The 143,606-nt window shown below is 47.3% G+C and overlaps 2 protein-coding genes across 2 annotated transcripts in view; one reads left to right on the forward strand and one right to left on the reverse strand.

The window, feature by feature from the left end:
• Positions 1-24,614, reverse strand: part of GPR179 (G protein-coupled receptor 179) — an 83,613-nt gene extending 58,999 nt beyond the window's left edge. Inside the window, exon 1 of the mRNA XM_060256188.1 lies at positions 23,446-24,614. Within this exon, the coding sequence (XP_060112171.1) occupies positions 23,446-24,317 (872 nt within the window). The 5' untranslated portion in view covers positions 24,318-24,614. The remainder of the gene's footprint in view (positions 1-23,445) is intronic.
• A 30,494-nt stretch (positions 24,615-55,108) lies between these two features.
• On the forward strand, positions 55,109-91,562 carry SOCS7 (suppressor of cytokine signaling 7). Its single transcript, XM_060256181.1, has 11 exons — positions 55,109-55,915; positions 56,015-56,251; positions 65,901-65,965; positions 71,860-71,964; positions 74,020-74,124; positions 78,913-79,043; positions 80,684-80,852; positions 81,650-81,778; positions 82,381-82,516; positions 84,560-84,716; positions 88,476-91,562. The coding sequence occupies exons 1-10, from the start codon at positions 55,206-55,208 to the stop codon at positions 84,678-84,680; spliced, it is 1,908 nt and encodes a 635-aa protein (XP_060112164.1). The 5' UTR covers positions 55,109-55,205; the 3' UTR covers positions 84,681-84,716; positions 88,476-91,562.
• Positions 91,563-143,606: the final 52,044 nt, after the last annotated feature.

Consider the following 143,606-nt stretch of genomic DNA (forward strand, 5'->3'; position numbering starts at 1 on the left):
TTCACGTGTGTTATTGTGACCCATTTTCCACCAGAAAGAGGAAAGCTGGTTCCTAGCTGTCACCCTTTTCCCGAAACAGCTCCTTTGGCTTACTGGTTGTATGCCAGGCAGCCATAATTAATAATAATTAACAATGACTTACTATCATCATTATCATCATTAACGGTAATTATCTTGGCAAATTGTTGTTATTATGACTGCTTGTGTCACTTTCCTTTCAGAGAGCCGCGCTGCAGTGTCACGTGGGTTAAGGACCCTTCAGTTCAATTGCGGTTCAGCTCTTCCTGATCATATTTCTTCAGGCAGTGTATTGGGAAGGTTTCCACACTGGCATGCTCTCCCACACTTACAAGAAACAACCCGTCTCGCACACAGCAAAATGACATTTCAAGAAAAGGGCTACTCCAGACCTTTCTCCTTCATCTGCTATGGCAAGAGGTTGTTAACATGGAGGGATTGTCAAAAATGTAGTTCTCCAGCCTACCGCCTGAAGTGGTAAATTCCAGGACAGGTTTTGTCATTTGATTCTACTGAATTGTAGCCTTATTATGCCAGACCTCATCCTGTCTCTGAAGTGGTAGCTTACATAGCATCAGGGCTTTTTTTGAGCAGGAAAGCTCAGGAACACAGTTCCAGATGGCTTGCTGTCAGGGGGTGTGGTCTAATAGTAAAATGAGTTCCTGCCAATGTTTCCTCTAAGCTGTGGAATCTTGTGAGCAAAATTTCTATTTTGTGAGCTGCTGGCACTAAAGTTGTGAGCTACTCCATAAATTAGTTTGCTCTGGGGCCATCCTTCCTGAGCTAATGTGTGATCTGGAGGCTGAAAAACTGTGAGTTCACAGTAACTCAGCTTAGAGGGAAAACCAGGTTGCTTACCTGTAACTGATGATCTTCGAGTGGTCATCTGTGCATTCACACCCTTGGGATTCCAGGCACCTGCGCTGGCTCTAAACGGTACTGAAAAAGCTCTATAGTAGATCTTTGTGTCCCGACCACTGGGCATGTTCACGGACACAATTGTGCATGCCCAGTAGGCGGGGCAGCAAGATCCCGCCAGTTTCCTTCTGACCACTGAAGCAACTCCAATAAACCTCTGAAGAACTGCCAGCGAAGGGGAGGAAGGACGAATGCACAGATCTGTGAATGCACAGATGACCACTTGAAGATCATCAGTTACAGGTAAGCAACCTGTTTATCTTCTTCGTGGTCTCTGTGCATCACACCCTTGGGAAAATAGCAAGCTAAAGTTTACCTGGAGGAGGGAGCTGGCACTAGACGACTGCAGCCTGAAGCATGGCACTCCCCACAAGCATGCGGTCCGTCACACGCATCTAAGGCATAATGCTTCACAAAGGTATCCGGGGTTGCCCAAGAAGCTGCTCTGCAAATGTCTGTAAGGTGCACCCTCTTGAGGAAAGCAGTGGACATAGCCAACACACGTGTAGAATGAGCTCTAGGAAGTCCTGGCAAAGGGCGTTTTGCTTGCAGATACGCTAACATAATAGTCTCTACAATCCATTTCGACAGTCTCTGGGAGGAGACCTGCTTTCCCTTAGAGGGACCAGAATAGCACACAAACTGGCTGGATGTCAAACGAAACTCCTTAGTTCTATGAAGGTAGAACAACAAAGCGCGCTTAACGTCAAGCGTATGCAGAGCTCTTTGTTCCTGACCCTGCGGGGAAGGAAAAAAGGCCGGTAATAAAGTCTCAGAATGTAGATGGAACTCTGACATCACCTTGGGCAAAAAACAAATGTCGGGAGCAATGGCGACCCCTTGATCACGAAAACGCAGGTACGGAGGGTCTGATCTGAAGGCTGAGAGCTCACCAACTCTCTTAGCATAAGTCCTCTGAGAACCAAGGAAAAATCCCAAGCAGGGACTATGTGACAGGTGGGTGGATGCAGACGAAAAAGACCCTTTAGGAAACGCTTAGTTTCTGGGTAAGAAAACACAGTATAGCCCTCAACTTGGGCGTGATGCGCAGATATCGATGCCAGGTACACCTTGATGGATGAGTATGAAAGACCAGAGTCCAGCAAGTGCAACAGAAACGAAAAAATTGTGCAAAGACTAGTCTGATCTGGAGAGAGCTGAGAAGAAACTACAAATGAGGCTAAACGTTTCCATTTCAGACTATAGGACCTTCTGGTAGATGGCTTTCTACTGTTTAGCAAAACAAAGTAAATGCTATCAGAAACAGGAGCTAAGCAATGAGCCAAGCTGTCAGTTTCAAATGAGGGACGTCGTGATGGTATGTCCTTCTCCTGTTGGTGAGGAGAAGATCCGGCTCCTTCAGGAGATGATAAACCCGTCTTTGAGATAGATGAAGGAGAAGCGGAAACCACAACTGTCGGGGCCACCATGGAGCTATCAAAATGCAGCTGGGCTGTTCCCTCTCTATCTTGACCAGCACCTTGGTTAGCAAAGGGATGAGCGTGAACATATACAGGAAGCTGTGAGACCAATCGAGAAGGAGGCCATCACCCTCCGATAGACGATCCAGGCCCCCCTGAGAACAAAAGCGATGACATTTGCTGTTGTAACGTGTGGCAAAAACGTCCATCTCTGGGTGGCCCCAGCTTTGGAATACAGGTCTGAGATAAATTGGGTTCAATTCCCACTCGTGTAACTGTGTTCCCCCTCTGCTCAGATAATCTGCCTGAACGTTTAGGGCTCCCGGAATGTGAACAGCAAAAAAGGATATTCCCTGATTCAGGCACCAGAGCCAAATGCTTATTGCAAGGCGACACAGACTCCTTGACACCGTGCCTCCCTGAGGATTGATATATGCCACAGTCGTCGTATTGTCCGTCAATATTGAGATGGATTTTCCTCTCACTAGAGGGAGAAAGGACTGAAGAGCAAACCAAATTGCCATCAGTTCCAGATAGTTGATGTGATTGGCCCGATGCAGCAAGTCCCAAGTGGCTCCCACAGTTAGGCCTCTGAGGTGGGCTTCCCAACCCAGGAGAGAGGCATTGGCCGTCAACGTCTCCGTGGGAGGAGGTAGGCAAAACGGAACACCTTCTAGAAGAATGGGAAGATTCCCCCACCAAAGGAGGGAGTTTATGATTGATTGCGGCAGTGTGAGCATGCGTGAGGGAGAATGACGAGAAGGTTTGAACACTCTGAGAAACCATAACTGGAGAGGTCTCATATGCAGCTTTGCAAGAAATATGACCGCAGTTGTAGCTGCCATAAGCCCCAAAAGCTTTTGAATAGAATGGGCGGAGGCTCTTCCCAAGGTCCCAATGCGGCCTGCCATGGTTGATAAAGTCTGGGCCCTTGGACCCGGGAGGAATGCTCTGCAGACAGTGGAGTCGATGAGGGCCCTGATGAAAGGGACTCTTTGGCAGGGTACCAGATTGGATTGCGGGAGGTTCATGCAGAGGCCTAGCAACGCTAACGTCTTCAGCGTTATATGGATGTGATGCAACAGCAGGGAGCTGGAGTTGGCCACCAACAGCAAATCGTCTATATAGGGGAAAACAGTGACCCCTAAGAGGCAGAGGTGAGCTGCCACTACCACCATGGCCTTGGTAAAAACTCTGGGGGCTGTGGACAAGTCAAATGGAAGGGCGGTATATTGGTAGTGGTCTGTATCCACTGCAAAACGGAGATATTGACGGTGCCCCTGACGAATGGACAGGTGAAAATACGCATCCTTGAGATCGATGGTAGCCATCCAAGAGTTCTCCTCCAATAGTGGAAGGATTTGAAACAATGTAGTCATCCTGAACTTCTTGGAGACAATACAAGTGTTCAAACCCCGGAGGTCCATAATAGGCCGAAGGCCACCATCCTTCTTTGGAACGATGAAATAACAGGAGTAGAACCCATGTCCGTGAACAGCATGAGGGACAGGTTCGATGGCTCCCTTCTTTAGGAGAGATTGGACTTCGGTCTTTAGGGCCTCTGAGGGAGGTGTAATGATGACATGTGGGATGGGTGGTGACTCTTGGAACTCGATCGCGTACCCTTGAGCGATGATTGTAAGACCCCAGGAGTCTGTTGTAATATTCTCCCAGGCATGGAAAAAAGAAGATAGCTGAGTGCTTCCAGGGATGGAAGTGGGTGCTAGAAAGTCCGGTATTACAGCAACGGGGGAGTCAAAGACTCTGCTTGGGGTTGGCAGGTTGTTTTGAACGGGATTGTCGAAATTGTCCTTGAAATTTCTGCTTCACTGGGAACGATTTCCCTTGTTGAGAATGGGATCTGTTCCGTCAGGGTTGATCAGGGGAGGAATGGCTCTGAGATCTACGAGACCACGGACAAGAGTATGGCTTCTGTCTGAAGGAACGTGTGGAGGAAGAAGCACTCAAGGTATGAGAAGCCTTGGTTCTCTTATTCAGGTCCTGTAAGGTGGTATCAGTTGAGGAATGGAATAGACCCGAACCGTCGAACGGAAGGTCCTCAATTGCAGACCTTGTATCGTGGTTGAAAGTGGTAGACCTAAGCCATGCGTGCCTACGGAGGGCAACAGCAGAAGACAGCATTTTGGCAAAGCTGCATGCTTAGAGTAGTTGAACTGTTGCTTTGCTACCAACATGCCTTCCTTCTGGATCTTTTGCAGGGTACGGTGATGCTCTTCCGGAAGATGCTGGAGGACAGTAGAGACCTGATCCCATAGAGCAAACTGATAATGGCCCAAGCAAGCAAGGTAATTGGTGGTCTTGATCCCTAGTGACGCAGAGGCATAAAACTTTCTACCAAACGTGTCTATCTTCTTCCCCTCTTTATCAGGAGGAGAGGATGCGCAATGCTTGCCCTTGGACGAAGATGTAACCACTAGGGAATTAGACTTAGGATGGTTAAATAAGAATTTTTCCTGAATCTTGTACATGTGGTCTAGGCATTTAGTAGAGGCTGCAAGGAAGGCTGGCTTCTCCCAGGGACCTTTGACTGTTTGCAACAGGACGTTGGTAAGGGGAAGGGCAATAGCGGTGGAAACATCATGCTGCACGATGTCAAAAACCAAGTAATCGACCTTGGGCTGGGTTTGTTGAGCCGACAGACCTAGAGAGGTCGCCATACATTTAATTAAGTCTCCATAGGATTTCAGGTCTTCCGAAGGAGAAATCGGAGCATCATCAGTCACTGGCGTCGATGGCGTAGGCTTAGAATGATGTTGATCAAAGTCGGCGCTGATCGAGCCAGCCGACTCCTTGGCGTCCGAGGACTCTGGTTTGGATGGGTCAAGTTGTGTAAGGATCGGTGTAGCCGGGTGTTTCAATACCGATGCCGATATCGGTTTAGACAATTTAGGGTCCTCCCGGCGTCAATCAGCAGAGTAGTAAGCCGAACACCGATCCCAGTCTGGCAGGTCCCGAGGGTAAAGCCAGGAGTAGGGCGGATGATAGGGCTGAAAAGGATAGCCCTGTCTGTGCTCCCAGGGTGGAAGGGCACTATGGTACCACTGGTACCTGTCATCATCACACCATGGACGATCTCTTCGGTCCGGAGAGGTCGGTTTTTCCCTACGAATGGACGAGAGGAACCTTCGGGGTTGAGACGGGGAATCATCCTTGCTCCCTCACGCCGATCCCGACGAACGCTGCGTGAGATCGATCTGCTCCACATCAGAGTCGGAGATGTGAGCTGACGGCGAAGAGGATCTATGGGGCGCAGGGTCCTTTCAACGCGGAGAAACCATGATCTTGGGAGGTACTAGTCTCGGTGGCGAGAGATCAGGTAGCGTTGTAGACAGCATCAGCTGAACCCTTTCAAGGGAGGCCTCTGATGGAGTTGGGAAGGTGCGCTCCCCTGCCGCAGATGACTTGTGCTTCTTCGAAAATTTGTGCTCCTTCTCCCGCTTGCGTTTAGGCGAAGCTTTAGAGCCATGTGTGTTAGTCTTTGGTGTTGACGTCAGATCGGCCTTCTGGACGGGTGGCGTCTTGGCCATCGTCGGGGTGGAAGTCGACGCCGATTGGTCCGAAGACCCCAGTGCTGAAATGCATTCCATTGGCTGAGAAGCTAGAGCCGATTGAAGCAATGCCACCTGGAGCCGCGGGGCTCGGGTTTTCCTGGTTTGCTTACTAAATTTTAAGTAGTGACCACAGGAATCGGTGCAGTGCCCCTCTCCCAAACACAGCAGACAAAGGGAGTGACCGTCGGTTGGGGCGAGCTTACTACCACACTTGAGGCACCGTTTGAAAAACCCCCACATAGACAGAAGTCCTACTGACCGGAGGCTGAGGGCCCACCGGTGGAAGAAAGAGGGGGGGGGGCGAAGCCCGGACTCACGGAGACACGAGGATAACTTCTTCTTTTTTGTAGAACACGACGAGGAGAAAACAAGAGAGGAACTGGAACAGTGAAGTAGCTAATAATTTTTCCAGCAACCGGAGAGCCGAAGGTAAGTCCAAACAGCGCGGCGGTCAGAAAAAAACTGGTGGGATCTTGCTGCCCCGCCTACTGGGCATGCGCGGTTGTGTCCGTGAGCATGCCCAGTGGTCGGGACACAAAGATCTACTATAGAGCTTTTTCAGTACCGGTTAGAGCCAGCACAGGCACCTGGAATCTCAAGGGTGTGATGCACAGAGACCACAAAGAAGATCACTGGTTCCTGCTGGGCTTTTTCTACAAAAAAGCCCTGTGTGAAACAATGGGGACATCAGTGGGTATGGCCTAATATGCAAATACTTTCCTGTTGGGATATATATATATAAAGCCCTGCATAGCACAGGTGGAAAAACTCTCCCTTGTTGGATCTCAGACAGAGAGATTGTTTCTGTCAGGATTCATATGTGGTTGTTACACATATGAATCCTGACAGAAACAAATCCTATACCTGTAGGTTCTTGACTAGCTTCCTAGCCATTTCTCCCATCTTCCTCAGTTTGTAGTAGGGGTGCCAGTTCTGGGTTGGGAAAGACTTGGAGATTTTGTGTGTGAAGCTTGGCGAGGGTAGAGTTTGGAGAGGGGAGGGACTTCAGCAGGATATGATGACATGGAGTTCTCCTCCCCCCCCTGCTCCCCGCCCCCGCCAGCAGCCACTTTCTCCAGGTAGTTAATTTTGGTTGTCTGGAGATCAATTATAATAGCCAGAGATCTCCAGATGCTACCTGGAGATTGACAACTGCAACCCTGATGGGGTGTTTTTTTTTTTTTTTGCATCAATGATCTCAGAAGCTTCGGATGAACCTTAAAGGCCCAGATGCTGTTTTCAAGTTAAGATGTGAAATCATCAGAAGAACTTGTGCAAATTTCATCCTTTTCTTTTCTGAATAACCATAATAGGCTAAACTACCTGCAATTTCACAATCAGATTCCCTGATAGTTAGTTTAGTCTTAAAAACTACATACTGGGGGCAAGGTGTTGGTTTGGTCTCCAGCACTGGATTGCCAATTTTGGTTTGGGAAATTCCTGGTGATTTGGAGGCGGAACCTGGAGGGTGGGCTTTGGATAGGGGAGGGACAGGGCTTTTTTTGTAGCAGGAACTCCTTTGCATATTACACCACACCCTCCTGATGTAGCCAATCCTCCTGGAGCTTACAGGGCTCTAATTCCAAGGCCTACTGTAAGCTCTTGGAGAAATGGCTACATCAGGGGGTGTGGCCTAATATGCAAAGGAGTTCCTGCTACAAAAAAAAACCCCTGGGGAGGAACCTCAATCAGGTGTAATGCCATAGAGTCCAAAGCAATCACTTTCTCCAGGGAAGGGGAACTGACCTCTGTTGTCTGGAGATGAGTTGTAATTCTACAAGAACTCCATGCACCGCTTCAAAGTTGGTAGCCCTAAGTCTTGGGGTTCTTTGACCAGTTCAAATGCTGTCAATTCTGCAAAGTAATCTATTCAGTTGAAGGGTGCAATGGAACTAGAACCAAGCTATAACCAACGCAATGCATGTATGGCCACAGACAAGGATGCAGATGGCTTACATATTTGCCTGAACTTGGAAACATACACAGATCTCTAGCAGCTGGACAGAAAGCACTGTGGGTCATTTAGCGTATCGGGGAAGAGACTGTCTTTTTTGCTGAGGATTTATGAACACAGGCAAGCGGTCCTTAGTGAATGCAAAGGGTGAGCAGAATTATGCAGAACATAGTGAAACAACACACAGTTAGAACACTGTGACTTAGGGAGAAAGCCAGGGAATCCTAAAGCAGAAGGCTTATCTGCCACAGAAAGAACTGTCTGTTCAGAGGAAGAAGACAGGCAGGGATTAGGTTGACAGGCAGAGAAATGGATTTATGGGCCATTTAAAAAATGGCAGGGAACCAGAATAAGATTTTTAGCCAGAGCTGATCTTAATTTTTCACTGCCCAAGGCAAATACTTCCATCCCGACCAATTTGCTTGAGTGTCATGGCTAGACTCAGCAACGTAGCTCCTGAACCTGCCTCACTCGTATGACCTTGGACCAGGGGTGGCCAAACTGTGGCTCAGAAGTCACATGTGACTCTTTCACACATTTTGTGAGGCTCTCAGGACCCCCACCACCCTGTCAGATGGCTTGGAGAAGGCATTTGTCTCTTTAAATCACTTCTCCAAGCCAAGTCAGCTGGTGGCTTGGAGAATGCATTTAAAGTTAAAGTTGCTTTCTTTCTGCCTTTCCCTCCCTTCCTCTCTTGTGGCTCTTAAACATCTGATCTCTCTTTCTTTCTTTCTTTCTTTCTTTCTTTCTTTCTTTCTTTCTTTCTTTCTTTCTTTCTTTCTTTCTTTCATTCTTTCTTTCTTTTTATAGCCCGCCCTTCCCAAATGGGCTCTGAGCGGATAACAACAATCAATTAATACAAAGTTAAAATCAAATTCATATACTAAAACAATATGACAGTCTAAAAACAAACTCTAATTCTGCAGTTGGTGGTATCAGTTGCCTCCACTCCTCCCATAAATCCCCAGCTGGTATAAAATAGATGACTCAACAGAGTTATTGCAATGGGGTCCCTGCAGCAGGGAAGCCACAGATTAACAAAATGTCCACCACCTCAGTCGAATGCTTTGTGGAACAGGTCTGTCTTACAGGCCCTGCGGAACTGCAACAGTCCCTATTCTATGTGGCTCTTACGTTAAGCAAGCTTGGCCACCCTTGCCTTGGACCATCTCTTGGACTTCGACTTCGTGAACCTCTGGACTGTGAATGACCCTTGGACCTCCTGGCTACACAATCTGGACAACCCCGCTGGTAATGAATCTCTGACTTGTGATTATTCAGACTGACTCTGTTGTATGGCTCTGCTCATATCCGGCTCGCCTTTCTGACCTGCCTTATAACACTTGGGCTGTATGCACACATGCAGTGGAATGAGATTGTGAAAGAGAGAACAGAATGTACCCCTTCAGATTTAGGGTTGGCAAATCCAGGTTAAGAAATCCCTGGGGATTTGGGGGTGGACCCTGATTTGTGGAGAATCTCAGCAGGGTATAACATCATAGAATCCATATAATATCATAGAGTCCACTCTCCAAAGCAGCCATTTTATCCAGAGGAAATTATCTCTGTAGTCTGGAGATCAGGTGTGATTCTGGGGGCTTCACCTGGAGGCTGACAGCGCTAGTTGCCTTCCTGCCTTTTAAAACAGACACCTGCCAGTAACCATCCCATCCCCAGCAAAAAAAAGAGACACAAACGAAACAAAAACCCTAAAACAAACACCCTAGCACATCAGGGACAGGATTCTAGGCCACAGTTTTACATTCTATTTTTGGCTTCTAGGTGCAGAATAGAAAGCTGCAGTACTGCAGTCCAAGCTTTGCTTACAACCTGAGCTTGATCCCGGTGGAAGCTGGGTTCGGGCAGCTGGCTCAAGGCCGACTCAGCCTTCCATCCTTCCAAGGTTGGTAAAATGAGTACTAAGCTTGCTGGGGGTAAAGTGTAGATAACTCGGGAAGGCAATGGCAAACCACCCCGTAAAAAGCCTGCCAAGAAAATGTCCTGATGTGACGTCAGCCCATGGGTTGGTAACAACCCGGTGCTTGTACAGGATTACCTTTACAGACAGGTTCCCCTCCCCTTAAATGTGAGCAAAGAGAGCATGGTGGGAATAGGACAGGAAATGCTGTCTCTAGGTGGTCTGGGAAACAGTTGGAAATTTTGGGGGTGGAGTCTGTGGAGGGTGGGGTTTGGGGATAACAGGGACTTCAGCAGAGTATAATTCCATTGAGTCCACTTCCCAAAGCAGTCATTTCCTCCAGGGGAATTAACCTCTGTTGTCTGGAGACCTGTGATTATGGTTGCCAGGTCTGTGTTGGAAAATACCTGGAGACTTTGGGGGTGGATCTAGGACAGGGTGAGGTTTGGGGAGAGGAGGGGCCTCAGCATGGTACAATGCCACAGAGTCCACCCTCCAAAGCAGCCATTTTCTTCACGGGAGCTGATCTCTGCCAGCTGGAGATCAGTTGTAAAAGCAGGACATCTCCAGGCCCCACCTGGAGGCTGGCAACTCTATGGTAATTCCAAGTGATCTCTAGCTACCACATGGAGGCTGGCAGCCTTGGGAGCTAGAATGACAGCAATTTCTCATTCAGAATCCATTTTATTAAAGGTGCCGATAATCTGGCAAGACTGCAAGATGGCAGCCCTAACTCATCTTCTCCTTTGTTGCTGTCACCCTCCTTGCAGCTGATTGGTTTCCTCCTGCTGTGCTGGTAGAGAATCACCAAAGGGTGATTAACATGTGGCATTCACTGCCACAGGAGGTGGCGGCGGCTACAAGCATAGCCAGCTTCAAGAGGGGATTGGATAAAAATATGGAGCCAGAGGTCCATCAGTGGCTATTAGCCACAGTTTGTGTGTGTATATTTTGGCCACTGTGTGATACAGAGTGTTGGACTGGATGGGTCATTGGCCTGATCCAACATGGCTTCTCTTATGTTCTTATGTAGGATGGCGATGACTGTAGGGTAGCGCCATCTTGAGTAACATGATGGCTGCCCATGCAACCACTTTGAGAAACCAGCCAGCATCATCTTGGAGTTGCCTTTCACCTCTGTAGTTGTGGCAGCAGATAGCCATAGTGAAATGAGGTTCCAGAATGGTCATATCAGGCAAAAATGGCTCCCCTGTATTCCCTATATTTGTAACCTGAGGTGAGCTCCTTGCCCAGTGCTGGATTAAACCCTGTGGAGGCCCCTAGGCAGTCAACATCTCGCTCCCCCCTCACAAGTGCCCATCCCACCACCTGCGGCCCCCACTGCAGCCTGCAGGCACCTTCTCAAAAGCCCCTTTGACAAAGCTGTGGGGGAGAGGCAGAGAGAGGCAAACTTGGCTATGACACCAGCAGCAGCCGTACCAGGCAAGTTGGGCAAACAGCGGCTCAGTTACTGGCTGTGTGTGCAGGCTGGAAGGGCTGCAAGCAGGGGGGGAAATGGGAGGGGAAGCTGGCCCAAGGCCCCTAAAGGCGTGAGGGCCCATAAACGAGTGCCTACTTGGCCTAATTGTTAATCCAGCCCTGTCTTTGCCCCCCATTGTGTCAAGTGTTACATCCTCTTCTGGGGTTTCAGAAGCTTAGAGTTATCTTGTGTCCCCTGCATTCTGGGCTTCTACATATGCCTCTCACAGAAAGAATGTTAAAAAGAGCTCGTTTGGATCAAAGCACTGGTCCATTTAATATAGCCCACCATGGCCAGCCAGTTGCCCCAGAGAGCCAACAAACAGGGCTCAGAGGCCAAAATGTTCCCTCTGAAGTCACCTCTTAGCACTGAGATTCAGAGGTTTGCTGCCTGTGGATGTGGAGATTTTCTTTAGTAAAGATGATTTCCTGTTCCCTGCCTTTAATCTATTGCCCACCAACCCTAGCCAGGGGGGACCTGGCAACCCTAACTCCATGCATAATTTTATAAACCTTGATTGCATTCCCCCTTCCCAGTCTTTTTTCCTGAACTGAAAAGCCCCAGGAAGTGAGGAGGGAGGCCTCACTCCATCTTTTTGCTGCTTGCCTCTCTGAGTATGGTCACCTGACGTGTGGGTGGAAATCCATCATAAATGCAGGGCTTTTTTGGGCAGAAAAAGCCCAGCAGGAACTCATTTTCATATTAGGCCACACCCCCTGACACCAAGCCAGCCGGAACTTCGTTCCTGCTCAAAAAAACCCCCTGCATAGATGTTTACCAACCGGGCTCTTTGCTGAAGAAAGCAGGGTGGTCAGCCCTTGGTGGTTGTTTCTGAAGTCACAGATCAGTCAATATATCAGTTCCCAAAATAATGGTGGAGGGGGGAAGAGAGCCTGCACTCAGCAGCAGCCCATAATCTTTTCCCAAGGTTAATCCATATTTAATTTAATTTTTTATTTTATCGATTTAGTTCATTTCTTCGCCGCCTCTCCATAAAAGCTGGCCTCAGCAGAAAAGACAGTGGCTTGCAACAGGCATAGAGTTGCCGGCCTCCAGCTGGTGGCTAGAGATCCCCCCACTATTACAACTGCTCTCCAGGCAACAAAGATCAATTCACCTGGAGAAAATGTCCTCTTTGGAAGATGTATTCCATGGCATTGAAGTCCTTTTCCTCCCCAAACTCTGTCATCTTCCAGCTCTGCTCCCAAAAGCTCCAAGTATTTCCCAACCGGGAGCTGGCAACCCTAGACAGGTAGGCCTTCTGAAGTTGATGCCCTGCAAACAGGTCAGATCAGAAGCTGCCCACAGCATTCTCTGTTGTGACCCCCACGCACAGGTTTGCCAGGTGCCCACTGTTGTTCTGGTGAGCAGCAAGAAGAAAACTGAGGGAAGGAGGGAGACATTGCTACTGCTGATTTGACATTACTTCCAGGTGAAGGCCCAGAAATTACATCACTCCCTCCTTAACAGGAACAGACTAAATCTCTATAGCATTTACCATAGTGTTTTGAAGATTCCTAGAGCGTCACTGGGGGCACTTCTCTCTCATGCCACGCCTCCAAACACCTCCCAGAGAGTGACGGCATGGCCCAGCATCCCTATGCCAGATCAGGGGTCAGGAAGAGGACAAGAAGGCTTCTATATTTTTATCATTCTGCACGATATGGACAGCCTTTCTTATAAAGTAATTTTTAATATGAGTAATTTTTAATATTTGTGGAAATAGGTAGTTTAATTGTACTTATTATTAGTTTATCATGTTCACTGTATTTGTTGCATTTATAATTTTGTAATTCACCTTGAGTCTCCAAGAAAAGCATAGCATAATAGGGTTGCCAACCTCCAGGTGGCACCTGGAGACCTGCCATTACAACTGATCTCCAGACCAAGATCAGCTCCCCTGTATAAAATGGTTGCTTTGGAGTGTTATACCTTGCTGAGGTCCCTCCCTCCCCCAAACCCCGCCCTCCCAGGCTCCACCCCCCAAATCTCCAGGAATTCCACAATCCAGAGCTGGCAACTCCGTAAATCAAATAAACAAACAAATAAAACCATGACACATTCAGTCAATTATAAATAACAACCAGTTATAAACTGAAACAATCAAACACAAAAACATCTAACAATGGACCAAAAAAGTAACAAAACCCAGCATAAACAGAAAAAAGACAACAGCAAAAAAAGCTGCTTCACTCAATCATAGAACCATAGAGTTGGAAGGGACCTTCAGGGTCATCAGCACAATGCAGGAAATTCACAACTACCTCCCCCCACCCCACAGTGACCCCGCTCCATGCTCAGAAGATGGCAAAAATCAACAAAACAATAGAACTATAGAATGAGGCCAGCCAGGGGTCATTTTGTAGAAAAATTGGTGGTGGAGCTCATTAGCATAACTCATTAGCATATGCCCCCACACCAGCCAAAAGCAACCCGATGCAAGAAAGGAGAGCCCTGGGCGAGCGAGGCCTGCTTGGACTGGCTAGAGATCCAGCCAGCCCAAGCAGTCCTTGCTCACCTGCGACTCTCCTTGGCTGCCCCCTCCAGTCAAAAGGCCAGCAAGCCACTCGCCACCCAGAATCACATCAGAAGTGGAGAAAGGGTGGCATGGGCTTCTCAAAGGGTTAATGAGGGTTCCTGGGGGCATGGCAAAGCCCCTGGTGGCTGGCTGGCTGCTACCCACTCTCCTAATCCAGGGATTGTTATGCAGCTGCACCTACTATTCAATGGGCAAGGTAGGTGTGAAGGAGGAGGGGGGACATCAGAAACGTTCAGGAGCTGTGCTTCTGTGAGCTCCTGCTGAATTCAAGGCCTGAGGCCAGTGTCCCTCCTCAGGACTCAGCCAGAGGGGAGGGAGGCTGCCCCCTCCCCCCCCCGCCACCATCACACCTGCGTCGGCAGACAACCCAGACAAGCCCCGCCAGCGAAAGACCCTCCCGGCAGGCACCGGGGACGCCCGCGACACCCCCACTCACCTCCCTGCGGCCCGAGGAACCTGGAGGATCGTGCGGCGGCCGTGCTAGACCCCAAGGCCACCCGATGTGGAAGGAACCGACCAGCCCCCAGGGAGGAGCTGGGGCCAGCCAGCAATGAGCCTGCGAGGCCTGGCCTGAGCCACGGCAGCGGCCCCACAGCCCAGCCCACCAGATGGCCGGCACGTGAGCTGGAGGAAGGCCTCACCTGAGGGCACCCGGGCTCAGCGTTGGGGCTTATGAAGAGGGGCAGGGCCAGCCTGGGGAGGGGGCAGGAGGGAAGGGGTGGGGCTCCCAGAGGAATAAAAGGAAGCCGCACTGACGGGTCAGGGAGGAAAGATGGTGGATGTGAAAAGAGGGCTGCCCGCTCAGAAAGAAGGAGCCCTAAAACACCACCAGGGATAGGAGGCTGGGTGATGTAATCCCACCGCTATCCAATTCTGAGATCTCCACAGCTGGCTTCGAGTGTCCACCGAGAGGGCTGGCCACCAGGGGACCCCCCAGGGGGCAACAGGGGCATGACACCAGTTATATAAAAAGCTAAAAATATATATACAGGCAGGCATCGATTGCCTCTCTGCTCTCAATAAGCGACACAAAGGCATCACTTGCAGAAAATTCCTCAAAGCTCTCCTTTGTCGATCATTAGGGATTGCCAGTTCCAGGTTGGGAAATACCTGGAGAGTTTGGGAGTGAAGCCTGAGCAGGGGAGGGGAGGGACATTGATGGAGCATAATTCCATAGAGTCCCATCTTCCAAAGTGGCCATTTTCTCCTGGAGGTGTGTTGTAATCCCAGGAGACCTCCAGCTACCACCTGGATGTTGGCAACCCTATAATTGCATAAATTTAGGAGAGCATTTGGAGGGTCTGAGGTGACGCAGGCCTGTTAAAGAAATAGCTGGTCTTTTCAGTCTCTCATAGAATTTGTTTCCCAGATATTCTTCACAATTCTATTGTTTCTCTGAATCCTGACTATTTCATCAATATCTTTCTTTTTATCTAGAACAGGGGTAGCCAAACTTGCTTAACATAAGAGCCACATAGAATAAACGTCAGATGTTCGAGAGCCTCAAGAAAGGAAGGGAGGTAGGAAGGAAAACAAATAGATGGGGGGAGGGAGAGGTGAAAAGAAAGTAACTTTAATTATAAATGCATTCTCCAAGCCACCAGCTAGCTTGACTTGGAAAAGTGACTGAAAGAGAGAAATGCCTTTTCCAAGTCAGTGGATGGGGCAGTGGGCCACACAATATGTGTGAAAGCTGCAGTTCGGCCACCCGATCTAGCATATCTTGATTCTACCCTTCCTCCAAAGGACTCAAGGGGGCATACTCAGATCTTCCTGTACCCATATGAAGTAAGTTCAGTTGAGAGATAATGACTAGTCCAAGGTTAGTATACTTTGTAACAGAGTATGGATTTGCATCTGGTCTGACTCATTAACCAATATACCACATAATCTCTCTCACAGTGAATACAAATTTTCATGATTCATTCGTGACATAGTTGATTCCTACTGGTGAATAATACATACCAGGCGCATAGTCCTTTCAACTTCTTAAAGGATTTCCTTACATTGTCTTGTTGGAATTCTTACAACAATCTTATTATGTGGGACACTAGGATCATTTTATCTAATTCTGAACGGAGGCCCTAGAGTATGGATCAAGAAATCCCAAATAATAGAAGCAATGTTGTCAGTACCTTAAAGAGAGGAATGTCCACTGAGATCTTGTGAAACTACATTCTGAGATCTCAGTGGCCCTGGGGGAGGTAGCTAGGCAACCACAACAAGCGGAGCCTTCCAAGACTTAGTTTCTATCACTCAAAGGTGTAGGGTGGGGACAGAAATATATAAAATGAGGGAAGGATGGAAGGGAAAGGGAAAAGAAGAGGGAGAAGCTAAGGAGAACAGAAAAAGTTAGGTAACTAGATTGGTGGCAGAGGAGGAAGAAGAAGATGAAGAGTTGGCTTTATACTCCACCATTCTCTACCCTAAGGAGGCTCAAAGTGGCTTACAATCACCTTCCCTTCCTCACCTCACAACAGACACCAAGTGAGGTAAGTAATGCTGAGAGAGCTCTGAGAGAACTGCAGCTGACCCAAGGTCACTCAGCTGGCTTTATGTGGAGTGGGGAATCAAACCCAGTTCTCCAGATTAGCATCCACTGCACTTAAGCAGTACCCCAAACCAAAGTAAGAAATTGGTAGGGGGGCAGGAAAGAGGGAAAACTGAAAATAGGGGCAGGGCAGGTAAAGGTATGTTGGTTGGTGGGTGAGAGAAGCCTTCTGAGATGTGGACACTCACCAAGCAGGGAGGAAGAATGGCAGGACTTTTTTGGTAGAAAAAGCCCAGCAGGAACTCATTTGCATATTAGGCCACACCCCTGATACCATGCCAGCCGAACTGCATTCCTGTGCATTCCTGCTCATTCCTGTTCCTGTGCGTTCCTGTGCATTCCTGCGTTCCTGTGCATTCCTGCCCTGGAGAATGGGCATGTGTGCTGGCCCCACTCCCTGCTTCCACATGACTGCCAAGAGGTCTGCATGAGGCAAATACGCAGGGGAGGTGCCCACTCATACCCTCCCTTCCCAACTATGTTCCCAAACCAGCATAACTGGTTGGGAGAAGTGGTATTTGCATGGGCACTTCCTCTGCAACTATGCCCCATGCAGACCACTCAGCAATTGTGTGTGGAACTAGGGAGAGGGAGTGAAGAAAGAGGAGAAGCTATGGGGGCTGCTGTGGATAGGAAAAGAGGAAATGCAGTAGGAAAGGGGAATGCAGGGGACAAATGAGGTGTGCCCTGCAAGACCTCATGGGTCAGCTGGTTGTTATGAGAGCCGGTTTGGTGTAGTGGTTAAGAGTGGCCGACACTAATCTGGAGAACTGGATCCGATTTCCTTCTCCTCATGCAACAACTGGGTGACTTTGGGTCAGTCACAGTTCTCTCAGAGCTGTTCTCGTTTCTGTCAGAGCTCTCTCAGCCCCACCTGCCTCACAGAGTGTCTGTTGTGGGGAGAGGAAGGGAAGGAGATCATAAGCAACTCCGAGACTTCAAGTGAAGGGCAGGGGATAAATCCAACCTCCACCTCCTCCTCTCACATTCCCAATGGATGCTCAGAGAGCCAGCATGGAGGGGCAAGTTCCAGTGGGCAAGTGCCCTGGAAGATAACCCAAGATGTAGTCCAGCTTCTCCTTACAAAGAAGGCAAGCGCCTCTTCCATTGTTGTAGTGGCCACTGCTTGCCCAGGCTGCTCTCCTCCTGAGAAAGAAGAGGCTGTGCCTGCTGTTCCCTCCTCATGAAAACAGCAGCCCAGGGGTGAGTGGGGCAGTGGCCACCACACAAGGAGGTGGGCCAGGCATGGACGTTTCAGGGCTTTATTTTTGTAGCAGGAACTCCTTTGCCTATTAGGCCAATCCTCCAAGAGCTTACAGAGCTCTTCGTACAGGGTCCAGAGATAGAATTCTAGCAGGGGCTCCTTTGCCTATTAGGCCACACACCCCTGATGTAGCCAATCCTCCAAGAGCTTACAGGGCTCTTAGTACAGGGCCTATTGTAAGTCTTGGATTGGCTACATCAGGGGTGTGTGGCCTAATAGGCAAAGGAGTTCCTGCCACAAAAAAAAGCCCTGGACGTTGTCATTCCAATACTTGCACTTGGATTGCCATCGTGAAGAGGAAGTGACAACAGCTGTGATGGGGGGGGGGAGGCTACTGCTGGTTTTTTCCGGTTGCTGCCTGCCCAGGAACACCCAGATGGGAAGTGACATCACAGAAGTGATGCAGACCTTTCTCTGTGTGGGTGTGTGTGTAAAGTGCCATCCAGTCACAGCTGATTTACACCAACCCCCGCAAGGGGCTTTCAAGGCAGGTGAGAAACAGAGGTGTTTGCCTTCCCTTGTGGAGTCTTCCCCAGGGATCTTACTTCCAGTTACCGACCCACCTTAGCTTCTGAGACCTGACAAGATCAGGCTATACTATGCCACTTTCTCTCCCAGGCCTTTTTTCTAGGGAAATTTAATTTCCCAATTTACCTGCCGCTGAGACAGCTGACCTAAAGTCACCTCGTGAATTTATGCCAAATACGAAACTTCCTGATTCAAGTTTTGTTGCTTTTTTAATAAGACCATCTGCCTACAGTTATGCATGGGCGGATGTGTTACCAATGTTTCCAGGCTAGTAACTTACATGGACTTATTTGCAAGGCTAAGCTGGCAGTCCTAGAAAGAGAAATCTGGTCAGTCTTCAGAATATCCTGCAAACAGTGTCAACAACAGCATCATCATCATCAAATTCGATTTACTGAAACTCCCAATCCCAGCCTAAACTGGGCTCTGGGCAACATACATCAAGTATGTTTGAAATGGAATTTCATTTCCTAATAAGCTCTAAGGGCACAGTCAGACATTCTTTGCAGATCTAGGGGATCCAGGCCTCACAAGAGTGGAGCTCTGAAACCTCTAAAATTTATTTTGTTTTTTCTTTCTTAGCTAGGGTTGCCAAGTCCATTTCAAGAAATATCTGGGGATTTTGGGGGTGGAGTCAGGAGACGTTGGGGGTGGAGCCGGGAGACATTGGGGTGGAGCCAAGATCAAGGCTGTGACAAGCATAATTGAACTCCAAAGGGAGTTCTGACCATCACATTTAAAGGGACGGCACACCTTTTCAATGCTTTCCTTCCATAGGAAATAATGGATAGGGGCACCTTCTTTTGAGGCTCACAGAATTGGACTCCCTGGTCCAATCTTTTTGAAACTTGGGGGGTATTTTGGGGAGGGGCACTAGATGCTATACTGAAAATGTGGTGCCTCTACCCCAAAAAACAGCCCCCCCCAGAGCCCCAGATACCCATGGATCAATTCTCCATGACTTTCTATGGGAATAAATCTTCTTAGGGAATAACAGAGTTCCAGCAGACATTTCCCTCCCCTCCCCCCGCTTTCTGACGACCCTAAAGCGGGGGGGGGGCTCCAAACCGGGGGGTTCCCTGCCCCCACCTGGGGATTGGCAACCCTATTCTTAGCCCACCTCCCCCCCAAAAAATACTTGCTTCTGGGCTCCATTATTCAGACCCCCTGTGAGAATTTTGCTGAACTCGAAGATCTGACAAACGTTCCCCCCACAAAAAATGGGAAAAGAATCAAAACATATAAAGCAGACAGATGAAAATCTTCATCATGCCTCTGTGGCCACATAGGAGAAAGTAATTTAAAAAGTAAGATGGGAGTAAGGTTTTATTATGTCAATTATAATTCAAGAATCATTTTAAAGTAGATGCTGAGCTGATATAATTTAGTACTTCCGGTGATGTCAGGCGTGTGTGACATGTGCAAATAAGTTGTGCTAATGAGCTCCTGCACATATTTTTCTACTAAATGACCCCTGAGGGTGTCTATTGGTTGGGACAAGGTAAATTGTACATGCAGTTGCAATTTGGATTTCTTGTTATTCAGTCGCACAGTCAAGTCCGATGTTTTTTAGTGTTTTATGAGAGGAAAAGATGTGTCTTTGAAAAAAGTAATACTCTCCAGATTCTATACCATATAGCTATGTTCTGAGATACATATAAGAAGTAATGGACACTTAAATTCTATTGCATTCCCTCCCTATGGAAGTTAAAAAGAAAGGTGTTCATATTTCAGAACTATGGGTTGAATTCAGCTAGCTTTCTTGCTCAATCTCACCCTGTTCCCCTACTTACCATGGGCCTGAAACCCACGTGGCTTTTGGAGAAGAGAAGATGAAGAAAAGAAGAGATTGAATTTCCCCCCACCCTTCACTTGAAGTCTCAGAATGGCTTACAATCTCCTTTCCCTTCATTTCCCCTCAACAGGCACCCTGAGAGGTAGGTGGAGCTGATAGAGTTCTTTTGAGAACTGCTCTTGAGCTGAACAGCTCTGAGAGAGTTATGACTGACCCAAGGTCATTCCAGTGGGTGCATATGGAGAAGTGGGGAATCAAACTCCGTTCTCCCAGGTTAGAGTCCACGCTCTTAACCACTACACCAGATTGGCTCTCCTAAGTCCCTCAGTATAGCCTTTGTGGGTGGTTAGAGAACCTTCCTTTGTTTTTCACCAACAGAAAGGCTTATTTGATTCAGCCCAATTAGTTGGATCCAGCCAACTTTTTTCTACTCAGCCTCACTTAATTCCCCTCCTTACTACAGACCCTGTCCCACATGGCTTTTGTCCATGGAGATCCCAATGACCACCCCACCCCCAGTATAGCCATTTGGGTGGTTAAAGGAGACCCCTCCCCAACAACCTCTTCCCCTGTCTACTGGTTTCAGCTCTGAAGGCTCAAAATCTTAAGGCTCAAATTGAGACTGTTCAGTGTAAAATTAGGAGGGGGGAAAGGGTGCTTTGAGGATGGGCAGAGCTGCCCTTCTTTTGCCATTGTTAACTCGCCCACACTTGGGATTAGAGGGAAGGGTTTTCTAGGCCGGAAGGCAAAGCTTCTGAGCAGGACGAGACACCCTGCAGATTTATAGAATAGGCTTGTAAAATTTAATAGAATAATATAGCATGTTGTAAAAAGCCATTTTCCTGGCTGCCTGTGGTGAACAAGAGTGGCCTCTAGGTGAACAGTTAGGTAAGCTTTGTATACCGGAGACTTCCAGTCAACCACGCGGGTGATTGTTTAGAACAGTACTTTTATTTAGGACAGTTCAGGAGAGCCAATGTGGTGTGGTGGTTAAAAGTAGCAGACTAATCTAGAGAGCCGGGTTGAATTTCCCATTCCTCCTCCACATGAAGCCTGCTGGGTGGGTGACCTTGGTCAGTGACAGTTCCCTCAGAACTCCCTCAGTCCCATCTACCTCACAAAGTGCCTGTTGTGGGGAGAGGGAGGGAAAGAGATTGTAAACTGCTTGGAGTCACTTTAGGATAAAGAAAAGTGGGGTATATACAGGCCTGGTTTTGGACAGGAGCTCACAGGAGCGGAGCTCTGGAACCTCTAAATTTTATTGTGCTTTCTTTCCCCCCCCCCCCCCCCCCGCCAAAAAAGCTTGCTTCTGGACTCCATTGTTCAAACCCCCTGTGAGAATTTCGCTGAACTCCAAGAGTTGACAAACTTTCTAATATTTTTCCCCACAAAAAAAAAAGGGAAAATAACCAAAACATATAAAGCAGACAGATGGAAATCTTCATCATGCCACTGTGGCCACATAGGAGAAAGTAATTTAAAAAGTATGATGGAAGTAAGGTTTGATTATGACAATTTTAATTCAATAAGCATTTTAAGGTAGATGCTGAGCTGATATAATTTAGTACACCTCCCAGTGAAGACAGGGGTGTGTGGCATGTGCAAATGAGTTATGCAAATGAGCTGTGCTAATGAGCTTCATCACCTCTTTTTCTACGAAAGGACCCCTGGGAATATAGATTTAAAACCTCTTCTACTTTGTAGGGGTGGAAAGTGCCATCAAATCTCGGCCAACGTATGGCGACTCAGTAGGGTTTTCAGGGTAAGGGACAAACAGAGGTATTTCACCATTGGCTGCCTCCATGTAGCAACCCTTGGTGGTCTCTCATCCAAGTACTAACCAGAGCTGACCCTACTTAGCAGCTTCTGAGATCTGATGAGATCAGGCTATACTGGGCCACTGAGGTCAGAGCACACTGTTATGAGCAGCGGTCGCTTTGTAGAATAGGTGGTGGAGCTCATCCAGGGATTGTTATGCAGCTGCACCTACTATTCAATGGACAAGTTAGGGAGGAGGAAGGAAGACCCTCAGAAAAGTTCAGGAGCTATGCTCTTGTGAGCTCCTGCTGAATCTGAGGCCTGGTTAGGAGGAAAGGCTAAAACAGGAGAAGCTTGGAAGGGACTTTCTCTTCCTTTCATAGTCAGCTTCTGCAGCAATATAACAGTAAGCGGAAGGTCCCAGAAGGTACCTTGAGCCAGGGTTCATAAGGGCTTGCCATGAAACATAGGAAATCATACTGCAAGACAGAGAGAGATGAAGTATGTGTTCAGTGCTTCAACATCATCCCTGAGTTCAACCCACTGGAATTTGGGCCTGGGGGCCTCCATATCAGACATCTGGGCTCGTTCTTGTCAAGCCTGAATTCCAGGATCTCTTTATTGCAGAAATGAACTCTGGTTTATTCAACATTCTTTTGGTAATAGGGCTAAGCAGTGGATACTTAGCAGTGAAGAAAAATCTCTCTGCACATCCTTCCTAATTTATTATTGTTGTTATTGATGAAAATAATACTCAACAATCATTTTATTACTACTGTCTTCTGGGACAGGGCTTTTTGTAATAGTATTGTAAACTGCTAGAGGAGCCTATATGCACCTGTGTGCAAGTTGGACAATGAAGAAAGCTGACGGGGAGAAAGTTCTTTTGAAATGTGGTGTTGGAGGAGAGCTTTATGAATACCGTGGACCACCAAAGAGACAAGTGAATTCTGAACGAAAACAAGCCAGAGCTCTCCCTGGAAGCTAAAATGCCTAGAAGCCATCATACTTTGGCTCCATTATGAGAAGACAAGTGTAACTGGAAAAGAGAATCATGCTAGGAAAAGTTAAAGATTAAAAGCAGGAAAAGAGGAAGGACCCAACATGAGATGGCTTGACTCGATCACAGCCCTCGGTTTGCAAGACCCGAGAATGGCTGTTAACGATAGGGTGTTTTGGAAGTAATTAATAGGATCCGCATAAGTTGGAAGCAATTTGATGGCACTTACACACACATACACAGAAACACACACACCAGAGCCTGGTGGGCTATCCAGCAGGATATAAACCAGGGGTGGCCAAACTGAGGCTCAGGAGCCACATGTGGCTCTTTCACACATATTGTATGGCTCTCAAAACCCCCTCTGCCCCATTGGCTGGCTTGGAGAAGGCATTTGTGAGCAACTTGGAGAAAGCATTTAAAGTTAAAGTTGCTTTCTTTCCACTTCCATGTCCCTCCCCCCATCTGTTTGCTTTTTTCCCACCTTTTCCTTCCTTCCTTCCAGCTCTCAAGCACCTGATGTTCATGTCTTGTGGCTCTCAAACATTTATTCTATGTGGCTCTTATGTTAATCAAGTTTGGCCACCTCTGATATAAATATTAGTAAAAGACTTCTATAGCTAAGGGTCAAGTGATATACAGTGCCATTAAAAAATGGCATGGAGCAACCTCTTATTCACACATTCTCCTTACACGCTATCACCCCTCATGTTTCCCATCCCCACTCACTTGAATTCTGGTTTCAGGTCAGGCTTGAGGCCATAGAAGGAAGAGGAGAGTGTGACCATCCAGCTGGACAAGAATTTCCCATCCTCACATTCCAGGAAAGGTGCTGACCACTTGATATGGTCTGTATCCATCACATAGCTATCTCCCCGGCTCCATTTGGGAGTATCCAGGGTCTTGAGATCGTTGCTGAGGATTCGCTTGAAGAGAGTCGGGGCCTTCTGAAACCGGAAGAAGTTGTACCACTCATTTTCCCAAGTCAGGTTCCTCAGGCTTTCAGCATAGGCAGAGAGATCCTGGAGAAATATCTCATTGTTCTCCTTGGTGGCCTGGAGCATCAGCTGCGGCTTGGAAGACACCGGGTGAGCATCGAAGGTCAGCATGGCTCGGTACACTTGGGAATCTCCTTCCATGATGCTCCGGACCAAAGCATGGTACCATTCCACATCTTCTTTCACGCTCGACTCACGGATGTCATTGGTCTGGAAGACCATGTTGAGGAAATTGGTGGCATGGGCTAGGGTTTCGATAGCACTGCGCAAAGAAGAACGCAAGGCCAGAGGAGGGCTAGAGGACTTCCCCACATCCCTCACCTCAAATCTCTGAGAACAGTTGGCTTGTGAGAGACGCGATGTGTCCCCAGAGTATAGGAAAGTCATTGCTGCCTCTGATCCCTCAGGATCCGACTTATCCATGTTCGGAGTGGGCACCCAGGTGGAAGGTGAGGCCAGAGAAGATGAGGAGGGAGGCATCCCTTCCTTCGTTTTGGGTGTCCTGGCCTTGGATGGAGCAATGCGATGTTGAAGGATCCCGGCTGCCCAGAGGAGTTCCAGATGGAAGCACCAGAGAAGAAGTCCCAATAGACTGATCTCCATGGCTCGGCAGAAGGGTCCCCCCCCCAAAAGCCAGAGTCATCTGACGGAGATCATTTCCAGCTATGGGAAAGCCCTCCTGGGAAGTCCTGATGCATCTGGTAGGGGATCAAGAGATCCTCAGGAGGTGGAGGAGGAAAACCAAGAGAAGTGGAGAAGGAGGCCGTCCATCTCCAAAAGGAAGGTCCCCAAAAAGCATTGGCACGCACACAAGAAAGCGTTCTCTACCTCCTTTGAGAATTTGGAGGACTTTCGCTCTCTGGCCCTCTCAGTTCCTCGTTCTCTCTTCTCTCTCTTGCTTCTTTCCTCCCTAGCTGGTGATGGAGCAGACGTCACCAGAATATGAGCAGCTGCTGGCACTGCACCCCCCCCCCTCCTCTCCCCTCTTCGACTACTATTGTACGCCTGGGCTTTTAAATCTCTGCAGATCCACACATACAGACACGCACACATCTACATACACGCACACACACAGGCGTCGAGCTCTATCACTTGCTAATGCTTGGAAAGGAGAAATCCCTTGTAAGGCCAGAGAGGGAGGCAGGTTGGAAAGGGAACCGTGTCTGTCTCTCCCTTTTCTCTCTCCCTCTCTCTGTCTCACTTTAGTTCCATTAGGGGATATAGGTCTGACAGTGATGCAAGCAAACCAAATCCTGCATGGAGTGCCATGGCAACGGGAAATTTGTCTTCCCACCTCACCCCTCCCTTTCCCTCCCCTCCCGGCCTTTATTTCCCCCCCCTCCCATTCATCAGCCTGACTAACACCATGATAGTCATTCATAAGGTCACCTACTGCCTACTGATGTTCGTATCACACTGCTCGATATAATTAACCGTTCAGGCACCAGGGAAGGGTGGGAGAGAAAAAGAAGGATGGAGTCTTTTTGCAGACGGGGTGTTCTAGAGCTGTCTACATGCCGAGATGAGACAAGAAAGGGGGAAAGACGGGGAGAGGTGACTCAAAGGGAATTGGCTGGACCTGTTCTTTGCTCTCTTTTTCATTTAAAAAAAAATTTGCATCAAATTAAACACGGCATGGTTTACGATTACCAGGCCTTAGTCTCAGACCCTCTTTTCCCTCCAGCACCTGGAAGAAGAGAAGCTGTAATAAAGAGTGTCCCTGAGCATACGCAAAATGAATTTTCATCACTGTTGAGTCACCGCAAGTGCACCCAGTGTTCCTGGTAAATTCTAGATGGGTAGCTGTGTTATTAATGTAGCAGCAAAGTAAAACAAGACTCCGGGAGCACCTTAAAGGATACCAGAATTGATTCCAGCATCAGCTGTCGTGAGTCAGAGTGCCTTTCCTCTGATACATTAGAGCAGGGATCCCCAGCCTTTTCGAGCCCGTGGGCACACTTTGAATTCTGACACAGTGAGCACAACCACCAAACGAACACCTGCGAAGCCCAAGTCCAAGAGATAAGAGGGACAAATTTTTTAAAAAATATATTGGGAAAGTAGAGTCCAAGAGAGAGAACAAAACCAACTCTGAAATGGCAGCTTGTTGCTGAAATGTTGTTTTAATCTTCACAGTCAATCAGATCTCAGCTGGGCAATCAGAAGCTCACCTGGCCCCACTTTTTGAAAAAATCTGGAGAGTGCCAAGAAAGGTGTTGGCGGATGCCATTGCTTTCCTGGCCCCTTATGTTCTTATTAAACATATGGAGCAGAGGTCCATCAGTGGCGATTAGCCACACCGTATTGTTGGAACTCTCTGTCTGGGGCAAGTGATGCTCTGTATTCTTGGTGTTTAGGAGGGGCAATAGTGTGAGGACTTCTAGTATCCTGGCCCCACTGATGGACCTCCTGATGGCGCCTGGGTTTTTTGGCCACTGTGTGACACAGAGTGTTGGACTGGATGGGCCATTGGCCTGATCCAACATGGCTTCTCTTATGTTCTTATGCCCTGTGTTACGGGTTAGATCAGGGGTGGCCAAACTTGCTTAACAAAAGAGCCACATAGAATAAACGTCAGATGTTTGAGAGCCACAAGGCCTGAACGCCAGATGTTTGAGAGCTGCAAGGCAGGCAGGAAGGAAAACAAATAGATGGGAGATATGGAGATAAAGCGACTTTAAATGCATTCTCCAAGTCTCCATCTAGCTTGGCTTAGAGCGTTGGAAATATCTGTTTTGTATGTCCTTTGCAATGTTCTAAAGTTCCAGTCATTATAGGGTTAACACTGTGCCTGATTCCCTATTGTCTGCATGACCTAGGAAGAAGATACTTACCGCTGTCAATCAAGGTCTAGAAGCGGGAAAACCTGTTTTGTTTGTTTGGTCAGTTAGTCAGGTGACTTCCTCTGTTCAGGCAGAGAGTTCAAGAAGAAGGAGGAAGTGGTCCTCCATTAAGCACATGATCTTCTAGTGTGAGGATGTAGTTCTTTAGTGTTTGTTGTTTTATCTCCCAGTACCCTTTCCCTGTAGAAATAAATATGTTTTTGCTTTTCATGTTAAATGCCTCTCAATGATTATTTGATCCAGTGATTCATCGCACTGTTTGAGATAAAGAAATAGAATTTCAAACAGAATTCCCTAACAAAATTGGTAGCAGTCGACGATTTTTGCTACAAAACTAAGCATGGTCTGTTTCTTGAACTCTAAATGATTTTTTAATCTGGATTGCCTTTGAGAATATATAGAAAGCAACAGGCAAAAAGCTGCTACGCTGTGCAGACAAGCCTCAATTTTAAAACAATGTCTTTTTTTTCTTTTGCCATTACTAAAAGCGTTCTGATTTAAATGAGCTTTGAATTCAGATTGTCTCAATCTGGAAATGCTGCTACTTTTGTCTAAAAGCTTCAGATGGGCTAGAAAGAGAATTTTTGGAGCTTTTAAACCCTTTTTCTGTGGATTATGTCGGAGACCTTGGAAGAGCCTTGCTGCAATCACGCATGCACATTCAGCCGCCTTTTCTCTCCAGTGAGGAAGGAAGAATCTTTAACCCTGTCCTGCCTGATTGCTGTGAAAAGTGTCGAGCCCAGAGAGAGGAGCCACTGGACCTTCTGTTTCCACGTCTGCAGGAGCAGCAGGAGCCACTGGATCTTCTGTTTCCACGTCTTCAGAAACAGCCACTGCAAATCTTGGTTTTGGTACCGTGAGTACCAGTGATAGCATTTAGCACCCTGAAGTTAAGTAAGAATAATCTCATTCTGGCTCTTGCTCCTAATGCAAAGACTTGAGATTTATGCTGAAAGAGTTTTGTCTGAAAATCCCCCTGAGAATGAGCAAGAAAAATCAAATTTTAAACAGCTAGATGGTTTTGCAAAAAATCTCATTTTATAATCTATTGTGGCATAAGAAATTCCTGAATTGCACATTCTTAAAACTGCAAAAGAAATGCTTGAATGCCTTAAAGATAAATATAACAAAACTCCCATAAGCACTATTCATGATTAAAGGGCAAAATATTTGGTTTTCAAATGCAATAAGGGGAGAATGTGACTAAATGTCTGAAGGAATTTATGTGCATGCAATCCAGACTACAGGAGCATAATGAGGCTATTGCAGAAAGAGACTTAATCTCAACTATATTGAAAGCTCTACCCAGTATTTACAAACCAATTAAGATGATTTTGAGACTGCAAAAGGATCTGAGTCTGGAAGGCCTGTTAAATGCTATCAAGGAGGAAGCAGCCTCCAGATCTGGGGACAAGGACACTGAACTGATTCTATGTCTGCTTTAAGCCTGAAACCACAGTATAGGAATAAGTCAAGAAGAGATATAATATGCCATAGATGTAGGCAAAAAGGCCATATCGCAAGATATTGTAATAATTGTGATGCTGCTCTCTCGCTCTCTCTCTCTCTCTCGGCTTGACTTCGCGAACGAAGATTTAAGAAAGGTGCAGTAGTCCACGTCTGCTGCAGGCTCGCTGGTGGCTGACAAGACCAATGCGGGACAGGCAGATCCGGCCACAGTGGCTGCAGGGAAAAGTCTGATTTGGGGTTGGTGCTGTAGCAGTGCGATTCTTCCTCAATCTCCTTTTGTCCTCAAGACCAGCTATGCGTGCGTTCTCAAAGGAAGAGACAGCCTGGTGGATGGTGTGCCTCCATGCTTTGCGATCTGAGGCTAGGTCAGACCACTGGTGATGGTTGATGTGACAGGTGCCAAGGGATTTCTTCAAGGAGTCCTTGTACCTCTTCTTTGGTGCCCCTCTATTTCGATGGCCGGTGGAAAGTTCGCCATACAGAGCAATCTTGGGAAGGCGGTGGTTTTCCATCCTAGAAATATGCCCTGCCCAGCGCAGCTGCGTCTTCAACAGCAGTGCTTCGATGCTTGTAACCTCCGCCCTCTTGAGGACTTCAGTGTTGGTCACAAAGTCACTCCAGTGGATGTTGAGGATGGTGCGAAGGCAGCGCTGATGAAAGCGCTCAAGGAGTCGCAGGTGATGACGGTATAAAACCCACGATTCGGAGCCGTAGATGAGGGTTGTCATCACAACCGCTTTGTTAACATTGATCTTTGTGCCTTTTTTCAGGTGCTTGTTGCTCCACACTCTTTTGCGCAGTCGGCCAAATGCACGGTTTGCCTTTGCCAGCCTGTTGTCGATCTCCTTGTCAATTTTGGCATCTGAGGAGATGATGCACCCCAGGTAGCTGAACTGCTGGACTGTCTTCAGTACTGATTCACCCACAGTGATGCAGGGAGGGTGATAATCTTCCTGGGGTGCAGGCTGGTGGAGAACTTCTGTCTTCTTCAGACTAACTTCTAGGCCGAATAGCTTGGCAGCCTCTGCAAAGCAGGACGTCATATGCTGCAGAGCTGATACCGAGTGGGAGACGAGTGATGCTGCTACTGAACAAAGGAATAGCAGTGTTAAAGCACATGTTTCAAATGAGGGAACACAGGTGCCGTCTCATGGCCATAGAAATAATAGCAGCCAGAAATTTTTAAACCAGAAACTTTCCAAGTCACATGGCCCAGGTGGGAACAAAGAAAAGAACAGAGAAAGTACCATGCATGTTAATAGTGTGAATTTTATTGGTGAAAGAGGAAGATTTTTGATTGATAGTGGATCTTCTATGCATATTTGTCGATATAAAGACATGTTTTCAGAGTTGGATGAAAGTCAAGAGACCTGAAATGATAGGTGCCAACCAGAAACCCTTACACGTTTATGGTGTGGGTGAGATCAAAATGAAATTGCTTACCGCTGATGGAGATTTAATGCCAGTAAGACTGAAAAATGTAGCTTATGCATCTGAATCAACTGAGAATTTACTTTCAAGCCAAGTGCTTATAAGAAATAATTATGCTGTATATCTTGGTAAAGGAGATGAAGGGGAAATTATTCAGAAGAATTCAGAAGAAGGGCTTGAACACAAAGTGACTGTCCCATAAACTCCACAGCAGAATGGGAGTGCAGAAAGACTTAATGGTGTGTTACAGGAAATGACCAGAGCAATGCTCATGCATTCTGGATTACCTAATCACCTATGGGCTGAAGCTGTGAATACAGCAGTGTATATTCACAATAGAATACCTTCAAAAGTAACAGGAATTACTCCGTTCCAGGCTTGGTTTGGCAAGAAGCCAGGACTTAAGCATATTAAAACTTTTGGAGCAAAAGCCTATGTATATGTTCCTAGAGAAAATAGAGGGAAGCTTGATGCAAGAACTGAGATTGGATTCATAGTAGGCTATCCCTCAGTGGGAAAAGGCTACAGAGTCTATGATCCAAAGCTGAATAAGACTAAACTTTGTAATGTTGTGTTTGTGGATGACCGTAATTTGCCTAGAGCACCCTGTGTACCTGAATCTGATCCTGAGGTTACTGATGATGCTTCTGAAGATTGGTGTACCTGGTTACCTGTAGTGACCACCGATGAACCGGCAGGTCTACCTTCCGAAGACTCTACTGAGCCAGAAGGAGAAATGGGGACCACACCGCAAGGAGCAACAGAACCTCCACTCATTTTAAAACGATCAGATAGAAGCTCAAAAGGGCAACCACCACAGAAATATGGATACTGTGATACTGTAAGATCCATAGAGACTGTGAAACCTAAAGAGAAACCCAACAGCTGGAAACCTACCTAATGAAGAAAAGGAGAAATGGATTCAAGCAATGGAACAAGAGATACTATCCATTTATGAAAAAGATGTATGGACTCTTACAAAGCTACCTGCAGGAAGAAAGCCTGTTGGATGCAAATGGGTCTACAAAATAAAATACAAAGATGATGGAACTACAGACTTGTACAAAGCAAGGTTAGTAGCCAAAGGCTATGCACAAGAATTTGTAACTGATTATTCAGAGACTTTTGCACCAGTTATCAATAGTGCAACACTTAAAACACTACTGAGTGTGGCATCATCTAGAAATATGCTCGTAGAGCACCTAGACATTAAGGCAGCGTTTCTTAATGGTGAGTTATCAGAGGAAATCTATATGGAAATACCTGAAGGTTATCAAGTCCCTGGCAAAGAGAACTGTGTTTTCAAACTCAACAAAGGACTGTATGGTTTGAAACAGGCCGCAAAAAGTTGGTATGACAAAATAACTGGACTACTACAGCAACAAGGATTTGAGCAAGGGAAAGCTGAACCCTGCGTGTACACTAGACTCAAAGATGGAGAATATCAATACATTCTGGTTTATGTTGACAATTTGGTTGTGAGCTGCAAGAACAAAGAGGACATTAAAGACATTGTTGAAAAGCTGAACAAAGAGGTTGAAGTCAAAAGACTTGGAGATATTAAACACTATCTAGGAATACAGATTGAGAGACTCAAGGATGGAACCTTTCAACTGTGCCAAAGACGAAAGATTATGGACTTTATAGAATCTCTTGGCATGAGAGACTGTAAAGAATCTAAGATACCTCTTGAAGCTGCATACCTGAGAGCTCAGGGTGGTCAACCACTCAAAGATATTGGAGACTACAGAGAAGCTATAGGAAAACTCCTGTATCTGAGTAAAACTACCAGACCTGATATCACAGCTGCTGTCGGAATACTGAGCAGAAAAGTAAGTTCGCCTAATCACCATGATTAGAATGCAGTAGAAGAAGAAGAAGAAGATGATATTGGATTTATATCCTGCCCTCCACTCCGAAGAGTCTCAGAGCAGCTCACAATCTCCTTTACCTTCCTCCCCCACAACAGACACCCTGTGAGGTGGGTGGGGCTGGAGAGGGCTCTCACAGCAGCTGCCCTTTCAAGGACAACCTCTGCCAGAGCTATGGCTGACCCAAGGCAATTGCAGCAGGTGCGAATGGAGGAGTGGAGAATCAAACCAGGTTCTGCCAGATAAGAGTCCGCACACTTAACTACTACACCAAACTGGCTCTCCAGTAAAGAAACTTGCCAGATACTTAAAAGGGACTATGGACTTAAGACAGATCATTGAATCTTCTGAGAATCCCAGACTAGTTGGATACATGGATGCCAACTATGCAGAAGAATCGTGCAATTACAGATCAACCAGCAGATATTTGTTCTTCTGTGGAAATGGACCTGTAGAATGGACTAGCAGAAAACAGACTATAGTGGCACAATCTACAGCAGAAGCTGAGTGTGTGTCAGCAGCCAGTGCCTGCAGTGAACTTGAATGGATTTTTCATCTGCTGAAAGACTTCAAGATAAAAGAACCTGTACCTATTGTAATGTTTGAAGATAATCAAGCTTGTATTGCTATATGTAAAGGGGAAAGTAGAATAGCCAGAAGTAGATCTATTGGTATTAAATGTGAGCTAGTGAAAGATCTACACCAGAAAGGGCTGATTAAGATACAATATTGTTGTACAGAAGCTATGGTAGCTGATATACTTACAAAGCCATTACCTTGTGCTAGATTTGAACGTTTATGTGAAATGATGAATCTAGTTGATGTGAATGTTACAGTAAATAATGAGTAATGACTATGGAATGTATAATGACTTGCACAGTGGGCATTGAGAAGGGGTGTTGGAAATATCTGTTTTGTATGTCCTTTGCAATGTTCTAAAGTTCCAGTCAGATGTTTGAGGGCCACAAGGCCTGAACGCCAGATGTTTGAGAGCTGCAAGGAAGGAGGGAAGGAAGGAAAACAAATAGATGGGAGAGGTGGAGAGAAAGCGACTTTAAATGCATTCTCCAAGTCTCCATCTAGCTTGGCTTAGAGAAGTGATTTAAAGAGACAAATGCCTTCTGCAAGCTGGCCAATGGGGTGGAGTGGGGGCTTCAAGAGCTACACAATATGTGTGAAAGAGCCACATGTGGCTCCCAAGCCACAGTTTGGCCACCCCTGGATTAGATCGTATGTCCATTAGGTCAACCGAAATAATACACAATAATACACAATACACTCCTATGCATCTGAGGAAGTGTGCTCTAATTCAAGAGATCGGATGCAGGAATAAATATTCTTCGTCTTTAAGGTACCACTGGACTCCTTGACCGACCTCGCACTCACCCTACACCACTCTGATGTTCCTCTTTTTAGCACGGTGTCCTTCCGATTTCCCACTATCTGCCCCGGGGATTCAGCAAAGATCGGCATTTTTGCGCGGCAAAGAGAAACCGTTAAAAACCAGTTTCTCTTTGCCTTGCAAAAACGCCGATCTTTGCTGAAGCCCCGGGGCACTGAAAAGAGGAACGTCAGAGTGGCATAGGGTGAGTGGGAAATCGGTCCTGGTTTATTTGCCAACATTCCATCATTTCATAATGCTTGGGGATTTTTCTGTATTATAGTTGCTTTGATAAAAATGGGGGGAAATCTATTTTTTATGCTGTGCGTTTACTGCATGTGTATGAACTGCAATTTGTAAAGGAGGGCAGTTGATTGGCTTTGGCTGAATTACTTGGTGTTCACCACGACCCTTGCTCTACCTTGAAATAATCTGGACATGACTTCAGTGAACCACTGGAAGCATTTGCCAAGAGGTAAGTGAGCTAGAAAGAGAAAGACTTCAAGATAAAGACAGAATTGGGGAAATGCAAAAGAGGAGGAAACAGAAATGAAATACTTGTGTTTACACATTTGTGAATCAAATTGAAATGAAGTTATCTCCTTCTCTCCCCACCATGAATCAATATTTCAGTGTTATCTTTCCGCTGGGGACTTCGAAAGTTATTCAGATCTAGATCATGGGGATTTAAATTAAATTGCCCATGCAGGTCCCCACCCCGACTCTGTTGTTCGCATTGCTTCTAACATGATTTATTGAAATAGCTTAGAACTCCGTTCAGCTCTGTAGCCAACATCCATCAGCTCAATCCAGTTATTCTCATTATGTGAAATTATCTTTCTTCAGTGGAGGAAGACCTTCTGCACAAGAGACAGTCTTTCTTTGTATGAGGAAGATTTAGCAAAAGGGAGTCAATGGACTGAAATCTTCTAACACTGGGATCCTTAGCAGAGTCATGCTGAGTAAACCCCATTGGCTGCACTGCCCTTAGAAACATGCAACTCTGTTTAAGAACTGGGTTTATACCTCACTATTCACTCGGAGTCTCAGAGCAGTTTACAATCTCCTCCCTTCCTCCCCTCACAACAGACACCCTGTGAGGTAGGTGGGGCTGAGAGAGCTCTGAGAGAACTGCTCTTGAGAGAACTGCTCTGCTGAGAACTTGTGGCTGGCTCAAGGTCACACCAGCAGCTGCATGTGGAGGAGTGGGGAATCAAACCCGGTTCTCCCAGATTAGAGTCTGCACACTTAACCACTACACCAAACTGGATTTGTAGCTCTGGAAACACCCATTAGCTGTGATCTTAATCACATCTCCTGATAAGTATGTTTGGGCCTCCAGGTTTCACAGAAATCCCAAGAAAATTACATGCAAAATCTAGGTTTGCTTACAAGGAGATTTTAATAAAGCATCACTTACAGAAATAGCTAGCTAAGCTCCCATCCACTGAGCCTTAGGCATAAACACCTAGCTAAAACTAAGCATCTTATATCCTAAGTGCTGGCTACCGGTCAAGAAATCATTAATCAAGCTATCCCAAACATTGAGAAGAGCCAGGTCATCTTGCACCTGGATTCTAGTGGTAAGAGGAAACAAATCAGGCTTTGAAGATAAGAAATAGGGTTGCCAACTTCCAGGTGGTGCCTGGGGATCTCCTGCTTTTAGAGCTGATCTCCAGCTGGCAGAGATCAGCTCCCCTGGAGGAAACAGCTACTTTGAAGGGTGGAATCTAGGGCATTGTATCATGCTGAGGCCACTCCCCTCTCCCAGATCCACCCTCAAAGTCTCCAGGTATTTCCCAACACAGACCTGGCAACCCCAGCTAACAAGCATGAAAGAGAAGGATATTCTCTTGAGAGCAACCTGAGCAGCTGTCCCCTCACAGAACTCAAGGCAACTCAAGGTCACAGCACCAGCCGGTAACAAAGATGGAGTTACAAAGGCCATACAGTATATTCCACTGAATCTGGTTCTTGCAAGTCAGGATGCATAAGATTGTGATGTCAATTATGGCAAGGTGACCTCCACTGTAATTAAAGTAAAGGAGATCCACCTGGGAATTTAAGGTTATGCTGTTCACAAGCAACCATATGAAGAGCAGATTCTTGCATCCTTCTGATGGCATACATAACCCCTCTACTGGTCAGTGCATGGTTGCACTCTCCTTTCCTTGAGTGGATGCAGAAAGAACAGACTTTCCATGGATCAGAAGAAGTGCGTAAGTCAGTGGAATGTTCTCCCAAGCGAGCCCCATGGAGAAAAGCTGGAGCACTGGTCAATAATTTGTGGACTGATTCCCTCCTCCCTTCGTTTATTGGCTTTGATTCAGGGAACTGTCAGAGAACTGAGCGCTCCTTGCCTGCTGCTCTAATCACAGAAATGCATTGCCCCGTACACAAGTGGGTAACGAAAGGCGTTGCCAGCTAGCAATTGCATTCTGTTATGCCCCTGGCAACAATCTTTTCTGTACTCGATATAGACAACTCTAAGCAGCAAACATATGCAAAGGAAGACAGAACATTTAGCAATGGTGTAAACAGGGATGCCAGCCTCCAGGTAGGACCTGGGGATCTCCCGAGAGAAGTGCCAGATTAAACCCTGTGGAGGCCCCTAGGCAGTCGAAATCTTGGGGACCCCCTTGCAAATTATCTCAGAGTTGGAGCGCCCACCCCTGTGCCTGTGGCCCCCGCTGCAGCCTGCAGGCACTTTCCCAAAAGCCCCTTTGACAAAACTGTGGGGGAGAGGCAGAGAGAGGCAAACATGGCGATGCCACCAGCACTAGCCACACCAGGAAAACTGGGCAAAGAGCAGCTCAGTTGCTGGCTGCACGTGGAGGCTGGGAGGGTTGCGAGCAGGGGGGAAACTGGGGGGGGGAGCCAGCCTGGGGCCCCCAAAGGTGTGGGGCCCCATAGGCCAGTGCCTACTTGGCCTAATTGTTAATCCGGCCCTGCCCAGAAGATCAGTTCCCTTGGAGGAAATGGCTGCTTTGGAGGGTGTACTCTAAGATCTTTTTCACACAGCCTAAGTATTCCGGTATGGCAGCTGGTCAGTTACTGAACAATAACGGGTCTCTGTTGGCATTTCAGACAGACCCGATTCAGTAACTGGCTGCTACCGGAATACTCTCACCTTTTCACACAGTCCCGCGGCTGTCCCGGTAGTGAGGCATGCCTGAGTCGTTACTAACAAAGAGCAGCTTCTTCCACTTTTCAACCCCTCCTTCCGGGTTGAAATTGCTATGGGGCGCTGTGTGAAATGTCCAGTATCTAACCCGGGAGCAGTTTTCGTGCCCTTTTTTGCCCGCCGGGGCGCGATCTCCGGCTTTTTTTGGGGGGGGGGAACGTCGGCTAAAATCGCTATAGCGCTATAGTGACATATCACAACAGCATCACCATAGATCGCCGCCACTGAAACTTGGTAACTTATCTCAATGGAGCCTAGCCATCTCTATGGTGGTGGTGTTGTGATATTACGCTATAGCGATCTTTGCCCGACGTTCCAAAAAAAAAAAATAAGCCGGAGATCGCGCGCCGGCAGGTGAAAACGGCTGGCGCTGGTGGAAGCGAGATAAAAGCGGAACAGTGTGAAATGGCTTGTTTCAATCACGGAACCCTACCAGGAAAAAAAATGTGTGTCTGAAAACTCCCATCCCTGTCTCGGATTACTGCAAGGCGGCACAATACCGACTCCCTTCCAGCTTCCACTGGTAAGTGTGAAAAGGGCCTAAGGCATTGTACCCCACTGAGGTCCCTGATCTCCCCAGGCTCCAGAGCATTTTTTTTGGGGGGGGGCAGCAAGAATGCACAAGAACACAGTTCTGGCTGGCTTGGCATCAGGGGGTGTGCCCTAATATGCAAAGGAGTTCCTGGGGTTTTTTTCTACAAAAAATGCCAGGCTGCATCCTCAAATCTCCAGGAGTTTCCCATCCCGGATCTGGCAACTCTACCCCCTTGTCCCCCACCAGTGGTTGGAGGGACCTGGTAACCCTAAGTCTAAAATAAGGTATTTTGGCAGGTGTTGTTTGTCAGGTAGGAGTGAAAAAGTTGTGCCCCTCTTTTCTCTTTGGAATGCCTGTTGAAGTCACAGGTCATCTTATAATTGCATTTGCAGGACTGGACTGAGTGTGTTCATGAACACTCTGTGAGTTCACAGCATTTCAGCCAATGGCAGTTGTGAGGGGACTTCCTATTTGCATGTTGTGGCTTAACCTGAGGTAAAAGTTTTCTAAATATGACTTCTCAAACTGTGATTCCCACAGTGTGCTGACGTATTGTCCTACCGTGCCACAAGAGAACAGCTTGTGCTCTGCAAAGATCCCATGAGATGAAATTATCTACCCATTAAGGAGCTGTACCTCTGTGTGATTTACTCTTTGGGGTGTGCCTCATCCTCCCTTGAGAGCAGATAGTTTTTACTCAAATGCATATACTCTAAAAACAACACTTCTGGGTTTGGGAGTGAAGCGTTCTTGCAATTCGAACTCAGAGGGGGAAACAAAGTGTGCTGGCTTTTGGAAGACTAAAAAAGGTGTCTTTGTGAATAGCCTTCCATCTCTTCGAAGCTCATTCAAACCACACTGCAATGTGATATTGTGCAGAGAAGTCACAAGTTTTGTGTCAAGAGCCTATAGAGAAGTCAGGATTGAGGGAGATAACAGGGATAAAACAGAGAGTCAGGAACGGATACTGTGACCTGTTCAACTGGTTATAGGAAAGGCCAAGAGAGAAGGAGCCATTCTTGAGGAGGGATTTTAAAGGGGGGAGGATGATGATGAATCAGGCTTTGAAGCAAAAACCCTCATTTTGCTTCTCTGCTTTTCTAGGCTTGCCAACCTCCAGGTGGTAGCTGGAGATCACCTGGGATTACAATTGATTTCCAGGCAACAGAGATCAGTTCACCTAGAGAAAATGGCTGCTTTGGAAGGTGGACTCTATGGCAGGGGTGGCCAAACTGCAGCTCAAGAGTCACATGTGTCTGTTCCACACATATTGTGGGGCTCTCGAAGCCCCCTCCACATCATTGGGTGGCTTGGAGAAGGCATTTGTCAGTGGCTTGGAGAATGCATTTAGTTAAAGTTGCTTTCTTTCCACCTTTCCCTCCCTCTCCCATCTATTTTCCTTCCTTCCTTGTGGCTCTCAAACATCTGATCTTTATTCTATGTGGCTCTTATGTTAAGCTAGTTTGGCCACCCCTTCTCCGTGGCATTATACCTCACTGAAGTCCCTCCCCTCTCCAAAACCTTCCCTCCTCAGGCTCTGCCCCCCCCCCCCCCAAATCTCCAGTTATTTTCCAACCCAGAGTTGGCAATTTATTTATTACTAGCTACAATCAACATGCAAAAGGGACCATTCATTCAATCAATCAATTTATATAGTTTTAGGTGGGTAACTGTGTTGGTCTGCAAAGAACTGGGTTCTAATTCGGAAGCGCCTTAATCAACAAGCAGGGCCAGCCCTAGACTGTCCGGCCCCCTAGGCAAGGCTAACCTCTGACACACACAGACCCTGCACTGATAATGTCACCGAGTCATATGGGGGACACCCAATTTGGTGCACCCAGAAGTCTGGCGCCCTAGGCAATTGCCTAGTTTGTCTAGTGGCAGGGCCGGCCCTGCCAACAAGATCTCTAGGTTGTAGGCTTTCAACTAAGAGTAATCATAACCAGGTCTGCTATGAATTCTACTGTGATCTAGTCAACAGGTCTTACTCCCAGGAAAATGTCCTTAGGATGTAAGAGAGCTTTTGGAGTCTCAAAAGTGCATACCCTGGACATCTTATTGGTCTTTAAAGTGCAACTGAACTAAAACCTAGCTCATGTCTCGTACACCAGGGGTCCCTCCCTAGCGTGATCCTTGTGGGTGCCACAGCAGAGCTTCTGATTGGCCATCGGAGATCTTATTGGCTGTGCAGCTATTTTAAAAGTTGTTTGGGCGGTAGCTGCGAAGATCTTACCTTCAGTCGTGCAGTGAAGCCAGGTGTATGCAAGCAAATATTTTTAAAAGGTATTCTGTTAAAACAGAGATTCTGCCAGTAATGTTGAAAAACTGGAGTTAAGCTTGACTCCACTTGCTAACATTTTGTGGATGGCTACCATCTTTTGTGGTAGCCATTTTGTCACGGGCTCCACCTCCTGCAGCAGTCATTTTATGGGTGAACCCACTGCACTGTGGCAGAATTCCAAAAATGCCTGCAGGCTGAAAAATTTGGGGACCCTGATGTATACCTTTCTCTTCTCACTGGGACTCAGGGTAGATCACTCAATTTAATACAATGCAATAAGGATCATACAGTGCTATTAAAAGCAATGCAAATATAAGACATGCAATGATTGTGGAAAAAAAAGAATGCAAAGGAAACTCTATAGCAGGGGTGGCCAAACTTGCTTAAGGTAGCGGCCACATAGAATGAACATCAAATATCTGAGAGCCTCAAGATGTGAACATCAGATGTTTTGAGAGCCACAGGACAGGAAGGAAGACAAATGGATGGGGAAGAGAGAGGTGGAAAGAAAGCAGCTTTAACATACATTTTCCAAACTGCCAGCTGGCTTGGCTTGGAGAAGTGATTTCAAAAGACAAATTCCTTCTCCAAGCTGGCTGAATGGGGTTGTAGGGGCTTTGAAAGCCACAAAACATGTGTGAAAGAACCACAGTTTGGCCACCCCTGCTCTTTAGCATACACTATAAACAATGCAATGAATAGACAAGCAGTTCACAGTTACTACTCCAGCCAGGCTGAGGACAGGCAATAAAATAAAGGAGTTGAAAGACGTGCGTTCCCAGGAGAAGTACACATATTCTGACTCATGCACCTCCAGTCAAATGCATTTTGCAGGTTCTTAACACAAAATAAAAGCCTGCCAGACCTGTTTTCCAAAAGCAAAACTTGGAAAATGCGTACGTTCAACTATCATTCTTCCAAACACAACTCAACCCTGTGAAAAGGATTATTGTCTGTCTCCAGTTCTCCTGGAGAGGTGAGCTGGGAAAGTGCTAAGTAAATTTTTGTTGTTCAGTCGCACAGTCGAGTCCAGCTCTTTGCAACCCCCTGGACAAAGTCACGCCAGGCCCTCCTGTCTTCCACCATCCTCCGAAGTCTGCTCAAATTCATGTTTGTTACATCAGTAACACTGTCCTTCCATCTCTTCTTTTGCTGTCCCCTTCTTCTTTTGCCTTCTGTCTTTCCTAGCAGCAGAAATCCTCAAAATATGAGAGACCTTCCCGCTCAGAAACCTAATTGCAAACATTCTGGTGGCAAACTGCATTTTATGATGCAAAAGTAATGTCTACATATCCATTCTATTACCCCAAGCCAGCTATAGGGCACTGGATTGGCCAGGGTTTCACCCCTAGTTATGCTTTTTAGGCAAAGTAAATAATTATTTTGTGCATTAAGCTGTTTACAATGTGACTGTCAGTCTCCATGCTGTTTTTACAGAACATCCCTCTTGTTCTTCCATTATAAATTCCTACAGCCTCCCACTTGTTTCTTCTTGATGCAAGGGGGGGTGTATGCATGGTACCAGGAAGGAGAGGAGGCTGCTTTGTTAAATTCCAAGAACATACGTTAGTGTGCTACTATAGCAGGGGTGATCAAACTGCAGCTTGGGAGCCACATGTGGCTTTTTGACACTTATATTGTGTGGCTCTCTAAACCCCCACCCCAGTGGCCAGCTTGGAGAAGGCATTTGTCTCTTTAAATCTCTTCTCCAAGACAAGCCAGACAGCAGCTTGGAGAATGCATTTAAAGTTAAAGCTATTATTATTATTATTTATTACATTTAATGAATCGCCCTATCCCGGTTAGCGCCAGGCTCAGGGCAATGTACAATAGTAAAAAACACACACATATATAAAATCAATTACATTAAAAAATTAAAAACCCTGATAGTGTCTTTAAAGTGCTCTTATTCAGTTATTGTAGTTGCATTCTTTCCACCTCTCACTCCCCATCTATCTTCCTTCCTTCCTTCCTTCCTTCCTTCCTTCCTTCCTTCCTTCCTTCCTTCCTTCCTTCCTTCCTTCCTTCCTTCCTTCCTTCTCTCAAGGAAAAGGAAAAGTCCCTGTGCGAGCACCAGTCATTTCCGACTCTGGGGTGACGTTGCTTTCACAACATTTTCATGGTAGACTTTTTACGGATTGGTTTGCCATTGCCTTCCCCAGTCATCTACGCTTTTCCCCCAGCAAGCTGGGTACTCATTTTACTGACCTTGGAAGGATGGAAGGCTGAGTCAACCTCGAGCCGGCTACCTGAAAATCCAGTTTCCACCGGGGATCGAACTCAGGTCGTGAGCAGAGCTTAGGACTGCAGTACTGCAGCTTCAACACTCTGCACCATGGGACTCTTTCCTCCAGCTCTCAAACATCTGACATTTATTCTACGTGGCTCTTGTGTTAAGGAAGTTTGGCCACCCCTGCACTATAGTATAGTGGTTATCATATCAGATTGGGACCTGAGTTCAAATCCCCACTCAGCCATGAAGCTCCCTTTAGGGCAGTAATCCTCAGTGTAACCTTCATAGGACTGTGGTGAGAACAAAATGAGAGGAAAAGAACTACGGCTTATTATGTTTGTGTGTCCCCCCCCTCACTTTCATTGTGCATGTCTGTTGGAGCATTTTTTTTTTTGACATTTTGCATTGATTTTCCTTCCCTCAGTGCTCAGTTTGCTTTCTGGTGCTGTTTACCTAGGTTTTCTGAGAGTACTTTTGTGCCAATTGTCCCTTTGTTTAGCTTCCAAGCTAAAGGTAATCCAAAAGTGTACAGATTCCCCCCACCTGTTATGCAGCTGTGCTGGGGCATTAGTGAAAATAACACCCCCATTTTTTAAAATTTAGTGGCACAAGACTAAAACTCTTCAGAGCTTCTACCAGAGGACTCCTCCTCCATACAAATTGCAGCTCTGTGCAAAGTGTGGTGGAGTTGCAGCCAACATTGCACATGCGCGCACACACACACATACACGCACATGTTGCCACAATCACAGCGTGTAATGCCAGTGTCAGTGGGTTCTACTGTGCATTCTGTACAGGCAGCATGTTTACCCATATTATAAGATCATGTAACACTTTCCCATTTTTCACAGTGGCCTATAACACAGCAGAGAATCCCCTAGTGCTTTGCAATATGGAAAAAAGGGCTTTCCTGTTCTCCATATTGCACAGCGTTGGGAGGGCCTCCAAACCAGGGGATCTCCTGCCCCCACCTGAAAATTGGCAACCCTAGCCAGGGCTGACCCTACTTAGCTTCTGAGTTCTGATGAAAGTGGGCTAGCCTGGGCTACCCAGGACAGAGCAAGGAGTGGGTACCATCACAAAATGGCTGCCATAAAAGGCAGGGGAGAGGGCCAGTCATAAAATGAAGAAGACATCTGTATACTTCATATTTCTCCACCTTAAGGAGCCCCAAATTGGCTTACAATCTCCTTCCCTTCCTCTTCCCACAACAGGCACCTGGTGATGTAGTTGGGGCTGAGAGAGTTCTGAGGGAACTACTGGCCCAAGGTCACCCAGCAGGCCTCACGTGGAGGAGGAGTGGGAGATCCAGATCAGAGTTGGCAGCTCTTAACCACTTTGGAAGTGGAAAACCAAACACCTTTGTGTTACGGAAGCCTCTGTTTCCAAATGGGTGCTTCTCTGCACATGCGAAAGTGATTTCTCCTAGGCTCTTTTGAAGCACCTCTTCAAAAGGAGAGCCAGTTTGGTGTAGTGGTTAAGTGTGCGGACTCTAATCTGGGAGAACCGGGTTTGATTCCCCACTCCTCCACTTGCACCTGCTAGCATGGCCTTGGGTCAGCCATAGCTCTGGCAGAGGTTGTCCTTGAAAGGGCAGCTGTTTTGAGAGCCCTCTCCAGCCCCACCCACCTCACAGGGTGTCTGTTGTGGGGGAGGAAGGTAAAGGAGATTGTGAGCCGCTCTTGAGACTCTTCGGAGTGGAGGGTGGGATATAAATCCAATATCATCATCATCTTCTTCTTCAGTGAGGAGGAAGAAAGTTAGGACTAGGCCTCTGCTTTGGGGAAGAGATGCTTCGGAAAAGAATAAGAAGAATAAGATATTGGATTTGTATCCCACCCTATACTCCGAATCTCAGAGTGGCTTACAATCTTCTTTACCTTCCTTCCCCACCACAGACACCCTGTGAGGTAGGTGAGGCTGAGAGAACTCTCACAGCAGCTGCCCTTTCAAGGACAATTCTGTGAGAGCTATGGTTGACCCAAGGCCATTCCACCAGGTGCAAGTGGAGAAGTGGGGAATCAAACCCAGTTCTCCCAGATAAGCGTCTGTGCACTTAGCCACTACACCAAATGAAGCAAAAGGACACCAGGAAAGTCACGTGGGCACCATAGCTTCTATAGGTGCCACATTGATGATTATTGTGTTGAGTCTTCCCTATTTGAGTTGATTCTCAGACCCGGATGCTGACCTGGCATCGAACTCCTACTCATCCACGGGGTCAGTACATGGTCTAGGACGAAGCAAACCACTTCAATTCCATTTCCTGAGCCTGCCAGCTGGGCATACTAATGTGTCACAGCGCCGTTATGAAGATTAACAACAACGAAGGGTCTCACGGCACTTTAAAGATTTAACGGATTTATTGTGGCATGGCTTTTGTGACCCACATCATGAGAGGCATGCCAGGCTCGCAAAAGCTTATGCCACAATCAATTTGATAATTTTTAATATGCGGCACGACTCTTTATGGTTTATGGCAGCAGCATTCTCACATCACTCCCCACCCCCCAATAACGCTGACTGAACTTGTCACCTTAGAGGGGTGAAGGCAGATCAGTCAAGTTCAGATCAGGCTCGGCAGGAAGACGTACCTGTCAGTGAATGTTTAGGAGTGGATGATTATATTATGTCAAAATACAATAAATTGGAAAAGCAGAAAATCCTCCTCTCTTGGTTCTAATCTGGGGCCTCCTGATTACGGACAAAATGAGCTCACGTGGTGGGAAAGAGCTAGCACAGACCAGGGTGGTGAGAAGCAGTGGTTCCTGATTTTGTCTCCTTGATTTTAATGTTTGTCTTGGAAACGGTTTATAACTGTGAATCCCTCTACGTATATTTAAGGATTTCTTCTTGTTTTTGCGGTGTTGCTTTACATGCATGCAAACAAAACAAACAAAAAATTAAATTAAACTTCATTAGGTGCACTTTGTGGCATCAGGGCTTTTTTGGGGCAGCAGCGCACAGCGGCGGAGCTCCACCTCGGCTGGCCAGTGCTCAGGCTGGCATGCTGGGGAAGACGCAGGGAGGCATCTTTAAATACTTCCTCAATGGCTACAGCCTTCCCCAGCGTGCCCACTGCAGCAGGCATGCACAGGAAGGCATGGAGGAGGTCCTGTTGGGCTTTTTCTAAAAAAAAAGCCCTGTCAGTACCCCACTGAAGTCCCTCCCTTCCCCAATTCCCATTCCTCTCAGGCTCCACCCCCAAAACCTCCAGGTCTTTCACAACCCAGAGCTGGAAACCCTGTTTGTGTCTGTTTGGGCTCTCCTTTTTTCAAAACAGCCGCTCCCTGTAGCAACTGGATGACTGCAGGGCACATGGGAAAACAAGTGTTAAACAGGTGAAAAAACATAATGTGAAGCTTGGTGAGGAAGCATTTTTAAATCTGAAGAGACGGTGGCATATTTAAAAGCAAGTAAAAACGTGCATGGACCTAACTGGGCGTGCCCTAATATGGAAGCGTTTTATTACATCATGAAGGGGTGTTCCAGAATGAAGAGGCAGAGCTTGATGGATCTTGCAGGAGATGAATTCTGTCCACAAGAGGCACGTTGTTGCCTTGACATAAAAGTGTCCTTGGCCACTCTACAAAAGGGAGAAATTCAACAGCAGCTATGTGGTTTTTCTAGTGTGAATATGCTATGATGGAAGCAAGGTACACATATTAAATTCTGCTGCTCGTCCAGCTGTTAGGAGCCTTGCTATGGATGGGAAGACAATAGCAATCCTTGGCAGAAGTTAATTGGGAGCATGAGTTTAAAGGTTCTGGATTCAGAAGCTGGAGTAGCTGAGCTTGTGCAAAGAGCTTTAGTCCCGTCACTGAATATCCCAGAGTACCTTTAAGGGACTGCTGGAGAAAAGGACTTCCGACCTAGAGGTTTCCTCTAGCTAGAGTTGCCAACCTCCAGGTACAGCCTGGAGATTTCTCACTTTTTACAGCCAGTCTCCAAGCTACAGAGATCAGTTCCTCTGGAGAAAACAACAGACTGAAGGATGGACTCCAGTGTTCCCTCTAATTGGGATGCCAGGTCTGTGTTGGAAAATACCTTGGAGACTTTTGGGGTGGATCTGGGAGAGGGCAGGGTTTGGGGATGGGAGGGGCCTCAGCATGGTACAATGCCATAAAGTCCGCCCTTGAAAGCAGCCATTTTCTCCAGGGGAGCTTATCTCTGCCACCTGGAGATCAGTTGTAAAAGTGAGCGATCTCCAGGCTCCACCAGGAGGCTGGCAACCCTACCCTCTAAGCTGTGCGTGTGAGGAGCCACTCATTTACACAGGAAGCCCTGATCAGCTGCAGTCTGGAAAGGGTGGGGTCTTGCACTATACTTTGCCCATTTTAAGATTATAGCAGTTATATTCTGCTCTGTAGGGGAGGGAAATTAGAGGGAACACTGGTGATTCGATGGCATTGTACCAGTGCCGGATTAAACCCCGTGCAGGCCCCTAGGCAGTCAAAATCTTGAGGGCCTCCTTGCAAATTATGTCAAAGCTGGAGCACGGCCCCCACTGCAGTTTGCAGGCACCCTCTCAAAAGCCCCTTTAACAAAGCTGTGAGGGAGAAGTAGAGAGGCAAACTTGGAGACGTCAGCAGCCACATCAGGCAAGTTGGGCAAAGAGTGGCTCAGTTGCTGGCTGTGTGTGCAGGCTGGGAGGGCTGCAAGCAGGGGGGGAAAGGGGGGGGAGAAGCCGGCCTGGGGCCCCTAAAGGCGTGGGGACCTATAGGCCAGTGCCTACTTTGCCTAATTGTTAATCCAGCCCTGCATTGTACCATGCTGAGGTTTCCATTCTCCCCAAACCTCACCTTCTCTAAGGTCCATCCCCAAGATCTCCAGGTATTTCCCAACTCAGAGTGGCAAAACCTTCCTCTAGCATGAATTGAAAAAGGAAGGAGGGCCTCTGAACACACCTGGTACTGTATGAGTTTAGATTTTTAATCTCCTGTTCATCCAAGGAGCTCAGGGCACCATGGCAGTTTAGGCTGAGAGGGCCACCCAGCAAGACTCCATGACAGAGTCGAGGCTGGGCTTTTCAGATCCTAGTCTAATACTTTAACCCAGAGCTTTTTTTGTAGAAAAAGCCCAGCAGGAGCTCATTTGCATATTCGGCCACACCCCTTGACGCCAAGACAGCCGGAACTGTGTCCCTGCTCGAAAAAACCCTGCTTTAACCAGTACACCACCCTGGCTTGATTTTATTACGTGGCAACTTTAACACCATATATGCTATTGATTTTATTGTGCATTCCTTTTGTTGCTTTTATAATCAACTTTTTGTTTGTTTTATAATCAGCTATTCTGAAAGCTTCTTTAGGGCCAGGGCCACTGGCCCTGCCTGGCCCTCTAGACAAGGCTAACTTCTGACACACACCTCCCCCACCGCACTGATAACATCACCAAGTCAAATGGAGGGTGCCCAATTCGGTGCCTTCAGAAGGCCGGCACCCTAGGAAATTGTAGAGTTTGCCTAGTGGCAGGGCCGGTCCTGTTTAGGACACAACACAGAAATGTATAATGCCTTGTTGTTCTTCTCCTCCGTACAAGCAAGCTTGAGCCCCAGCACCTCTCCTGTTACAATTAACCTCCTGTAGCGAGGGGGAAAAACCTACTCATAGGATCATTATTTTTCTTCCTTAACTGGAGAAACAATTGCCAATTGCATTTACTATCCCTCTGCATTCTTGAGTGCTGAGCTTTGCAAAAGGAGTGTGGAGGGAGTGTTAAAGCTCAGCAAGACCTGGCTTCTATGACTAATTTCTAGCAAGCGATATGCTGGATGGCTAGAAAACCATGCCCTCCGAAGCCCCCAGATGCCAGAACGGTGTGAAATGGGTGTCCTTTCTCAGGAGGGGCAGGCAAGAAATGTGCAACGTTGCCAGTTCCTTGTTGCAAAACACCTGGAGATTTGGGGGCAAAGCCAGAGGAGGTTGGGGTTTGGGAGGGATATAATGTCACACCGTCCACCCTCCAAAGCTGCCATTTTCTCCAGGTGAACTGATCCTGATCGTTACGAGATCAATGGGAGTGGGAGATCTCCAGGTGGCACTGAAGTTCCCACTGAAGTCCCTCCCCTCTTCAAACCTTGCCTCTTCAGGCTCCAGCCCCAAAATCTCCAGGTATTTCTTCACCCAGAGTTGGCAACCCTAGCATGGAGGGACCACTCATACATTTCAGAGACCTCTCTGTTGGAGGACACAGAGTATCCATATGTGAATAGGGTTGTCAAGTCCAATTCTAGAAATATCTGGGGACATTGGGGGTGGAGCCAGGAGCAAGGTTGTGACAAGCATAATTGAACTCCAAAGGAAGTTCTGATCATCATATTTAGAGGGACTGGAAGCCTTTTAAATGCCTTCCTTCCATTGGAAATAATGAAGGATAGGGCCACCTTCTTTTGGGGGCTCATAGAATTGTACCCTCTGGTCCAATCCTTTTGAAACTTGGAGGGTATTTTGGAGAGAGGCACTGGATGCTATGCTGAAAATACGGTGCCTCTATCTCAAAAAACAGCCCCCCCTCCAGAACCCCAGATACCCATGGATCAGTTCTCCATTATACCCTATGGGAATCAGTCTCCATACGGAATAATAGAGTCCCTAGCAGATATTTCCCTCCCCACCCCCAGCTTTCTGATAACCCTGAAGTGGGGGGAGGGCCTCCAAACTGGGGGATCCCTTGCCCCCACCTGGGGATTGGCAACCCTATGTGCAAAAGACCTTTTCAGATGTTATATCTGCATATACCAGAAGCCTCCCAGCTGTCTGTAGATTTCAAAATGTGCGTGGTCACTATGTTGGCACAGCAGGGCCTACTGGGATATCTGGTTAATACAGCACAGTGTTGTCCAGTCACAGAAGTGTGATACTGAAAGCAGTAAATAAATCTCCCAAGAAGTATATTGCAAAAAAGGTAAACAGACATTTATTCAAGAAGATCCAGTTCTCATTCAGCTTGCAGTCAAAAGAAGAAAAAGAAGAAGAAAACGAAGCCTACTCTAAAGAGTCCTTTTCCTATCACAAATGGCCAGCTTGTCCCACATTGCATGTATGGGTGTATGAGGGCATTGTCTCTACTGGAGAGGCCTACAGAGACAGGTGTCTCCATGGAAGGCCATGTGCAGTTAGTGAGAGGACAAAGAAGAGAGAAAGAAGGCATCATGGGACAGCTCTCAGGTTAAGACAAAGAGAGGCATCTCCTTCAAGGAGATAACTCCTGGCCCTTACCTGGGTAGCCCAGGCAAGCCCAATCTCATCAGATCTCAAAAGCTGAACAGGGATGACCCTGGCAAGTATTTGGATGAGAGACCTCCAAAGAATACCAGTGTTGGGAGGTGGAGGCAGGCTATCAAGCTACTTCTCTGGATGTCCTCCATGCCGCTGCAGGAGTCACCAGAGGTTGGAATGACTTCAAGGCACAGAAGCACTAAAATACATGCACGCACAAATGCAAAAATACCAAAAAAGGGGAGATAAGATTAGGGGAGGGACGGTGGCTCAGTGATAGAACATCTGCTTGGAAAGCAGAAGGTCCCAGGTTAAATCCCTGGCATCTCCAAAAAAGGGTCCAGGCAAATAGGTGTGAAAAACCTTAGCTTGAGACCCTGAAGAGCTGCTGCAGTCTGAGTAGACAATACTGACTTTGATGGACCAAGGGTCTGATTCAATATAAGGCAGCTTCATATGTTCATATATGTTCGTAACACCTATACACAGGCCTCAGATTCAGTGGGAGCTCAGAGGAGCGGCAGCTCCTGAACCTTTCTGAGAGTTCCACCTCCCTGTCCATTGAATAGTATGTGCAGCTGCATAACCATCTCAGGATGAGCTCCACCACCTATTTTTCTACAAAATGACCCCTGCCTATACACTTGTAGAGTGTTGTCGCACCGCCCCAAAGTCCAGGCATGCTGAGTTGCTCACTCCAACAGGGGCATTCTTCATGCCCATACAGCTTTAGTTGGGTCTAACATTTTCCAGAACTGTACAGGCATGCAAAATACACCCATTGCCCCAGTCCAACAGAATGCAGTGGTGGGAATTTCCACTCCCTCGCCTTGGAATTTGCAATCCTATTGGGTCAGCCCCTTGCAATACTGTCCACCCCAAATGTGGTGCTCCCCCCACCTCCTGGAATGCTCACCATTATATGGGGGGGGGGGGGACAAAAAGGTTTGCTCAGGGACTACATTGCCGGAGAGTATAGCTCTGTTCCTTGCAAGGGTGATCCCATTAGGAGGCTGATTTCAACCTGCTTGTTCTTTCAGTCTCACCCAATACCCTTCCATACTGCACTCCCTGTCTCACATGGCTTTTGTCCATGTGGGTCCCATCATTCTCAGAATAGCCCTCAGAAATTGCCTCCTGACTTTTTCACAATTAGAAAAGCAGACTGCATCCAACCCATTGTCTACAGAGAAAAATAGATTCCCCTCCCCCCCCCTCCCTACAGTGTTCCCTCTAAGCTGGGCATGTGAGCGGTCGCTCCTTTACACAGGAAGACCTGCTCAGCAGCAGTCTGGAGCCACACAGAATCTTGCACTGCCCCGTTCCCCATTTTAAGGTCGCAGCATTTATGTTCTGCTCAGGATGTGTGAACTGCTCTGCTTGGTAGGGGGGGGAAATAGAGGGAACAGACCCTGAGAGATCTTTGTGCAGATTTTTTTTGTGTGTGGGTCTGGTTTTATGCTGCAAACTGATCCCACCAGGCAAAGGGAAGGGGGCTTGCCCTCTTTCCCCTTCCAGGCTAAGAACAATCCTATGTGGAGTGTTTGTGTGTTGTGGTGAAACCATGCGTGGATGGGTGGTGAAAAGGCTTAACCCCTTCTATGACCCTAATCCAAAATTGCACAGTAGCTATTTGACTTTAGCAAACCTGGGAAGGCCTGACTACAGATTCCCCTGGTGTCCAATCTAGTTGGCTATATTACAAAGTTGTGTTCTTCCCAGGAGGGGCCCCAGCAATATATAGGTTCTCTTTCTATGCTGATGACAGACAGTTTGCTAATATAATTCAAGAGTCCCAGAACATGAACTAAGCTAGCAGTGGTGGACTGGGTCTAAAAATATTGGTTGCCAGGAGACAAAGGGGCCCACCCACAACTATTTATTTTATTTTATCAAATTTATATCCCTCCCCTAATGGGCTCAGGGCGGTTCACAAGGCTATCATTTAATTTTATAACAAATAATTAAAATTTTCAAAAAATACGCAAGTGGGAAAAAAGGTACGATTAAAACTTTTGCAAAATAAATGTATATTTTTAGTACAGGGTATATATATTGTATATATTACTGGCAGTATGCAGTAGGTACTAAATGTAAATACAGATTGTTATAACTTAATTTTTTTTTTTTTTTTAATTTTAAACAAAAGGTAGATATTTAAAATAGTTTGCTTGTACTGAACATTTTACACATTAACAAGTACTTCAAAAGCATATTTCATACAGTCCACTATATTAAGGGCAATCATTTTGACACATGATTCCAAGTTCTCCTCAGACTGTGAATTCCTTAGCCTTGTCTTTATGATCTTTAGCTTTGAAAATGGCCTCTCACATTGGCCTTGAGTAACTGATAGTGTGCATCACTTTATAAAGTTTATAAAGGTTATCATATGCCTTTTCATGAAGCCTGTTGGATGCCAAAAATTTTAGTGTACACAGGATAGGCAAATGCTACAAATTTTACACTTGTTGCAATTTTACACTTGATGCTTTTGCCCTTGCTGTATCCCTCAAGGTTATGCTCATTTGGGCTAGCCTCTGTTGTTTTGGTATTTGACCTTTGGACTTCTGTCTGACCTCATGTCACACCCACACAGAGACCAGGGAGGATTTTTTTCCCTACTGGCTAAAGGTCTGTCTGGGAGGGCTCATAGCACCCACCCAACCCTTGTGCTCTCCTTATCAGCAAAACCTTGTATTTGTGACCAAAGAGAAGTGAGGACCCAGGCAGTTCAACAACAGTTTTACCCTTAGTGATCAAACAAATAGTTGGTTATAAACAATAATTTCAGTGTGATTGTGAAAGGTGGAAAAAAGAACAGGTGGCAGAAATCAAATAAACAGCCCTAAGGTGACTATCTTAGCATTTCCTATTTCTATTAACACTGTATTAACTCACCCCAGTTCCAGGTGAGAGGGAAAACACTCTTGCTGAAGCTCCCTCTAGCTCAGCATCCTACAGAGAACCAGCCTCCCTCTCTAGTCAGGCATGTTTATCCTCTCTTCCTAGGTCCCATCTGCCTCTGGATCAGTTTCCCTCCAAAACTGCTTTCACCCAATCAGAGGGAGAGAAGGGATGCTGGGAGATTTATGTCCACTTGCCAATTGAGGTAGGCTTCCCCAGACCCTCTAGGCCTCATTAGGCAGGCCTCCACTTGCCTCTAGGCCCCAGATTATGACACCTCATGGAAAACTGTAGACAGAACCCAAAGGAGGAAACATTGTCTTTTGTATAATTAACCTGTACAACTAATTCAGGGGCACAGGAGATCAATATGGCCAAGAAGAAAAATGCACCATTTATTACAGATGAGAATATAAAAACCCATAATAACTAGGTGAGTTTTTTTTTAAATGCATGTTTTATAAGGATAAAGTGTTACCCAAATAGGATGTATCCTAATTAATTGGGGGAATTAGCATAATTAGAGACCAGTGAGATGGGAGGGGGGGGGTAACTAGGAGATCTCCACCAATGTTTTACAGGGATTTTCCTCTGAGAATGCTCAAATAAACCAGGCTAGATAACCAGAAAGGTATTTTATTAAGAAAAAGAACAACAAGTAAAAACATACATACATAGTACATGGGGATAACACGCACACTATCTAAGAGGAAAAATAAGAGAAAGGAGTGGGGAGTCAATTAAAAATATTTGGTGTCTTTGCAATGTATGCAATAGCTCGATAAGTTGACTCCGGCTGCATGATACGATCCCAGGCTGGGATTCCCAGCTAAGCTTCATTGTGCAGTCGCAACATTAAAAATCTGAGCGTATATAATATATGCCTCAGCCTCACATAACCCAAATCAGAATTATTTCTTCAGAGTTATTTATCACATTCTTAAATATAAAGTATCCTCAAAAATTATTTTTTAAAATTTTTTTCATTAAAATAGTAATACAACATAAATTTTAGTTGCATTACAGTAATAATATTGGAACTTCTATGGTATTTTCAAGCTACTACAAAAGTCATTAATATTGCCTAATGTTTAAGGGAGCCCCTTGCCATCAGGCAAGCTGACACCCTGGCCAGTCCACCACTGTAAGCTAATCTGTTTCCACTTATTGAAGTCTTGGTTCCTTTAGAACAGGACAGAACATTGGAGAACATGGATGCATCCAGGTACCAGCAATATGTCTTGACCATTTCCAGAATGGCTTTGGTGGTGTAGTAATGAAATGCTAAATTAATAATACAAAACAACATAAGGAGAGCCCTGCTGGATCAGGCCAGTGGTCCATCTAGTCCAGCATCCTGTTTCACATAGTGGCCAACCAGAGCATAAATAGCTTTAAACAGGGGTTAGACCAGGGGTGGCCAAACTTGCTTAATGTAAAAGCCACATAAAATAAATGTCAGATGTTTGAGAACCACAAGCCTTGAACATCAGATGTTCAAGAGCCACAAGACAGAAGAAGGGAAAAGAGATTGGGGGAAGGAGGTGGAGGTGGAAAGAAATCTTTAAATGCATTCTCCAAGCCACCAGCTGGCTTGGCTTGGCAACGTGATTTAAAGAGAGAAATGCTTTCTCCAAGTTGGCCAACAGGGCGGTGGGAGTTTAGAGGGCCAAACAATATGTTCAAAGGAGTCACATGTGGCTCCCGAGCAACAGTTTGGCCACTTCTGGGTTAGACAGATTCGTGGAGGAGAGCTCCATGAATGACTAGCAGTTATGTAAGGCCAGTGCTAGGAGGCAATATCAGGGGAAGGCCTTGGCTTCTGTGCCCTGTTTGTTGGCACTCAAGGATAACTGGTTATCCATTTTGTACTGGACTGGATGGCCCACTGGCCTGATCCAGCAGGGCTTTTCTTATGGACTTAGGCAAAGTTCTGGGTCTCCCTGAACTATGATGAACATCCTCTTCCTAACCATCTCAGTTGGTCTAAACAGGGTAAGCCTTGATTTGAGCAAAGTCACAAGCTCGAACTTAACCCTGTTTTGAACATCTGGGCTTAGCCCAGAGACATAATATTATAATGGATCACCCTGACCTGGATAGCCCAGGCAAGACCAATCTCATCAGATCTTGGAAACTAAGCAGGGTTGACTCTGGCAAGTACTCAGATGGGAGACCTTCTTGGAATACCAAAGCCAGAAGGCGGGAGCAGGCTTTATTCAGCTACCTTGCTGAACATCCTCCAGGCCCCCAGCAGGGGTCAGTAACCAAAGGTCGCCAAAACTTCCGGGAGCACACGCACACTCACATGTCCGTCCACCCACCCATAAATACAATTTTTTAAACCAAAATAACCATGGATCATGCACCTTGGCAGCATCCTTGAGTAAACAGCATTTTGCACATGGAGGGTTTGGGGTGAAAGGGCATGCAAACTGCAAAGAAAGACTTCAGTCCTTTGCAATCCTCTAATCCTTTGCAATGAATGCTGAATAATATATCTTTTTCGTCTTCTTTCTGTGTCCTGTTAGGCGCGGTCTCTTTTTGCAGAGGCTCACTGTGGACCTCCATGCTGTGGGAAGCTACATCAGGGTCCCTTCTGCCTGCCCTGTAACTATGAAGGTACAGCACCTCTCCCAGGGAAAAAGAAGAATCAAGTGGTAGATAAAAAACCGACTGTTCTATTAAATTCTATGTGAAGAGACTAATTCCTGAGGAGCAGCCTTTTCAGGCTGTTTATAGCTCTGGGTTGGGGAACACCTGGAGATTTTGGGGGTGGAGCCTGCGCAGGGAGGAGTTTGAGGAGGGATGGGTCCTCAGTGGGGCATAATTCCATAGAGTCCATGCTCCATCTGTCTCCTGGAGCTGAGTTCGAATTCCTGGAGATCTCCAGGCCCCACCTAGAAGTTGGTTAACCTGCTGTTGTAGCAAAATTAAACCAGAGTCCAGTATTCCAGCATAAGCTCTGGGTGAGTCAGAGGCCACTTCATCAAATGCAAAATGAAATTATAGATTCATTTGGGTGGCCTTGTTGGTCTGCAACAGAACAAAATTTTGAGTCCAGTGGCACCTTTAAGAATTCAAACTTAGTTGGTTTCAAGGGTACCACCACTGGACTCCAACTTTGTTCTAAAACAAAATTAGAATCACGGCATCCACTGAAAGGAACTCTGAGGAAAGCATGAACTTTTGGTAGTGACAGAATGAAGTAGGAGTCAAGTTGCATCTTTAAGACAACAAAGTTTTTTTCAGAATGTAAGCTTTCGTGTGCTCTAAGCATAATTCATCATTCCTCGTCTGATGGAAGTGTGCTTTGAGCACACAAAAGCTTACATTTTCTTTTTGATCCAGGTTTATTAGCAATAGAATAATTAACAGGCATTCTCACATTCTGACATGTTACAGTTTTATGGTTTCCCACGCTAATGCAACCCAGATCAAAAGTTTTCTGAATTTGTTAATTTTACTATTCTGCTATTGGACTTTAACTTTGTACCACTATTCCAAACCTCACCAGCTATATGTGGCTCTGCTTACTGTACCTCAATCCTCGTCTGAAGAAGTGTGCATGCACATGAAAGCTTAGGTTCTGAATAAAACTTTGTTGGTCTTAAAAGGTGCAACTTGACTCCTACTTTGCTCTACTGCTTCAGACCAACAAGGCTGCCTACTTGGATCTATCTTTAGCTAGTGGTGAAAGCGTTCCCGGATTCCCCCTGCTATAGCGTTTAGGGGGGAAACTTTGTCCTGGCATTGGGCGTGGCTTAAAGCGGCGGGGGCGTGCCCTGGCCAAGAAGGCGGGGCCGAGTGGGACAAGGGGCGTGTCTCGGACAACATCTGCTCGCCTTCGAGATTGGAAGGAACAGCTGGGGGAGAGAGAGCACGAGGGGAGGAGCGCCGGGTGCGGAAAGGCGCTGCAGCCGCGCACTAGGCTTGGTCACATTGGCGAGCGCATCATCGGTGGCATCAGCGGAAAGGGAAGTCGGAGGGCGTGCACACCCTCTGCTCGGGCGGGCCCCTAAGCGAGCCAGCCAGCCGGGGTGGAAGGAGGAAAAAGCCTCCAGCCTCCTCGGGCAGCCGGGCTGGAGCAGGGGCCGGCCTCCCCGTCCAGATCGCTCGGCGAAGCTTTTGCTCCATGCAATGCGCCGCCTCTCTTAGCGCGATGCAGCGGGCCGGAGGAGGAGGAGCGGCGGCGGCGCCAGCGGAGCCTGGAGGAGGCGGAGGCGAGGCGGTAGCAGCGGCGGCGGCCTCGTACCGGGTGCTGAGCCGCTTGCTGGGCTACGGCGGGGCTGAGTCCGCCGCCGTCGGCTTGGCGCTCGGAGGAGCCGTCGTGGAACCCGGGGATCGGGGAAGGGCCGGCGGGCTGCGGGGCTCCCAGCTGCTGGTCTTCCGGCCCGGCGAAGCTGGGGAGCCGTCGGGGGGTGCCCCGGCTTCTTGCCTGCCCCCGCCTCCTCCTCCGCCTCAACCGCCTGCGGAGCTGCTGTGCGCCCGGCACCGGTGCGCTCTCCTGGACGCCCCGAAAGGCGAGCCTGGAGGGGGCCGCTGCTGGAGCGGAGCGGCTGGCGGCCTCTTGTTCCCTCCGGGGGCCGGCCTGGAGCTGCAGCTGGCTGCCTTGGGGCTGCATCAGGCGCCCCCGACGGCTCCGGGAGGGCCGGGCAAGGCTGCCGGCGACTGCCCGTGCCTGAGTCTCCTGCCTCCGCCGCCTCTAGCCCCGCCGCCCGCTCTGCCCTTGTTGCCCCCGGGGGAGGAGACCAGCGACGCCCTGCTGGTGCTAGAAGCCCTTGGCCCGGACGAGGAGGACGAAGAGGAAGAGACGGGGCAGCAGGGAGATGCCTCCTGCCAAGCCGGTGTGGGGGGCAGCCGCTTCCAAGTGCCCACTCCGTCCTCGCCTGCTCCTCCTCCTCCGGCTGGGCCGGTGCCCCCTACCGCCGCCGGGGCCAACCGCCCCAGCTCGTCCGCCCCGTCGAGGAAAGGCTCCTTCAAGATCCGTCTGAGCCGATTGTTTCGCACCAAAAGCTGCAGTGGACCGTCCTGCAACGCAGCAGCCGGCTCGGGCGCCCGTCGGGCTGGAGACAAGGAGTTCCTGCCAGCCGCTGCCTCCCCAACCAACGCCACAGCTGGCACGGCCGGGAGTCTCCCCGACGTGTCCCAGCCTGGGGGTCGGGAGCAAGACTCGGGCAGGTAGGGGGGCAGAGGGACCTGTTGGGGGAACTTTGTGGGAGGGGGACTGGGAGGGGTGAGCATTGGGATCCTTGAAGACTTGGTTGGAAAGAGAGGGATGAACGGATTCTGCAGTGATGTGGCTGGATCTTAGGCGTTTTAGAAAGAAGGTTTGTAATTCAAGCCATGGTGATTGGTGGAGGGGAGCGAAGCTGAGCAGGGCCTGGATTTCCAAGGGTAGGTTATTTGCTCTGGCCTCCAGCCTTTTGAGATCTACCACCTATTCTCTGCATCCTTCCTATGCAGGCATTGTTCACCCTTGGCCCTCACTGTATTTCAGCAGAAGAGCCTCTTGGTCTCTGCTGACCCTTAGTGAAACAAAAACCCAAGCAAAATCTGTTTAATATGTCTTATCACAACCAACCTAAGCAACACAACACATTGGGTGACGAGCTCTGTTTCACTCTTGCCCAGTTCTCTTTACTACAGTGCTCATCCCACGTGGCCTTTGTATCGTACAAGTTCCATGCTCTTCTGGCATAGCCTTTTTGGGGTGAGGCAGAGGGAGCCTTTCCTTTCTTTTTCATCAGCAGATCAGCTCATCTTGCAAGCTGTCAGGTTCTTCAGAAGTGTTCTGGAACGGGCACAGTGTGTTGTTTTGGTTAGTTTTAATTTAAAAAGCATGACGTTTGGAGATTGGTCTCTTATTTCCTTCAGCAAAGGTGTTACGATCTCTGGCACCCTTGAAAAGCTTCAAAGGGCACTTGGTGGTCTGTAAAAGGTGACTGACAGTGTGATCCTAAGCGTGCTTACTCAGAAGGGAGTCCTTTTGAGCTTAGTGGGACTTGTGTCTGAATCAGCACATTTAGGATTGCAGCCTCAGTCTTCTAGGATCCTAATAACGCACTGATGGGATGCTGTATCTGTGGTTTGAAAGAGTATTACAAATTAGATAGTCTGGTGTTGAATGCATGGTGGGAAGGCACTCTGGTGTTCAGTGCATAAGCTACAGGCTTGTGCATGATTCTCTGTTAAGGGTTAGGATGCCAAATGTCAGGAAGTGGATTCTCTGATGCTTGGAGGCCTCCATTGTTGTGCTTGGAAGATGAATTCAACAGGCATGCTGATGACTGTTGGCATTTTATCCGATCAGGAGTTCATAGTTTCTCTGGTGACTGTGGGTCTCTCTTAGATTCTGACCAATGCTCCCTCTTGAGCTGTGAGAGTCTTATGAACAAAAATTCTATTTTGTGAACTACTGGCATTAAAGTTGTGAGTGAGGGATTTGGCTACTGCAGGGGTGTCAAACATGTGGCCTGAGGACCGGAGCGAGCCCCTGGAGGGCTCCTATCAGGCCCGCAAGCAACTCACTGTCATCTGTTTCCTTCTCTCTTGCTTCCTTCTGCTTTACAGCTTGCTTTGTCACGCCTGTTCAGTTTCACAAGAGCTACAGAGCAAAGCCTCTATTTTCTCCATTGGCTGACCAGCACATGAAGCAACTTATGTACAAAAGCTCACAATGGCGAGTCGTTTAATGTTTTCCCCTGGATCTTAGGCTCAAAGCATTGACCATGAGATTTCTGTAATTAATGTTGGTATATCAAAAGTAGGTTTGCAATTGACAGACACACACCTGAACAGCATACTCAAGATTGCTACAGCACAGACATTGTCTCCAGATTCTGATGCAATAATTCAGTGCAAGAGGTGTCAGTTATCAGAGATAAATAAACAAAATATTGCAAGAGTGCTAATCCCTTTTAAGCATGTTTTAAATTTATAAAAATATTTAATTGCATTTTTCTGTGCCCTTTATAAAGTTTATATATCTGCTACCTGGCATTACCTTTTATGACACATGTGGCCTGGGCTGACGAGGTCTTATTTGTGTCAGATCCATTCCTCATAACAGATGAGTCAACACCCCTGGGCTACTGCATAAATTAGTTTGCTCTGGGGCATCCTTCCTGAGTGAAGACAAAAAATGTGCGAACTGGAGGTTTAAAAACTGTGAGCTAGCTCACACTAACTCAGAGGGATTGCTGGTTGTGACAGGCTTTATGCATCACAAAAAGGTTAAACTTTTTACAGCAAGTCTTTGGGGCAAGGTCTGGTTTAGGGGTTCGTCACTGTACCATGGTCCAACCACTAACTCCTCAAGGTGTGGGTGAAGGTGGCACTGATGCTGTATGATTCTATGATTCACTTGGAGTCTTCTTCCCTTCCTCTCCCCAGAACAGGCACCCTCTGAGAGAGGTGGGGCTGAGAGAACTCTTGAGAGAACAGCTCTTGAGAGAATTTTACTAACTCAAGGTCACCCTGCAGGCTCCATGTCATGGAGTGGGGCATCAAAACCGGTTCTCCAGATTAGAGTCCACCGTTCTTAACCACTACACCAAACTGGCTCTCTAGAGGAGAATAAGTCCAATTTTCACCTGGTCTCTAATTTGTCTTTCCTGGGCAATTGATAGAGCAGAATCAGAGCAGCTGCAGGACTTTGGGGATTACTCATCTGCCCTGACCCCTTTGAGTCTTGTTTCAGACTAGGCAACGATTTAATGCTGGTGACCTTAGTAGAGTATATACAAGGTCTGTATTTCTCTGTTATTCTTACTTGATTTATCAGAAGGCTTTTTTTACAGTTGGACCATGCCATCTTGTTGAGATATTTGGAGGTAACAGTAGGGACTAAGGTACATGCTTTGGATTGGTTTAAATCATTCCTTAGGTGCGGTAGAGCTTGGGAGGCTGGTGTTGAAGACTAGGTTTTTTTAAAAATATATGAATTTTTATTTCAGTTTAGAGATAAACAAACACAAATTATGTTCATTTATACTCAAAATCATACATTTACATACATTCTATTGAGCTTGCTTAAATTTACTTTTCAATATTTAATATTTCACTTCTATTTAAACATCTTTTCTATCCTTTCCATCTATCATTTAATAAAATTTTCATTATAAAGTATATATTACCTAAATCTTTCTTTTTGTCATGCTGTTTTGATTTAATTTTATTCTTGATTTCCTGCTGTATAGTTTTAAAAAAACCTTTCAATTTTTCTAGATATTCTGATGTAGGCCTATTTTAAATGAAGGATGTTAACTTTTGCCATTGTTGCATATTAATTCAGTTTATTCCTCCATTACTTCAAGTCTGGACAATTTTCTGCTTTCCAATTTGCTGCAGATATTACTCTTGCTGCTGTCACCATATACGTAAATAATTCACTGTGTATTTTTGTAATATTGCTTGGTAAGATATTTAATAATAAATACCTTGGTAAGGTTTTTAAAATAATTGGTTTAAATCATTCCTTAAGGGCAGAACTCGGGGGGGGGGGTTGCTGTTGGAGATTAGTTGTCACCAACGTGTACCCAGTGTAGCCAGTTTGGTGTAATGGTTAAGTGTGCAAACTCATATCTGGGAGAACCAGGTTTGATTCCCCACTCCTTCACTTGCAGCTGCTGGAATGGCCTTGGGTCAGCTTTGAAAGGACAGGTTCTGTAAGAACTTTCTCAGCTTCACCCACCTCACAGGGTTTCTATTGTGGGGGAGGAAGATAAAGAAAATTTGTGAGCTGCTCTGAGACTCTGAAATTCAGAGTGGAGGGTGGGATATATATCCAATATCTTCTTCCATTTTCTTCTTATAAGTATAGAACACAAAAGGAAGACTTGAGGGGTTCCTCAGACTTCAGGTCTGTCCCCGGTCTACTTTGTGGTAAAGAAGATGAGTTGGTTTTTATACCTCACTTTACTATACCTTAAGGAGTCTCAAAGCAGCTCACAATCTCCTTCCCTTCCTCTCCTCATAACAAAGCACCTTGTGAGGCAGGTGGGGCTGAATGTGTTCATGACCGCCTCAGGGTCACGCAGCAGGCCTCATGTGAAGAAGGAGTAGAGAATCAACTCAATTTTTTTTTGGTTTAGAGGCTGCTGCTCTTCACCACTACACCACGCTGGCTCCTAAAGCCCTGAGGAGGAATTATTTGTATTTATGGGATAGGCTGTCATTAATATGCTGACAACACCCAGCTCCGTCTCTCTTTATTCAAATCTCCTGGTGACATTGTAAAGGTTCTGAATAGGTGCTTGACTGGTGAGGTTAAATGGCTAAAGGTGACCAAGGCGAAACTGAATCCTGACTAGATGGAGTTCATGGTGGTGGGGAAGGCTGCAGTCTTGGGGGCTACTGCTTCCCACTTTTTAATGAGATCCATTTTATACTCACTGATTCAGTTAAAAGTCATGGGTTTGTGTAGGATTCAACCTTATTGCTGGGGAAATAAGGCAGTGCAAAAAAAACCCCACACACATTCTTTTGTTTTCACTTAGCCCGGAAAATGACCCTCCTGTCTCGATTTGGCTGATCTGACCCTGTACATATGAACCTATGAATCTGCCTTCTACTGAATCAGACCCCGGGTCCATCAAAGTCAGTACTGTCTACTCAGACTGGCAGTGGCTCTTCAGGGTCTCAAGCTGAGGTTTTTCACGCCTATTTGCCTGGACCCTTTTTAGTTGGAGATGCCGGGGATTGAACCTGGGACCTTCTGCTTACCAAGCAGATGCTCTACCACTGAGCCACCTTCCCTCCCACAGACCCTGTAGATCTGTGCTGTGGTCAGTGTTCCCTCTAAGCTGAGTTTGTCAAAGCAGAAGAGCCATGGTTTGAAGCGGGTTTGGAAATCATGGTGCTGGCAGTGTTTTGGTGTGATGCCGGATTTGACACACTGCTGTAATAATCACTGCGCCTTGGGTTACTGCAGCACCAAGCCAGGAATGAATTTACAAAGCTGACACAGGAGGGGAATTGAAAGGAGATGTGCATCTCTAAATTGCAAAGTTGGGAACATAACACTATATCAAACTGTTAATATAGGAGCATATATGACCATATGAAGCTGCCTTGTACTGAATCAGACCCTCAGTCCATCAAAGTCAGTACTGTCTACTCAGACTGGCAGTGGCTCTCCAGGGTCTCAAGCTGAGGTTTTTCACGCCTATTTGCCTGGACCCTTTTTAGTTGGAGATGCCGGGGATTGAACCTGGGACCTTCTGCTTACCAAGCAGATGCTCTACCACTGAGCCACCTTCCCTCCCACAGACCCTGTAGGTCTGTGCTGTGGTCAGTGTTCCCTCTAAGCTGAGTTAGCATGAGCCAGCTCGCCGTTTTTTAGCCTCCGGCTCACACATTTTTGTCTTAGCTCAGGAAGGAGGGCCCCAGAGCAAACTAATTTTATGCAGTAGCCAAATCGCTCACTCACAACTTTAATGCCTGTAGCTCACAAGGTATAATTTTTCCTCGTAAGACTGCACAGCTTAGAGGGAGCACTGGCCGTGGTTACTCCAAGGCTAGATTATTGTAAGGCACTCTACCTGGAACTGCCTGTAAAGACAATTCAGAAGCTTCTGTTGGTGCAGAACGCTGTGACCCAGCTACTGGTGGGTGCAAAGCAGAAGGTAGACATCACACCCATTCTGCTGGTTTCTGGTTTCGGTTCAGAGTTCTGGTTCTCTGCAGCAAAGCTGTCAGGGGCCTTGGGCCCCTTTGCTGGGAGGGCCAATTCTCCTGTTATGACCTGCCACAGCTTAGCACCTCTGCACAAAGCCCTCTTAAGGTGCAACTGGGTGACATCCCCTATACATGCCTTCTCTTCAACGATTCCCCCTCCCCCCCTGTGGAAATGGTTGTGGAATATGAGGAGGAGGGCCCTCAGGCGCCTGTCATTTTGCAGAGTGTGCAAAACAGAAGTGTTCAGGAGAGCATTTTTACAAGCGGTAGTATAATGGAACAGCACAGGAGGTCACTTCTCTAAGGGATAGTGTTGTAGTCGATTGCAGTGTTTACTGTACGTATCACCCCCTTGTTCTTTCTGCAGTCTTTGTAGCTCCCGTCTTTCATTGGTGGATGTTATGCCTTATAGACAGTCCTTGTTGCTTTAGACACTTTTTGGTTTGCATTCTTCCCCAGTTCAGTGATCATAGTCCTACTGCATTGCTGACCAGAGGTCCTTGCTGTCTGTCTGAATTGCTTTCCGTATTTTGTAATCTGCCTTGAGTGTCAGCAAGAAAGGCAGACACAAATGAAGATAATAAGAATACTGGGACTAATGTGGGTGTGTTGTTCTCATGGGTTGCAAGAAGAAGGTATTAATTTGCATCATAGGGTTAAGTATAAATTCTGTGGCATTTTGTCCGTCCTGAATCTACTACCTGTCAGACTGACAACAGCGTCTGTTTCATTGAATGCCCTTGAGTTCTAGTATTTTAGAAGAGGGCGAAAAAATTGTCTTTGTCCACTCTACCTCAGGCATGATTTTAGAAGCCTCTGTCTTGTCCCCCCCTTAGTTGTCTCTTTTCTAAACTAAAAAACCCCCATGATCTTCAGCCTTTCCTCACAGGGAAAGTGCTCGAACCCCCTACTCGCCTTGGTCGCTCTCCTCTGTACATTTTCCATCTCTGTGATGTTTTTTTGAGATGTGATTACTAGAACTGTACACAGTATTCCACATGAGGCTGCAACATACATCTATGTTATTGTTCAGTCACACAGTTGAGTCCGACTCTTTGAGACCGCGTGGATAAAGCCACGCCAGGCCCTCCTGTCTTCCATCATCCTCCGAACTCTGCTCAAATTCATGTTAGTTACATCAGTAATGCTGTCCAGCCATCTCATCTTTTGCCGTCCCCTTCTTCTTTTGCCTTCTGTTTTTCCCAGCATCAGGGTCTTCTCCAGTGAGTGCTCCCTTCTCATTTGGTGGCCAAAGTATTTGAGCTTCAGCATCTGACCTTCCAGGGAACAGTCAGGGTTGATTTCCCTTAGGACTAACTGATTTGATCTTCTTGCAGTCCAAGGGATTCTCAAGATTCTTCTCCAGCACCACAGCTCAAAAGTACAAAAGCTGTATAGATCTATACAGGCGTATTAAAATATTGGCCGTTTTATTGTCAATCCCTTTCCTAATAATCTCTAACACAGATTGCCCTTTTCACTGCTGTAACACACTGGGTCATCACTTTCATTGAGCTATCCACTATGAAACAGAGATATTTTCTCCTCTCGGTCTCAGCAAGTTCAGACTCCATTAGCCTATACTTCAAGCTAGGATTTTTTTTTTTGTCCCAATATGCATCGCATTACACTTACCAACACTGAACGTCAAATGATATTCAATTGAACGTCAGTTGATATACTACAATGGCTCTCAGCAGGGTTCATTTAGTAGCAAGAGAGGTGCCGGAGCTCATTAGCGCAACTCATTTGCATATGCCACACACCCCTGACATCACCGGAAGGTGTACAAAGTTACATCAGTTCAGCATCTACTTTCTTGAATTATAATTGTCATAATAAAACCTTACTCCCATCATACTTTTAAAATTACTTTCTCCTGTGTGGCCACAGTCAAGATTTTCATCTGGCTGCTTGGTATGTTTAGATTATTTCCCCATTTTTGTGGGGGGAAATATTAGAAAGTTTATAAGATCTTAGAGTTCAGCAAAAGTATCATGGGGGGTTGAACAATGGAGCCCAGAAGCAAGTATTTGGGAGGGGGGGGTAAGAAAGAGCATAATAAAATTTAGAGGATCCGGGGCCTCACTCCTGTGAGCTCCTACCCAAAATTGAAGCCTGACTCTCAGTGATAATGGAGGAGCATTCAATCACATGTGCTCCTACCTGAAGTGGTGCAATCCAGGTATGTATTCACCATCTTGGTCAGAGCTAGGGTTAATGTTTCAGGTGCAAGTCTTACATATAGTGGGATAAGAGAGCTGTGGAGGTAGAACAGCTGGAGAGCCAGCATGGTGTTGTGGTTAGAATGTTGAGCTAGGATCTGTGTTCGAATCCACACTCTACCCTGCAGATGGCTTAGGCTAATAGCAGACAGAGAGGGTAAAAACCATTATTGCTACTCAGCTGGACTTTTCATTTGCATGGAAGTTTTTAGGCAAAGGGACATGGCCAGCAGTCCTGAATGGAACAGTCATATGTACCACCTCATCCTCCTGCATTTGCCTACCTCACAAGGATGGCTTTTAGGAGAAAATGGGGGTGAAAGTGGGGTGGGAGTAACCATATGCCCCAGAATCTCCTTGGAGACTGTTGATTCTTCTAGTACGTAACTCGATTGCTGCCATGCGGGCTGACAACTTGCTAGGCTCTTAGCTTTTTAGCCTGAATATTGGGAGTTTGATGAATGTACGCATTTCTGACAGCTGAGGTAAACTTTCTTGGATTAAAGATGAAGGCCCACGTCACTTGTTGCTGGAAAAAGCTTATTTTCCAAGAGTGCAATAATTACCCTCTGTCAAACAGGCTTCAGGAGTGTGCGGGAGCGGAATTAGTAGCTGTAGATGTATTTAACATATATCTATGCTGGCTGACAGCGTTTGAGGCAGCTCACATGTTAAAGCAAAACAGAACACTTCCCCCCCCCCCACCCCCGTCTGTGTTTGTTTGACAGGCAAGGGTCAGTCTAAAACCAGAACAGATGGCAAAATAGAAAACCTGAGGCCTGGTGCTGGACTCCTGCACCACCTCAGAGGGCGGGGGGGGGGGCAGTATCATGGCTTTGAACGGGTGTCCCACTAAAAAGCTGCAACCAGTTGTGTTTTTCTGCACAGCGTCTGCTTCTTTCTGTGCTTTGTTCACCTTTTCTATTTTGCAGGGAGTGAGTTTAGTTTTAAATGCAAGGGGAAATTCCACACACACCCAGCCATCTGAACTGGTACAGTCCTTTCTGCGACTATAGTCTGCCTTCTGTGTAGGTCTGATTCAGGGTTGCTGGCTCTGGGATGGAAATAGCTGGAAATCTGGGGTGGGGGGGGGGGGCTGGAGGCTGAGGAGGGCAGGGTTTGGAGAGAGGAGGGACTTCAGTGGGCTTGAATGTCTCAGAGCGCACCTTTTAAAGTGGCAGTTTTCTTCAGATGAAGTGAGATCTGTTCCCTGGGGTCAGTTGTAATAGTGTGAGATCTCCAGCCACTGCCTGGAGGTTGGCAGCCATACACATGAAAGAGAATTAGATGAAGATAGAAGAAGATGATATTGGATTTATATCCCGCCCTCCACTCCAAAGAGTCTCAGAGCAGCTCACAATCTCCTTTACCTTCCTCCCCCACAACAGACACCCTGTGAGGTAGATGAAGATATTGGATTTATATCCCGCCCTCCACTCCAAAGAGTCTCAGAGCGGCTCACAATCTCCTTTACCTTCCTCCCCCACAACAGACACCCTGTGAGGTGGGTGGGGCTGGAGAGGGCTCTCACAGCAGCTGCCCTTTCAAGGACAACCTCTGCCAGAGCTATGGCTGACCCAAGGCCATGCCAGCAGGTGCAAGTGGAGGAGTGGGGAATCAAACCCGGTTCTCCCAGATAAGAGTCCGCATACTTAACCACTACACCAAACTGGCTCTCCCAGTTGAGGCTGAGGGGAAATAGAATGGACTGTGCCACTTAAGATGGCAGGCAGTGTGGTTTCAGCTGTGAACATGCACTCATCCATGCAGGTAACTTCTTACCTGTTGCCGCTGCTCCACTTAAATCCAAACCTGAGGTTGATGGAGAATCTGGGCATGTTCATGACAGTGGTCTTCCAGAAGTGAGGAAGCTCATTGCATTCTCTTACTTACAGGTTCCCCTCTCTGTCTTTATTTTTTTGCAGAAAACCGAGATTGATGCGAACGCAAAGTGCCTTTTCTCCGGTTGTGTTTGGACCCCTCTTCACGGGTAAGTGTCAGTCTCTTCTCTCCCCCCACCCAAAGCTCTTATGGTTTTATGAATCCTTGCGTGTGTGAGGTTGTTCAGTTATTACATTTTATTTCAACCGGTTTATCATGCAACAAATAGCTTGTATTAGTGGGTGAGCAGGCTTACAGGGGGGAAATCTTATTTAGACTGGTAACTGCTGGAGACTTTTTGTCTGCAATGCTGGAGGTAAGGGAAAATTTTACCCATACATGCACCCGCTTGGTCCTGAAAGTGAGCAAAACCTATCCACTGTGAGAGAGGCTGGCTATAAATGTAGTTAATAATTGTTGCTAGTAAGAATAAAAAGAAGTAAAAGTATTGGTGTGTCGGACCCTTGTAGAATACCCATGGTGGTTCTTGAATATTCATAAAAGCCCATGTGTCTGAACGACTAGAAGCATCCATAACTAACTTTGGACTGTTTTGGAGCATCATGGGGGTTTTTTTCACAGAATGTATAGGAATATTTTGGCACCGTCTTAGCACAGAACCAAGTGGCATTACACCTTTCGCAAGCGCTAAGCAGAATTACAGAGTTAACTGTGCTTAGAATTATACTGTCTATATTGCAATGCATTATATGAAAATATATGTGAGAGTGTGCGTGGAATTGCTTCTCTCTCATACAGAGGCGTATGTATGTGGGATGAGAATATAAACTTTTAAATCCTTCTCATATTTAAATGGGGGGTGGGGAAGTAAGCGGCCGTTTAGTGTGAAGTACAATAGAACAACATTTGAGCCCAGTGGTACCTTTAAGACTTAACAGAGTTTCATTTTGGGTATAAGCTTTCATGTGTGTCAGTCATACAGGTGGCACGGGACTCTGACTTTGTTCTGTTGCTTCAGACCAACATGGCTGCCCACCTGAAGGTTAAGAACTATGCTAGCATGGGGATGTTGGCTCCATGGAGGCCTCTACTGGTTTAATCATTTTTGGGGGGGGGGGCGGTGAATGTGGGTTAATTAAAACAAATATTCCAAACATCACTGATTATGCAGATTAATACCTGTAGGTTTGTACATTTCTTTAGTCAAGGAGCTTCAGTGCTTTTCAGACTTTGTGTGCTTGATGAACTTATAAAGCTGTTCTTCTAGTGAGTAAGACCACTTTGGTAGACTCAGATAGCTGTTCTCTAAGACTTGTAAAGCAGAGAGCTGAAAGCCTTTAATGGGAAATGCTGAAGACTGAATCTGGGATCTTTGGACCTACCATTGAGGTGCATCCCTTTGTTAGTCTTGGTTTCAATTTCTGTTTTTTTAAAAATCCTTTCTGGAAGCTATACCCATCTGCCTTTTGGCAGTCTGTGGTAGCCAGCCATTACTCGAGATCACTCCTGTATCCGTCTTTTACCCACCTGGAATTTTCTGCACAGGTTGGAGGAATGGAGGAGGAACCAGGTCTTCCTCCATCTTGACATGGATGTCCTTTACCAGTGGAACTTGGCTTGCAGGCAGTGAAGCAACAGAGATGTGAAGGACTGGGGGTCGAAACCTGGAAAAGGTCTTGTAAGAACATAAGAGAAGCCATGTTGGATCAGGCCAGTAGGCCATCTGGTCCAACACTCTGTGTCACACAGTGGCCAAAAAACCCAAGTGCCATCAGGAGGTCCACCAGTGGAGCTAGAAGCCCTCCCACTGTGCCCCCCCCAGGCACCAAGAATACAGAACATCACTGCCCCAGACAGAGTTTCAACAATAGGCTGTGCCTAATAGCCACTGATGGACCTCTGCTCCATATGCTTATCCAGTCCTCTCTTGAAGCTGTCTATGTTTGTATGTAGGTTCACCCCTGGGAAATATTTAGAATTTTGGGGGGGTGGAGCCTATGAAATTTGGGGGTGGAGTTCAGTGAGTGAAATATTTTTGAAGACCGATTTTGTTGTTGTTCAGTCGCACAGTCGAGTCTCACTCTTCGCAACCCCATGGACACCAAGTCCTTCTATCTTCCACCGTCCTCCTAAGTTCACTCAAAGTCATGTTTGTTGCATTGATAACACTGTCTAAGCTTCTCATCTTTTGCTGTCCCCTTCTTTCTTTCCCAGCATCAGGGTCTTCTCCAGTGAGTGCTCCTTTCTCATTTGGTGGCCAAAGTATTTGAGCTTCAGCTTCAGTATCTGACCAATTTTACTCACACAGAATGTGATGTAAGAACTCTCTGCTTTGCAAGTGGTGCAATTGTATACTCTAACTAAGCTATGAATGATGCATTGTGCATTCTTAAAGCACTAGAAATCTAGGTTTCATAAAAAAAATAACATTGGGGAAAAAACTGCAAACTTCTGTTCCATCCTCCATCCCACGGCTTCAAAATTTTTACATATCTAAGCAAGAGGCTGATGTTATTCCCTCCCCAAAGTCTCCTCCACATGCCAGAGGAAATGTATCCTGCCTGAAGCAATGCAAGAGCATCCTCTCTGGTCACCCACCAATAAACAAAATCTATTTCCTGCGTTCAGGGAAGTAATTCTGCATTTCTGGATGCTCGCAATTATATTTGTGGAGTCAATCTTTGCTGCTTAATCAAAGCGACTAGAGACAGGCTGCGGCTAGTTTGATGTGGAGGGGAAAGGCTCTCTGCACGTTCTCAGAGGTACTCTCTACTTATTCATATCCCAGGACCCAGCCTTCTATATTGAAAGCAAGTTCTGGGGTGATGTCCTTAGAGCAGTTAAGCCCTGCTTGTGTGTTAGAAGGTGGAGTTAGAATAAGGTGTTAATGGGTTGTTAGGAATCCAGCACATTGTGTTATAGGAGCTTTTCTAACCATACTTTCCTGAGCAGGGTTGCAATCTTAAGCCAGTCAATTTAGAAAGGAAGAACTCTGTTCATGGTTGCACTTTTATTGGAACCAGTCTCTCTTTCAAAAGGACTGAAGATTGCAGGCTGCTGCCCTCTGTTTCACCCTCGATGTGACTGTGTATTGGCTGTGTTTTGCCAATACACAGGGAATCTAAATCGGGTTATACCCTCCAGTTAATTCCATAGCCAAGTTTCCAATGAATATACAGCTAAAGGGGTGGGGGGTGGGGGTTTGAGATAGCAGCAGCTACGTTCCATGATAAGAGAGCAATAGATTCTGGTTTTATTTTTTACTCCGCTATGCTGCCTTTTGCTATGGATCCTCTCTCGCCCTGTAGGATATAATCTCTCTGCCTATCATACTGTCTGGAGCAAGTATTTGGAAACTTAGAGCCCCCATTTCGATCCCTTTATTTCCTTGCCAGCAACCTAACTTCTTGGTCAAATAAAACTCTCTGTATTATGATGAGGGTGGGGAAAGGATTCTACCTAATTTTTTCACTCTTTCATCCATTCAGACAGCTAATGGGATGTGGGCACATGTGTATTTTAGTATAGTGTGCATTTCTGTTAGGAGATTTCTGTATAGCTTTTTGTACATTGTCGGAAGCTGGATTTGCTGCATTGGTACTTTCAGTTTTGTTTAACTGTAAATTGCTTCGGACATAGGAGGGTGTTGGGATGAATGAATGCTGACCCTCTTGGATAATTGATATAGCTAGCAATTGGATGCTGGCAATGCGCCACCCCTGATACTCTTCTCAACCAAAGCAACCATCCTCCCTGTTAATATACAAGAGCCCCACTTTTGCATTGTTGTGACATTTTAAAATGTGGAGGATTCCGGTTTTTTAAAAAATTAAAAGCTGGAGAGAAAGGGACTTTTTTGTTTGCGCAGGGAATCCAGGCGTGATCAAGGAGTGCCTGGCTGTGGACTCTCCTCCCTCTGAACTTGCAGTTACTAACTCTAGTGGTAAAACTACGGAGAGAGTTAACAAAAAGATTTTTTCCCCCTCCCTCTCGCAAAGTGCTAGACCTCTAGGGCACCCAATGAAACTGGTGGGCAGTAGGTTCAGGACGGACAAAAGAAAATATTTCTTTATACAGAGAGGGATTCAAATGTGGAAAAGGGCAACTAGGATGATTAAAGGGCTGGAGCGCTTTCCCTATGAAGAAAGGTTGAAACGCTTGGGGCTCTTTAGCTTGGAGAAACGTCGACTGCGGGGTGACATGATAGAGGTTTACAAGATAATGCATGGGATGGAGAAAGTAGAGGAAGAAGTACTTTTCTCCCTTTCTCACAATACAAGAACTCGTGGGCATTCAATGAAATTGCTGAGCAGACAGGTTAAAACGGATAAAAGGAAGTACTTCTTCACCCAAAGGGTGATTAACATGTGGAATTCACTGCCACAGGAGGTGGTGGCGGCCACAAGTATAGCCACCTTCAAGAGGGGTTTAGATAAAATATGGAGCAGAGGTCCATCAGTGGCTATTAGCCACAGTGTGTGTGTATATATAAAAAATTTTGCCACTGTGTGACACAGAGTGTTGGACTGGATGGGCCGTTGGCCTGATCCAACATGGCTTCTCTTATGTTCTTATGGAATTCACTGCCAGAGGATATAGCCACGGGAATAAAAAAAGCTTTAAAAGGGGGATGAGATTTATTTGTAGAGGATAAGTCTATCAATGGCCGCTAGCCATGGAGAATGAGGGAAACCTCCACATTTACAGGCACCAAACCTCTGAATCCCAGAGCCAGGAGGCAACAGCAGGGGAAGGCCTTGGCTTCTGTACCTTGTTGTTGGCTGCCCAGAGGAACTGGCTGGCCACCATGTGAGACGGGATGCTGGACCACTGATCTGATCTAGCAGGGCTCTTCTTATATTCTGATGTTCTTAATCTAAGTTACCTAGTGACCTGCGAGTTTGTCCCTATCTGGGATAGGAACAGGAATCTTTGCTTCTCCGTTGATCTGTGGCTGGTTTGGGACATTTCATTGCTGTTCTGATTCTCAACAACACTGTTCCAATGTGTCTGGGGCATATTCTTAACCTGATAGGCCAGGCTAGCCCAGTCCGGTCAGAACTGAGAAGCTAAGCAGAATTGGCCCCGGCAAGTATTTGGATGGAAGACCACCAAGAAAATCCAGGGTCGCTTCACAGAGACAGGAAATGGCAAACCAACTCTGAACTTCTCTTGCACTGAAAAGTGGGTGGGGTTCATGGAACTTACTGCCACTTGATAGTGAAAAATAGTGTAATCAGTCATCATCAATTGAGTGATGAACAGCCCAATGGGACTAGGATTACAGAATGGGAGAACAGAGTGAACAACAAGCTGAGGCAAAATTGTACTATAAATAATAAAGAAGATGAAAAAGATGATATTGGATTTATACTCCGCCCTACATTCTGAATTTCAGAGCAGTTTCCAATCTCCTTTACCTTCCCTCCCCACCACAACAGACACCCTGTGAAGTAGGTGGAGCTGAGAGAGCTCTCAGAAGCTGCCCTTTCGGCATCGCTGCAAGAGCTATGGCTGACCGAAGGCCACTCCAGCAGCTGCAAATGGAGGAGTGGGCAATCAAACCCAGTTCTTCCAGATAAGAGTCAGCACACTTAACCATTACACCATGGCATGAGATGGTGCATGAGACTTGTCCTCTGCGATGTGTAGCCATTCTGTGGCAGGGGAAATGGCCCACTGAACAGAAAAAGACATTGCGCGATCCTAGGACAGGTGGTGGAGGAAAGTACTGTCAAGTTGCACCTGATTTCTGATAACCCCTGGTGAGGTTTTCAGGGCAAGAAACATTCAGAGGTGGTTTGCCATTGTCTGCTTCTGTGTAGCAGCCCTGGTATTTCTTGGTGGTCTCCTATCCAAATAGTGACATGGAGTGACCCTGCTTAGCTTCTGAGATCTGACAAGATTGAGCTTGCCTGAGCTATCCAGGTCAAGGCGCTAGAATTTGTAATTGTGAGAGATGAAGTTCTGGCACGGTGAGATCGTTGCAGTGCTCTAGATCGATGTCTGTTCTGAGGCCTTTGTCTTTCTGCACTTTTCTAGGTGAGACGGTGTCACTGGTGGATGTGGACATCTCTCAGCATGGTCTAACGTCCCCACACCCACCCACGCCGCCGCCACCTCCACGGCGAAGCCTCAGCCTTTTGGGTACTTCCTACTTGCTTTGTCTTCCAATATATTTCTTTCTGGAGTTGTTTCCCAGGGGGAAAAAATGGCAATCTCTTTTCTTGGTCTGCTGCTTTATGGTGATCGCTTTACTTCAGAGAGTGCCCTTTTTTTGGTTCAACAGTCCTTGTATAGTTCTGTTCCGACAACCCCCTGGGAAGCAGAAACCTCATATGTCTTTTGTGCTGAGGGCTCTGCCCCCTCTTTCCCCCTCCTACTACCATCTACCACCTTGCAATTCATAACTCTGATCCAAGAAGTAGAGTTTTACAGCAGGGCTGGCCAAACTTGCTTAATGTAAGAGCCACATAGAATAAATGTCAGATGTTTGAGAGTCACAAGACATGAACGTCAGATGTTTAAGGGAGGGAAGGAAGGAAGGCAAATAGATGGGGTAGGGAGAGATGGAAAGAAAGCAACTTTAAATTTAAATTCATTCTCCAAACCACCAGCTTGGTGAAGTGATTTAAAGAAAGAAATGTCTTCTCTGAGCTGGCTGATGGGATTTTAGGGGCTTTGAGAGCCACACAATATGTGTGAAAGAGTCACATGTGGCAGTCCCGAGCCACAGTTCAGCCACCCCTGTTCTGCAGTCTTGCACAAGCTGTAAAAGGCATGTTTGTGTTGACACTCTGCTTCTGCTCCTCATGAGTAGGTTGTTGTGCAGGGCTCTGAAGCCTCTTTCTTTTCACTCCTTGCCATCCTGCTTTGGTTTGCTGACTTTCCTTTGTGGTGATAGGCTAGCCACAAGACTCAGACATTTTCATTTTTAACCCCCCTCCCCCCCTCTGCCAATGACAGCTTGTGTCCTGACTCAATCTGTACACACTTGGAAACAAGCTTAGGTGGCAGGTGTTGGAACTGCTGCCTATCAGAGTAGACCATGTGGAACTAGATCAGTGACCTTCAGTTGGGTTGCCTGCTCAAGGTTAGGAAATACCTGGACATTAAGAGAGGCGATGCTTGTGGAAGGCGGAGTTTGGAAGTGAGGAGAGAATTCAGGGTATTTTGCCATAGTTTGCCCTCCAGAGTAGCCATTTTCTCAGGGGGGCTGATATCTGTCATCTGGAGATCGGTTGTAATTCTGGAATATCTCCAGGCCCCACTTGGAGGCCGGCAAACCTACTCTGAGTGCATAATGGCAGGAACCTCAGGCAAGGTTGTCGGGTACACACCACGTGTTAGTGGGGTGTGGGTGGGAGCCTTCTGGGAGTAGGGTGGGGTCTGCTCCCAAACAGCAACACAATGACATCACACGGAAGTGACGTCATCACATCAGGGATGTCACATGGCAACACCCTGGTTTGAGGACAAAACTCTATGGTAAAATTGCCCTCAGACTAGAGCTTTGCTGTGCAACATCCCCAGTGTGATGATGTCATTTCCATGTGGTGTCATTGTGTCAGGGACGTTACACAGCAATGTCACTGTTTGGGGGTGGGGCTTCTCTCACTGGCCAACTGGCCAGTGGCAGGCAGAAGCCCCCAAAATCAGGGGATCCTCCACCTGGGGAATGGGAACCCTAACCTTAGGGGGTTATACATCCCCTTGTATAATCCCCTTAGGGGGTTATACATCCCCTTGCTGAGCCATGAACTGTAGAATTGCTTTTGTTGAGATGGTCCTTTTTGGAAGGATCTGGTGCTACTGCCCATGCATAGAAAGCAAGGGTGTAACACTTCCTAATGTAGCACAAATGCAGAAAAGAGGAGTGAAACAACCAGGCAAGGTCATTCAGCTGTGGAAAAATTTCCTGTAAACCAAGCAGGTTTGGGGGCCCCACCTCTTCCTGCTACAGGACAACAATATCCAATGGCTTCCTGTTCCTAGGTCAAAGTTCATTGGGTCTCATGCTGTCACCTGGGATAACTGTTGGGTCTGGATAGGTTGAAGAGGACTGAACTAGAGGAACTCGTGTTCTGACTCTGAAGGCAGCTATAGGAGTCCAAAGACAGAGAGATCTAATGCCAGCTTGCTTCTTGCTCTGGAGACTTCCCCTCTTTCTGAACCTCTCTCTCTCTTTTTGTTTTCTTCTAGACGATATCAGTGGGACACTACCTTCGCCTGTTTTGGTGGGTCCGATGGGGTCATCGTCCCTCCAGTCTTTTCCTCTTCCGCCACCACCTCCACCACACGCTCCCGGTCAGTTGAGCTGTGGTCCTCTGCTGTGTATTTGCCCCATAATTGGCCTTTTATTTAAGTCTTGGATTTTTGGGGCTCAAGGGGATGCACATGAACAATAACTGATTGAAAATAGGGTTGCCAGTCGCCAGGTTCTGGCAGGAGACCCCCTGGTTTGGGGGGCTTCTTCCCATCACAAACCAGCTGGCTGGTGGGTGAAACCCCATCCCTAAATAGGGATGTCACTATGTGAAGTCCCCAACATAACGTCACCTGGAAGTGACATGTCAGGGACACTCTGCTTTTGTGGGGTAGAACTCTATGGTTTACATGTCAGGGACACTCTGCTTTTGTGGGGCAGAACTCTATGGTTTACATGTCAGGGACACTCTGCTTTTGTGGGGCAGAACTCTATGGTTTACCATAGAGATTGGCAAAAATCATAGCATCCCCCCATGTGATATCCTCAACATGATGACGGCAGTTCCAGGTGACATCATGCCCACCCCTGTAACACCTCCCCAATCTCCTCACCAGATTGATGAGGGGACCTGGCAACCCTATTTTAAAAAGAGAAAAATTCCACAGTAGTTTTTGTTTATACTACTTCCCTGTGCATTTTGTGATCACGCTTGGCTTCTTGTGTAGTGTGATTTTTTTTCTGGAGTGCATATAATCCTTTGGAAGTCCCAGTGGGACATGCACAGAAATCTCTTGCTCTTCTTCATGATTCACATCTGTCCTTCTCCCATTGAAGTTGGTGATTTCCTCTAGACCAGGGGTGTCAAACATGCAGCCCGGAGGGCTGTTCTTAGGCCCCCAAGCAACTGGCTGTCATCTGCTTCGTTCTCCCCCTCTAGCTTCCTTCTGCATAACAGCTTGCTTTGCAAGGCTTGGTCAATCACACAGGAGCTACAGAGCTGAACCTCTATTTTCTCCATTAGCTGAGACTCCTCCCTTGGGGAGGAAGGAGAGGAGGGATAGTTTGCTTTGCCAGGCTCTCTCAGTCACACAGCAGAGCTACTGAGCCAAGCCCTTTTACTGGCTGAGGCTCCTTCACCTCCTGACCCCTGGAGAAGGAAGGAAAGAGCCACAGCTTCCTTTGCCCAGTTCCCTGGATCTCATGAGAGAAATACAAAGAAAGTGCTTTTAAGACTGAGTGCTAATGTTTTAAGCATGTTTTAAGTTTAAAAAAAAAAATTTAATTGTGTTTGTTTGTGTCCTTTATAAAGTTTATATCTCTGCTACCTGATCTTAAAAAAGTACACGTGGCCCGGCCCAACAAGATCCAACCCTCATAACAAATGAGCTTGAAACCCCCTGCTCTAGACTTTATGAGAAGTGCTTATGGAACTGCAACTACTGATGTGGAAACAAAAAACTGTGTGTGGTGTGAACATATATGAAGCTGAATCAGACCCTGGGTCCATCAAAGTATTGTATTGTATTGTCTACTCACTGGCAGCGGCTCTCCAGGGTCTCAAGCTGAGGTTTTTCACACCTATTTGCCTGGACCCTTTTTTGGAGATGCCAGGGATTGAACCTGGGACCTTCTGCTTACCAAGCAGATGCTCTACCACTGAGCTACCGTCCCTCCCCAGGGAAGGGGATTTTAAATTGAAACTGATTAATAGGAAGCTACCAAGGTATGCCATTTTCTGATAAATTATGTGCCTGTCGTTCAGATCGAATAGACTTTGTTGACAGTATAGTATTAGATTGTCCTATATTTTCAGATTTAAGATCAAACTTAATTCTCCCATTACTCGGAGATGGCTTTGATTCTCTGGATGAGAAAATTTCTTGGTTATTAAGAGATGTAGAAAACCAAGTTCCCATATAGGGGGCCAATTATCTGGCAGCGGCTATATGCAGTATATTTAAAGAGCCACCTGCCTGGTTTGTTTGACCCGATGATGTGCGCCTGTTCGTGATGATGATCAAAGGAACAGTAATTGGGTTGGATTGGCTTGGAAATTGCAACAGATGGGGATGATGCATACCACCCAGACGTGGGCACGCTGATTTGTTTTTAAACCGGAGTTCCTGTTGTAGGAAAGGTTGCTTTTGAGTGCCATGAATTGGGCTCGTTTGGGGGTGGAGAGCAGTTCAGGCAATCAGCAAAATGCGTCATCTGCACTGTAGGTCACAAGCACATCCAGGGGCAGGGCAGTCTTTCCCACCCTCTCAGCTTTGTCTTTGAGGCCACAAACTGGTGTAAAAGGCATAAGAATGTAAGAGAAGCCATGTTGGATCAGGCCAGTGGCCCATCCAGTCCAACACTCTTGTGTCACACAGTGGCCAAAAAACCCAAGCACCATTAGGAGGTCCATCAGTGGGGCCAAGACACTAGAAGCCCTCCCACTGTTGCCCCCCCGCCAAGCACCAAGAATACAGAGCATCACTGCCCCAGACAGAGAGCTGTGTCTAATAGCCACTGATAGACCTCTGCTCCATATGGCAGAAAGGCATATGCATGGAGCCCGAATCCATCCAGGGTTGTGGCTTCTAACCTGTGAAACTCTTGGCCTCATGAAGCTTCCTGATACGTCAGCCTAAAAACCAAGCCAGTTTGGTGTAGTGGTTAAGTGTGCGGATTCTTATGTGGGAGAACTGGGTTTGATTCCCCCCTCCTCCACTTACAGCTGCTGGAATAGCCTTGGGTTAACCATAGCTTAGGAGTTGTCCTTGAAAGGGCAGCCCCTCTCAGCCCCACACGTCTCACAGGGTGTCCCCATTGTTGTGGGAGGAGAAGATATAGGAGATTGTAAGCCATTCTGAGTCTCTGATTCAAAGAGAAGGGCGGGGTATAAATCTGCAGTCGTCGTCTTCTCTTCCAGAGGTGGCTGGTTTGTGGTGTTGCTCTTTGGTCTGGTAGAGGATGTATTGGACTTATTTTAATCAAATGGGTTTTGTCCTCTCCTTCATCCTTGTCATCTCCTTATTTTTCATCCATTGCTTTTTCTTTGAAACTGCCCCAGTTTAACCAAACTCTGCTCATGCAGAGAAACAAAAGTTCAGTGGAAGTGTTAGACCAGAGCATGCATTGCTCCTCCTGCCACTAGGCAAACAGAACCATCTCCTCTGATTCACTTTGCCTTTTCTGCTTCTAGGACTGTCCCAAGAATTTAACCTTTTGGGTTCAGTTTTCCTTTTCCCCCACCTCTGTTTCTGCTCCTCTACCTCCTTGGTTCTGTTCCTTCTTCCTAGTAAAAGCTCAATACCCATGCTATCCTTTTGAGAGTTGGTGATGTGGCTTTACTACATGCCTCTCCTGTTCTTCCCCAGGTTATTGAGCTAAGATCTGTACAGCCACAGGGAGAGGTGTTTTGGAGTGAAACCCAGCTCATTGAATGTCCTGCCCAGAGAAATCCACCCAAAGTCCTCATGAACTTGCCAGCAGCATTTAGAACCTGTCATTTCCCAACTCGTGATTCCTGTGGACTTTCTATTTTCTTTGGCAATTTGGTTTTAATGCCTTGCGCTTGTGTTAATTGCTGTGAGCGTAATTAACTCTCAGCTGCTCTCCATATTACATTCCTTCTGGGATCTTCTCATTTATTTACTTCATTTGTGTCCCAACATTCTCTCTAAGCAGTTTGCATTGTTTGACTGTCCTCCATTTTATCTTCGGAACAGCCCTGTGAGGTAGGTTAGCCTGAGAGAGTGTGACTGGACCAAGGTCACGGCAGAGAGGGGATTCCAACCTGGGTCTCCCAGATTTTAATCTGACCCTCTAACCGCTATACCACATTGGAGGTCATCGTGCCTAGGCTTCTTGTGGCTAATTTACAAAATCACATTTTTCAGCATTCCTGGGGATTCTCTTTCCCCTCCACCCATGTGCAGAGTATAATGGCAGGGTCTCAGCGTTCCACAGTTAAGGATACATCCACCCATCAGTCTCCAATTTTGACATGTTTACTTCCTTCACTGTGTTTTCCCTTGGAATTAAACCCAAACAAATGGTAACCATATAAACGAAGCTTGTTATTCCTGTTTGGTCCTTGAATCTGTTAAACATCTTCACTAGGCTGTATGCTAATTTACTGCTCACCCACTATATGTATAGACCGGTAATTTCTGTTTTATTGTATCTGAAGAGACGTGTGCGCACACTAAAGTTTATTATTTTTAACTGTTATTTTACTTTATTGAATCCAATCCAATGCAAGGGGAACACAGGGAACATAGGGAAAACAAATAACAGAAATACAAATTCAACATACAAGAATTCAACTTAGATAATTGGATGCATATAACAAACACTTTACAAAAACAATACACAATATGCTAGGTAGTAAGAAAAAGCCTACAATTTATTCTATTTGGCAAAAAGGAAAAATTCCCAAAGAATTCCAAAACCGGGACCCAAAGCAAATCATAATCTATAGCCAAATCAGTATCATTTAAAAAAAAAAAATCAGTATAATTATCGAAGAAAGGGTTATCCATTGTCTTACCCATTACATACTGGTCCCATTACTTATCATACCACATTTCAATCGTGGGAGTATGTGGGGGTTTCCAATTTTTTAGCAATCGTCATACGAGCTATCGCCAACATTGTCGAGATTAAAGATTTATTCAAGTTTATACCTTGAATAAACCTTGGTTGGTCTTAGAGGTGCCACTGGATTCAAACTTTGTTCTGCTGCATCAGACCAACACGGCTACCTCCCTGAATCTACCTTCTAGTTTATTTTGGAACACAAAAAGTGAGCTCTAAACACTGGTTATTTCTTTTTTCACGGTTGCTTCCCTGCAGGACTGTGTGTCTCTTAACAGCCTTCCTTCTCCCTCTTGCAGATGCGTTTCCCCGGATCATCCCGATCCGAGCGCCCGAAGCCGTGCACTGCCAACCCGCACAGCACCTTCAGTGCCCACTCTACCGGCCTGACTCGAGTAGTTTTGCAGCTAGCTTACGAGAGCTGGAAAAAGTAAGGACCTCTTTTTAAAAAAAGATTCGGTGAAGGCACTCTGCTGTAATCCTCATGTGGGGAGAAGAAAGTATATGCAAGTAGTGAGAATAGAGGACAGGGGCTTGTGCGGCATCTGATGGTTAGTGGAGACAATGTCTGTCCCTGTTGCTTTTTAAAAAGTTACTGTGCTAGATTTCTTCTTTTGCAGAATGGAATAAACCAGGAGTGGCCAAACTTGCTTAATGTAGGAGCCACAGAGAATAAACATCAAATGTTTGAGAGTCGCAAGACATGAAGTTTAGAGATTTGAGAGCTGCAAGGAAGGAATGAAGGCAGGAAGGCAAATAGATGGGGGGAGGGAGGATGGAAAACAAAGCAAGTCTAACTTTAAATGCATTCTCCAAGCCTCTGGCTTGCTTGATTTGGAGAAGTGATTTAAAGAGAGAAATGTCGCCCAAGCTGGCTGACGGGGTGGAGAGCCACACAATACGTGTGAAAGAGCCACATGTGGCTCCCAAGCCACAGTTTGGCCACCCTTGGTATAACCCATGATGTTTGTTTGCAAGTAGAAGGTGGTGATGAAAAGGATGTTGAATAAATTGCCATGAATCTTGGTTAGCCAGAGAAAATATCTCTGAAAATATCTCTTTAGAAGTTAGAATATCTCTTTAGAAGTTCCAAATAAAAAGGCATGCACAAGTGTAAAGGGTTTCAGCGACAGCTTTGCCACCTGCTATTGAACTGGCCTAGCGATGGAAGCATTAGTAGACCAACACAAGGGGCTTCTTGCCTATCACCCCAAATCCAGGGAAGCTTGTTGGCCACTACGGCATAATTCCCTGTGAGTATGGAATTTGTTTTAAAAATATTAACTTGGCCGCTTGTGTTTTGTCTCCATCATTCGGTGAGCTTAGGGGAGGCAGCCTCAGAGTGAGGCAGAGGTGCCACACCACCCCTTTTTAGCCCACCTGGGACCCAGGCGGAAGAAGGAGGCAGTACAGCTTAGCTCCAAGTCTGAGGCAGAGCAGCCCCGCCACCCCTTTCACCTGTCCAGAATCCAGGCGAATGAAAGAGGCTGTGTGGCCTCGCTCCAAAGCTGCCTTCCCTCACAGGAGAGGCAGCTCAGAGCAAGGCCACACTGCCTCTTTTGTCCACCCAGGTTCCAGGTGGGTGGAAGGGGCAGCACTGCAACGGCCTTTGCCTACCCCTCATTTAAAGATCCATGGGGGGGTCTTTAAATGGGAGGGGGAGGCAGATCGGCTGTTTCTGCTGCCTCGCCACCTAGTGCGGAGGCGGCAGAAGCAGCCTGTCTCCCCCCCCCCCCATTTAAAGACACCCCCCCATGGGGGGCAGGGACCAGGGTGCGGGGAGGGGGCAGCATGGGGTGGCAAAACCCTCGGAGGCGACCCCCTCCCGGTCCATGGAAAAATTGTCTTCCACAAAACCGGTCCCTGGTGCCCAAAAGGTTGTGAACCGCTGCTCTAGATTAGTGAATTAGGGGAGAAAACGGTGTTCCTGAAAATGGTGCTGCTGCTCATTCTAGCAATTGACACTATACTGTGGCAGTGAGTTCCACTGGCTAACTGTGCACTTTATGCAAACGCTGTCTGGCTTTCGTTTCTCTTTTGAATAAAATTCCTCTTGTTTTTTAAAAACAGTGTGGGTGGTACTGGGGACCCATGAACTGGGAGGACGCCGAAATGAAGCTCAAAGGGAAACCCGATGGGTCCTTCCTGGTTCGCGACAGCTCTGATCCTCGGTACATTCTGAGCCTCAGCTTTCGATCGCAGGGTATCACCCATCACACCAGGATGGAGCACTACAGAGGTGAGCCTGATGAACTGGAGAAAGGGTATGGACATCCTCCTGGGTAGCTGAGAAAGTGAATTGCCCAAAGGCCACCCTGGTAAGCCAGTTTGGTGTAGTGGTTAAGTGCGCAGACTCCTGTCTGGGAGAACCGGGTTTGATTCCCCACTCCTCCACTTGCAGCTGCTGGAATGGCCTTGGGTCAGCCATAGGTCTCGTAGGAGTTGTCCTTGAAAGGGCACCTTCTGTGAGAGCTCTCTCAGCCCCACCTGCCTTACAGGGTGTCTTTTCTCAGGGAGGAAGGTAAAGGAGATTGTGGCCACTCTGAGATTCAGAGTATAGGGCGGGATATAAATCCAGTGCCCCGTGGTGCAGGGTGGTAAAGCTGCAGTACTGCAGTCCTCCGCTGTGCTCACGACCTGAGTTCAATCCCTGCGGAAGCTGGGTTCAGGTAGCCGGCTCGAGGTTGACTCAACCTTCCATCCTTCCGAGGTCGGTAAAATGAGTACCCAGAAAGTGTAGACGACTGGGGAAGGCAATGGCAAACCACCCCGTAAAAAGTTTGCCGTGAAAATGTTGTGAAAACAACGTCACCCCAGAGTCAGAAATGACTGGTGCTTGCTTGCACAGGGGACTACCTTTACCTTATAAATCCAGTATCGTCTTCAATATCTTCCATGATGGAGGTGGGACTCCCAAGCATGGCTTTGTGCTGACTGTCATGATTTTGTAGGCCTTTTCTACATGGGTATGTACTAAAATCACGATTCTTCCCACCCCCCCAAATCCTCTCTGCTTGGTTTGTTTGTTGTGGACAGGAACCTTCAGTCTTTGGTGCCACCCCAAGTTTGAAGACCGCTGCCAGTCTGTGGTGGAGTTCATCAAACGGGCCATCATGCACTCTAAGAACGGGAAGTTTCTCTACTTCTTGCGCTCCCGGGTTCCAGGTGCGTGCAAGCGTTCTAGCACTTGGTTGTTCTTTTATGGGACATATTTTAAGGCATCTTGAAACTTGGGGGAAAGGTGGAACGTAAATGTCTCCAGTAAACAAGCAAATGGAAAAGTGTTAACTGAATGTCAGAAGACGTTGTTGTTTGGTCTCACCCAATTCCCTTCCATATTACGTGCTTCTGACCCATGTGCCTTTTGTCCATGCTGGTCCCATAATCCCCAACATAGCCTTTTGAGGGGGGGGGGCCTCAAAGGAGTAGGGGAGCCTCTTCCTTTGATTGCCTGCAGAAAAGCTGGTTTGATCCAGCCCCATATACTAGCATATTATTTCCATAAATTTAGTCATCTACAGTCCATCCACACGGAGAAGCAGTGACTTCCAAAACGTCTCTGCACCTTGCAATAGATGTGGCTTAACATTTTTTTGTTGTTGTTCTAGTGATTCAGACATGGGTCTCCGAGTTCCTAGTTTGGCATTCTAACCCCCACACTCACTCTCACCTGTTTCTAGCACTCACCTTAATCTTGAGAAGAGGATCTCTGAATAGCTGCTGTCTCGGTTTCCTCCACATTCACTTTCTTTTTTAAAAATCGACAGGTCTCCCTCCAACTCCCGTCCAGCTCCTCTATCCAGTCTCTAGGTTCAGCAATGTGAAATCGCTGCAGCACCTCTGTCGTTTCCGGATAAGGCAGCTGGTCCGTATCGACCACATTCCAGAACTTCCGCTCCCAAAGTAGGCCTCATTTTTGTTCATTGCTTATCAGCAGGGGGCACTGTTGCTTTCTTCTATCTCCATTCCAAGGCTCCCTGCTAATTATGTACAGCCAGTTCCCAGCATTCTAGCAAAGCCAGCCATTACCAAACTGAGAGGGGACGAAATTGTTCTCTCCTTCCCCAATTTGGAGTCGTTGGTAGCAGGTTCGACCCGCTCCTCTTAACTGTTGCCAGGGGTCATTTTGTAGAAAAATAGGTGGTAGAGCTCATCCAGGGATTGTTATGCAGCTGCACCTACTATTCAATGGACAAGGTAGGTAGGTGGGAAGGAGGAGGGGGAACCCTCAGAAAGGTTCAGGAGCTGCACTCCTGTGAGCTCCTGCTGAATTCAGGGCCTGACTTTCGCACCTCTTTGTTTTCTCCTGGGTGAAGGGATGAACATTGCTTCTGTGAGGAGCAGTGAGTATCTGTAGCAGAAGAAAAAAGCAAGAATCCAGTAGCACCTCATATACTAACAAAATTTGAGGCAGGGTGTGAGCGTTCGTGAGTCACCACTTGCTTCTTCAGATGCATCTTTATCAATGACAGTCTAGGTGGGCAGCTATATTGGTCTGAAGCAGTAGAGCAAAGTTAGAGTCCAGTGGTACCTTTAAGACCACAAAGTTTTATTCAAGATGTGAGCTTTGGTGTGCATGCACATTTCCTCAGATATAGTAAAATGGAAGTGAACAGTTCCTATATGTAGACAAATGCCTTTACATAGTTGAACAGCAAATTAGCATGCAACTTAATGAAGGAAAAGGAAAAGGTAGCATAGTGCATATTGATGGGAGTTTTATGTATTTTTATGTATTTTATTGTATAATTATTAACGTATTTTTAAACTGATCCTTGTTAGCTTTTTGTACTGTAAGCCGCCCTGAGCCCACCTCGGTGGGGTAGGGCGGGATATAAATCGAATAAAATAAAATAAAAAGATGTTTTGACGTATGCGGTTTTCATTTCATTGTATCTGATGAAGTGTGTGTGCACACGAAAGCTCATACCCTGTGTTGGGCCTTTGCATATGTCAAAACACCTTCATTAAGTTGTACTCTAATTTGCTGTTCACCTACGTGGCACCTTTAAGGCTACAAAGTTTTATTCAGGGACACTTCCTCAGATACATTAAAATGGAAGTTGAACCAGTTCTGAGGAACTGTCCCTGGAAAAAACTTTGTAGCCTTAAAGGTGCCACTGGACTCTTCCTTTGTTCCAGTGACAATCTGTGTTAGAGTGTACCACTGCGGGAAGGATACATAGAGCCAGTCATCTTTGCTCTGACACAGGGTGCTTTCACACACACTAAATAACATGCTTTGCAACTGGATTTTTTTACTGTGTAAGAATGGCAGAATTCAGTTGCAAACAAGTCATCGTGTAAAAGCACCCATGGAGTGGTTTAGCAGAAGAATGTCACAGGCGGCCCAATGGATCTTCATGCATAGGACATTGTGAGAGTCACTGTACCTTATGTCAGATGTCCTGCCAGACACAAGGCCTGTTAACATATGCTTAGGTTTTCCTTCGCACATTCTGGAGGGCTTTTGCCAGTTTTTTTTTAAAGTTGGTGCTAGTTACATTGCCACAGCATAATGCTATAGCGCTATAGCAAATATACATATAATTGCTATAGCATTATGCTTTGGCAATTTTTTTCTAAGCCAGCAAAAAGCTTTCTGGTGACATGACAAGAAAGGGGAAGATAGTAAAATGATGCAGGATTGAACAGGGTGGGGGGTCAGAAAATGCCCGCCTTGCCACTCAGGTTGGATGCTCACTTGCTTGGGCAATTATTGCTTGAAAGATCAAGGCAAAGCAGGAGAGAAAGCAGCAACTGGATAATTGGAGGACACCATTGTGTGGATTCTCTGAAAAACTGCTCTGGTGTAGGCAGAGGAAGGAAGCGGCATGGGTGCACCATGATTGACCTAGGATCTGGCTACTAGTCTCTGGGAAATAACTTCCATTGTTAGCCTGGTCATGCCTTAACAAATCCTCTTGGCCTTTTCCATCCATCCAGGCCTCTGATCTCTTACATCCGCAAGTTCTACTACTACGATCCCCAAGAAGAGGTGTATCTTTCGCTGAAGGAGGCGCAGCTCGTTTCCAAACAGAAGCAAGAACTGGAGTCTTTGACGTAGCGAGGGGCCCCATCCACCTTGCTGCTGGCACCAATGGTAATTACCATTGTTCCTGTTGTCTGATGCCCCCCCCCAAGATGGAAGATGTATGGGATATCTTCTGAAAGCTTTTTAAAAATAATTTCTATTTAGGTAAATCCCAAGTAACATTATTATAAAATGGTTAGAAAAAAAATTATACAGAATTATATAAAATAATCATATCAACCTAAGCTAATCTAATACATCTGTTATTTTTTAAAGGTGCTTGTGTGCTCTGGTGGTCCTTGTACACACACACACCCCTGACCTCTAGAGCAGAGGTGGCCAAACTGTAGCTTAGAAGAAGAAGATAATATTGGATTTATATCCTGCCCTCCACTCCAAATCTCAGAGTCTCAGAGCGGCTCACAATCTCCTCTACCTTCCTCCCCCACAACAGACACCCTGTGAAGTAGATGAAGATATTGGATTTATATCCCGCCCTCCACTCCAAAGAGCCTCAGAGCAGCTCACAATCTCCTTTACCTTCCTCCCCCACAACAGGACACCCTGTGAGGTAGATGAAGATATTGGATTTATATCCCGCCCTCCACTCCAAAGAGCCTCAGAGCGGCTCACAATCTCCTTTACCTTCCTCCCCCACAACAGGCACCCTGTGAGGTAGATGAAGATATTGGATTTATATCCCACCCTCCACTCCGAAGAGTCTCAGAGCGGCTCACAATCTCCTTTACCTTCCTCCCCCACAACAGGCACCCTGTGAGGTAGATGAAGATATTGGATTTATATCCCGCCCTCCACTCCAAAGAGCCTCAGAGCGGCTCACAATCTCCTTTACCTTCCTCCCCCACAACAGGCACCCTGTGAGGTAGATGAAGATATTGGATTTATATCCCGCCCTCCACTCCAAAGAGCCTCAGAGCGGCTCACAATCTCCTTTACCTTCCTCCCCCACAACAGGCACCCTGTGAGGTAGATGAAGATATTGGATTTATATCCCGCCCTCCACTCCGAAGAGTCTCAGAGCGGCTCACAATCTCCTTTACCTTCCTCCCCCACAACAGGCACACTGTGAGGTGGGTGGGGCTGGAGAGGGCTCTCACAGCAGCTGCCCTTTCAAGGACAACCTCTGCCAGAGCTATGGCTGACCCAAGGCCATTCCAGCAGGTGCAAGTGGAGGAGTGGGGAATCAAACCCGGTTCTCCCAGATACGAGTCCGCACACTTAACCACTACACCAAACTGACTCTCCCAAGGAGAGCCACATTTGACTCTTTCACGTGTATCGTGTGGCTCTCAAAGCCCTCACCGCCCAGTCAGCTGGCTTGGAGAAGGCATTTCTCTCTTTAAATCACTTCTTCAAACAAAGTCAGCCAGCAGCTTGGAGAATGTGTTTGAAGTTAAAGTCGCTTTCTTGCCACCTCTCCCTCCCCCGTCTATTTGCCTTCTCGCCTACCTGCCTGGTCTTAAACATCTGACATTTAGTCTGTGTAGCTCTTACGTTAAGCAAGCTTGGCCACTGCTGCTCTAGAAGATATCTGCACAAGGGTATGGTGGGAGCGGGCTGAACCGCTGGACTCCAGAGTAATGTGGATTTAAATGTATGCACTGGAACACAGAATCTGCACTCCATGTCCAGAACATGTTTCGAGTTAAGAACCATGTTCTTAACCAGTTCTCTTAAGCGTGTCTGTCTTGAGCTTGAGTTTTATTACCGTATTTTTCGCTCCACAAGACGCACCTGAACATAAGACGCACCTAGTTTTTAGAGCCGTTTGTGTGAATTTAGAGGCATTTGTGTGAATTTTTTGCAGTATTCGCTCCTTAAGACGCACACACTTTTCCCTCCACTTTTTTTGGGGGGGAAAGTGAGTCTTATGGTGCAAAAAATACTGTATTTATTACATTAAATTTATGTAATAAATTTATTTCCAGTGCATACATTTAAATAAATAAATTTATTACATCATTTCATAAAAGCATCAAAATCATTAAATAAAATGCAAAACAGTACCAGTACAATAAATCTTAATTTGTTCTATCAGACCTTCACCCAGTATTACTTTTGCAGTAGCAAGGTTTCCCTCTATTGCTATGAGGGTTAGAGAATACAAGGTTAAAGTTCTAGCGGGATGACTCTCTTTGTTTAAGATTTGTGGTCGTTATGATGCGTGTTCTTTTTATTCTATGCCAATAAAGGTTTTGACTGATTGAATAAATCTTAAAGTCAGACTGTGGCCACCTCGTAGGTGGGGGTGGGGGAGGAACAGAGCAGCCTGGAGACAGAGAGAGAAAGGGTGCCAGCCAGAGTGGAAACCATTGCTGTCCTCAGCCAAGAGCCTGGCGGAACATCTGTGCCTTACAGACAGTCCCGCAAGGCCTTGATGGTATTCGGCAGAGAGTTCCACCAGGTTGGGGCCAGGACCAAAAAGGCCCTGGCTCTGATCAAGGACAGCCAGACATATTTGGGTTGAAAAGAAAAGAGCAATGTTATGGTCAGGTAACTCTCTTGGATTTTAAAAATTCAGTTCAAAGTTGTGAGTGGTTCCTCGCTCATCAAATGTAGCACAGTTACCATTGTTTGTCCACACTGTTATAAAGGGAGTTCCAGAGGGCATTACTATCAATTTGCTGTTCTGTTTTTTTCTTCTTGTCATGGGCCCTGGTTTTTCCCCCCTTTTAGGAGCTGTTGTGTTGCATTCACTTATTTTTGCTTTTGTGTGAACTGTTATTGTGTGGGATGCAGAGTTGTGTTACTCTTTTGTTGTGCTTGAAGGTTGAGGTGTGTTTGAGCATCAGAAAATAGTTCCAGGGATCAATTTCCCAGCAGTTGCTGTTTTTAAAAGAGCCAGAATGGTGTAGTGGTTAAGAGCAGTGGACTCTAATCTGGAGAACTGGGTTTGATTCCCCATTCCTCTTCCACATGAGACCTGCTGGGTGTCCTTGGGCCAGTCACCGTTCTCTCTGAACTCTCTCAGCCCCACCTACCTCACAAGGTGCTTGTTGTGGAGAGAGGAAGGGAAAGGTGATTGTAAGCTGCTTTGCAGCTCAGGGTAGAGAAAAGGAGGGTATAAATGTCTAAATAGAGCCAGCGTGGCATAGTGGTTAAGAGTGGCAGACTCTAATCTGGAGAGCCAGGTTGGATTCCCCTTCTTCCTATAAGCCAGCTGGGTGACCTTGGGCCAGTCACAGCTCTCTCTGAGCTCTCTCAGCCCCACCTACTTCACAAGGTGCCTGTTGTGGAGAGATAGAGGGAAAGAAGGTGTAAGCCATTTTGAAAATCCTTAAGGTAGAGAAAAACAGGGTATTAAAAACTACTCTTCTTTAAAATATTTTTAGTAATGCTGCTATTCAGGGCTTTTTTGTAGCAGGAACTCCTTTGCATATTAGGCCACACACCCTTGATGTAGCCAATCCTTCAAGAGCTTACAGGGCTCTTCTTACAGGGCCTACTGTAAGCTCCAGGAGGATTGGCTACATCAGGTGTGTGTGGCCTGATATGCAAAGGAGTTCCTGCTACAAAAAAAGCCCTGCTGCTATTGCACTATTGTGAATTGTTTCCACTGCTGGATGAGGATGATCTTGTGGGAGGCCTGTTTTTAAAATATGGATACAACACAAACCAAGAAGATGGAGGCTCGCTGAGCTTTCAAGCCCTGGATTCTGCTTTCAGGGCCGGGTTTGTCATTTCACTTTGTAGAAATGCATAAGCTTTACTTCCGTTGCCTTTGTTTTGCAAAACCCCCCATGAAAAAGACTTTTTTTGTATTCAGTGGCCTAAACTCCTCTTGTTTTGTGTGTGTTTGCTCCCCAGAACTAGGAATTCGGTCACCGACGTCCTGCCGTAATGGAAGCTGCGCTGCAAAGCAGTCCTGACGTTTTGCTTTCAGGCTGTCTCTGGGCCTCCAGAGACGGTGAGTGAAGCCGGGCCTCAAAAACAGCTGTGCGCAGAAGAGCGGGAGCCTCGATACCCTTCCCATCCCATCCCTCCATTGGGTTCCATAAGGATGTTGGAATCCGATGAAACTGGATTACAGAAGCTCTTGCAAGGACGGAGAATGTCACAATATTTTTCTTGCTAAATTTCTATTTTTTTGGTGCTTCTCTCTTCCCCCCTCCCCTTTTCTCACCCGGCATGGGAATAGTGAGCCAATTTTACATTTTTTTGTTAACTTGTTGGTATTTTGAGGGTTATGGGTGGGGAGGGATGGGACGGGACGGGGGCCCACAGACTCAGACTTCAAAACTGCATTTTCTGGTCTGGTCGTTCTGTTTGAATGGAGCGCTGCGTTTGGAAGGGAAAGTTTGAACCCAGTGCTGGTTTGGGTGGTGTTGAACTGCTGTCTCGGTAGGGAGAGACAGGATCGGGGCAGTGAGGTGGCCGGGGTGCTCTGGTTTCCCGCCCTCTCAAAGGAGAAAGGGCAGTCTTGTGCAAGAATCTTAAGCCCGGAAAAACAGTGGAGCGCATCACAGGATTTCACGCCTGCTGAGAATTGCTGGTCCTGTTGTCTGAACCAAGTCAGGCTGTAGAACATGGCTGCCTTCATCAGAATGGAAAAGTGGGGCCCTCGTGGGCCTCCTGGAGCTTTTTTCTCATTGCTGTTGCCGTAAAACTTTTGAACAACAGATTTCTCTCTGCCTCGTCCTCCAGCTGTTATAAAACCAGAAACTCGTCAAAGCAGTCTATTGCCAAGGTGTTGGGAGCCAGAAAGGCAGAAGCAAAAGAAGAAGAAAAGAAATGCACATGGACATCTGAAAAGTTATCCTTGGTGTTGCAAAGCCTTGACCTCTTCTTCCCTTTGCCTCCTCCAGCCCTGTGGACAAAATGACCTACTGAACAAGCCAGGTTGAAGACGTGCTGCCCCAAAGGAAAGCGCCTCTTTGACCTTTTTGTGTGTTGAAAGCCAGTTGATGAAAGCACCTTAGTCCAATCCCAGTTGGGAGAATGGGAAAGAAGTTGGGGGAGCAGTTGTTCCCGAATCTCCCCCTGCAAAAAAAAAAAAAAAAACCCTCTGTAAGATAGATCTTCTGGCCTTAATGGGAAATCTGTTAAATATAGTGTGTTGGCTGCAAAGGCAAGATCGAGAGTGTCTGTTTCTGGTCATAACCAGAGGGTGAGATGGAACCCAATGGGAAATCCCTCGTGGTCCAGAAGTGATTGTGATATCCAAGAGGTACCACTCAACCGGTGTGCTGAAATCTGCACCCCACCCCCCTTCCTCCAGCTGACAGTGCATTAGCATAAGTTCTTGGTGACTTTTTTTTTTAAAGAAAGCTGTGATTTATATTTTTATTTATTTATTTTTGGAGGGTTAAAGCTTGTTCCTCATTGGTGTGACCAAACTGGGCTTCAAGCCCTCCGCTTCAAAGGACCGTATTTTGTACACTGGATATAGCAAACCATGAGGTTTCATAGTCATAGAGGCTATGGGAATTCCTAAAGACGTATGGTCATGAGAAGAATTTACCGAGTAAGCCTGCTGAAGTTAAATCTCAGAAGGGGATGGACGCAATTCCCTTCTGTTTTCAAGTTTTTCTGTGGACTTTGTGGTTCATCCTTGGTGTGTTTCAAAAATTCCAAAATTTAGTTCTGCTAGCTGTTGCTAGGCACTTTCTCCCCGGTGCCACCATGCAAACGAGTGCATGCACACCTAGACAAAACCAACCACATCTTTCTGTTCCAAAACATTTGCTTCTAAAATTTCTATTACCTGCCAAGGCATCAACACTCCCTTTTACCTCAACGACTACTGTCTTCTGTTGCCCACCTCTTGTACATTTTGGGGTTTGGTTTGTGAAATAAGTCCTTTGAAAAAATATATAATAAGCTTGTTTGAGTGGAGTCCTACATGATTTCACCACAGTTCCCATGATGTTTGGTGTGTGTTAGGGGGACAGCTCTGACAGCATGGTGGTTTTTAGGACGTGTTCTAACATGCTGCAGGGAGGAGACATGGCCCATCCCTCCAACACCTCCCCCCCATCCCCCCCCCCATTCATTTGGGTTGTCTCGGAAGTTGTGTCTCAGAGTGGAAGGAAATGGTGGGCACCTGAACTTGAAGCCAAAGAAGCTCTGAACTGGATGTGGAATCCTAAATACAGCGGGAGCACATTGCAGTATGCACATTGCGGTACCTAATACTACCCTGGGAAGACAATCCGCTGTGTTCCCATGTTCTCAAAACTTCTGACCCAGGTGCAAGGAAGGCTATGAAGGCTGTGTAAACAATGAAGGTTAGAGAACAACCTTGAGGCGATGTACGGAAAATAGATGCACGTTTCTTTTTTTAAAAATCCCAGTTCATTGTCTCTTCCTTCTTCGCAGCGTTTAAAATGACAACCTTCCCAGTTCATGGCAGATTTGAAGGTGTCCCCCCCCCCATATCTCTTTCCTGTTTCAAATAAAAGATGAGACTCAGAAGTCCCCCATTCCTAAAACCTGATCTCTCTCCTCCCCCCCCTTAAAATGTGGTTCAAACACGCACAAACCATGCCTTAGGGCTGGTGCCTGATTGCCCGCCACTGGCCTCCTAACTGGTTGAATTCCTTGTCGGGACTCTTCTCAAATCCTTTTGACTCCACGACTGACCGAGGAGCAAAATCTGATCACATGTAAATAACTCGCAGGGAGCCTCACGGCTTCAGGTGGCTGCTTTTTGCAACCATGTTAGCTCTGTTGTGATGGGTTTCCTTTCTGCCTTTTTGTTTTCGAACTTCTTTTTTGTGAGGCTGTCTGGCCGGAGTTCGTTTTGAAGCGTGTGAGTGGTTACAGATGAAGATTGTGCATGGAGAATTTCTGCACCTGTTGTCTGCCTGTGATCAAACTTCTTAGTTTTTGTCTCCTTTGTTTCTGATGTATCTCTTTCTGTTCTTTAGTAATAAAAAAGAAAGTTGTGAGCTTTTGGAGCAAGCTGGTGGAAGTCTGTTTAAAACCTAATGGCCTGTTTGTTAATGTTCACATTCTGGCTGTGTCTGGATGTGGGGTTAACATCACTATAGGTCAACCCTCTTCCCAACAGCTGAAATAGGGGGGGGGGGCATGACAGCTTCCTGTCCTTCTGTCCCATCATGCCTCCCTGAGCAGTGAGTGCATTATGACTACTTCCTGTCCTAGCCCATTGTGCCTCCTTGGACAGGGAATGGGTTATGACTGCTTCCTGTCCTTCTTTGACCAAGATCCTGGGGAGGAACACTAGGCTAGCCCCATGTCCCACAGAATAATCTTTGTCTATATTTCAGGATAAGAGACTGAAGATGGGTAGGGAGAGAGCTCTCACCTCCTGGGCCAGAAATACAGATTTCCTTTTTGCAGAGACTATAGTAGCAGGTTAGGGTTTTTTAAACCTGCTGGGAACAGGTGCCACTTTTTAATGAAGCGAGGGTATGAATGCATCTCCCCCTGCCCCCGTAACCGGGGAAGGTCTTTAAAATTGCAAAGTCTACCTTGAAGAATGGCAACTTGAAAAATAGTGCTTGGCCCATCTGAAAGATGGCAGAAGGGACTTGTGTTCCTCATTTCCCGACAGTCCATATCTGTGTCTCCCCCCCTCACCCGCTCCCTTGGACGCTGGATAACATCACCTGAAGGTGATAAGGGCCATGTGTTGACCAAGTCGTAGTGATCTGGGTGCTGTACAAAATCTCTTACAAGCTCATGCACTGGTTAAGAGGAACTTATGGTTCCATTCACTGTTGAAAACAAACAATCCACTGGAAAATGTGTGTGTCCAAAATATAACGGCTGTAATAGCTGTCCCATTTGGGAAGTTTTAAATAAAAATCTGGCATAAATGCTGTTCTGGCTGAGGAAGTGATGCAAAGAAAGAGAAAAGGCTGAAAAGACAATATTCTCATTTCTTTAGTTACGCAAGCTTTAGAGTTCCACAGATTTCTGTAGCAGGCCCAGTGGAAATAGGGAAGCAGAGTGTATGCATGAATGTCATGACTTTGCCCTTTTGCAGTAGCCTCCGTGTAGAGCGAAAAGTTCTATCTGCTGTTACGATAGCATCCCAGTTTTGCGTAGTGCATTTAACGGTGTTTAGTCTCAGGCAGGTCTCTCTCAGTTTTTATTTCACAAATGGGAAAGCAGAGATGCTTAACAACTGTGTAGTAAATCCATGACAAAGGTGGGCTCCACAGACCACCTGAGAGCCTGTTTCTTGCTGGACTAGCTTTCTGTTGCCTTTCTGTGTTCACGTTATTATTTGGGAGGAGTTCAGATGAGAATATTTCTGAGATTTATATCAGAAAAGGACCCTGGCCCTGATTCAGCAAGCGTAGCCAACTGTACACGCGTGATGAGACAAAATGCTGTGGCTTTCCTAATCTCAAATAGAAGCCATCCTGACCAGTGCAAGATAGGTGGTTATTGTTGCTGCGGCATCACATCCCACAGCTGAACCCTTTGGCAGACTTCAGGACCCTGCAGTGTTTTCAGCAAGCCCAAATTAAATCATTGGACTGATGAAATTTGAGCAGGTCCTCTTCCCTCTCCGCCCCTTCTCATCTGTGTCTGGTCAATTTTCACTTGCAGGGAATGCCTTGAATTCTTCCTTTAGTGTGACATGAGGCCACCCGTTGATAACACAAAAGGAGAATCTTTGTAAAGACTTGCATTATTCCATAAGCCCTGGTGACAGTCCACGTGTCCACTGTAAGCAGTGCTAGTCATACTTCAGGGTGCATAGCCTCACAGTACTTTAGGGTGCATAGCCTCACAGCCCACAGAAATGGGGTGTGAAGGGAACAATTAGCGTGCGTGCTTTAGGCCAATAATACTTTTAGACTTCTGTCTCCATGTGGCTGAAAAACAAATACATTGCACTGCCTGAGTGGTCTGTGTAACTCAGCAGGTTGCATATTCCTTATAATTCAGTAAAACGGTATTGTAAGGTATTTTTCTTTTCTTTTTTAAAAAATCCTGTTTTGCAGAACTCCAGGTTTGCTCTTCTCTGTGTGTGTGTGTGTGTGTCTGTGTTAATTTATTAAAATAGCTGCTGTAATTTATTTTCAAAACTATAACATTGTTCACATGGAACAGACTTGCAGGCCAATCTTACTGTTTTGGGTTGGGGAGAACAAAGATGTTTATATATGAACATTTTTTTAAAAAATGCACTTTTGGTGTGTTTAAGACATTTGTGTGTGGGGAAGATCTGACTGTTTTATGGACTTGGTTTTGAATGGCCTTGTCTGTATATATTGTATCAATAGGCACGTTTTCGGTTTCTCATTTGGAGGCATTTGTAAGCGCTGCAGGGTTCTGTCTGGAAAACATGTATTGAATAATTTTGCCCCAAGGACTGGGGTAAAATATTTTGTTTTGTTTTTCTTTTGTCAATCACATGAAAGAACTTTGCCCTTCTCCTGTTTAGTATCTCATTTCTACTGTGGATTTTGTTTTTCTGTTATTTTGGCCTATGGATTGTTGTTTGGCAGGGTACGTGGGGGGATTTGAAATAAAATGATTAAATGATTCTTCACGTGTTCTATCTTGTCTTTTTTTTTTTTTAAGGAAGTCTATTTGGATTAGCTAACCCTACCTCTTTTAGCGTTTGGGGCATTTAAAACCCTTTACAATGCATGCCACAATTGATCCTTTCAACACCCCTTTAAGGTAGGTCGAAGCCATTTCCCCCCTATTGCAATACTAGGCTCCAAGAGATACTGGCTCGCCTTGGGCCTTGTAGGGAACAAAGTGTGTCACTGAGGTGAGATTCGAACTGTTCCTCACTCTTGTACCATACTACTACACCAGTCCAAAGTTTCCAGAAGTCCATGTTGGTGTCACATAGGGATGCTAGCCTCCAGGTGGGACCTGGGGTCTCCTGGAATTAAAACTCATCTCCAGACTACAGAGATCATTTCCCCTGGAGAAAATGGATGTGTTAGAGGGTAAACTCTATGGCTTTGTATTTCACTGAGGTTCTTGTCCTTGCTAGACACCATCCTTAAATCTCTAGGAGTTTCCCAACCTGGATCTGTAAACCCTAGATGTAGTAGTGACTAGTAAGAGCACCCAACTAGGATCCGGGATACTGAATCACCACTTTGCCATGATAACATAGTCGGTGATAGTGGAGAAATGCCATTTTGGCTGGTCTTTTACTGGGAGTTGGCTGGAGGAGTCTATTAAACTCTGGAAACAGGTTTTGGCCTAGTTTCTTCCTCTTTCCCCCTTCCCTCCTGTCTGGAACCAGCAATTCTGGGGGGAGTCTCCTAGAGCGACAGGAAGTCCTTTTTTAAAAAACATATAAGTTTGTTTTAAAAATTCCAAGTTATACAGAACGTTGTTGGGTGAAGTAGTATCAAGTAGATTAATTGCATATATAACAAAATTCTGCTATGCATAAAGTACTATGGCATATATATATAGGGTTGCCAAGTCCAATTAAAGAAAAATCTGGGGCCTTTGGGGGCAGAGCCAGGAGACATTGGGGGTGGAGCCAGAAACAAGGGTGTGACAAGCATAATTGAACTCCAAGGGAGTTCTGGCCATCACATTTAAAGGGACAGCACACCTTTTTAAATGCCTTTCTTCCATAGGAAATAAAGATAGGGGCACCATCTTTTGGGGCTCATAGAATTGGACCCTCTGGTCCAATCGTTTTGAAACTTGGGGGATATTTTGGGGAGAGGCACTAGATGCTATACTAAAAATTTGGTGCATCTACCTCAAAAAATAGCCCCCTCAGAGCTCCCAATACCCATGGATCAATTCCCTATTATTCCCTAAGGGAATCGTTCTCCATAGGGAATAATAGAGTGCCCAGTAGACATTTCCCTCCCCCCCACGCTTTCTAAACGGGGGGGCCTCCAAACCAGGGAATCCCCTGCCCTTTCCTTCTCTCTCACACACAAATACTTACTAGATCTTCCTGCAGAACTCTACTTGCTGTGAAAATGAAAGCAAAAGAAAGGGAGGGGCCGTTCTCAATGGAAACTATTACTGACCCTTTCCAATGAAGCCCTTCCTGTTTCCTGTTTCCTGCGCAGCCTTAAAGGCACACATTTTACAAACGGATCAGGAGCTCTACAACTACATGATGCCTACACGCATGTTCTCCCCCTGCCCCCCGCTTCTGGATTTTTGGAGACCGGGGGAGGAGGCTGCAAATTCGGGAGTCCGGGGGTGTTGGGTTGGGAAGCCTATATATATAACATTGTAGAGCCAGTTTGGTGTAGTGGTTAAGTGAGTGGACTCTTATCTGGGAGAACCGGGTTTGATTCTCCACTCCTCCACTTGTACCTGCTAGCATGGCCTTGAGTCAGCCATAGCTCTGGCAGAGGTTGTCCTTGAAAGGGCAGCTGCTGTGAGAGCCCTCTCCAGCCCCACCCACCTCACAGGGTATCTATAGTGGGGGAGGAAGGTAAAGGAGATTGTGAGCCGCTCTGAGACTCTTCAGAGTGGAGGGCGGGATATAAATCCAATATCATCATCATCTTTAGCATTTAAGATAATGTCCAAGTTCGTCAATCAATCAATAGATAAATATCTTATTAAGGATAAATTAACTGGTAATTGGGCTAGAATTTTTAACTCTTAAGCTAAGAATAATGCCTTGCTCCATCCCAAGCCAAACAAAAGGGAATATTTAAATAAAAAGAAAAAGAGGGGATAGCATAACAGGAAGTCCTTCAGGCCCGTCTCCCAGAATGCTGCAAGAGAGGTAAAGGAGTTCCTGGGAGATTTTGGGCAGGAAACCCTTAGTTAAAATTGGCAATCGGTCAGTTCAGTCTTGGAGTTCAGACACTCAGGAAGGTATGTTCAGGCCTGCAACAATCTAAGTGAAGAGCCCGCCCTGCATGTTATCCTGTAAATAGTTGTATACTTTAAATAAATGTTTGTTTAAAGTGGAGTCCCTCTGTACCACATAGTTTCCCCAACCGCTTGGAACGCTAGGAGTGGGTTGGGGAATCCCTCGGGTGGGGAGAAGTGGCATAGTGGCTGATTGCCAACTCTCCAGGGGAGCCCCAAAGATCCCTAGGAAGCCCCAAGAAGGGTTCTTAGCAGGTCAAGAGGGAGGTTAGGAGGCTGTCCTACTTAACCAGGGCCCAGAGAAGGGACAGTGGTGGCAGTGAATATCCTGAGACAGCAAAGAGGAACAGCCCCTTCAAGTCAGTATACCAGGAAGGGCTGGGCAGGATCGGGGCCAGATAGTAGATACAGGACCAGTGACTTTTAAAGCTCAGAAGGTGGTAGTTGTGAGGGTAAGCTGGAGGACAGATGAACAATGTGGGGAACCCACTTTAGGTCTCTGTGGAGACAAGCTAGGTATACATCACAGCTGGCTACCATTGAGGAGGAAGGCCTTCCAAAGGAGCTAGATTTTTTAAGAGATTAAACACTTAGGTGTAAATAAATTGCAGAAAAGGGAGTGAAGAACATCTTGTTTTCCACTGGAGTCTCTCTAGCAGGGAGATTTTTGTAAAAAAAGAAAAGAAAAGGGATCCAGGTAAGTGAAAATTTCCTCACTAGTTGTGTTAAGAAATCTAAATGTACCTGTGTGAAGTGATGTCAAGTCACCACAAATGTATGGCAACCCGCAAGGGGCTTCCAAGGCAAATGAGAAGCAGAGGTGTTTGGCTATGGCCTTCCTCTGCAGAGTCTTCTTTGGTGGTCTCCCATTCAAGACTTACGGTGACCCCAGCAAGGGGCTTTCAAGGCAAGCGAGAAGTAGAGGTGGTTTGCTAAGACCTTCCTCAGCAGAGCCTTCCTTGGTGGTCTCCCATCCAAGCCTTATGGTGACACAGCAAGGGGCTTTCAAGGCAAACGAGAAGTAGAGGTGGTTTGCTAAGACCTTCCTTTGCAGAGCCTTCCTTGGTGGTCTCCCAAGTCCTGCCTGTCCCATGCTACTTTCCCTTTCAAAAAATCTAAACAGGAGTCTGAAAATAGATTTCCATTGCGCTCTTGTGCCACCCAGTGTCCAGTCTATGCACCTGAAAATCCTTTTGTGGTTCCCATAATAATTATGTGCCATCATATTGCTGCTGACTCAAGACCCCATCCTCAGGGCATTCCAGGCAAGAAACAGGCAGAGGTGTTTTGCCCTTGCATCCCTCCACCTAGCAACCCCAGTCTTCCTTGGTAGTCTCCTGTCCAAGTACTAACCTTGGCCAACCCTGTTTAGCTCCCAAGCTTTGAAGTGCTCGAGCTAATCTTGAGCTAATCTGGGCTGCTGCTACTGGATTACAAACCTGGTGGTTTGCAAGGGCTATTGGGAGGAAGGCATCAGTTTGGACATCCCAGCCGGGTGTAGCGGTTAAGAATGGAAGACTCTGATCTAGAGAACCAGGCTTGATTCCCCCACTCCTCCACATGAGGCCTGTTTGGGTGACCTTGGGCCAGTCACAGTTCTCTTTCAGAATTCTCTCAGCCCCGCTTACCTCACAAGTTGACTGTTGTGGGGAGAGAAAGGAAACGGCGATTGGAAACTGCTTTTAGACTCCTTTGAGTGGAGAAAAGCAGGGTATAAAAATAGGCTCTTCATCCCGCTTCTTAAAGTTTCCCTTCTCAAATGTAAGGCCATTACATAATGTCTCCCCCACCCCATTCCCGCTGTTTTTATTTGTCTTTCTGTTCCAAGCATAAAAGTGTCAGCAAAATGGGTGTGCGCTCCAGTGCACCTGTGAAAGTGAGCTCTGGCTCTCAGAAGGTGATGCTGGAATAAATGTTGTTTGTCTTTAAGGTACCGCTGTGCTCCTGTTTAATGCAGCTGCTCTCCACATTCCATCCCTTTTGGTAACATTTTCCAATCCTTCATCAGTTTGTTTCTCCCACTCCCAGGGTCTTTTTTTCTTGCTTAATTTGCAGAAAGAAAAACAGTCTGGTAGACCAGGGTCCCCAACCCCCAGTCCACAGACCAGTACTGGTCCATGGCCTGTTAGCAACCAGGCTACGGAGCGAAGCAGAGGCACCGCACCATCCCTTTCGCCTACCAGGAACCTGGGTGGACAAAAAAGGCAGCGTGGCCTCATTCTGAGGCTGCCTCCCCTTGCAGGGACACAGCCTCAAAATAAGACAGAGCAACTCGCCGCCCCTTTCACCTGCCTGGGACCCTGTTAGACGAAAGAGGCAGTGTAGCCTCACTCTGAAGCACCACAAGCGGAGACTTGTTACAGTTCTGTGGTGCCTGAAAAACAGCTCTTTCGCCTGCCCGGGTCCCGAGTGGGCAGAAGGGGCAGTGCTGCAGCGACCTCCGCCTACCCCTCATTTAAGGACCCCCATGGGGGGCAGAGATGGGGTGTGGGTAGGGGGCAGCATGGGAAGGCAGAAACCCCAGCACCTCCCCCACACACACACACACACCGGTCCGTGGAAAAATTGTCTTCCACAAAACCGGTCCCTGGTGCCAAAAAGGTTGGGAGCCATTGTGGTAGACAACTGAAATTGTACCAGAAGGCCTGGAAGGCAGAGAGGGCAGCTGAGTGTAAGAAAAGAAAGAGGACAACAAATGTACAGTCAGGGCTTTCTTTTCTTCCAGAGCCCACCGAAGCAGAGCCAGGGCTCCAGCTGGCCTGACCCGCCATGCAGCAGCCATGTGTTCCCAGGCCAGGCGGTGTGGCCTAATATGCAAATGAGCTCCTGCTGGGCTTTTCCTACAAAAAAAGAGCGCTGTGTACAGTCATTACCTTCTGCATGTTTTTCCAAAATATGTGTGCGGGAGGGTGTCATGACCCAGATGGGGGTGCCACCTAGGGTTGCCAAGTCCAATCCCAGAAATATCTGGGGACTTTGGGGGTGGAGCCAGGAGACTTTGGGGGTGGAGCCAGGAGACACTGGGGTGGAGCTAGGGGGGAGGGGGGGAAACGGCGCTGGGGAGTGTGGCGAGCCGCCCGGTCTCGGAGCGGGTGACGCTGCTGCGCTGCTGCCGCCTCTTCTCCGCTCGCCGTGGCTGCTCCTCCGAGATGGGCTCAGGCTGAGCCCATCTCGGAGGAGCAGCTGCGGTGGGGTGGGGTGGCAGCGGCCCAATGGCCTCACCCACTCCGCCTCTGGGGTGAAATTGGAGGGGGGGTGGAGGCGGGCCGGGGGCGTGGTGAGCCGCGAGTCCGGGTCCTAGAAGGGCCCGGATTTGTGACTCGCCATGCTCGTGGCCTGCCTCCGCCCTCCCCTTCTCTGGTTTTGCCTCGCTGGTTTTGCCTGCGCTGCTGCCCCCTCTTGGCTGCTCCTCCGAGATGGCCTCAGCCTGGGCCCATCTCGGAGGAGCAGCTGCAGTGGGCGGGAAGGAGGCGGCAGCGGCGCGGCAGTCTCACCCGCTCCAGGATGGGGCGGCTCGCCATGCTCCTTGGCACAATTTCCCCCTCCCCCCGCTTCCGTTTTTTGGGGGAGCGGGGGAAGAGGCTGGAAATCCTGGAGTCCCCCGCCAGGGTGGGAGGGTTGGGAAGCCTAGTGCCCCCTGATGCTGCCACCACTCTGGAATGAGGGTCCCTTGGGAAGGCCCAGAGTACCCTCCCAAGCCCTTCAAATCCTTTGCTTTGGCCAAGAAAATAGGCATATAGACCAGGCAGAGTAACAAAGAACAACAAAAAGGTTTATTTTAAAGAGGAAAATCAATAAAGGGGAAGTGCAAGATAAGGTGCTTTAAAACTATAGTAACATTGGTGAAGGAAAATAAACATAAAGTCCCTAACGCAGCTGAACTTAACTGTCCCTTGTCTGTTAGGCCCCAGGCCTCGGCCTGCTCAGTCTCTCCCTCAGAGTGAGGGTCTTCCTCCTAACAGCAGCTGTCCTGCCTGCTCAACCTCTCAGGAGGAAAGAACAGCGTCTGTCTCCTGAGAGAGCTTTTAAACTATTCTCCTACTTGGACGCCGATTGGTTGAAACCAGCACCAGGCATTCTGGGGATTGTAGGCTGTCTCTTCCTACTGAGACACAGGCCTCACTGGCTCCCTAGGCCCACTTGGCCTCTCTCTCTCACACAGCACAGATCATGACAGGGGGATTCCTGTTTTGTTTAAAACTGGCCTTGTGTGGTTTTCATCTCCAGTTTGGTGTAGTGCAGGGGTCCTCAAACTTTTTAAATAGGGGGCCAGTTCACTGTCCCTCAGACTGTTGGAGGGCTGGACTGTTGTGGTGGCTGCCGTTACTGTACAAGGCCGTGGGCCGTCAGTTCTCCGTCTTCTGCATCTCTCTCCCTTCCCCACAGCACACACCCCGGCCTGGGAACTCACCTCACCTCAGTATCGCCTCACACTCTGTCTCCGCTGCCTCAGCCCAGTGCCGGAAGTGTGCGTTGCTAACGAGAGTTTAGGTCGAACATCACTTCCGGTCTGATTTTGCCATAACCCGGCGGCCCGCATAAACGTCCTCAGCGGGCCGCATCTGGCCCGCGGGCCGTAGTTTGAGGACCCCTGGTGTAGTGGTTAAGTGTATGGACTGATAAAGGAGATTGTAAGCCACTCTGGGATTCGGAGTGAAGAGCGGGATATAAATCCAATATCTTCTTCCAATAAGAGCCAGCCAGTTTACTGTAGTGGTGGTGAAACTCAAAACACTGATTGCCTGGATGTTCTTTGTTGTCATAGACTGTTACAAATCTTCCTAATCATTCAGAGAAGTGTCCAGATTCTTTGAGAGCCAGCACGTTGCAGTGGTGAAGAGAGGTGGACTCTGATCTGAGTATAACATGTGAACAGGGCTTTAGAGTAAGCACAAGGCTGGGGGATCGGAATCTGAGCTTGTTGTGGCTTCTGCTGTCACTACAATGCCTCCCCTGGCACTAAAATCAGGAGGCCAGGGTCATGACAGTGGGTGGATGAATTGCATGAACCAGCCAGTTCTTTCAATGCAGACTTCCATTATCAAATGGAGTGGGAGAAGTAGGGGAAGGGGGGGAGGCAATGTTGGAAACTTCAATTGGATTTATTGGATTTATATCCCGCCCTCCACTCCGAAGAGTCTCAGAATTGGTGCAGAAAGGTGCAGCCAGGAGACTTGTTACAGTTCTGTGTGTAGCATCTGTTGTGGGGGAAGAAGGTAAAAGGAGATTGTTGTGACCACTCTGAGATTCAGAGTATAGGGCGGGATATAAGTCCAATATCTTCTTCTTTTAGCTTTATAGTGGGATGTATCTATTATGTAATTTTATTGTATTTTTATGGTATTTATTATGCTTATGTATTAGTTACTGAAATGTTTTACAAATTATGTTACCTGCTCTTAGCCTGGACTCCAGGAAAAGCAGTCTAACAACAACAACAACATTAATAATAATACCACGTAAGAGTAGCATCAGCAGCCTGTTTCTCAAAAGTAGCACTTTGCTTGAGGAATATTGATTGCTATGGCTGGCTCTGGTTACTCTGTGCATGCTCAGAGGTAGACTCTGCTCTTGGGGAGCTGAGTCTGGTGCTCAGTGTTTGATATTGGCTGGGACTTCCTGACCTGACTTGAGTGGCCCAAACTAGTCAGATCTTGGGAAGCTAAACAGGGTGAGCCCCGGTTAGTTTCTGGATGGGAGACCATCAAGGAAGTCCAGGGTTGCTCTGCAGAGGCAGGCAATGGCAAAGCCCCCTCTGAACATCTCTAGCCTTGAAAACCTCACAGGGCCACTGTAACTTAGCTGTGACTTGACACTAAAAAGGGGGGGGGGCTTCTTTCTCAGTTTAGATGGAGTCACAGCCTTGTGTGTGTGTGTTATTTTAGCTATACCCACTCCCCAGTTCTTAGGCTGGTCTTGTGAATCATCTGCAGATGTTCATCTGAAATTGCCCTGCTGTGTGAAAATGGGTCCTGAGGAGAAGCAGCAGAGCGACCTTGGACCAACGTCCCGGAATCTGCTTCTTCTGGCTCCAAGTTCTTCAGTTCTGCCTCCACTGAAGCTTGCAAGCGGTTTGAGTGACCCCACTTTCAGAAATCTAGGGGGAAAGAAACAACCCTCACCATGCAGAGGAAAACTTTTATCCGTGGAAGTGAATTGGAGTTGCAGCTCATCAGAGCTTCCAAAGGAATGCATCTGCAATGCGTGTTCACAGACCTAGCATTCCAGCCACACCGTGAAGATTTTCCATTTTGCATTCATAGGATGAGGATTCTCTGTTCTGCATTCATCGCTGCATCAAATTCTGTGGGAAGAGTCCCAATAGGAACTGCACTGATAATGTCACCGTCACATGAAGAGCACCCTTAGAAGGCTGGCACCCTAGGAAATTGCCCAGTTTGCCTAGTGGAAGGGATGGCCCTGCTCCCTCCTGAATTTCCCTCTTGTTGCACCAGGAGGGCTTTTTGATGGCTTAAAAAAAATGCTGCAGCATTGTAGCCCTATAGCAATTGCAATTTTAATCTCTGTTGGCATGGTTGTGGCAGGGGAAATGATTACCACAAGGAACTGATAGAAAGAAGATGGTAGCTGACGAGGGCAGGTTCTTTGTCAATTTGCACCCTCTCATCCAGATGTATGATGCGCTTGGACTGCACTCATCCCAAAAGGATCAGAGCAAAGCACTTGGGAAAGAGCATACAAAGGATGGAGAACGGACATTCAGAGGATGGTGTTGGGTGAATGCTTCAGAAACAAAAAAAGCATTCCTGTTTGGGGAGTCAAAGCAGAGAGGAAATTTCCATGTGTAAGTAGCCCTATTTTGTTTCCACTGGTTCACAGGTCACGTTTAAGAAACTTGTAATGTGTGAATTGACCTGACCTGAGTGGCCCAGTCTTGTCACAGCTCAGAAGCTACGCAGGGTTGGTCCTTGTTAGCAGGGGTGATATTCTAGCAGGAGCTCCTTAGCATATTAGGCCATACTCCCCTGATGTAGCCAATCCTCCAAGAGCTTACAAAAAAGAACCTTGTAAACTCTTGGAAGATTGGCTACATCAGGGGTGTGGCCTAATATGCAAAGGAGCTCCTGCTAGAATTCCAACCCTGCTTGTTAGTACTTGGATGGGAGACCAAGGAAGTCCAGAGTCTCTCTGCAGAGGAAGGCAATGCAAACCACCTCTGTTTGTCTCTTGTCTTGAAAATCCTGTCGGGTCATGCATAAGTCAACTGCAACAATAGCACTTCTCACCTACTAATGTGTGAATTACGTAAAAGGCTTTGAGGATCAAAGTGCCAAAGTTGTGTCCTAGAGATGGAAGAGAGACCCTACTTTTCTTTCTTTCTTTTAAAAAACAAAATAGGAATACAGAAAGAAAAAAGGGAAAGGGAGCAAAAGTTTGGAAAAAGAATTTCGAATACATATCACAAGGACTATCCAAAAATATGATAAACATATAACATTTTATATGCTTATTTTAGATATTAATAATATTCATTATTATTTCCTCTCTCAATTTTGGTTAGACATGCCATTGGATTGATGGATATTGAATGAACTATATGAACTAATTGGCTTAAAATCAGGAAATGATTTAACATTAACTACCAGATATTGAATATCTGGAATTATCATAACAGAAGAAGAAGAAGAAGATGAAGAAGATGAAGAAGAAGATGATGAAGATGATGATGAAGATGAAGAAGATGAAGAAGAAGATGATGAAGATGATGATGAAGATGAAGAAGATGAAGAAGAAGATGATGAAGATGAAGAAGATGAAGAAGATGATGAAGATGAAGAAGATGATGAAGAAGAAGATGATGATGATGATGATGATGATGATGATGATGATGATGATGATGATGATGATGATGATGATGATGATGATGATATTGGATTTATATCCCACCCTCCACTCCGAAAAGTCTCAGAGCGGCTCACAATCTCCTTTCCCTTCCTCCCCCACAACAGACACCCTGTGAGGTGGGTGGGGCTGGAGAGGGCTCTCACAGCAGCTGCCCTTTCAAGGACAACCTCTGCCAGAGCTATGGCTGACCCAAGGCCATTCCAGCAGGTGCAAGTGGAGGAGCGGGGAATCAAACCCGGTTCTCCCAGATAAGAGTCCGCACACTTAACCACTACACCAAACTGGCTCTTCATATATTAATTCTTGCCTACTTATTTTTTCCCACTGCTTGCGTAGGAATGAATTTTCAGTTGCAATCTGACTTATGGCTTCTTAATGTAAACTCAACCTTCCCATTTTTGGAAGCAGAACAGCTCCCAATTCCCTTTTGTCTATCAGCACAGCATTAAAAGCCTTTGAACCTCCATGTGTATTTGACAGAATGGGGCTGGTCTATTTTGATCTTGCGAAAATATCTACTTGTGCAATCTGCCAGGCATCCCAAAATGCAATGAAAGTTAGAGAGGAGTTGAGAATCTAGGGGTGGGGGTGGGGAGGATTTAAATAATTTAAGGCATATCCCCTTCCATCTCCCACCGCCAGCTCTACTTGCTTTGCATTTTATATTTTCTCCTCCTGTTCCTTGATGCGAGGCTAGTTGTGCACTCTCCGAATGTTGTTTAGTTAGTTTTTGAGTCCAGCAGCACCTTAAGAGATCAACACTAGTTTCAGGGTGTAAGTTCCCAAGAGTCGAAGTTCCCTGTGTCTGATGAAGGAAGCTTTGACTCTCAGAAGGTAGAGAAAGAAGTCCTTTCCTCCCTTTCTCACGATACAAGAACTTGTGGGTGCTCAATGAAATTGATGAGCAGTGGGCTTAGAGTCCTTCTTCACCCAAAAAGGAATTAACAGGTGAAATTCACTGCTGCAGGAAGTGGTGGCAGCTACAGGCATGGACAACTTGAAGAGGGGATTGGAGAAACAGATGGACATCTCCTGTGTCCAGGGTGGCTATTAGCCACAAGGTAGAGATGGAACTCTCTGTCTGGGGCAGTGATGCTCTGTATTCTTGGTGCTTGGTGGAGCCACAGTGGAAGGGCTTCTGGAGTTCTAGCTCTGCTGGTGGACCTCCTGATGGCACTTGGGTTTTGGCCACTGTGTGGCACAGAGTGCTAGACTGGATGGGCCATTGGCCTGATCCAACATTGCATTTTGGGGTGCCTGTTCTTATGTCTGGAGAAGTGGTTCTTTGTATTCTTGGTGTTTGGAGGGGCAACAGTGGGAAGGCTTCTGGAATTCTGGCTCCACTGGTGAACCTCCTAATGTCCCCTGGGTTTTGGCCACTGTGGCCGTTTTCCCACTTAGCGTTTGCTCCCCTTATTCCCCGGCGCAATTATCTCCGGATCATTTTTTTCGTTTTCCCACTAGTGACTCTTTGCGGAGTCGCCTTCCCTGAAGCCCCGGCTCAAATCGTTTTCCCACTGGCATCGGCTTGAGTTCGATGCCCTGTCAATCATTTTTTTTTTTAAGCGCAAGTCTGGTTGCGTAATGACGTACTAACGTACTAACGTAACATCGAGCTGTTCCCTCCCCTTCATTTCGTGGACAAACCGCATCACGTGTGCTGCTGTTGCTCATGGATTGGCTGCAGCTGTAGAGTCCTCCACAGTCCTTTATGTATTAACAGAAGCATTCCTAGCACTATATCCCCCCCCCAAATTCTGAATTTGCGAAATATCGCAATAACGAAGAGAGAGAAATCGAGGGGTTTGTGTGTGTGTGTGTGTGGCAGCTTCTTCCCTTCGCTCCCTCCCGGGTGGCGAAGCTGGGATTTCCTCCGCTCTCTTTCTTTCCCCTCCCCGGCTGGCGCTTGCAGCGGGGGACCTGACTGATTCCTGCTGCCAGAGCTCCCCCCCCCCGCCCCATTCTCTCCTTCCCCTTCTGTGGTGGGTGTGAAGAGCGAGCTCCGTCTATTTTCTAACCGAGCGGAATGTAGCCAGGGAGAAGAATGCAGGACTCCAACTTCCCATTTTATACATGGCGATTTTGTGCAGGTCCAGAAATCCTGGTGGCACAGCTGAGGGAGGCATTCCGTTTTTAACACACACACATGAACGCTTTGGCCCGCACCGGCACTAGATTCCCCCCCCCAACAATGGAGAAGCGCCGCCGCCGCCAAATGTCTCTGGGCGGCTGGGCTCCCTTTGCCAAGGCGGCGGCGGCAGCGGGAAGCCGGCGGGGTCAAGCGGGGCGCAAATGGAAGTGAAGTGGGGGGGTTTGAGCTGGGGAGAGTCGAAGCTGCCGGGGCCCCTCCGCCGGCCCGCTGAAACCGCCTCCTTCCCGCTCGCCCTCCCCAAACTAGACCCGAAACGAACTGGCTGGAAAAGGCCTGCTGGGGGGGCTGCCGCGGTCCCCCCACCGGGGCCCCTAAAGGGAGAAGAGGCGGGGGATAACGCAACAGCGAAATAACGCAACTATTCCAGGAGGGTTTTTTTTTCCCCCTTTGTTAATTTCGAAATATCGCTATTACGCAAAACTGTGAAGTTTAAAAAAAAAAATGGCCGCGCCGGCACTTCGGGGAAGCGCCGCGAAAGGCTGATGATTGGCCAAGGGGGTGGATGGGGTGGGAGGACGGAAAGGGAGAGGGTGCCGCCCACAAAGCAGTCGATCCGGCGTGGATGGATTTCCCACAGCAAACTCCGCTGAGTGGATCCGGAGTGGATCCGGAGGTTTTCGGAAACTCCGGCAACATGCTGAAAAACATACTCCGGCGTAAAATCCCTGTAGCGCCGGAGCAAACCGCAGCGCCGGAGCAAGATGTGCGAAATCCAAGAGAAGATCCGGAGGTAAATGGGGCGCTACGACGGAGCAAACGCTAGTGCGAAAACGGCCTGTGTGACATAGAATGTTGGACTGGATGGACCATTGGCCTGATCCAACATGACCTCTTATGTTCTTATGTCTGGAGAAGTGGTGCTCTGTATTCTTGGTATTTGGAGGGGCAACAGTGGGAGGGCTTCTGTAGTTCTGGCCCCACAGGTGGACCTCCTGATAGTGCTTGGGTTTTGGCTACTGTGTGGCACAGTGTTGGACTGGATGGGTCACTGGCCTGATCCAACATGTCTTCTCTTATGTTCTTCTGAAAGCTTATGCCATGAAACTCATGTCGGTATCCAAGTTGCCCCAGGACTCAAATCTCACTGTTCTACTGCAAATCAACATGGCTACCCTCTGAAACTATCTGAATGTTAGATCTAGCTGGGCAGCAGTGTTGGTCTGAAGCAATAGAACAAAGCAGGAGTCAACTTTGTTGGTCTTAAGGTGCTACTGGACTCCTACTTTGTTTTATCTGAATGTCGTTTGCGTGTTTTTGCAAGCTAGAAAGATTCCCTTCTCACCAAGTCAGCAGTGAGCAGAATCTGTGCAGTGGAGATGTCAGTGATTCGCCTTGGTTTCAACTCTTCTGCATAGCCCATCAAAGCGGTGGCAGAAATTAGTCTGACCCCTGGTTGATCGTCTCTTAACCGTTACCCATTGACTTGTCCCTTTCTGCTTCTCTTTGTGCACGCCCTGTTCTCTCCATACAAACTGGGTGCATGCTAGGGTTGCCATCTCAGGGCTGGGAATTTCCTGGAGTCTGGGGAGGAGAGGGAGCTTGGCAGGCATGTGAGACCACCGAGACCACCCTCTGAACTGTCCCTTTGCTCCAGAGCAGAGCAGTGGTGCTCAGAGCCACTACCACCCTGTTGGCCCACTTGGAGAAGGCATTTGTCTCTTTAAATCACTTCTCCGAGCCAAGCCAGCAGCCAGCTTGGAGAATGAATTTGAAGTTAAAGTTGCTTTCTTCCATTTCCCCCCTCCCCATCTATTTTCCTTCCTTCCTTCCTTCCTTCCTTCCTTCCTTCCTTCCTTCCTTCCTTCCTTCCTTCCTTCCTTCCTTCCTGCCTGCCTGCCTGCCTGCCTGCCTGCCTGCCTTCCTTCCTGCCTGCCTTCCTTCCTGCCTTCCTGCCTGCCTGCCTGCCTTCCTTCCTTCCTTCCTTCCTTCCTTCCTTCCTTCCTTCCTTCCTTGTGGCTTTCAAACATCTGACGTTTATTCTGTGTGGCTCTTACGTTAAGCAAGTTTGGCCACCCCTGCTCCAGCGGAACTGATCTCTGTGTTCTGAAGATCAGTTGTAATTCCAGGAGAACTGCAGGCCCCACCTGGAGGTTGGCACCCCTCCACCACACACACCTGGGATTTAAGTTCTCAGCTGAGAATTCAAACTGCACGGAGCAGCTTCACATCTGTCATGAACAAACTTTATTGTTTATGACCTCTGAATAGAGCCAGTGTGATGTAGGGGTTAAGAGTGTCAGACCATTCTCTGGGAGCACCAGGTTTGAATCCCCACTCGTGCCACGGAAGCTTGCTGGGTGACCTTGCGCCAGTCATACACTCTCAGCCTAACCTACCATACAAGGTTGTTGTGAGGATAAACAACCTTGGAGCAGAGGAGAGCACTGAAAATTGCTTTGTGTCCCGTTTGGGGAAAAAGGCCAGATATAATTGAAGTAAATTGTAGAGTTCATAACTAACCTGGATGTCAAAAAAGCAACCTCCCTTCCATGTTACTGGTCGTAACCTGTATCTGTGTCGTGGCCTCCCAGTCCTCTGTCTAGCGTGTTCTGCCTTATTTATCAGATTTATTTTATTTATCAGATTTATATCCTGCCCTCTCCTAATGGGATATAAATCTGATAAAGAAATAAAAGAAATCAGCCAGCTGGGAAAATAGGTTAGAAATGGAGTGGGGGAGTTTGCCTCCTTTATGTTTCAGTGGCATTTGCGTACTCTCCACATTTTTTTGACCTCTTCCATCCCTTCCGTCTGGCCCTCCTCGTTTCTGTCCATGGGCCAACACACACAAGCTCAAGAGGCAGGGCCGGGCCGAGTTATTACTGTCTTTTTCCCTTCCCCCAATATTAGCAGGCAAACACAAAAAAAAAGATCACAAGACCTGGTGTCTGTGGCCACTCGAGGCTTGGGAAATGCATTGGTGGGCAGGCCTTGTCAATGAAAAGCTTTGTTCCCACCACCCCTGCCGTAAATGGGCATCTAGGGAAAATGGAGAACTCAGCAACAGTTATCTACTGTGTTCCGAGTCAGGGTTTGCCCAGTGGGAGTGTAGCTCCATTCCACAGGAGGGGAAAAAAGCCCTTTGATGGGGTCTGCTCCTCTGAAGCCTGCGGAGTGACAATTATTGCTTCCCTCAGCACCAGCAGCTGCCCTGTTCAGGCATCACGTTGAGCTCGGCCATCCGAACTCCAGTTTTATTTCCCTCAGGCAGCAGATGTCTGGTGTGCTATAGAAGCCACCCAGGAAATCCTGGATGCAAGAGCTTCTTGTGCAAACCAAGAAGAAGAGAAGAGATTGGATTTATACCCCACCCTTCACTACCCAAAGGAGTCTCAGAGCAGCTTACAATCTCCTTTCCCGTCCCCTCCCCACAACAGATGCCCTGTGAGGGACTGAGAGAGCTCTGACAGAAACTGCTCTTGAGAGGAACAGCTCTGAGAGAGTTATGACTGACCCAAGGTCACTCCAGCAGTTGCATGTAGAGGAGTGGGGAATCAAACCTGGTTCTCCCCTATAAGAGTCTCCACAATTAACCATTACACCAAACTGGCTCTCAAGCAGTCCCATATGCTATTATCATGTTGGATTTCTCCTGGGACACTTGGCTTTCTTCCACACAAAGATTTTGTTCTGGTTTAGCGTCCAAATTGGATTTTTTGTTTCTTTTTGGAGTATCCATATAACTTTATACACTTTCTGGGCTTTCCTCTGATCGATATCAAACATTTCATATGACCGTTTTGGGGAAAGGTTGCAGCCAGGGTTGCCAACCTCCAGATAGAGCCCAGAGATCTCCTGCTATTACACTTGGTCTTGGGACAACCAAGATCAGTTCCCCTGGAGAAAATGGCTGCTTTGGAGAGGAGATTGTGGCATTGTTCTCAGCTGAGGTCCCTCCTCACCCAAAACACTTCTGTTCCCAAGCTCCATCCCTAAAATCAGGGGTCACCAAACTGCAGCTCCGGAGCCACATGTGGATCTTTCACACATATTGTGTGGCTCTCGAAGTCCCTACTGCCCCATCAGCTGGCTTGGAGAATTAAAAGTTGCTTTTTTTCACCTCTCTCTCCCTCCCTCCCTCCCTCCCTCCCTCCCTCCCTTCCTTCCTTCCTTCCTTCCTTCCTTCCTTCCTTCCTTCCTTCCTTCCTTCCTTCCTTCCTTCCTTCCTTCCTTCCTTCCTTCCTTCCTTTTCTCAAACATCTGACGTTCTTGTCTTGTGGCTCTCAAAATCTGACGTTTATTTCTATGTGGCTCTTATGTTAAGCAAGTTTGGCCACCCCTGTCTAAAATCCTCAGGTATATCCCAACCCATACCTTGTGACTGTAGACTCATAGCTGAAGTGTGTTTGCAGGCCAGGTGAATGGAAAGATGTGTACGTTTGAAGATCACAACTACTTCAGCATCATTTTACTTAACTTGGGCCCCTGCAGCTGCCATTCCTTCTTCTGCCTCTAGAGGGCTTTCTGGCAAAGAGATATTTCTATGTAGTTTTTAGTGTCATAATGCTATAGCAGTTTCTCATTTTTCAAAAGCCCAATGGTGCAGGGTGGAGTAATGGTGGCTTCCTGTCCAAAGCAAGGATGCATGTGTGAAGGAGAGGAGAGCTGGATGGGAAATGGGGGTGGGGGGAGGTTTCCCATACAGAGCAAAGGTGTTGTCATGGCCGTTTTCCCACTGAGCTTACCTCGGAGCGACGTCCCTCTTCACCGCGTAGCGTCTGCGCGGATTTCCCACCAACTGTTCCGAGTAACCAAGTAGAGTCGCGGCTTTTGCGTCGCTAACGTAAACTGGTTTTTAGCGGTTTCCATTTGCGACGCAAAAGGTTGGGAACTTCCTGGTTCCTCGGAGCAGCCTCGGAGCAGTTGGTGGGAAATCCGTGCAGACGCTGCGCGGTGAAGAGGGACATCGCTCCGAGGTAAGCTCAGTGGGAAAACGGCCATAGAGTTGCCAGACTCTGGGTAGTGGCCGGAGATCTCCCAATGTTACAGCTGACCTCCAGACAACAGAGAACAATTCACCTGGAGGAAATGGCCAATTTGGAAGTTGGATTTTATGGCATTATGTCCTAAACCCGACCCCCTCAGACTCTAGCCCTAAATCCCCACGTATTTCCCAACTCTAATCCAGCAACATTTTGTGGCCACCTCTTTCACACAAAAGAGACGAGAAGATGCTGGATATAAAAGTGGTTACAGCAGCCCTGAAAGAGAAGCAAAAAGCTACTTTAAAATGCTGGAGAGTGACTGGTCACTCCTGAGTGACCTTCAGTCCACCCCTGCCCTCTGAATTGTTAGTACCTGAGGGGAGAAAATCAAAATGGCTCCCAGCCTCTGAATTGTTAGTGCCTGAGGGAGAAAATCAAAATGGCTCCCAGTCTTATCGTAATGACCAGGAAGCACTATCCACAGAGGTTCTGCTTCACTGAACTGAACAGAAGGCAAACAAAAGTGTGACTTTCTTCTGAAGGAAAAAGCCTCAATCTTGCACCTGCTTATACTGATGGCTATAGTGCCCAATCCACTGGGCAGGATTGCTGGGCAATGACCACTGAAGTCACAGGACTGGTAAGTCACAGGACAGCCAGGTTGGGGTTAAGTGTGCAGACTCTTATCTGGGACTTCTCCACTTGCAGCTGCTGGAATGGCCCTTGGGTCCTTGAAAGGTCAGCTTCTGTGAGAGGTCTCACCTTACAGGGTGTCTGTTGTGGAGAAGGAAGGTAAAGGAGATTGTAAGCCACTGTGAGACTCTGAGAGTATAAATTCAATATCTAGGGTATAAATTCAGTATTGTAGTCGTCGTCGTGGGGAGGGACGGTGGCTCAGTGGTAGAGCATCTGCTTGGGAAGCAGAAGGTCCCAGGTTCAATCCCTGGCATCTCCAAAAAAGGGTCCAGGCAAATAGGTGTGAAAAGCCTCAGCTTGAGACCCTGGAGAGCCACTGCCAGTCTGAGAAGACAATACTGACTTTGATGGACCAAAGGTCTGATTCAGTGTAAGGCAGCTTCATATGTCCATATGTCGTCATCATCTCCTCCTCTTCCTCTTGATGGGCACAAAACAGAGAGGGGTCCATTTCAGTGTGATCCTTTGCACGGAAAAGCAGCCACCTGGTAACTGTCACAGAAGTAACAGGGGTGCTGTTCTTCTGTCAGGAAAATGGGATGCCAGTTCAGCTTCCATCTTAAGTCTAATGCCTCATGGTCCATAGAGAATATTTCCCTGATAGCTTTTTGACTTCTTTGAATTCCAGGCCTGTCTTTCTTCCTCTTTCTTCCTCATGCCAGTACAATACAAGTCGTTTTGTCCATGGCCACCCACCCTTGTCCCTGCCTGTACAAAATCCCATCCCTACCACTTAAAAACGGGGCTGGCTGCCTTCAGATCTCTACTTTTAACTTCCCAGTATCAACGACCGTTTCTGCTGCCAGCCCCCATATCTTTTCTCCCACTGTCCGCTTGTTTCCTGGAGAGGGTTCAAAGTGACCCAAGTGGTTGTAGACACACAAAGCAGCATTCTTTCGGGCCCTGGTCAGACCCAGACTAGGCACCATCTGCTTTATGATCGATGGGTGCGCCTCATAATAGCTTCACTGTTGCCCAGCTGAGGCAGACGGACGCTGATCTAGACAGAGCCCTGGTCAAGAAACGTTCTGTGCCTCAGAGATTTGCAGGGCCAAAGAAGGGGCTGATTTGTTGAAACTGATATGAAGTTGAGACTTCCAGGGCCCCTTCCTCTTGGGATTCCAAATCTTCCTTTTATATGCCTGTTTATTTCCTATCAGCCGAAGTATCAAGCCTCTTTTGGCCTTAGGGTGGTGGACTCTTTCTCCTGAGCATCCTCAGTTCTCTTTCTACTAATCCAAAATTGTTGTCCCTGACTAGAAGAGATCTCTCTCTGCCTGTCTCCCCTACCCCTGTTCCATTAACACAGGCCCCTTCCTCTCTGCCTGTGATGTTTTCCCACCTTTCACTTTCACTGCAGAGCTGTACTGTTTGCCAACATTCTATTGCAGGCACCTGGCCAATTCAGGGATTCAGGTGTTCACTGAATTGTCACAAGCTATGTGGTTCCCCTTCAGTCTCTTATGTCCTAAAATGTTTGAGCTTTTGAAGAAGCACCTACACTGCAAGGGCTCTTACTCAAGAGAAAGTCTTTAATACACCCACAATCTCATTGGCGCGGGGGAGGGGGGGAGGTCCAAAACCAGAATGGCCTGTATGAATCCACCCATGTAGTTCTGAATACTTTTTTTTTTTTGCCATCAGGTTGACTTATGGTGACCCTGTAGGGCAAACATGCGGTCCAAGGGCCAAATCAGGCCCCCGGAGGACTCCTATCAGTCCCCCAAGCAACTGGCTCTTGTCTGCTTCCTTCTCCCTTCTCTTGCTTCCTTCTGCATCTCAGCTTGCTTTGCAAGGCTTGTTCAATCACACAGGAGCTACAGAGCAAAACCTCAATTTTCTCCATTGGTTGAGGCTCCTCCCCCTTTTGGTCCCCTGGGGAGGGAGGGAAACAGCCAGAGAGCTTCCTTTGCCCAGTTCCCTGGATCCCATGGGAGAAATACAAAGAAAGCACCTTTAAGACCAACAAGTGCTAATGTTTTAAGCATGTTTTATTTTAAGGGTTTTTTTTTAATTTAGTAGTGTTTATCTGTGTCCTTTAAAAAGTTTATATTTCTGCTACCTAATCTTAAATAGGTACACGCATGACCAGGCCCAACATGGCCCAGCCCAGTCCAACAAGATCTCATTTATGTCAGATTGAGCCCTCATAACAAATGAATTCAACACCCCTGGGTTTTCAAGGCGAGAGACATTCAGAGGTCGTTTGCTGTGGCCTGCCTCTATGTCATGACCCTGGGATTCCTTGGAGGTCTCCCACTCAAACACTGACCAGGGCCAACATTGCTTACCTTCTGAGCTCTGATGAGAGTGGGCTAGCCTGGACATAAGAACATACATAAGAGAAGCCATGTTGGATCAGGCCATTGGCCCATCCAGTCCGACACTCTGTGTCACACAGTGGCCTATACACACACACACACACACACACACACACACTGTGGCTAATAGCCACTGATGGACCTCTGCTCCATATTTTTATCCAATCCCCTCTTGAAGCTGGCTATGCTTGTAGCTGCCACCACCTCCTGTGGCAGTGAATTCCACATGTTAATCGCCCTTTGGGTGAAGAAGTACTTCCTTTTATCCGTTTTAACCTGATAACCTGCTCAGCAATTTCATTGAATGCCCACGAGTTCTTGTATTGTGAGAAAGGGAGAAAAGAACTTCTCTCTCTACCCTCTCCATTCCATGCATAATCTTGTAAACCTCTATCATGTCACCCCACAGTCGACGTTTCTCCAAGCTAAAGAGCCCCAAGCATTTTAACGTTTCTTCATAGGGAGAAAGTGTTTAATCATTCTAGTTGCCCTTTTCTGGACTTTTTCCAATGCTATAATATCCTTTTTGAGGTGCGGTGACCAGAATTGCACACAGTATTCCAAATGAGACCGCACCATCGATTTATACAGGGGCACTATGATACTGGCTGATTTGTTTTCAAATCCCTTCCTAATAATTCCCAGCATGGCGTTGGCCTTTTTTATTGCAATCGCACACTGTCTTGACATTTTCAGTGAGTTATCTACCATGACCCCAAGATCTCTCTCTTGGTCAGTCTCTGCCAGTTCACATCCCATCAACTTGTATTTGTAGCTGGGATTCTTGGCCCCAATGTGCATTACTTTGCACTTGGCCACATGGAACCGCATCTGCCACGTTGACGCCCACTCACCCAGCCTCAACAGATCCCTTTGGAGTGCCTCACAATCCTCTCTGGTTCTCACCACCCGGAACAATTTAGTGTCATCTGCAAACTTAGCCACTTCACTGCTTACTCCCAACTCCAAATCATTTATGAACAAGTTAAAGAGCATGGGACCCAGTACTGAGCCCTGCAGCACCCCACTGCTTACTGTCCTCCACTGCGAAGACTGCCCATTTCTACTCACTCTCTGCTTCCTATTAATTAGCCAGTTTTTGATCCACAAGAGGATCTGTCCTTCTACTCCATAACTCTCGAGCTTACTAAGGAGCCTTTGATGAGGAACTTTATAAAAAGCTTTCTGGAAGTCAAGGTAAACAACATCTATTGGGTCTCCTTTGTCCACATATTTGTTCACCCCCTCAAAGAACTGTAACAGGTTAGTGAGGCAAGATCTTCCCTTACAGAACCCATGCTGAGTCTTCCTCAACAACTTGTGTTCATCAATGTGCCTACTCATTCTATCCTTGATAATGGTTTCTACCAACTTTCCTGGTATTGAAGTCAGACTGACTGGCCTGTAATTTCCCAGATCTCCTCTGGAACCCTTTTTAAAGATGGGGGTGACATTTGCTACCTTCCAGTCCTCAGGAACGGAGGCAGATTTCAATGAAAGATTACATATTTTTGTCAGGAGATCCACAAATTCAACTTTGAGTTCTTTCAGAACCCCTGGATGTATGCCATCCAGACCTGGTGACTTATTAGTTTTTAATTCATCAATCAGTTGTAGGACCTCCTCTCTTGTCACCTCACTCTGACTCAGGTCTTTCAACACCTCTTCCAAAATTGGTGGTTCTGGAGCGGGCAAACACTTCTCATCTTCCACGGTGAAGACGGAGGCAAAAAATGCATTCAGCTTCTCAGCCATTTCCTTATCCTCCTTCAGTAATCCTTTTACCCTTTGGTCATCCAAGGGCCCCACTGCCTCCCTGGCTGGTTTCCTGCTTCTAATATATTTGAAGAAATTTTTATTGTTAGTCTTTGTTTTTGCAATATGCTCCTCATAGTCCCATTTTACCTGCCTGATCACAGTCTTGCATTTGATTTGCCACAGCCTGTGTTCCCTTTTATTAATCTCACTTGGACTAGCTTTCCACCGCTTAAAGGAGTCTTTCTTACCTTTTACAGCTTCCATTACTTTGCTTGTGGTGGGGTGGGCTCCCTCTGGGAATCCTACCCCCCCAGGGAAAGTGCATGCGCAATACATAGCCTCTCCTCTCCCGGTGTAGTGAACGCCGCGTGGTCACTGTCTGGCTATGCCTGGCAGATGGTCACTGCAATGGCCTCTCCTGCATTACTGCATCCGTAGCAACACCTTCTCGCTGGTCCCCCCCGTTTTCACAGAGTTTGCTACGTCATGGTGCGACCGAATTGTCCGGCGGTATAACCGGATGGGCAGGCTGGGCCCACCAACTTCGTCAGCCTAAGAGAAGGAAAACTCTAACATCAAACCCGGGCAGATAGAGCTCGTTAATGTAACTCCTACCACCTGGAGGACTCACTGCCGGCGTCCCGGCTTACTGGGCCATGGCAGATGACCCCCAGGTGAAAGGGTGGAGCCAGTACCGCGCACACTGCGCTTCACCTAAAAAATTCCTCTGCGCAGGCCTGAAGGGCATATCCACACACACAACCCACAACGCATCAAGTCCTGCAGCGATAGGCAAGGGGCGAAACGGCAGGTGGAAGATGCCACTGGAAGCCGCAGTCCCGATCCTGCATGTAGGCGGTTCAGGATATTGGTCGCCTGATGCTAACCCGGAGACGAAAGCATCTTTCGGCAGCACCCTGAACGACCAAGCAGCCTTATCTAGGGACAGCACTGCTTGCTCCACACGGAGAGGGGCCTAGAAAAGGTGGCCTAAACAAAGCTCGTCTCCCCCACCCCAGTTGGCTAGCCGCGGTCAACGGGCATCCTTACTTGCGGTCGAAAAATAACAACAAAGAAAAGGCATGCACCTGCCTCACAAAGTGTGCAAAGACTAAAGCTTGCGTGTTGGAACATCAGAACCATGCTTGACACAGTAGGCAGTGGTCGCCCTGAACGACGCTCTGCTCTAGTTGCCCACGAACTTCTCAGGTTGAATATCGACATAGCAGCTCTCAGTGAGGTCCGTTTCCCTGAGGAAGGTAGTCTTCAAGAACATGGTGCTGGCTATACCCTCTACTGGTCGGGTAAGTCAAAGGCTGAGAGCCGCCTTTCTGGCGTTGGCTTCATGGTCAGGAACTCCATTGCCTCCAAACTTGAAAACCTTCCAACAGGTCACTCAGATCGCATCATGTCCATGCGCCTCCCACTTCAAAACAAGCAGCATGCAACACTCTTCAGTGTGTATGCCCCAACCCTTCAAGCAGATCCTGCAGAAAAGAACAAGTTCTATGCTGATCTACGCAACCTCGTACGGAAGACCCCTACAGAGGACAAGGTGATCATCCTTGGCGACTTCAATGCCAGAGTAGGTAAAGACTCGGAAGCCTGGAAAGGAGTACTTGGCAAACACGGCATTGGCAACTGCAATGACAACGGGCGCCTCCTGCTAGAATTCTGCATGGAGCACCAGCTCACCATCACCAACACTATCTTCCAGCAGAAGAACAGTCTGAAGACAACCTGGATGCACCCACGGTCCAAGCATTGGCACCTTATCGACTACATTCTGGTGCGCCAGAGAGACCTTCGAGATGTCTTACACACCCGAGTAATGCCCAGCGCAGAATGTCATACGGATCATCGTCTTGTACGCTGCAATCTCCGTCTTCACTTTAAACCCACACCCAGGAGAGGAGGTATCCCTCGGAGGAAGTTTCAGGTTGGCAGCCTCCAGTCAGCCGAAGTTAAAGCTGCCTTCCAGGCAAAACTCCAGTCAAGAATTGAGGACCTCAGTTGCCCCACAGACCCTTCTCCAGAAGCACTCTGGGAACACCTAAAAACTACCGTCCTGCAGATCTCTGAAGAAGTCCTCGGGTTCTCCACAAGGAAGAACAAGGACTGGTTTGATGAGAACAATCAAGAGATCCAAGAATTACTGGCAAAAAAGAGATCTGCCTACCAAGCACATCTTGCTCAGCCCTCCTGTCCTGGGAAAAAAGCAACCTTTCGCGCTGCATGTAGCAACCTCCAGCGCAAGCTTCGAGACATTCAGAACTGAACCGGTGGTCGGAGTATTTTCAGGTTCTCTTCAGTGCCAACCGCGTAGTTCAAGATTCAGCAATCCACCTCACCCCACTTCAACCGGTGAAAACAGAGTTGGATGAGATCCCCACCCTAGAAGAGACTGTTAAAGCCATCAAGCAACTGAAAAGTGGCAAGGCAGCAGGAGTTGATGGAATTCCACCAGAGATCTGGAAGCATGGGGGCACAATACTACATAGCTCACTTCACAAAGTACTTGTCACCTGCTGGGAACAAGGCAAATTACCACAGGACTTTCGCGATGCAATCATCATCACCCTATACAAGAACAAAGGGGAAAAGTCAGACTGCTCCAACTACCGGGGGATAACTCTGCTCTCCAACTCTGCTCTCCATCGCAGGCAAAATCCTTGCCAGAATACTCCTGAACAGACTGGTGCCCACCATTGCAGAAGAACTCCTCCCAGAGAGCCAGTGCGGCTTCAGAGCTAACAGGAGCACCACCGACATGGTATTTGTTCTCAGGCAGCTCCAAGAGAAATGCAGGGAACAGAACAAGGGTCTGTATGTGACTTTTGTCGACCTTACCAAAGCTTTCGATACCGTTAGCAGGAAAGGCCTGTGGCAAATCTTGGAACGTTTAGGATGTCCCCCAAGGTTCCTCAGCATGATCATCCAGCTACACGAAGACCAGCGAGGCCAAGTCAGACACTGCAACGACCTCTCGGAGCCCTTCCCAATAGGCACAGGTGTAAAGCAAGGCTGCGTTCTCGCGCCAACTCTCTTTACGATCTTCTTTAGCATGATGCTTCAAAGAGCCGCAGTAGATCTAGATGAGGACGATGGTGTCTACATCCGCTATCGCACCGATGGCAGCCTGTTCAACCTGAGGCGACTAAAGGCACACTCCAAGACAATGGAAAAACTCATCCGAGAGCTACTGTTTGCTGATGACGCTGCACTCGTCTCCCACTCGGTATCAGCTCTGCAGCATATGACGTCCTGCTTTGCAGAGGCTGCCAAGCTATTCGGCCTAGAAGTTAGTCTGAAGAAGACAGAAGTTCTCCACCAGCCTGCACCCCAGGAAGATTATCACCCTCCCTGCATCACTGTGGGTGAATCAGTTCTGAAGACAGTCCAGCAGTTCAGCTACCTGGGGTGCATCATCTCCTCAGATGCCAAGATCGACAAGGAGATTGACAACAGGCTGGCAAAGGCAAACCGTGCATTTGGCCGACTGCACAAAAGAGTGTGGAGCAACAAGCATCTGAAAAAAGGCACAAAGATCAATGTTTACAAAGCGGTTGTGATGACAACCCTCATCTATGGCTCCGAATCGTGGGTTTTATACCGTCATCACCTGCGACTCCTTGAGCGCTTTCATCAGCGCTGCCTTCGCACCATCCTTAACATCCACTGGAGTGACTTTGTGACCAACACTGAAGTCCTCAAGCAGGCAGAGGTTACCAGCATCGAGGCACTGCTGTTGAAGACGCAGCTGCGCTGGGCAGGGCATATTTCTAGGATGGAAAACCACCGCCTTCCCAAGATTGCCCTGTATGGCGAACTCTCCACCGGCCATCGAAATAGAGGGGCACCAAAGAAGAGGTACAAGGACTCCTTGAAGAAATCCCTTAGCACCTGTCACATCAACCATCACCAGTGGTCTGACCTAGCCTCAGATCGCAAAGCATGGAGGCACACCATCCACCAGGCTGTCTCTTCCTTTGAGAACGCACGCATAGCTGGTCTTGAGGACAAAAGGAGATTGAGGAAGAATCGCACTGCTACAGCACCAACCCCAAATCAGACTTTTCCCTGCAGCCACTGTGGCCGGACCTGCCTGTCCCGCATTGGTCTTGTCAGCCACCAGCGAGCCTGCAGCAAACGTGGACTATTGCACCCTTCTTAAATCTTCGTTCGCGAAGCCAAGCCGAGAGACTTTGCTTGTTAACCATGCAGGCCTTTTCTTATACCTGTTTGTGCCTTTCCTAACTTGTGGTATATATTTTATCTGAGCTGCTAGGATTGTAGTTTTAAATAGCCTCCAAGCTTCCCCAAGGGTTTTGACTGTATTTACCTTTCCTTTCAGTTTCCTCTACACATGCCTCCTCATCTCAGAGAATTTACCCCTTTTAAAGTTAAATGTGGTTGTGCTGGTCTTTTGGGACAACTCCCTATTTATACAAATGGTGAAATCAATAACGTTATGGTTACTGCTCCCAAGTGGTGCGATCACTTTTACATCTCTCACCAAGTCTTGGGCATTACTTAGGACCAAATCCAGGATCGCCCCGCCCCTGGTAGGTTCTGTGACCATCTGCTCCACAGCACAGTCACTGAGAGCATCTAGAAACTCAATCGCTTTCTCTCGACCTGAACACATATTGACCCAATCAATCTGCGGGTAGTTAAAATCACCTATTACAACACAGTTTTTATGTTTAGCCACTATCTTTAATCCTTCGATCATATTATAATAATCCTCTATCTTTTGATTTGGTGGGCGATAACAAACTCCCATAGTTAAATTTCCTTTTGGGCCCTCTATTTCAACCCAAAGCATTTCTAGAAGGGAATCTAATTCTCTGACCTCAGTCTTACTGGACTGTATACCCTCTCTGACATACAGAGCCACCTCATCTCCAACCCTTCCGATATAACATATCCAGGAATCACCGCGTCCCATTAATTCTCCTCATTCCACCAAGTTTCTGAAAACAATGTCTATGTTTTCTCCCAACACTAAACATTCCAACTCGCCAATTTTACTTTGGACACTTCTAGCATTTGTATACAAACATCTATAATTTCCCAGGCAAGTTAGGCCCACAACCTTCCTCCTGCTGCCTCGAGACTTTGGCAGAAAGTCCATACTGTTTGTCACCATCTCAGTGGACAACTCTGATCCATTACCCGGTAGAAAAGTAAAAGCTAACTCTTCATCTCTTTGAGATGAGTCCTCCCGAACCAGAGACATTTCATCTCCTGTCGGCTTTCCCCCAAGATTTAGTTTAGCTCTGCCACTTTTTTGATTTTAAGCGCCAGCAGCCTGGTTCCATCTGGGGACAAGTGGAGACCGTCTCTTTTGTACAGCTCCTGCTTGTTCCAGAAAGTATCCCTGTGCCTAACAAACTTAAACCCTTCCTCCCTACACCATCGTCTCATCCACACATTGAGACTTCTGATTTGTGCCTGTCTCTCCAGCCCTGCACGTGGAACAGGTAGCACTTCTGAGAAGGCTACCTTGGAGATCCTGGCCTTAAGTCTCCTGCCTAGCAGCCTAAATTTTTCCTCCAGGACCTCACGACTGGACTATCCAGGTCAGGGCTTAATAGTGACTGATCATCGGGGGGGGGGGGGTCTGAGTTTTTCCCACCTTCATGCTGCAGACCCCACTCTTTGTCCTCCAATGCTGTTCCCCCTGGTCTGCCTAGACACAAAAGTCATTTTTGCACTTACCTTATTCCGGAGCGACGTCCCTCCTCACCACGCAGCGTCTGCGCGGATTTCGCACTACTTGCTCCACAGAACCCTGAAGTCCCGCGGCTTTTGCGTCGCAAATGTAAACCGCCAAAAACCAGTTTACATTTGCGACGCAAAATCCGCGGGACTTCCGGGTTCTGCGGAGCAAGTAGTGCGAAATCCGCACGACACTGCGCAGTGAAGAGGGACGTCGCTCCGGAATAAGGTAAGTGCGAAAACGACCAAAGTTTCAGGGCTGTAATAGACTGCAGAGGGAGAAAATTAGGAAAGCTCTTCTGTGCAAAGCCTGCAGATGGCTGGATGCGCCCTGGCATTTTATTTCTATATCATTTGCTCAAAACGCAGGAGTTCTAGCTCTTCGCTCACGCATGTGTCAAAAGGAAGAATTTCCCCTTTCATGTCCTTTATCACCTCAGGATAGCAGAACAGGGATTTGAGGTGGCAGGCCAGAGCGTCCATGTTTGTGGAATGCAGTTATATTTACATTTATGTATGGAGGTAAAGTGTAGCTGACGGGGGGAGGCAATGGCAAACCACCCCATAAAAAGTCTACCAAGAAAACGTCGTGATGCGACATCACCCAAAGGGTTGGTAACGACTCGGCGCTTGCACAGAGGACTACTTTTACCTTTTTAATATATATTTAATCCCTGACCTAGGTAGCCCAGGCTAGCCCAGTCTTGTCAGATCTCAAAAGCTAAGCAGGTTAGCAGTTGGATGGGAGATCACCAAGGAATACCAGGGTCACTACACAGAAGCAAGTAATGGCTAAACCACCTCTGAATGTCTCTCGCCTTGAAAACCCTGTAGGGTTGCCATAAGGTAGCTGTCTTGGCTGCACACAACAACAACAAACATCTACCGTATTTTTTGCACCATAAGGCGCTCCGGAGGATAGGACGCACCTTCCTCCTGGGGGGCGATCCGCTGCCTCTTCCTCCGATCCGGCGCTTCCCCCGTGCCTGCTTGCCTGGCTCCATCTTCTTCAGGCAAGCGCTGGGATCGCTCCACGTGGCCCCAGCGCTTCGCAAGCGCCGGCTGCGGAGGGGGCAGCGTGCTTCCTACTTGCCTGTGCCCCTGCCTTCAGCTGTGATGTTTAAAGCAAGCGCTGGGATCGCTCCCTCCCCCCTTCCGATCCCAGTGCTTGCTTTAAACATCACAGCTGAAGGCAGGGGCACAGGCAAGTAGGAAGCACGCTGCCCCCTCCGCAGCCGGCGCTTGCAAAGCGCTGGGGCCACGTGGAGCGATCCCAGGCGCGGGGAAGCGCCGGATCGGAGGAAGAGGCAGCAGATCCCCCCCCCCCGAAGGTACGTACCTTCGGACTATAAGACGCACACACTTTCCCCCCCACTTTTTTTTGGGGGGGGGGGAAAGTGCGTCTTATAGTCCAAAAATAGAAAACTCTATGGCAGGCGTGGCCAAACTTGCTTAACATAAGAGTCACACAGAATACGCATCAAATGTTTACAAGCCACGAGGGAGGGAGAGAGGGAAGGAAGGAAGGCAGGCAGGCAAATAGAGGGGGGGGGGAGGGGGAGGTGAAAAGAAAGCAACTTTAACTTTACATGCATTTCACCAGCTGGCTTGGCTTGGCGGAACTATTTAAAGAGAGAAATGCCTTCTCCAAGCTGGCTGATGGAGTGGTGGGGGCTTTGAGAACCACACAATATGTGTGGGAGAGCCACATGCCGCTCCTGAGCCACAGTTTGGCCACCCCTGTCCTAGTCAGAACTCTAACTACTCCACCATACTGCCACTGAATAACGGCTTGGTCTCTGAGCCATTTCTAGAGGTGCAAATCACAGTGAGTCCCTCCATTTCAGGCCACTCTCTACATTCCAGGCCTTTTGAAATGACTTTGGGATGCTCCGCTGCAAAACACAAGGCCTTGCTATTGCTCCAGGCCTTCCAGCTGTATTATTAACGCTCTCCCTGCCCCCCCGAATCTGGGTCATCTTCTAGCAAGCGGTAAAAATGATTTTATTTTGATGCAATGCTTATTTTGCCTGAACGGATTCAACGTGAGGAAGGGCACATAGTACAAAACGTGTAGCTTTAATTTGGCTGGACTGACGTCTGTTGCAATTACCTAGAAACCCCTCCCCGCCCCCCCCGCCCCCGTGTAGTGCACACATTGCAAAACAAGTCCCAGAAGACATTTTAAATACTTGGTGATGTTTGTTGTAGGTAAAGGATGCCTTTGTTGCAGAAAAGTGCAGAAGGTTCCCTTGAAAAGGAGGAGAAAAGAACAAAACAGAAATGTTATTCATTGATTTGCTTTATTTATAAGCCCACCTTTGTTGCGGAGACTCAAAGTTGGACAGTGTGAGTCGATGCAATCAATAAGACGAGACACCAGATAAGCAATCGGATAGGACTTGGCTCACAGGAGTCTGAAACGAAGCACGGAATATCAGATGTGACACGTTAAACAATGCAGAAAATGGTGTTGCATTAGTACAAACATGATGCAGTTAAATGTAGGATATAATACATACACCACCCTGACCTGGAGGGCCCAGGCTAGCTCAGTCTCACTGGATCATGAAAGCTAAGCTAGGGTTGCCAACCTCCAGGTGGGGCCTGGAGATCTCCTGCTTTTACGACTGATCTCCAGCTGGCAGAGATCAGCTCCCCTGGAGAAAATGGCTGCTTTGAAGGGTGGACTCTAGGACACTGTACCCTGCTGAGGCCCCTTCCCTACCCAAACCCCGCCTTCTCTAGATCCACTGCCCAAAGTCTCCAGGTATTTTCCAACACAGACCTGGAAACCCTAAACAGGATCAGCTTTGGTCAGTACTTGGTTGCTCAGCCTGTTGGAGTGAGTGACTCAGTATGCCTGGACACTGGGGGGGGGGCACTATATCACTCTAAGTGTATATAGGTGTTACCTCTTTAAATGAGCTGTCTCGTCTTAACCTGGGAGCTGCCCACTGACTTCTCTCTCTCCTCTCCCTCTTTTCACATGGCCTTCCATGGAGACACAGGTCTCTCCTGTATGGAAATGCCCTCATACTGCCACACATATGAAGCTGGACAAGCTGGCCATTTGTGTTAGGGAAAGTACTCTTTAGATTAGTCTTCTTTTTCTTTTGACGGCAACCTGAATGTGAACTGGATCTACCTGAATAAGTATAAGTTGACCTTTTCTGTAATATCCTTCCTGGGAGACTGATTTACTGCATTCCAAATTCCGCTTCTATGACTGGGCAAACTTTATAGCAGGGGTCCTCAAACTTTTTAAATAGGGGGCCAGTTCACTGTCCCTCAGACTGTTGGAGGGCTGGACTGCCGTTACTGTACAAGGCCGCGGGCCGTAAGTTCTCCGTCTTCTGCATCTCTCTCCCTTCCCCCACACCACACACCCCGGCCTGGGAACTCACCTCACCTCGGTATCACCTCACACTCTGTCTCCGCCGCCTCAGCCCAGTGCCGGAAGTGTGCGTTGCTAACGCGAGTTTAGGTCGAACGTCACTTCCGGTCTGATTTTGCCATAACCCGGCGGGCCACATAAACGTCCTCAGTGGGCCGCATCTGGCCCGCGGGCCGTAGTTTGAGGACCCCTGCTTTATAGTAACCAAATCTCCCACTAACAGCCTTCCTCAGTTTTCCCTCTCTTCTAGTGTTTATCTTGCTACTGCTGCCACCAAATCCACAGGGATCTGCCTCCTGCTGAGTCTAGCAACCTCAGCATTGTCTAATTTGACTGGCAGCAGCTCTCCAAGGTCTCTGGTCAGAGATCCTTCATTCATCTGTGAGCCTTGTAATCAGAGACACCAGGGGCTGAAACGGGACTCGCCTACAAGCAAAGCAAGTGCCTCTGCCCCTGAGCCTCCCTGAAAGGAGCTGCACTGCATTGTCAAATCAATCATCTGTCTATCAGAGTTAAAATTGTCTACTCTGACTAGCAGCAGCTCTCAGGGTTTTCATTCTTTCTTGCTACCTGGCCCCTTAACTGGAGATGCCAAGGATCGAACCTGGGAACTTCTGCATGCAAAGCAGAGGCTCTACCCTGAGCCAAGGCCCCTCACCTCCCCAGAGTTCTCTAGGGTAACAGTTCTAGGGTTGTCAATCCCCAGTTTGGGGCAGAGGATACCCTGGTTTGGAGGCCCTCCCTCTCACTTCAGAGTTATCAGAAAGTGGGGTGGTGGTGGTGGGAGGGTTTGAATGCAGTGTTCCCTCTAAGCTGCGTTGTTGTTTTTTTGTTCAGTCGCACAGTCGAGTCCGACTCTTTGCGACCCCATGGACAAAGTCACGCCAGGCCCTCCTGTCTTCCACCATCCTCCAAAGTCTGCTCAAATTCGTGTTTGTTACGTCAGTAACTCTGTCCAGCCATCTCATCTTTTGCCGTCCCCTTCTTTTGCCTTCTCTCTTTCCCTGCATCAGGGTCTTCTCCAGGGAGTGCTCCCTTCTCATTTGGTGGCCAAAGTATTTGAGCTTCAGCTTCAGCATCTGACCTTCCAGGGAACAGTCTGGGTTGATTTCCCTTAGGACTGACTGATTGGATCTTCTTGCAGTCCAAGGGACTCTCAAGATTCTTCTCCAGCACCACATCTCAAAAGCATCTGTTCTTCTGCGCTCAGCCTTCCTTATGGTCCAGCTCTCACAGCCATATGAGCTGGTTCAGTTTTTTAGCCTTTGGCTCACACATTGTTGTTTTAACTCAGGAAAAATGGCTCCAAAGAAAACTAATTTATGCAGTAGCTCACAACTTTAATGCCAGTAGCTCATGAAGTAGAATTTTTGCTCACAAGACTCCACAGCATAGAGGGGGTATTGGCTGAATGTCCACTGGGAACTCGATTATACCCTATGGAGACTGGTCCCCATAAGGTATAATGGAGAATCAATCTGTGGGTATCTGGGGCTCCAGAGGGTTGTATTTTGAGATAGAGGCTCCAGAGCATAGTATCTGGCCCCTCTCCTCAAACCCCACCCTCGGTTTCAAAAAATTTGGACCAGGAGGTCCGAAGAAGGTGCCCCCATCCTTCATTATTTCCAATGAAGAGAAGGCATTTGAAAGGAGTACGGTCCCTTTAAATGTGATGACCAGAACTCCCTTCAGCGTTCAGTTTTGCTCGTCACAACCTTACTCCTGGGTCCACCCCCAAAGTCCCCAGATATCTCCGAGTTGGATCTGGCAACCCTAAACAGTTCCCATGGCAGAGTGACAGCTCTTTTCCAAACATCTAGTTCGTTTGGTTTGTTGCTGGAATGTGTGTGTTTTTCCATCAAGGAATGCAGAGGTCAGTCTTTTTGGGAGCACATCTGTGTTGCTAAACACAGGGAAGATCAGCAGGCCTGGTATTTGGAAAGTCCACTATTGACACAGCCCTGGGGGTGTTTCTGTCCAGGCTAGGTAGAAAAGGAGAGGAGACTCTCACCTTAAAGCACCCTACAGTGTCTTCATTTACTCAGTGTGTAATTAAATAGTGGAATTTGTTCCCCTGCGGATGTACTAATGGCTACAAGCATAGATGGTTTTAATAGGGGATTCTATCTACAGAGACATGTGCCCCCATGGAAGGCCATGCAGAGAGAGTGAGAGGACAAAGTGTGAAGAGGAGGTCAAAGGGCAGAGGGGGTCAGACAAAGGGAGGCATCCCATTCAAGGAGATAACACCTAAATGCACGCATAGATTGATGTGGCGCCCCCTAATGTCCAGGAACATTGAATTGCTCACTCCCAACGCATAGATGCTGGTCCTGCTCCCACCCTTATGTACTAGAAGAACGCACTTCATGCAACCCTCTCAATATGTGCAGCCACTCTTTTGTGTGAATAGAGCAATGCCTTTATTGTCTAGCTTTAGGGCATACAGTTGAAAATGCAATTTTCGAGGGCAAGTATTTCGTGCATTCCAAAGCTTGGAGCTTGTGTGTGAGGATTGAGCGTAACTCTATCCATGTTGTTGGTGTTTTTTACTGATGTGGGTGTTCTGACACACTAGGTGGCAATAGGATACTTGTGTGGCAGAGGGCTGGGTCCATTTGGGGGACTGTTTGGAAGAATTTAATTCAGTTCTGATTGGTGAGAACAATAGGGCTCTGTGGTGGCTAGGCTGGGGTGTCAAACTCATGAGGGCCAGATCTGGCATAAATGAGAGCTTGTTTGGCTGGGCCATGTTGGGTTGGGCTGAGCCATGTGTGTAGCTATTTAAGATTAGGTAGCAGAAATACAAATTTTATAAAGAATAGAGACAAACACAAATATGCTTAAAATGTTATCACTCATTGGACTTAAAGATGCTTTCTTTGTATTTCTCCCATGGGATCCAGGGAACTGGGTAAATGAAGCGCTGGCTCTTTCCTTCCATCCCTAGGAGACTGGGGGGAGGAGCCTCAGCCAATAGAAGGAAGAGAGGCTTGGCTCAGTAGCTCCACTGTGCAATTGAGAGAGACTGGCAAAGCAAGCTTTTCCTCCCCCCCTTCCTCCCCAAGGGAAGAGCCTCAGCCAATGGAGAAAATGGAGGTTTTGCTCTGTAGCTCCTGTGTAATTGAACAAGCCTTGCAAAGCAAGTTATTATGCAGAAGGAAGCAAGAGATGGGAAGAAGCAAGCAAATGACAACCAGTTGCTTGTGGGCTTGATAGGAGCCCTCCGGGGGCCTGATTCGACCCCCGAACTGCATGTTTGACACTCCTGGGCTAGAGTGTCAGACAAGGACTTGCGGGATCCGGGTTTGAATCCCAACTCCACCATGGAAGCTTGCAGGGTGGCCTTGGGCCAGTAACCCATTCTCAGCCTAACCTACCTCACAGGGTTGTTTTGAAGACAAAACAGAATAGAGGAGAATGCTGTAAGCTGTTTTGGGCCCCCGCTTGAGAGAAGCGAGGGGTACAAATGAACTAAATATACAGAGGACTATTTCAGACAGACCGGAGTGCCTCCAAAGCACCATTAGAGGGCAGAATTCCAAAGACAGATTCAAACATTTGCAATTGATCCTTCCCCAAATACAATGCATAGTTCTGAGGATGAGGATGCTGCCTTGATGTCTTTATTACCCTCTTCACTACGGAGTTCTTGGCATTCCATTCAGTGAGCTTTGAAAACTTATTAATGGCAGAGTAATTTGCGAGTCAAGTACTTTACGTTCTTTTATCTACATGGGCCTTGAAAGCGCTCCCTGAGGGCAAATCAATATTATTTCTCATTTTACCGATGGCCAGTCCTTATTCTTAAAAAAAAAGAAAGCACCAAGCAGAAGTGCTGGTGTCCCAGCCTGCTTGGAATTCCCATCTTCTGCCTGGGAAATCCTGCAAGGAATGCACTCTGCTTATACTCAGAGGCACGGTTGTACACGGTCCAGATTCTGCAGGCTTTTGAGTAAGAGGCTGTTCTGGCCACCTGGCATGTACGAAAGAACACAGTTCCTTTGAGAATGAACGAAGGGCACACCCAGAGTGAGCCTCAAAATATCAGAGACTACAGCTAGGAGTCAGCAACCTTTTTATAATTCAAGAGCCAAATTCTGTCAACATTCAGAGCAAGAGGACAACCAAAAGCTCCTTTTAAGAAAGCCTGAAAATAGACAGCATAACAGTGTTGATCATTGATATGTCAATTAATAATCCTTCAAGGCTCGGCAGGCCAAACACTGGTGACTGCTAGTCCTTTATTAGAAAGCACCATGCACAAGGTCTCACAATAAGTAATATACACAAGCGCACCTTGCTCAATGGTTTTAGTACACTGACATAAATCTGGGCATGGTTTGTACCGGGATTCTTGGCATTTATTCACTAGTCCCACTTCCTTTTCTGCAACACATCTCCGTGCAGGGCTTTTTTCCTGGGGGAATGCAGTCGAACCTCTGTTCTGGAACCTCTACTTGTAAACAAAATTCTCAAAAGAATGTTTAAAAGCTCATGAGGGGGGAACCTGCGTGTTTCTCCTCCATTTCCCTCATGAGAGTTCCAGCACCTCTTTTTCCAGAAAAAAGGCCCTGCCTCTATGAAGTCCTTTGGTCCCATCAAAAGCTTGGACTGCCATTTTCTTCACATGAAACTGCCTTGACTCATCTAAGGCAATATTGTTCATTCAGACCGGCAGCAGCTCTCCAGGTTTTCAGGCAGAGATCTTTCCCATCACCTGGAGATGCTGGGGATTGAACCTGGGATCTTCTGCCTGCCAAGCTGAGGCTTTTCCCCCTGAGCTACAACTCTCTATAGCCTGGTTTTTCAACAGACCACTAATGTGTGTGTGTTAAGTGCCGACATATAGCGACCCCAGTAAGGGGCTTCCAAGGCAAGCGAGAAGCAGAGGTGGTTTGCCATCAACTTCCTCTGCAGTGTCTTCCTTGATGGTCTCCCATCCAAGACTTGTGGTGACCCCAGCAAGGGGCTTCCAAGGCAAGCAAGAAGCAGAGATGGTTTGCCTTCCTCTGCAGAGCCTTCTTTGGTGGTCTCCCTTTCAAGTACTGACCTTGCTTAACTTCTAAGATCTGGCAAAATTGGGCTGCACCATGATGCCTTCCCTCCCTTCCCGCTAATATGCCTGAACTTAAATATTTTATTTTCTTCTTTTTCAAAGAGCATCTTTAGTTCCAAATGTTTGACTGGATCACACCACAGAGTCCTCCAGTCCACCATCCCACTACCAATCAGATGCCACGTGGAAGCCCATAAGCGGAATCCACTGACAACTGCCCTTCCTTGGTATTTGACAATAGGAGCACTGACCATTCATTGGTGGGCAGTACATACCTATGCCTGTAGGTTGTTGTACCTAAGATTCCTGCTGATAGAGCGAGAGGAAGTTAGACCCTCAGACTTGCCCAACTAGCAGAGAACACAGTGAACAGGGGAAGGTGAAAAAAGGTAAAGGTAGTGTCCTGTGCAAGCACCAGTAATTTCCAATGCTGGGGTGACAGTCACATCACGTTTTCTTGACAGACTTTTTATGGGGTGGTTTACCACTGAGAGCCAGTTTGATGTAGTGGTTAAGTGCGTGGACTCTTATCTGGGAGAACTAGGTTTTATTCCCCACTCCTCCACTTGCAGCTGCTGGAATGGCCTTGGGTCAGCCATAGTTCTTGTAGTTGTCTTTGAAAGGGCTGCTGCTATAAGAGCTCTCTCAGCCCCACCTACCTCACAGAATGTCTGTTGTGGAGGGGGGGGGTAAAGGAGATTGTGACCACCCTGAGACTCTGAGAGTATAGGGTGGGATATAAATCCCAATTTCTTCTTCTTCTCCTCCTCCTCCTTTTCCTTTCCCAGTCATCTACACTTTACCCATCTATCCAGGTTTGGGCATCCAAATTATGAGAATATTTTATTCTAGATAAACTCGTTAGTTCTCTACCTTCACATTCCTTGTTGAGGTCTAATGCCTCTCTCTTTCGTAGATGGGAACCCTTTTTATGGTGGAATCTAGGTTTCTCTTCCATAACATCTACTCTCCCACAAGAGGAATACCTCACTTTACTAGCTATTCACTGACTGATTTCTTTGCACTACTCCTACTTTCTTCTCTTCCTGATTATTTAAGTCAATATTGTTTTCTGTTGATACACATTATTATGTATGTGCAGTGTGTGTTTGGTTAATATTTTGTACCTCCGTTCCTTTAATAGCGATGTTATTTTGGTTTATATCCAGCCATACTGTTTTATGTTTTATTGCTCACTATTGTACTTCATGCGATGTCTGTATTTTTCTTCCTTATATATTCAATGTTGAACTTTAATGCTATTATACCTGGTTGCTAGTTCTTCAGTAAAATGAATTTTTTTAAAAAAAATCTACACTCCCCCCCCCCCAGCAAACTGGGTACTCATTTTACCAACTTCAGAAGGATGGAAGGCTGAGTCAACCTCTAGCTGGCTACCTGAACCCAGCTTCCGCCAGGATCTAACTCAGGTCGTGAGCAGAGAGCTTGGACTGCAGTACTGCACTTTACCACTCTGTGCCACGGGGCTCCTGTGAACAGGGGAAAGGATGGCAAATTCCTCAGCTGTCTCTAGGTGCTGCCAGTCGCCCGACCACTCCCTGCCAGCTCTGAATTGAGTCCAATCCAGGCATCATCCTTGGCACTGAAAAGATTTGCTGGAGGAGCTCATTCTAAGTCAAGCAGGGCTCTGTAGAAACTGAGGCAGAGAGAACAGTTTGCTGTGAATTGATCCCACTGCAGAGCCAAGAGGAAGCTGGATTTCTTTAGTCACACGTTCCATTCGCGGAACCACCCCGGAAAAAACCAATTGAGAGACACGCATGAAACAAACAATCTAGCTGGGGTTGGACTGCAGCGTTTGTTCCTATGGTCTGTTGCAGTGACTCTTGGTGTTGGCAAAGGGATGAAAGGCAGGATACAATTGTAGATGCACAGAGATACTTTAAATCTTGCATTTAGACCTCACATTCTCCCCCTCCCCCAATTGTACTGAACAGATACTGAAATTGGTTTAATCCACTGTTAGTCTACCATGGTTTAGACACTACAGAAGCACTTCTGAAATAGGAAGCTATTAGCATGATGGGACCATTTAATTCAGGTCATTCAGGTGCAGCAGTTCGAGTGTCGGACTAGGATCTGGGAGAACCAGATTGAAATTCTCACTCTCAGACTAAACTACCTCACAGAGTTGTTCTGAGGATAAAAAGTAGCAGAGGAGAATGGTGTAAACGACTTTGGGAAGAATGCAGGGTATACAAGAAATCACACATTTCTACTCAGAATGTCCTCTTTGTTTTGTTTGTTTCAATGGACCATCTGAAAAAGAAAACTACTCCACAAGCCAGGGCCAATGTGAGCTGTGCATATGAGGGTCCTTTGCAGGACTGGAGCTTTCTACTATAGGTACAGCAATAACAGCTTCCCCGATGTGGTTCTATTTCTTTTATAGGGTTATCCGGAAAGTGAACAAAATCTGAATTATTTTATGTTAAGGGATGTCTCTTATTACTATTATTTTTTAAGAAAATCACTTAACTTTACTCCAAATGATTGCAGCCCTTATATAAAATAGGCAGGATGTCTCTTCTTGTTGCTGTCAGCTGTGCTTGGTTGTGGATGTTTGCAGATTCTTCCACTGAGCCTGGGAAAGACACCATTTCCTACCTTAGGAGAACACGTAACTCACCAGCTCCCAGATCTGCAAAGCATGGGAATAACAGCAGGGGATTGAATGTGTGCATGGTAGGGTGGCCAGGTCCATCTCAGTCACTAGTGGGGGATGGGGGGGGGGGGGTAGGGCTGTCAGCTCCAGGTTGAAAAACTCCTAGAGATTCCGGGGTGGAGCTTGGGAACATAAGAACATAAGAGAAGCCATGTTGGATCAGACCAATGGCCCATCCAGTCCAACACTCTGAGTCACACAATGACCAAAAAACCCAAGTGCCATCAGGAGGTCTACCAGTGGGACCAGGACATTAGAAGCCCTCCTACTGTGCCCCCCCAAAGCACCAAGAATACAGAGCATCACTGCCCCAGACAGTTCCAACAATACCTGTGGCTAACAACCACTGATGGACCTCTGCTCCATATGCTTATCCAATCCCCTCTTGAAGTTGTCTATGCTTGTAGCTGCCACCAGCTAAGGACAGGGACCTTAGTGGGGTACAATGCCCTAAAGTCCACCCTCCAAGGCAGCCATTTTTTTCCAGGGAAACAGATCTCTGTAGTCTGGAGATGAACTGTAATTCCAGGGGATCCCCAGGTCTGGCATCCTTAGTTGGAAGCCACTTTGGGTCCCTCTTGGAAAGAAAAAAGGAGTATAAATCAAGGAAAGAAATAAACAAAGCAAGCATCTATTTTAGCATAACTGGTTAATATGTGTTCTTTCTTTCCTGCAACTTGCAAATAGTCTGTGGAGGTGACAGGAGGGGTCTACTATCTAGGTGGAAGTCTGCTATTGTGGGGCAAGTTTCCCATCTCTCCCATTTCTTAGTTCCCAGAGACCACCAGAGAAGACTGGTATTCTGCTCTATTATGCAAAAAGATGTATTTTTTTTACCAGGGAAGCCATAATTTCTCTGTTATTAGCAGTATTATTTTGGTGGGGGAGAATGGATTGGTAGAAGAGCGGATAAAACAAACAGGTTTCTGGAGTTGTCCAAGGGATGCGGGTCAGCAAGCAGCAGGTGCTTGGGGGCTGGGGGGTTGGTTTTGGAGAGGCCTCGAGAAAGCAAGCCGGTCGCTGGGGCTGCCTGTCTTCTAACCCTCTCCAGGGTCTTAAGGCAGGGCACAACAACCCAGCTGTCTGGGTTGCCAAGGGAGGGGCTGCCGGAGACACGGCAAACAAAACCCATGCATTTCTTCTCTTTAGATCTGCACAAGATTGGGGCGGGGGCGACGATGGGGGGGGTCATTACGTCAGGTTAGGAAGCTGTAGCGGGGGGGGGGGGGCTTCTCTGTTACTTCCCCTCCTTCTCCCCCGATTGTGAATGAAAGGGAGGCGGTCACAACAGCTTCCCAGGTTGCTAAGGGAGGGGCGTCGCACAACAGACCATGCATTCCCCCCTCCTCGATTTGCAAAAAGGTGTCTGCGCGCGGGGAGGAGGGAAGGGAGGGGGGCGCATTGCATCAGGCCGAACAGCCGATGGGTGTGTGTGTTGGCGGGGGGGGGGGGGCTGGCTTTCTCCCCGCCTCATTTTCCCAGTCTCCGGCGTGCCAAAGAGACAGGAGCCTCACATGACCCAGCGCAGGCGGTGCCTTTGGATGGCCGCAAGTGGGGAATGAGCAGGGAGGGGCCGCGGGGTGGAGACAGGCCGGCCGAGGGATAGAAAGGGGAGGCGGGGGGGGGGGGCGCTTGGGAGCCGCGGCCGCCGACACCAGCCCTGCCGGGGTGTCTCCCCCTCCCCATGGATGGCCCCGGCACCGCCCCTCGGAGACCGTGAGGGGGGTCCATGATGGCAGAGGTAAGGGGGCGCCTCTGGGGAGGGGGTGGGCACAGCATGGCTGCTTGGGAGCGCAGAGGGGCTGGGGCTGGGGGCTGGCCGAGCAGGGCGTGGTGCCGCCGGCTGGAATGTCGCCTTTGCAAGAGACGAGCTCCGTTGCAAAAATAGGCTTGGGGGGGGAGGGGGGGCTTTGCTTGACTTTGTTTTGCGGGCGCCCGCCGTGGGTCTCCGGGAGCAATTGGGGGGGGGGGGGGAGGAAGGTGCAATTGAGGATTCAAGAGGAGCCGTGCAACTCGAGGTGTAAAGAGTGGGGCTGGGGGGGGGGGGAAGGAAGGGGGCGCTTGTTGCACGGCGTGGGTGGGTGTTGGAGAGGCGGGGGGGGGGGGCTGGAGCTGATTGCCGTAGGGCAGGGACGGAGCCAAGCGAGAGGGCATCCGCGGGGGTGCGAGGGATGCGCAGGCAGAACTTCGCCGGGGGTGGGACTTGTGGGGCCCGGCGTGTGGATGCGGAGATGGGCACGTGTGTGGTTAGGGATCGGGGCTCTTGTGGGGCACAGCCTGGAGGTGTGGGTGGGGTGGGGATGGGGAGAGGTTGCTGAGGACCCAGGACAAAAAAGGGAGGGGAAACGTTGGGGGGAGAGATTGGACCTCTTTGGGGTGGAAGTCATTTTTTTTGAGCGGGGACCTCTGGCTGTGTGGGGCTTAGGGAGTTAACTGAGGCGTCTAGACACAGAAGGGGCCAGCGTAGAAAGGCGGGAAGCAGCGGGATGTGGTAGGGATGCCAGCCTCCAGGTGGGACCTGGGGATCCCCCGGAACTCCAGCTTATCTCCAGGCTACAGAGATCATTCCCCCTGGAGAACACGGATGCTTTGGAGGGTGGGCTCTGGGGCACTGAACCCTACTGAGGACGCTGGCGTCCCTAGGGTCCACCTCCAAACCTCTAGGAGTTTCCTAAACTGGAACCAGTAGCCATACCCCCCCCCCCAACCACCACCAACGACCAAGGAGGACCTGACAACCGTAGCTGTGGATCAGAGCAAGGAATTAAGGTGGCCTTAGGATCTGGATGTGTCATTTGGGGTCTTGCTGTCGTTGCTGGCTCCATAGGCTGGAGTCAAGAGTGACCAGAGAGGCAGAGATTGGTAAGGCAGGGAAGTGGCAACCAGGAACGTCTCTGCCTGGCCCTGAAGGTGTAAGGCTGGATGGCGGAAGAAACTCTGGTGCCGCCCTGGACAGTCCCATGAAGCGGGTCCAGAGGAGCCTTTGGTTTGTAGGTTGGGCGGGGTTCGGGGATGCAAGTCGGTGCGGAGCGAGACTAAATATTGGGCCTGACAGGCATAGATTGTGGTGTGTCATTGAAGCGATTGGATGCAAGTGGTTTGCTGTTTGGAAACGGTGCAAGGGGTGGGGTCGGGGTCGGATCAGGCATCCTTTGTGAGAGATTGGGTTCGTCAGCCAAGCCCCGGGGAGGTGTGTGGAATATACAGTGTAACATGAAGGCTGTGGGAATTGTTCAGTCCCAAGGTCTCTCCAAAATACCACCGAGTACCATTAGCAAATGGCACTGCAAAGACCCCAGTTTTCATAAATGGAGCCAGTTTCTTAGTCGGGCGGGGGGGGGGGGTTATACTTAGATCAGGGCCGGCCCTAGAGTATCTGGCACCCTAGGCAAGGCTAATTTCTGGCACTCCCTGCCCCCCCCCGCACTGATAAGATCACCAAGTCACGCACCCTAGACAATTCCCTAGTTTGCCTAGAGGCAGGGCCAGCCCTGACTTAGATCATAGAATCATAGAGTTGGAAGGGACCTCCAGGGTCATCTAACCCCCTGCACAATGAAGAACATTCACAAATGCAGGAAATTCACCAGTGAACCCCAGAGGCCCTTGCTCCATGCTCAGAAGATGCCCAAAACTTCCATGATCCTTGGCCAAACTGGGCTGGAGAAAGATTACTTCCTGACCTCAAAGTGGCGATCGGCATTTCCCTGGGTGTGTCAGAAAGGGCCACGAGAACTAAGCACCGATGCCACCCTTCCTGCCCTCTCTCACATGATCTGCCTAAATTCAGCATTGCTGTCAGAGGCTGCAAACCTTAAATGTGTTTGCAGGACTGGATTGGCTGTTAAAAAGAAATGAACGATATGCTGCATTTTCCATGGGGAGGTGCTGAGAGAGGTCTTTGTTTTTCACTCCCACCCTCTATTTTCCTGTTCTTCTTTTGATGAGTTTTCAGAGAATGGACGAGTCTCCTTCTCACCTGCTTACTCTCACAACAGCAGTCCTGTGGGGTAGGTGAGGTGAGCAGGTAAGCATATGGTCCAAGATCACCCAATAAGCTTCATAACAGAATGGACATTTCAATATGGGCCTTCCCAGCCCTTGTCCATCACAGCTGTGTGAAACTGGCCACCCACTCTGGCGGTGTTTCTTCATACAGCAGCTCACCTTAGCCAAGATTGTGCCTAGGACCGTCCCAACCTGTTTGTGAAGCCTTCTATATGAACTGAGTAAGTGTGAGCGTGTGCCAAGTGCTCCGCCTCCCCTTTCTTGTTTGCTGTCAGGTTACAACTGACTTAGGGCGCCCTTGTGAGGTTTTCAAGACAAGAGACATTCAGAGGGGGTTTGCCATTGCTGGCCTCTGCATCACAGTCCCTGGCCTTCCTTGGTGGTCTCCCACCCAAATACTGACCAGGGCTGACCCTGCTTAGCTTCCAAGATCTGGTGAGATTAGGCTAGCCTGGGCTATCCAGGTCGGGGCTGCTTTTTGCTTACAAGGAGCAATCCCACCAAGCAGTGTATAATCCATGCTTCTCAGATAAGAGGCAGAGGTTTCCTGTTGTAAGAAAAGACGTTCAGGCAGAGCTTACTTTACAGAGTAAGGTTTTTCCCTCCTCCTTTTCACTAAGTCTGATTTTGTAAATGCCGCTTGGTATCGTGAATGGTGAAGCAGGGAATAAATACTCTAAATAAATAAAATGATTGCTGCCCTTTTGGCATCACTTACGATGGCACTGCTATGTCCTCCAGAGTCAGCCGTTTGGTTTGTTGAGATCAGACTCTGATCAGACATGTCCAGGGAAATGCTGATTGCCACTTTGGGGTCAGGGAGCACTTTTCTTACATGCCCATGGAAATGCTGATCACCACTTTGGGGTCAGGAAGCACTTTTCTTACATATCCATGGAAATGCTGATCACCACTTTGGGGTCAGGAAGCACTTTTCTTACATATCCATGGAAATGCTGATCATTACTTTGGGGTCAGTAAGCACTTTTCTTACATATCCAGGGAAATGCTGATCATTACTTTTGGGTCAGGAAGCACTTTTCTTACATGCCCATGGAAATGCTGATCTCCACTTTGGGGTCAGGAAGCACTTTTCTTACATGCCCATGGAAATGCTGATCTCCACTTTGGGGTCAGGAAGCACTTTTCTTACATATCCAGGGAAATGCTGATTGCCACTTTGGGGTCAGGAAGCACTTTTCTTACATGCCCATGGAAATGCTGATCACCACTTTGGGGTCAGGAAGCACTTTTCTTACATATCCAGGGAAATGCTGATTGCCACTTTGGGGTCAGGAAGCACTTTTCTTACATGCCCATGGAAATGCTGATCACCACTTTGGAGTCAGGAAGCACTTTTCTTACATGTCCAGGGAAATGCCGATTGCCACTTTGGGGTCAGGAAGCTCTTTTCTTTCATGCCCATGGAAATGCTGATCGCCACTTTGGGGTCAGGAAGCACTTTTCTTACATGTGAATTTAAGCAGATCAAGAGGGGGGGCAGGAAGGGTTGCATCAGTTCTTAGTTCTTGTGGCCCTTTCTAACACACCCAGGGAAATGCCAATCACCACTTTTCTCAAGGCCAGTTTGGTGAGGGATCCTGGAGGGTTTTTGCCATCTCCAGGATGTTGAGCAGGGGTCACTGGGGGTGTGGGCAGGATGTATTTGGGGATTTCCTGCATTTTGCAGGGGGTTGGACTAGATGACCCTGGAGGTCCCTTCCAACTCTATGATTCTGTGATGGCTCTCTAGGGTCTCAGGTGAAAGTCTTCCATATCACCTGCTACCTGAACCTTTCTGTTGGGGGAGGGGTGCTCTGCCACTGAGCCACAGCCGTACCCCTTAATTATGTGCCTGTGTGTAGAGGTTGCCCTGACCTGGATGGCCCAAGCTAGCCTGCTCTTGTCAGATCTCAGAAGCTAAGCAGAGTCACCCCTGGCTAGTATTTGGATGGGAGACTCTAAGGAATACCAGGGTTGTGATGTGGAAGAATTGCAAAGAACCTTTAAGCGCCCCTTCCCTTGAAAACCCTATGCGGTTGCCTGTCAGCCATGGCTTGTTGGCAGTGAACAATTAGAAGAAGAATTGGTTTTTATACCCTGCATTTCTACTACCTGACAGTTTCTCAAAGTGGTTTACAATCACCTTCCCTTCCTCTCCCCGCAACAGGTAGAGAGCTCGTTTGGTGTAGTGGTTAAGTGTGTGGGCTCTTATCTGGGAGAGCTGGGTTTGATTCCCCACTCCTCCACTTGCAGTTGCTGGCATGTCCTTGGGTCAACCGTAGCTCTCATAGACCTTCTTCCCCTGTAGTGGTTAAGTGTGTGGACTCGTATCTTGGAGAACCGGGTTTGATTCCCCACTCCTCCACTTGCAGCTGCTGGAATGGTCTTGGGTCAACCATAGCTCTCACAGAGGTTGTCCTTGAAAGGGCAGCTTCTGGGAGAGCTCTCAGCCCCACCCACCTCAAAGGGTGTTTGGTGTGGGGGAGGAAGATAAAGGAGATTGTGAGCCACTCTGAGATTCAGAGTGGAGGGCGGAATATTAATCCAATGTTGTTGTCTTCTTGTGAAATAGGTGGGACTAAGAGAGCTCTGAGAGAGCTGTGGCTGACCCAAGGTCACCCAGCAGCTGCCTGTGGAAGAGCAGGGAATCCAGTACTTCAGAGTCTGCCTCTCTTAACCACTACACCGCACCGGCTCTCAACATCAACAACAAATTTATAAGTTTGTGCTTATATGTAGTTGTGTGCCAGTATGAACCTCCTAGTTTTCTAAAATGCTCCCCACCTTGAGTGACAGCAGAGGGTATAGCTAGATTAGTGGAGGCTATAGCCAGGAGTATAGCTATTTTGTGTCTTAAAAATTCTCTTTAGGTCTGGCCCAACTCAACAAGTGGAATTGATGTGGTTCATTTGCATGAGTTATTATCCTTCTGCTCAGGGCTTTTTTGAGCAGGGACGCAGTTTCGGCTGGCTTGATGTCAGGGGTGTGGCCTGACATGCAAATGAGTTTCTGCTGGGCTTCTTCTATTAAAAAATCCTGTGTGAAACAATGGTGATGTCAGAGGGTTTGGCCTAATATGCAAATGAGTTCCTGCTGGCTTTTTCTACAAAAAACTCCTGCTTCTGCTGAATAGGGTGAGGGGTAAAGAGTTGGGCAGGGAACGAAAGCCCCTGTCTTCTAACCAGCTGAGATCGCCACTGCTTCTCGTACTTCAGCAGGCATTGGTCAAGCACTTCTGCACTTGTCTTTGTGGTCATCAGGGCTAGAAACTTGCTTGTCTTTAAGAGTTTATTTTTCAGTGAGACCCACAATTCCCGAGAGTAGTGCCTTCACCCCTATTGCCAGTGCTTGTGCATTGCAATCATGGACTTGTGGAGTATGTTTGGCCTCAAATGCATGATAAAAACAGCGCTTAATTGAAGAAGATCTTTCTGGCTGTAAATGAGCTTCAACTATAGAGCATGTTGCTTAGGGGAATGGATTTCATCTGGAGGGTCATGCCCCAGCCAAAGGTGGGTCACAGCCTCTGGCAAAACTCCTTTTCTCATTGTTTAGATTTTTTTAAAGAGGAGAAGCCAGCAAGAGAGAGAAAGGGAACAACAGGTGGTGTAAATGGAGAGATGACCAGGCATCCGGTAACTTCTTCCACTGTTGTGCAGAAGAGGGGCTTGTGCAAATCTTGCTCGGACATGACAACCACCCCTCTTCTATAAGGTTTTAAAGGAGAATAAGCTCCTCACCCTTTTTTCTATCTGGTTACCCTGGAAGGACAAAAGTGGTTGCAGACCAGGGCTTTTCTTTTTTTTTTAGCAGGAATGCAGTTCCGGCTGGCTTGGTGTCAGGAGGTGTGGCCTAATATGCGAATAAGTTCCTGCTGGGCTTTTTCTACAAAAAAGCTTTGCAGGCTATGAAAGAATTAAAAGTAGACTATCTTGTTATTGCGGTGTTTCCCCATGGGAGGTCTTGGATTCAATCTCTGTGAACTGTTACAGCACAAAGGCTGCGAGAACGAGCTCTATCCATAAAGTTCCAGGTTCAAATCTCACCTTGGCCACAAACTTCCTAGACGAGTCAGTCATTTCTTGCTTCAGTCCGCAGTAGAGACCAGCTTCCTTTACAGGGCTGTTAAGGACTCCCAGAAGATAGTGGGTTGGATCTAGCCAGCTTTTTCACTCACCCAGTTCTCCTCCTCATTACAGTTCCCATCCCAGATAACTTTTGTCCATGCAGATCCCATGAATCCAAGCATAGCCTTTTTCAGAGGGTTTTTTTTTTGTAGCTGGAACTCCTTTGCATATTAGGTTACACCCCCCCTGAAGTAGCCAATCCTCCAAGAGCTTGCAGGGCTCTTCTTACAGGGCCTACTGTAAGCTGTTGGAGGATTGGCTACATTGGGGGGGGGTGGCCTAATATGCAAAGGAGTTCCTACTACAAAAAAAAAGCCCTGGCCTTTTTTGGGTGGTCAAAGGGACCCCTTCCTTTAGCACAAACAGAAGAGCTGGTTGGATCCAACCCGAGGAAGCATTTTTGAACAGTGTTATAGAAGTGCTGCCTATTATTCCCAGTGGAAGGGTTCGCAGAAGGCAAGGCTGGTGAACATCTGCCCGACTCCAGGGCTGGATAGGCCGACAGTCTAACTGGGTATGCAACAACTTCAGCTCTACGTAAGAATTTAAAGATGAGTACGACATCCGGTGGCTTCTGGCTTAGAAAAATGATGTCTTCTAGGTACAGAGAGGCTTGACTTAGGGTGGGACCCCAACAGTGCATCTGTTGGGGTCCCTCAGTAATTGCACAATAATTTGTGAACAGAGATAGAATCATAGAGCCATAGAGTTGGAAAGGACTTCCAGGGTCATCTAGTCCAATTTCCTAGCACAATGCAGGAAATGCACAATAATACCACCACGCACACCCAATGACCGCTGCTCCATGTCCAGAAGATGGCAAAAACCCCCTCCAAGGATCCTTGGCCAAACTGGCCTGGAGAAGAATTGCTGCCTGACCCCAGCTGACTCAGTTAAATCATTTCCCTGGACGTATAAGAAAGGGCCACAAGAACTAAGCATTGCCCTTCCTCTCCTGATCTGGCAAAGTTCACAGAATCAGGATTGCTGTCGGATGGCCATCTAGCCTTTGCTTAAAAACCTACAAAGAAGGAGAGCCCACCACCTCTCAAGGGAGCCTGTTCCACTGAGAAACCGCTCTGTTTGGAAGTTCTTCTTAATAGAAAACTCTTTTGATTTAATTTCAACCCATTGGTTCTGGTCCAGCCTTGTGGGGCAACAGAAAACAATTGTGCACCATTCTCTATATGACAGCCCTTCAAGTACTTGAAGATGGTGATCTTATCACCTCTCAGTCATCTTCTCTCCAGGCTAAACATACTCAGCTCCTTCAATCTTTCCTCATAGGACTTGGTCTCCGGATCCCTCACCATCTTCATTGCCCTTCTCTGGACACGTTCCAGCTTGTCTAAGATGCAGGTGTTCACATCTGCCTGGAAGGCTTGCTTCTCTTGGTCCCCCCTTCCCCGCTTAATAATTCTTACTTCCAATGGTGTATCCTGTTTTTACCACTGCATTGTCTGAGATGGCTAATGTTTGGGATGGCTTTCAAAGTCCAGCGCAATGCTCAAAAAGCTCCTTTTGCCCACACTTTAAAACATTCATGAAACCTGGCAAAAACTAATGAGATCAGCTCTAAAATGCGACACCAACCGTCTTTAAAAAGCTTTCCCGGATAAAACACCTTGCAGTGGTAACGGAAGGGCTGCTTCCGATTCCTCAGCAGTGAGGACGAGGGCACTTTGTGCATGCTTAGCAGAAAGGGCACTCTTGCTGCCGGTCGGTGGAGGCTGGCGCATTATGTGTTCCCAGCTGCTAATGCATTAGATGAGATGGGATGTGTAATTATATATCCAAGCCTGCTTTCCTCTCCATGACTCGCTACCAGCTTCTGAAAGAGATGCCAGAGTCTAGCAGCATCAAGCTCCTTCTCAAAGTGTGTGTGATCTAATTGCTTGAGAGGGAACCTCAGATACACCAGAGCCTCTCGGTTCTGAATTTCTAGAGAAAGGGGCTGAACATGGTTAGTCTGGGAGCTTTCCCTGCGATCCTCAATATATAGAAGCTCTCATTGATGAATGAAATGGACTCTACCTTCGATCAGGGGTCCATAAACCTACTCTTATTTAATGGGATCTAGGCTGAGCCATCTTGTGTTTTAACAATTTATTAATAACATATGGTTACAGTAATTAATTGTCTCTTTTCTATACTAACCCATATGATATTTCAACCCCCCCTCCCTCCAATATTTGACTTCCGCGAAGTTGTAAATTTAAATTCAATTATAAAGGTACCGCTAACCAATCAAAGTTCAATATTTTTCTTCTCTCATTACTACTAAAAAATTGTCCAATGACTTTTTATATTCCATTCTTTCTCCATATATCTTTTAAATTTCTTCCACTCCTTTTTGAATATATCTAAATCATAGTCTTTTAAAGTTTTAGTTAATTTGTCCATCTCACTCCACGATAAAACTTTCACAATCCAGTCCCATTTCTCTGGTATTTTTCCCTGTTTCC

The sequence above is a fragment of the Heteronotia binoei genome, chromosome 15 (genome assembly GCF_032191835.1).
Source record: "Heteronotia binoei isolate CCM8104 ecotype False Entrance Well chromosome 15, APGP_CSIRO_Hbin_v1, whole genome shotgun sequence".
Taxonomy (NCBI): domain Eukaryota; kingdom Metazoa; phylum Chordata; class Lepidosauria; order Squamata; family Gekkonidae; genus Heteronotia; species Heteronotia binoei.

Coding starts and splice junctions, on each gene's coding strand:
- SOCS7 (XM_060256181.1), top strand. CDS start 55,206: ATGCAATGCGCCGCCTCTCTTAGCGCGATGCAGCGGGCCGGAGGAGGA. Junction 55,916..56,014: donor GGAGATGCCTCCTGCCAAGC/CGGTGTGGGGGG, acceptor CGGGGCCAACCG/CCCCAGCTCGTCCGCCCCGT. Junction 56,252..65,900: donor CGGGAGCAAGACTCGGGCAG/GTAGGGGGGCAG, acceptor ATTTTTTTGCAG/AAAACCGAGATTGATGCGAA.